Source organism: Betta splendens, chromosome 9, assembly GCF_900634795.4.
Source record: "Betta splendens chromosome 9, fBetSpl5.4, whole genome shotgun sequence".
NCBI classification, from domain to species: Eukaryota; Metazoa; Chordata; class Actinopteri; order Anabantiformes; family Osphronemidae; genus Betta; species Betta splendens.
Genome location: NC_040889.2, coordinates 16,821,222 through 16,965,400, shown reverse-complemented (window position 1 = coordinate 16,965,400; position 144,179 = coordinate 16,821,222). Strand labels below are relative to the sequence as shown.

The 144,179-nt window shown below is 45.6% G+C and overlaps 2 protein-coding genes and 1 long non-coding RNA gene across 21 annotated transcripts; 2 read left to right on the top strand and 1 right to left on the bottom strand.

Moving 5' to 3' along the window:
• The first annotated feature begins 40,923 nt into the window (after positions 1 to 40,923).
• On the top strand, positions 40,924 to 70,010 carry mvb12bb (multivesicular body subunit 12Bb). Of its 18 annotated transcripts, none has more exons than XM_029161605.1 (11): positions 40,924 to 40,989; positions 41,265 to 41,314; positions 42,663 to 42,762; positions 47,111 to 47,206; positions 49,003 to 49,093; positions 50,108 to 50,237; positions 50,393 to 50,500; positions 56,261 to 56,316; positions 65,908 to 65,963; positions 66,272 to 66,331; positions 69,723 to 70,010. In XM_029161605.1, exons 3-11 carry the CDS (start codon positions 42,670 to 42,672, stop codon positions 69,762 to 69,764), a joined length of 732 nt encoding a protein of 243 aa, XP_029017438.1. In that variant the 5' UTR covers positions 40,924 to 40,989; positions 41,265 to 41,314; positions 42,663 to 42,669; the 3' UTR covers positions 69,765 to 70,010. The 18 variants fall into 18 exon arrangements, with proteins under 18 accessions (XP_029017438.1, XP_029017447.1, XP_055367608.1 ...); XM_029161611.3 differs by having other exon boundaries at positions 40,934 to 41,161; positions 56,264 to 56,316; XM_055511630.1 differs by having other exon boundaries at positions 40,935 to 41,102; positions 41,265 to 41,371.
• Positions 70,011 to 72,989: 2,979 nt separating this feature from the next.
• On the top strand, positions 72,990 to 121,148 carry lmx1bb (LIM homeobox transcription factor 1, beta b). 2 transcript variants are annotated; one of them, XM_029161603.3, is made up of 11 exons: positions 72,990 to 73,117; positions 79,165 to 79,298; positions 80,711 to 80,776; positions 81,067 to 81,190; positions 81,681 to 81,867; positions 114,758 to 114,990; positions 116,703 to 116,878; positions 117,201 to 117,278; positions 117,644 to 117,710; positions 118,645 to 118,806; positions 119,951 to 121,148. In XM_029161603.3, the coding sequence occupies exons 4-11, from the start codon at positions 81,121 to 81,123 to the stop codon at positions 120,106 to 120,108; spliced, it is 1,131 nt and encodes a 376-aa protein (XP_029017436.1). In that variant the 5' UTR covers positions 72,990 to 73,117; positions 79,165 to 79,298; positions 80,711 to 80,776; positions 81,067 to 81,120; the 3' UTR covers positions 120,109 to 121,148. The 2 variants fall into 2 exon arrangements, with proteins under 2 accessions (XP_029017436.1, XP_029017435.1); XM_029161602.3 differs by lacking the exons at positions 72,990 to 73,117; positions 79,165 to 79,298 and having other exon boundaries at positions 80,033 to 80,776.
• LOC114861908 (uncharacterized) lies at positions 74,657 to 78,645 on the bottom strand. The gene is made up of 2 exons (XR_003786892.3): positions 78,539 to 78,645; positions 74,657 to 75,208 (listed from the first exon to the last, which is right to left on the bottom strand). It is a non-coding gene; the product is annotated as an uncharacterized LOC114861908 (long non-coding RNA).
• Positions 121,149 to 144,179: the final 23,031 nt, after the last annotated feature.

Sequence of the window (144,179 nt, the reverse complement as noted above, 5' to 3'; positions counted from 1 at the left end):
TTAGCAAGCAGCCGATCGGGATCATCTCCATATCTGCAACGTCTTTGCAATTTAAATGCATGTCAACAAAAATATAAACCAGTTGCAATTACGTTTATTGAATCTTCAGTTTAGAACACTGATTACTGTATTAGTATTAGTTAGTTCCCGCTTTGAAATTCAGATTTAAAATATTATTTAAATATTATTGTTTGTTGTTTTTTTGTGTACAAAATGCTGACACACAGTCAAATGTTCCGCATGCATCTTCCAGCATCTTGTTTTCTTGTTTTCCAGTCCATAGAGAAACTGGTTTTATTATAGCGTGAAAATTTATATAGGCTAAAAATGCGAGAAAATCTGATGCATAAAACAATTTGCGTATCATGTCAAAATGCTGTAGATCTTCACAACGGCTGCACATTTGTGTCATGGCAGCTCACACTACAACTGATACACGGTACTTGAATTGTAGGAAGCGTAACTTTTTCTGCCTGAGTCTCACAAGGCGCCTTGGATTCATGACACGGGGACGTGGACATTCCACTGTGGCTGATTTATTTGGAGGCATTAGGATTACGCAGACGGATCTGCGATCCTCCCAATTTCAGATGCCGTGCCCTCTTTTTTCACCCCCCGACAAGCCACACATCAAAACTACCATTACGTTCTTGTTAGTTCACACTGTCGATTAGAGAAGGGCAACATAGATTCATGCCACGGGCTAAATGTGTTTATTCTAATTCCTCCCCCGTCTCTGCTTTGTCAGAGACAGACACCCACAAACATACAACATCTGAGCGGCTCGCATCAGAAGGACTCAATCCTTCAGGAAGTGGAAGTAACCGATTAGATTATGTCATTGCCACAATCTGTTACGAAAAATAAACACTGGGCCTTTTCATTAACCTAATGAAGACGAAGCGCGTTGATGAGCTCTTAAGTCAATTAACGATATTTAAAAACAGGCGGTGCAGCCCCAAGGTAAATTAGCATGCAGAGAGTGAGGGGGACCCAGGTTCAAACAAATTGTGCGTGGAACCCTCTGGTTCAAGCCGCTTGACTCTCTCTCCCCTAATGTACACCCCTCCTCCTCTGCTCAAACAAGCTTTCATTAGCCATAATTAACTGCATGCCTTCCTCCCCGCGATACCAGGAGAGATCCGGTTTAAAGCGGGGGTAAGGATGCGAAGGAGGAACGCCAAAGAGAGCGGCGCAGTCCAAGAACAATCCATACGATTTCAAAGGCATCTGAAATAATCTCCATCTTTACTCAGAAGTCTGCTGGGTTTGTTTTTATGTCTTCTCTCTTGTTTTCTGTGAACTTGTTTGAATTTCTCCTGGGTTTCCTTCTCTCTCTCTCTCTCTCTCTCTCTCTCTCTCTCTCTCTCTCTCTCTCTCTCTCTCTCTCTCTCTCTCTCTCTCTCTATCTCTCTCTCTCACACACACACACACACACACACACACACACACACACACACACACACACACACACACACACTCATTTGGTCTCCTGGCTGCAACAGGGTCTGACGAGATTGCAGTTCATTTCGACCCACACTGGATGGAGGCCTCATTTAGTGGGTGCTGGCAACTCAATCAGCCTGCCTCACACTGATGAGTGAATGACTACTTTCAGAGCGCCGGTCAATATGTGTCTGCTGTGATAGAATGTCAGCAGCCGTTCCCTGTGTTCTCCTGACCCAATGTTATGGCTTTTTTATTTTGTCTAATCAATGATATATGAAACAACACAGACACATTTCGACAATGGATCGCTCCGGTTCGCCGCACGGACCCAGCGGTTTCCGTTCATGCAACTGCTGTGACGTTTGGGGATATTCGAGCAGGTAATTGTTTTCTAGCTACAATCAGTGCTGTGTGGCCAGACTGATCTAAACAGAGCTGGACCCTGTAAACTCGCTTATTTCTCCGGGAGCGTCTTTAATTGCAAACACCTTTTACTGAAGAGCCATTGTTTCAGAGCCTCAGCTAAGAACTGTGTCGATGTTGTGTTGAAACCCACTCCTCCCAGGTTTGCTTTGGCTGTTTACTGTGCTGTGAGGAAAGAACAGCCTGTGTTTTGAAGCTGGTCAGATGAGCCGAGCTCACTGTCCCCTGTGTCCTTTATTTCACACAGCCCGCTGCACATGCTCTGCAGTCTGCCGACCCCTTGACCCGCCTGTCACTGTGATGGCCTCTGTTATCTGGAAGTAGTTATTTCATATAGATGGTCTCCCTCACTGCTGCACTTTTATTGAAAATAATCATTAAAATGATTACCCCGGGAGGGCTTTGTCCTTTAAAGCAATATTTTACCTTTTATTATCTACAATGTACATCTTAATAAATCCATTAACAATCAGCTACATAATAACAGACCGAACATATATTGTATTCAACTGAGCAGAAATTCCAACCCTGTCATCTAGAACATATGTTTCTATACAAACTAAAAACATGTTTGTGTTGTAACTGGTGATGTTTATAACATTTCCGTAGGCAATCTTGTTTTCTACAGACATTATAGACTAAAACAAAAGGAGTTTTACGTCTTAAAAAATAATTTAACTAGTCCAATTACAGTTGTTTCTCACAAACAGTTACAATATGACCAACGTGTGACGGCATAAAAGCTATGTTAAAGCTATGTAATTGCAGGGATCTGCAGCTTGTCTATAATTACTGTTTTTCTCTCTGGTTTGTTTCAGTGATTTGAACAGCTTATGGACATATTTGTCATTTTATTGTCTAATTACAGCTTTAGGAGCTGAACAATCCAGGCAGGACTGGTTGGTCGTGAGGGGACAGCTGCAGGCAAACCCTTCAATAGCCATCAAAGATTAGCCCCTGCATTTCAATTTGCAGCACAAGCAACCTCACAGAACAACAGCTGATAATGAGCCATAATCACATTATGTCAAGTGACACTAAGGACAAATAGTGAGTACACCAGGTTCAGGAAAGACACATACAAACACACACAAAGAGCAGAGACACTGTCAAAATAGTAAAAACACAAAATATCACTATATATATTTGAGAGAAATGATTTGAGAAAAAATGAATACTCACCACAAACTAAACTAAAACTAAACCTTACAGTATGCTCCACACAAATATCCGCAAAAGTACAAAGAAATTACACTAAACCAAGCAGCAAATGCATGATTGTGTCCTTTGGCATTAACAGAACACAATTTAACATACTTTGTTGGATTTTATATTGCCCATTAAACATAAGTCTTCAAAATTCATGTGAGGGAGACGCAGAAATGACATAACCGGAGTTGGGATATTTTCCCCCCAGTCTGATTCATCTTGTAGACCTTTAAGTTTAATTGGGTATTAGCAGTGTCCAGGAAGCAATGATGACTGCAGACACGCAGGATAAATCAGAATGAAAAGTCAGAGGTCAGAGACCTGCACAAGGCAGAGACGTGTACAAGACGCCAGCGGAGGACCAGCGTCAGGCCACATCATGAGGTAACAGCGCTGGACTTCAGGCACCGAGACCCCGGACGCTGGCGACTCGACGGACAGAACACCCACGCGTCATGTTTAAAATTAATAGGCGAGCAGGAAGCGAGCCGTCGCTTGAATTCATTGTATGTCGCACACGTCAAACGTTCGGCGACTGTGATGCACATGTGTGAAAGCGGGTTATTAAGGTATTAAGAAAAAAAACACTAATAGATAGTAAATCAGTCAACTTCTCCAAGTCGTTTTAATGGATGTCCTGCCTTCCCTGCCTGTCTCCTTTAGTGCGTCTATCAGTTGATGCATTCAGCAGAGATTTTCAATTTATTTCTAATCAAGCTTTATCTAATATTCTCCCGACAGGCAATTAAAAATTCAAAGTAGCCTGAAAAGCCATTGCTCACTTTTCACTCTCTCAGTGTTAATTTAAGGATGTTATTTCATTAAAAGCCCTTGTTGATGAGTTTGGGGTAATTTGCCAGCACATTAAATTACCATGTTTTGTATTTGCCATAACCATTTTCACTTTTGTGTTTTGTGTGAGAAAGTGAAGTATGGTTAAAAGAATGAAAGCACTTGTGATGCACAATGAAGGAGTTTGCTTTGCCATCACGTCAAGCGCTGCATAGCCTGATCTGGTGCATGGCTGCTCTAAGTCTATGTCCAACCATGCACAAACTGAACCCTCCGCCGCACAAGATAGAGCTCTGAAATGGCAGCAAATAATTGCAAAGGCTGAATTTGTCATTACCGGTAATAATGAGATTCTCCCGGTGAGAGGCTTTGTGTGCTGGTGTGAGAAGCTGCTCCGTTTTAAAGCCTCATAAACAAAATGCCACAATGGGCCCGTCTCTTCCTAGAGAAGCAGCTGCACACGCCTTTATTCTGTACATCACTCCACTCACAATGTGTTTGTTCACAGGACAACCGTGTCCTGGGTCATCCTCTCTGCAGTAAAGCAGCGCAGCTACGATTAAATGAACAATATGTCTGGAGATGGGTTGGATTCATCTGGAGTAGTCAATGAACTTTAGACCTTGTTAGACTCCTGCTTTTACTCAGGATCACGGTTTTATTGTGTGCTTTGTTTGTCATCGTAGTCGCGTTGTGCGTCGTAAGCGTGTGAGACCCCAACAATCAAGCAACATTGCAACAAACCACTGTGGGTTCTGTAGAGCATGTGTAGCATCACTGCTACACAGGGCTGGTATGAGGCAGAGAACCACGGACCCCCCTTTCCTTGGATGCTGCCTCCAGCTCCTCTGAGGGAATCCTGCACCAGCTGAGAGACACAGCCCCTCCTGCGCGTCCTGGGTCCCCCCCTGGGCCTCTTCTCAGTGGGACAAGCCCAGAACATCTCCCCGGGGAGGCCTCCAAAAGAGATTCCTGAGCCAGGGCCATTCCTTCACCACGGACAGACACGCAGACAGGCACACAGACAGGTCTTTGTTGTTTTTTTTTTGCATTTTCATACTCCGGCCCATTCAACTGTGACGTTAATGGACACCAGGGGCATGTAGGGTCTGCAGCTAATGTGAAATAAATGCCTGGAAGGGCCTTGATCAGTATGTCCTGGAGGTGCTTGAAACAAGCAGCGGGGGGGGGGAGCACACGGAAAACAAACCACCCTTGAGTGCTGCACGCTCCTCGCCTATTTAGGGCAGCCATGTCCAGCAGTGGATTTGAATATGCATGACTATCCCAGCTACCCTCGCAGCACAACTCCGCGTCCAGACACCAACCCCTTTTCACAGAAAGACTGCACATGCATCTCATTTGAATATGTTACAGGCCCTGTCATACACAATAAATACATGTTCATGAGAAATCATGGTGGAATAAGCCAAAAGTCCTGCCAATGAGTGATTCTTACTATAATTAGACTTTTTACAAACGCTGCTTTACGTTTGCCTCCTGCACCAGTAATGGAGGGACGGTCCTATTGCTGCATGAAATCCCCTTCAAACACTGGCTGCAGATGCAGCTGAACGTCGCCGCGGCACTGGGCCGATTCAATAGAAGTCAAGTGTGCACGTCGCACCTCAGGTCCTCCGGGTTCCGAGCAACAAGTACTGGTATAATGCTCTCCTTGTAAGCCGGGGAGCAGGAGACCTCCACTTTACAGCTCGGAGACTTGGACGGTGGCAACATAGTGAATGCGAACCTATCTTCCGTGGTCCCTTTGCTAGATTGGCTAATTAAATACTAAGGAAGGAATAAAATCTTAATGAGAAACACAAGCTTGTTGTGGTGTTTGGCACTGACCAGCTCCCTCTTATTAGCTGTGCTTGCCCATATGTGCTTGGGTGAAGTGCCCATTAGAGCCTTCCCTAATGGATCTTCATCCGTGGCACTGAGATGCTAGCGGAATGTACATTTTGGCAATTTCCTAAACTTGGCAGATGAGCCGACCCCGCGATGAAATTTCTTATCCAACAATAAATATTTTATGCAAATTAAAATTAAATTCTTTGCTTAGTTCAAGCAATTTTTCCTGTAAGTAGTGTTTCCGCGAAGGAGATTACAACATTTGCCGGTTTGTTTATAATTTAATTTTTTATGTTGTGGCTGGCGGTGGGGAAAGACAGAACACCTGTGAGTGTTTATAATGTCCCATCTCCCTCACAGCTGCTCCTTTTCAAAACACCTCACTGGTGCAATAATTTCATAAAATTTCATGATTTACCATCTGGTAGACTGAGCTATAAGCACATGCAATAAGCATTTGTATGGCGCTGGTCCCAGAAAGGTACAATAACTGTATATTTTAACTTAATGGCTTTTCGGGGCATGCAAATTTCCACAGAGCAGATTGCGGAGATGCTACAATGTAAGACTGGTCCCGTCTGTCTGCCTCTCTCTCTCTCTCTCTCTCTCTCTCTCTCTCTCCCCTGCTACACAGCACACGGACTCTCCATCGTGTGCTTCCAGACCTCCGCACACATCAGCTCTCTGTTGCCTCTGTCTTTGGCGGTGAAGCCGCCCATGTCAGAATCCAGATATCAAACTCAGGAGAATGAGGGACACAGCAGGAGGTACAAGCAGATTATTTTCCTTTTAGCATCTAATGTCGCTGCATTTGGGTAATTAAAATGATTACTACAACAATTACACCAAGTAATTAGAAACTAATTACACTGGCATTTTTTGTGATTACAGGAGCAGATGAAAATAGTGTTCAAAATTAAATTCATTGCATATTCATGGAAATGAAATTAAATAGCACTGGGTGGATGAGATAATAGAAGCTTGGAGAATGGTGTTCTGAGGGGTTTGGGGAGCCGTCTGTGGATAATGCTCTGAACAGGCATTTTGTTAAATCAGTGATAATCTTTTAATGGCACTAAAAGAAGTTCATATTTAGAGTCGTGTCAAATGCTCTATAGGGTTTGGTGTTTTTTCTTTTTTCTTCTTCTTTTGATGCCTCCACGACTCTGGGAATGATTAAAGCGTTCAGCTGTACAACACAATAGAAAACATTTAATCATTATCTTCTCAAATGAAGGAAGAAGCTAGAGTCTTTATGCCGCCTTTATGTTGCTTCATGCACAATGATTAAATTAAATATCCATTCCATTCATTTTTTTTCTGTGCATCGTCTCCTCTCTCTGCACCACCCCCCCTCTCTCTCCCCTCCTACCTCCCATCTATCGACAATAGTCAGGGCTTTAGCTGCTGCCATGATCGTGTAATGAGATTCTTCAGATTAAATAGATTTCCTGTTAAACTTGGGGCTTGGTAGATAGGGTGTCAGGAATGAATGGTTATTAACATTTAAATATATCACGGAATAAGAGAGAGCAGGGTGTGAGTGAGTGAGTGAGAGCAGGGGAGAGAGGGGAAGAGAGACAGAGAGGGATGGGGAAAAAAGAACAACAATATGAATTTTTCATTGTTATCGAGTATGGATTTTCCTCTTCACCACATTTCTGTAGGACCTGATGAAACCAAAGTAATTAGAGAGACACAAGTGGGGCGCCTAAGAGCCATTACTGCAACGAGAGCTTATTGTTTATGGAGGAAAGCCAATACAGCTCCAGTTGGAAAAGTAAAAAGTCCATTCTTGCTTTACCTGCCCTCCCACGCCCGCGCTGCAGATTATTAAGCAACATTAACTATTTAAATCTCTCGCTTTTAGAAGGACCCGGCGTGAAACTGATGGTCTTGCGATCTATCACCTCAGCTTTTCTTTTCCTTTTTTTCCATATTTCACTCTTCCTCAAATTCCCGATGAACCTGGAGCAGGAAGTGATTGTATTTCAGTATCAAAACGATGAGTATGATGGGGAGCGACAACATTCGTCTTTGTCAGTGCCGTGGCGGGATGCTAATCGACATTATTACAGCTACTGTACGCGGCGCGGGGACGAAAACGAGCCGCGCCGCTACAGGTTGGAGGGCATTAAGCGCGGTGTCAGTCACAGGCGCCATCATGGGTAGTGGAGGAGCTGATGAACTGATGGAAAGTTATGCTCTGACCCGCTGCGAGTCGCTGTCAGATGTCCCACTGCAACCAGCCCACAGTTTTTAGGCCGGTTCCATATTCAGGGATTGTTGGTTTGTTATTTGAACTATTAGGAGGGAAAGCGGGAGGGATAGAGTTAATGGTGAAACTGTTTAAATGCCTATTTCTTTGTTTGCCTTGAGTTGTATCTTCTCTTTTATTTTGTAATTTATTCATCTCATTTGCATATATGTATATACTGTACATACATACCTGTACAGTACAGGCCTCACCGAAGGGGAGGTTCACCAAAGGCTGTGTTTATACAACACTCCAACCTGAAAAAGCAGATTTCAGATTTAAAGCCAGGCACATGATTGAGCAGCTCTGCTATTTACATAACGCCATCGCTCGCCGGCCGGCGCTCTGTAAGTAAATGCCACGTATCGGCTCTGACCTGAAGTCTCGCAGTCACAACTGACATCATCCAGCCTGTGACGCGCCTGTGTCTGCTGCCATTGTAATCCTGCCGGGTGATCGGGTTTGGGATTCGGCCCCGGAACGGTCAGCGGTGAAGGTCGACTTTCATCTTCCCGCTGTCGTTCTGAAGAAACGCTGAACCTTAGGTTCATTTCATGCGTCACCGTTTAGAAAACTACAATGCCGAGCGAGTGCGTGCTGTTTAAATGGCCTGGTGGCTCAGTGGGGAGAGCGGGAGGTTGCCTGTTTGAACCCAGCTGATCCCACCGTGTGTGTCCTTGAGCAAGGCACATTACACTAGCTCCCTGAGCTTCTCCATAGAGTGTTCTCCATACTGGTCTTATTTTACAAGTGCGTGTCTATTTTGCATGTGCGCCACTGAAACATTTGAACATTTCTAGCATTTTTTGTATATTCCCTGACAAACACATAAATATACTGCATGTGTTTTCTGAACTTTAGTGTGAAGTGGTAGTTATTAAAGTTCCATGTTTGCCTTCGTGACAGGCCTGATGATGACAGAGGCGCGCAATTCAGCTGTTTTGCGGTTCCGAGCTCCAGACTATTGTCAGAACCTCCTGAATTATCCAGCAAACAGGACGGGCGCCGGCTCGCTCTCCTTCCCTGGAGTTCAGCGCGCTGCGAGTCATCCTTCATGCCGGGGCCGGCCTGGCTCCGCCAGCGTGGAAGCAGGTGTGGTGGCAGGACAGTGGAAGGCCCCTCTCCGGCTTCGCCTCCACTGCTGCCCACTGGTTAATGACCGGGCTGCGGGAAGCGGGTCCTTGGTGTACGCTGTTATAAAGCACTCAAAGCCTCCAGGATGGCAGCAAGCTCACTCTGTGGCCCCAGGGCGCTCTATGGAGGATAAGACACACCTCATGCTTTGTTTTCCTGCTCCACCAGCTCCCACACCGGAGCAGAGACGGCGCGCGGAAGCTGCAGCGCCGCGCTTCTTTCTATTTAAAGTGCACCTCTGCCAGCGCAGGTGAGGATTCCTTTGTTTCCGCACACTGGCCGCGTCTGCCGAGCGGGAGGATATGCAGAAAGTTGCTCCACCAGGAATGTTAAGCGGATTAAAACATTAAAGATAATTCCTGGTGACTGCTCTGTGTGTGTGTAGATTGGTTCTGACAGGCTACAATTTGTCTAATAAATGTGTGCATAATTTAAGCTCATCCCAGAGACTCAAGTCAAGTAGGTTCTGCAGATTGTAGCACACAGTTGCAACTTAAAATGAAATGAATGTTTGCAATATTCAAACCAATCCAGTAAATGTGGCCAAACCGAGGTCTAACTGTTGAATAGTGATATTAAGATGTGAAGGCAGCATCAATTGTCTCTTTTTGGTGGAGGCCAAAACCAGAGTATATGGAACTTATGACGATATATTCAGACAATAATGCACCTGTGCCCTTTGATGTCTGCTTCTTATCGGCTCCAGCTCCTCGTCCGGGTTCGGGCCCGTTTGCTTTTCAGGGCCGTCCGTGCGCGTCCTCCTTAAACGCGGTTCATTTTCTGCAGATCTGCGTGAGTTTCTGCTCAAGTTCATCAAGTTCAGCGCCGGCTTGCTTTGCTAACCCCCTGTTTTTCCATCACGGATCCATCTTTCCACAGTTTATTCAATTCATATTAAGGCTCTCAGAATTACACCCATACATTCATTTGACGTCGTTATCAATATTTATCGCATTCATCGCACAAACATACAGGATTTTGCCGGTCACTTACAGAGACGATAAGACTGGGGAATAAGAACTCATAATATTTTGGTCCCAATTACTATTGATTTTACAATTGGTTTGCAGCAGGATGTTGTTTTATTACTAATATATTTAATGTGCAAATCAATATGAACACTTGCTTGGCTCATTCGTAGGAAGACCGTAAAATCAAAGACTTGGACTTCAAAGAGTTCCCGAGTCTTTGTGTAAATGGCTTTTAAGCAGCTGTTGAGGGTCTTGACCGTCGGCTCGCGAGGAAAACGCCCCCGTTACACACACACACACAACAGGTAATAGGTCACTTTAGGTTTGGTAAACTGCCACGCGTTTGGCTCCTTGCCCCGGTCGGCCTGCGGGCGGGAGCGAACCGAGAGCCAGCTGTGGGCTTTATCTGCACAAAAGACCATCAAATGTAAGTGCAATTACTGCCACAAGCAATAAAACAGCCGCTGCATTGCACTGCAACGGTGAGAGGGCGCCGAGGAACCTGAGAGCTCCGCCGGCCTTCCCGTGTGGGCCTCCGTTTGAGTGATGACGGCACAACATGATGGAGTAAGGCTTGGAGGACCAGAGCGCGTGGAGTACATTTATAATCTGTAATTGATAATGCAATAAAGGCTGTGAATAGGATCAAAGTGACTTCTCTCCGTTTGCAGTCACTGTCATGGCAGCCGTGCGTTTCTCATGCCTGGGTGGAGGTTGTTTGCCAGCGTGGGTTCATTCTACCAAAATTACCAGCATCTCTCTCTCTCTCTCTCTCTCTCGCTTGCTCGCTCTGCCTTCTGTCAGCTCCGTCTTTATCGCACACCCACCGCCGCTACCTCTTTTTTCGCTCCGCGGACTGTGTGACGCGGAATTGACATGTAGGTTTGGAGGCAACATGGCGCTATTGAGCTGTGATGTAAAGGCAGCTACCAGGCTTCCTAAATACATCCATGCTAGAGCGGGCATGGATCGCAGGAGAAGGGCCCCACCGCCGGGTTCAGCTCAGCTGTGGGCCTGTTAGATCAAATGAGCGGCTCCGTGCTTCTACACCAGCAAGGTCAGGCCGGGGAGCCGCGGTGGAGCAGGTCACGTGACCACGCGGGATTTGAGGCCGCTGAGATGGAAGTCAGACTTTATGAAAGCTGACAATGATTAACCACGTAGGCGTGTTTTCACATAGGACTGAAAATATGGACTTTCAAAGGGTCCGGTGAAGTGACACAATACATGGCGCTGTTATGTAATTGAAAACATTTGGATAAGATGCCAGGGACGTGTAAATGGTCATTAAAAGGGAATGGTGCACAGCTGTGTGTGAGCGAGCGAGTGAGTGAGTGAGCGAGTGAGTGAGTGAGTGAGCGAGTGAGCGAGTGAGCGAGTGAGCGAGTGAGCGAGCGAGTGAGCGAGTGGCCCACGCTGCCGGTGGACTCTTCAGAGGCTGCTCGCTGCTTGACGGCGTGTCTCGGTAAAGTGTCGATGTGGAGGGGGGGGGGGGGGGGGGGGGGGGGGGCTGTAGGTTGGTGGGACTCGGAAGCGAGATGGAGGTGCACGCTGCTCAAACCGAAGGGTAAAGTGGTAGCTTTGGCTGCACTCCTTCCTAATGCCCCACGGCACCTCCACCATTAGCATTCCCCACTGTGACTTGAGTTCATAAGACTAATGGAGTTGCTACCTGGGGACATTAATTGTGCGTGACACCACTCGGGGGCTTTTGTGCACTCACACTAATATCACTGTGCCTGCCTGACAAAGCGCCCAAAAAGATTACAAACAAACCCCAAATAACTGCCAGTGTTGTGTTGCAGCTTGACAGCAAGGTGTGTGTGAGTTTGGCGCCAGTGTGTGTGTGTGGGTGTTTTAGGGTTGTGTGGCTCAGGTTCACTTACAGGATGTTGTACCACCCCAGCAGCCGAGCGTTATGTTAAAGTGTCTCAGCCGCGCGTTTGGATGACTTCATCGTCGCGGGGCGACGGCCTGACAGCGTTACGGCTCGCATCAAACTTCTCCTCCGCTGTGACACGTGCATGACATCATGCGCTGGAAATGCGAGCCGTACGCGGGGCTGCCCCCCCCCCCCCCCCCCCCCCGAGTGTCTTCAATCCACAGGGCACAGCAGGCAGTGGGATAATGGATGAGATGTTAAGCGCTGGGATCCTGATGTCTGTGAAAGTTTAAGCACATTAATGCACATGAGCTACGAGTTCAGTCTGAGGCAATGCAACTTTATGGAGCTTATCATGTGCAATCTATGCTTGTTATTATTTATTGCAAAGATAAATATCACGCTGGACAGCAGAGTGGACAGGTTAACCTGACAAAATGAAAACTTTTATTTATTGAAGCCTTTACTTTATTAAATGAATAAATAGCAACATTTATTGTTTTCTTGATACGTTATTTATACATGTGAACGTACAAAGCTCCTTGTTACATAAATTAAATAATTTTGTTAGTATCACATACTGCACAGTACAGTGTGTGTGATTAGTATTAATAAATACTTCCTGGGTAATAAATTACATGGATATCTAGATTGCATTATAATTTACAGTCAAATGCTAAACCTTTAGAATTAGCATTTTCTGTTAATGCCCAATAATATCATCATCATCATCATCATCATCATCATCATCATCATCATCATGTAAATCAATTTACAGTCAAACTGTACTATTTAAAGTGGATGAACAGCTGGTTGACCTGCTGCTTGTTTAAAAGCTTAGTCCAGTTAGCACGTTGGTTATAAATGATAGAAATCATTCCTTGTACTAACGCTGCATCAACAACAACATAAAAGAACTAAATGACATACCTCAGTGCCTGTCATGCAAAATAAAGCTCGCTGATTATTATATGATCTGTGAATTTATTGTGAAGACAAAGGGCTAAAGTGTGGCGGCCTCTCTCTGGAGAGTCAAACCAATTTACACTTCCATAATTACATTTGTATTTACATTAGGACACTGAAAGTTTGATTTGTCATCGCTGATCTATTTCTTTCACGTCTCTTCTCTTCATTGCCGCCTGGAAAATCATTATCCCCTTTGTCATAGCATGTACTAGCAAGCCACAATAAAGCAAAAGTCATGTAATGAATGTCAAAACTACTTCCATCAGATATTGTGAAATATGGGTTCAGAAGACCTATTCAGAGATAATATGATAATTTGATTTCTCAGATAGGCTGAACGGAAATGCCTTGTCTGGACATTTTGAAACGCAGAATCCATTACTTATTCTTAATTCGCCCTGGCATAAATTAAAGGATTTCTGCAGGCCATTAACTCATCCATTAATACCCAGGGTCAAGATTATTGAAGCCCGGGGTAAGGCGATGTGAAGGGCTATTCCTTCTAGATGTGTCATCTCGCGACTACAATGGTGTTCTGAACACGCTGCCATTAATTGTGAAATTATCTCCCGCGTTCGCTCCAGATAAACAGCGGGGAAAGATAATAGTCACACGGGTATATAATCCTGTTGCAAAAAATTAATTTCCATTTCATTTGTTTTGTTATGTTTCAGGCAATTTCAGGGCTGCGCGTGATTGTTTCAGAGGATATGAGGTGTAAGGACAGGGGAAACTACTGAAAGGAGGTGTAAAATTAGGTTTGTGTCAGCACAAAATTGAAACCCGCTGAGCTATTTTTAATTTAGAGAGTCGGAGCTTATGATGAAGGTGGCCCCAAATGCAGAGGAGTATGAAGAGATAAAAAAACGGTGCAGAGGCTCCGCGTGTGCACAAATTGCTGTCCCGCTTGCCACCATAGACATAATATATACTCATCCTAATTAGTTTCTCGTGTCCCTGCAGTGAAACACAACGGTGACACAATGTGCTTCTCACTCCACTTTACTCGGCGCCGCCTCCTGGCCCCAGTTTCTGTTTTCTCCCCTTTGCTCGGGCTCGACCCGTGTCAGGAAGGTGAAAAATGCCCGGCGCTCAGGTGTTTCAGCAGCTCTCCACCAATTTGAGGCCTGTGTAAAAGAAGATGAAATTAAGGCGAATAAAACTCATATTAAAGAATATTACAGTCTAACAGCCATTAGTCTCCGGCTCCGTGACAGCTTTTGATGGATTCCTCACTTAGTTCAATGAACGGTCTAATGACGTTGATAAAATCACTGGCAACCAAATAGAAAGCCAGCGCGTTCCACTGATGCACCTACGATGCAGAGAGCAAATCCACTTAAGATGTTTACACTTGTTTATGCTTTTCAGTATTTGTATACATCTTGAGGCAGAATAGAAAGTGAGGAACCCCCCCCCCCCCCACAGGAAGAAAAACATAAATAAACACTGTGCATTAAAGCGGCTTATATTTCCCCACCAACTCCCGGGATCTTCAGCCACAGTCTGACACACTGAGGGGAATTAATTTTACAAGCAGGGGAGCTCCTCCTTATTGCTTCCTGCTAGCGCCGAGGCGTCTGGCTTCAAAAATGATCCTGACATACACATGCACAATAGATGAGCTGTACGGATGCTCACAGCCCATGAATACAAAGCCGGACCTGCAGCCAGCCGAGTGCACTGGAAAATCCTTCAGTATTCACTGACCTCTTTGCTATTTCATCCTCTCCCAACTATTTTTCTAGTTTGGGGAAAACACTTTCTATCACTGTCAGGTTGGGCAAGGATAAAAACTCTCTACTAGCGGATTAGCTGTCGGCACGCTCCCGCCGCTGTACTGCAGCAATAAAACACAGGCGTCCGCACGCCTTACACAGCTCCTTTACCTTTGCTTTGAGAGCCGCATTGGGAGCTGGATTTATTTAGTTTCATAATTCCAGCAGACGAGGACGACTCCCGCTGTGACGGAGGAGCGGGCTCTCGCCGAGGCCGACGCACACAGAGAACTTACGCTGGTGGTTTAAAGACATCGGGCCAAAACGATGCGTCTCGTTTTTCTGAGGCTCCACGCGTTTTTATGACGCTCCCCCGGCCTCGTTTGCCCCGAAAGGCTTCAAATGTGACGGCAGGCTCCTCTGCAGCCCGCGTCGTGACGCTGCAAAAAGATATGAAACCATTCAATCTATTTAATTAAGACAGCTTAGTAGTGGCACCCGGTTGCAGGGTGTTTAAGCTAATTACGGTATTAATTACAACATTAATTAAATGACATAATTGCCTTTCAAAACAATGACTCCTGTATCCCTGGTAAGGTAAAGGGTTAATTTACTGTGGAAGCAGGCATGCATTATTTACATGCCTGGATGAATAATACATTTAAGATGTGGGCTTATAAATTTACTGACACAAAGAAAAGCAAAGCTTAGTCGCTAAGCAAGGCTGATTTAAATATCTGTCTTAAATGAATATTTCTTTGAGTTATGGCCAAACCACAGAGGGGTGAATCTGTTTGGTGGCTCTGCAGGGAATTAACTTCACTGTATAAAGAAATCAGATGTAATTTTATTATTCTCAAGCCTTTGCAAATATTTCTGTACCGTGTTTTATTGTGTGGATAATTAATCATATCATCATACATAACTTCTGTACTAAATCCATGCACAGTGTTTGTCTTCATGGAAGCATCCACATCCTGATTATATTCACTTACTGTAAATACAGAATTCGTGTCAGAATCCGTCCAAGTAGCTGCGGTTGTTTGTCTTTCGTCAACTTTTGTTTTGCATCTTGTGCATTTAGGACGTGTGGTGCAGCAGAGAGAGAGAGAGAGAGAGAGAGAGAGAGAGAGAGCACAGAGTCGTCTCCTATGTGGAAAGCCGAGTGTGATTTTCAAAGAGAGAGGAGGTAAACAAAAAACAGACTAAGAGAAGGTAGAGCTGAGAAGGTGCCACGCTGAGCCAGAAACACTTTCAATTTCCACAGACCAGACATATGAGGGAAAAAAATTACATCTCAGTCTGACGAGTGACTAATCAAGGCGAGCGAAATGGTGCTGCAATAAATTACTCCACTGTGAAATAAACCACACAAACAGACTGATGATAATAAATGTAAATTATTTCTGGGGAGAAATTTCCCTGGTACATGAGTAATATGAACCATCAGGAAGGAGTCTTCCTTAACATTAATTACAGAAAATGACAAGTGAGCTGACAAGTAGGAAGGCTCATTATCTGAAAACATATTCACAACTTCGCAATTTGCGCAAGATGGACTCCAGCTAAATTAATCTCCTTTCTTTGCATGAGCCCCTTCTAATTTTCATGTTATTAACAGGTTTGCAGTATCACTCAGTGCTTGTCACCCTAATCAGGTTTTTTCGGCGTGTTCGGGAAACCGTGGTGTCATTTGAAAAGGATCAGGCCTCATAATGTGCTCTCCATCACGCGTCTGAATCTACAAGGTTGCTTTTAATAAGGTTGCTTAATCATTTCTCCTATTTTGCTCAACTTCGGGGCCCGGTCGGCTTCCGTTATAACTCTTCCCGTGGAGAGGCGCCGTTAAAAGAAGAGCTGGCTTGTCTAAAAGCAGAAATGCAAGGAAATCCATTGGGTCATTATGAGACGTCAGCTACGTGTAAATGTGATCACGCATTGTTTTCTTATTCACTTGTTTAACAAATGGGGGCGAGTGACTCCTCTAACAAATCTAAATCCTCAGTAAGAGACAGCTATCATTATGGAGCCTATTACTGGACCTTGATATAAGAGTGCTCTCAACCACAATCACAATCAACCCGTTATGTTGATCGTTAAGGCTGCCTTTGAATGTAGTGAAAGATTATCTCACCTGAGTGTGTAATCACAGGCTCCTCTAGACCCCAGTGTTTATTAAAGGCTGCAAAAGAACACACCGCGTTCCCTTGATTACGTTCACCCACCACCTCAGCGTGGTCCGTGTGCTGTCAGCCGTCAACTGAGGGAGCGTCACCCACAGTATGTGGCAGGGCAAATTAGGTTCAGGTGCCCGGTGTCCACAGCTAAACTCAATAACGGGGATCATGTTATCGTCATGATCACAGATGTGGGTTTGATGTGAGTAGGTCATCGCTACATGCTAGAGCTTTGTTGTCACGGTTACTAATGAAGAATGGGCGGCGGAAGAGTCGATAAAATAAACTTGTGTTGTAGTTTTAAAACCAACTGACTAAACTCTGTCGCGGGTTGAAGGATTAATAGTTAGTTTGCTCTTGTATAATCCTCAAACCCAGTCCAGATCCGAAGCCATAACAGTCAGGCTCGTGATGGAGCCGCTGTAGACTAGCTCTATAAAACATGCTGTAGCTCTGTATGTTACATTGTAACCGCCTGCTGCTTTCGTTTGCAGTCACACTTTTGCAAATGAAGTCAAAATTATTTCTGACTGTGTGAATTTCATCGTTTCCCAATGTGTGTGTGTGTGTGTGTGTGTGTGTGTGTGTGTGTGTGTGTGTGTGTGTGTGTGTGTGTGTGTGTGTGTGTGTGTGTGTGTGTGTGTGTGTGTGTGTGTGTGTGTGTGTGTGTGTGTGTTTGGTGTTGTTGATCTTATGATGCGTCCTCTGGATCAATCATCCTCACCCTTGGTTCCGTTCTCTTTCCACCTCATATCTCGCACATCAACATGCGCGGCAATAACAACTGTAAGTAACGTTGTGAGTTTTGTCTGGCTTAAGTGAATAAATCATGGCGAATATGAGATATCTGCATGTCCAAAATGTAATCTGGAAATTTGCTGTATTGCAAACCCGGTTTAATTCACAGGTAGCCTCGTGATAGCTGAAGCAGAAATGCAATATGTCATGCAAAATTAGTTCAGAGAGAATAAGTTTCAGGGGGAAGCAAAATGTTATGAGGGAGTCCATAATGGCAGAGGCAGCTTTATCTGTGCGGTTCTCTCACACACGCTCTAATTACATTTCACAGATTGTACTACAATAGCTGCTGGTAACCTTTGGTGGATGGGCTTTTCAATAATGCAAAGTACACATTTTCATATCTATTTTTCCCTCTGTGCTTCCCATTTATTAATTTGCTGAACACAATAAAACAAAGACTCAACGTAATGTGCTCCTTTGCTCGAAAGGCACCCAACAAGATAAAAACACAAAGGCGTCTCTCTGTAATGAAGAATGGGCTCGCATGCCAACCAGCAGCCTAAAGTCTGCCGCTTCTAATTCGAGAGGCCACTTGGTCTCGAGTCGTGAGTCTAAAAGAGCGCCGTCGCTTCAGCGTTCGTCTCGACGTTCGCAGCGGTTCGCAGCGCTTTGCGCTGCAACGCCCCGCCCTCAGAAATAGCCTCGCACGCCCACGGATCATACTGGAGCGCACATCAGGAGGTCGGAAGCGTCTTCCACTGACAGCTCAACTTCATTGTTCCTGTTCGCTTGTTGACAAATGCTATTTAGCCACTGGAAAAGAGACGACTGGAAGCATTTGATGCTCTCTTTATGGATCATAATCACTGTCTACAGTATTTCTGCCTCCGCCACATACTGTATGAGCAGTTTTACAGTTTTTGTCCAACAGCTATATATGTTCAAATTATGGTGGTCCGTGCATTATCTTTACCTTTACCATTCACTGTGTTAGGATCAAAAGGCCGTGCAGCTGACCCCAGCTGTGGCCCATCCCTCCCGTCCATCACGTAGACAGGTGCTGTCTGACATTAACGCTTTTTATCGCTGTATGTTATTTAAAACACTGACAAGCGGAGTCACTTCCTGCTTCTAAAAAGCTCTGGGCCCGAGATCTTTCAAAGCCCTTTTGTTAACAAGTCCTTGCACACATCAAGCGGGACAGCGTTGAAGTCGTCAGCGAGTGATTGGGCTGCCGTAGAGGCAAAGAAACATTCATTATGACTATTAATAGAATCAAAGCAAATAAATCATATGTGCTTATTTTAATGATGCAGGCTGCAGGTACAATTATGCTGCACTCTGTGCAGAGAGGCCAGATTGTGGCCTTTGGTTAAACAGTTTGCTTCATACCACAAATAACATGCTCCTTTGATCCAAATCAACCATGGCAGCTGCTACAAGGGCTTTTTAATTGAATGATTATTGTATTAAATAGTTGCTTTTAATGGAGCGTGCACCTCTGGAATTATTTCCGCTTTAAGAGCCCAAACCCGGCGCAGGTCTCCACAGCCACGGGCGCTTGGTCCGCTTCCAAATGAGTGGTCACCGTTGGTGTGAAGCCAGGCTTTCACCTGAAACGGGAACACGGAGGCGAAGCCACGAGCAAACGCGCGTTCTGTATGCAATGATACATACAGCGTGTAAACATACTGCATGTAGCGATTCAGAAGCACAGTTTGTACACAAAAGCTTGGCTGCGACGTGGAGCTGGCAGCAGACCGGCACAAATTCACAGCACAGACGGCCCCCTTCAAGTATTATGACTGTTTTGCAAGTATAAAAAAAGGAGTCTAATAACTACTAATAGCACAGATCTCAGGAGCGCTCCTAATCCTTTGATATTTTTCCCTGATAGGATCAATATTTGCCAGAACTGATCTGGCAAACATAGCTCCGCGCAGTGTGATGGAATATTGAATGTGTGAAAGGGGCGATAATGTTTGATAACGTTAGCCACAGTCGTCTTCTGAAGCCAAGCACGATCCTAGATTATGGGATCATTTATGAAAGATTCCGCTGCTGTCTCAGATGATATTTCCATAACATCAGGATGGAAAGCAGGCGTGATCAAACATTAGAGGCGGCGGCTCGGAAAAAAGAACGGAACAAAGCTTCTGCTTCCGTTGACTGCTGGACTCACAGATTCACACACACAGTAGGTGCAATCAGGTTTCAGTATCTGTACAGTTGTTTGGGAGAGTCTCATTTGCTGGACCAATACTGAGTATGTAATACGGATCCTGTTCAATGTTCATGTTGTGAAGCCAGACTTCTTTAAATGAGTATAGTTTATTATTAGCAATAAGACACCAAACTGTTGCATCATATCCAACACACAAGAACACAAGGCAGACTTTTTTGTAGAATGAGAGTCTGGTGTCTGATTAACTAATTATACCAAGCAGGTGCTAATGATCATCCATTCCATATGTATGTTTAAACGCGGTCATTAACTGAAACAGCAGCAGCTGTGTAGGAGGCCTCAAAGAGCCGATCTCAGCTGCTGCAGCGGAGACGGGCGGATGTCACAGGCCGGAGGTGGAGCATCGCTGCCGTGACAAAGCGTGCCGCGTCACACGTGGTGGAGTTAGAAGGAACGCCGGCTGGAGGGCGCGGCGGTCAGGAGCTCAGGGGCGGCAGTTTAGCTGGAGAGAGAGAGTCACGTGGCCTCAAACGGCAGATTAGAAGCCCTTGGAGGGAATTAGAGTGAGGAGAGGAAAAGCCGGGGTAAAGCGGTAGTAGAGTGTCACACTCCAGGATGTTACTGTAGGTTGTTAGCCGCACACTCGAATCAAAAGCTTTCAATGAGGGCGAGTGTAAAGGGTTTCAGTCAGGAATCAAGAGCGTTGACCTAGTGGCTACTCTACTTATGGTAACAATTAGCGGAGCTGGGACAGTTCTACTTCCTTCCTACATATCTCTGGGTCGGACAGGCCAATTCCTCATTTAACCGCCTTTGATTTATAATGCACCCATGCAGTGGAAAACGAGGACCTGGCGTGATGACTTTTTTTTTTTTTACATTTCTCTAAAGAAGTCGGCCTCTCACCGCCGCCTCAAGTACGCCCTCCTTCCCGAGCCTCTCTGAAACCCATCACGGCACGTCTCTGTCAGAGCCGGGTGCACCGGGCTCTCCGCGCTCTCCCGGGCTCCGGCGGACCTCCGACGGGGAAATGCTCGGCTGCAGAGGAACCTGCACGAAATTAAATTCTCCACTTGGCTGACTAGGGCGACGCGTCCTGCTCCGCCGACCTGTTCCTTCATTATTCCACGGGCCGATAACTGACTGAGCGGGATGTCTTGTCTGTTTAATGCCAGCTCAGCTGCTTCATGGGAGGAACGGGCCTTGTCACTCTCCGCTTATAACACACTGTATTACCATCTCCACTTCAGCTATTTGTCTCGGATTTCATACACCCTTCAAGCCACCTGACCCCCCCACCGTTCCCCTCCACCCCTCAAGACACTTGCAATTCACCACTGCTCAACCTTCTGCATCTTTCAGGAAACCATTCCGAATAACCTGTCTAAAATTTTCATTAAAATGTCATTTAGATGTCACGGCGATAGCTTAGATTGAAAGCAATAAAGGTGACCTTAATTGTAGTCCTTTATGCTGCGTCTCTGCAGGTGGCACCGGCCGGCGGCTTCTCCACCGCGAGCGCCTTTTATCGGCCGACGAAAAAGCACTTCTTCCTGCATTAACCACTAAAAAAAAAAAAAAAAAAAAAAACACCACTGACCACAACAAATACGAGCGTAAAGGTTGCCGGTGCTGAAGCGACAGTAAGCTCTGCTCCCCTGCATTTATGAGCATTGAGTTAAAGGTTTCTGCATGAGGGCACCGCATGATTGAACGTTAGCTATGGAAACACGGGCAGTCAGGCAGCCACTCTCAGAGACGCGGCTTGGCGTTGACCCTGCAAGCACTCAGCCGCCGGCCCCCCACCTCCCCCCCCAGGAGGGTCTCTGCCTCCTCCGCCGTTTGCCGAATTAGAATTAATATATCCTTTGCTAATGCACGGCTACGCGGCGCGCTAATCGTAATTCATAGCCTTAATGCAGGCTTTTAAGTGCACATAGTGGTGTTGGGCATTGGGTGCTCATAAAGGCTAATCAATGGCAAATGCTATTGTCTTAGTGGCGCGGCTCAGCACGGAGCATCAGACATAATTGAAGGCTTGCTTTGGAGCATCTCCCAGTGAATAATAATAAGCGTTTGGGCAAAAAAGAGAGAAATCAGTATTTGGAAGTCATTAAACATCCAACGCCCACTCCTTGTGCGTAACCACAAAGCCAATAGCATTGTGGGACAAAATGCTTTCCAATGTGACAATTGATTGCTTTTTGAGGTAGTTGTTGGTTGATTTCATAATTGGTATAATTTTTCACAAGTGCGTGAGTGTCATGACTTGATGGGCTTTGGAATCCTGGTAATGCAGTGGCCCGTGGTTCAACCTTTAGGATCAATAATGTATTAAAACCAAGAGCTTATTGAAATAATAGAAGGGTTTTTTTTGCCAGGGAAGAAAGGCAAGGAAAGAAAAATGCACCAAAGAGGAGCGTTTGATCCGACGCCAGGCCTTCACTGTGAAGTGCATTGTTTTCGTGCCAGTGCTTCTGCTCCAAGAAATAAAAGGACAGACAAAGTCTTGGCGATGGGAAAACTTTGGACTCGGCGCTACTGACATGCAGCACAATGTGCGAGCATCAGCGAGCAGCACAACCAAAACTGTGAACACAAGCTTCACTTGTTTTTGTTTTTTTGTGTGTTTCTGGGGATAGCAGCTAGCGGCTAGCAGATGAAGTAAACCAACCCAGACCGTTTTGCCTACACAGGTCATTATTCGCGGCGACGGATCAGTGGATAACATTGGGCAATCTGCGGCATCCTGCTGCTATCGCTTCCTGTTGGATCTCCCCTGTTTTGACAGTGTTTGAGAGAGAAACACTCTGCGAGGTGTCAGGTGAAGACTACATGTGACAGATTTGGAGGGGGGAAATCAAGAGAAGACAAACACGCAGCTAAATGCCTGGGAAATGTCTCGGCGCTCAGACGCGAGGCGATAAGTGCTGTTGACGTGGACATGACAGGCCGGCAACGGCGAACCTCAGGACACGCAGTCCCACCGGGACCGGGGGAGTGGACCCGGTTCCACACGAGGGGAGGGGGTGAGGCTCCCACGAAGACAATGAGCAAGAAGCAGGCACACACGCGCTCACATATACAGTATAGGCTTGCAGTATGCACAAAACACACATACACACACACACACACACACACACACACACACACACACACACACACACACACACACACACATACACACACACACACACACAAACTTCAACCACCTCTGCCTTTCTACTGTAAGCGCTTTGATGTTTCCTTGCTTCTTGTCGACAGTCAGCCTCGGTTTTGATCAAGGTTTGATGTCTTGTGACATATCTGATACATATTATGAAAGCAACACAAGCTCTCATAGAAAAGCAGGGTGCCTCTAAACCGGATTCCATGACAGAAGTACATCTCCGTTCACGGGTTGGGAATAAATGGCAAATCTGCTTGTAAGAAGTTCTACAAGTAAAATGAATGTAGAAAGTTTCCTCGCACTTTGGTAGATTTTTTTTTAAAGTGCTCAAGACTGTAGACTGTCAAGGAGGTCTGACAGAGGAAAGGGAATATGGTGCTTTCATTTCCGGAGCGGTGGAGCTTTCTTGTGTACACAGCAAACAGCATGACACCAGTCCCCGCTGTGCATTACAGTATTTACAAAGCACTCAACAGGTGAGTTCTGGACTGGATCTGGACTGAGACTGTTTAATGTGGACAGATGCAGTCTGACCCACGCCACAGTTAGATCCCAGGCTCATAAAATATGTTTATACCACACGCTCAAGATGTTAAGAATGGAAATATTAGGTCATACACTCACAATGTTAGTTAATGCAAAGATAAAATATGATCTAATGGTGGATAGTGAAATAAGAGGTTCAGTTTTATTATATTAGGATTTGACAGGGGTATGTTCTATCTGTTTAGCCTACTACGCGTTAGCAGACTAGCTAGTGCAGATAGTTTCACATTTCTGTTTTAAAAATAGGCGTCTAGACATAAAGCAGAGTAATTGGTTTATATATTTATATATTTTTTGTTTAATATTATATATTACAGTAGGTACAGCATGGCAAAAATATATTTGATAAATCTGATTAGCAGCTTGAGCCATGTTTTATTTTTTAATAAACACTGTTAATATGTTAAAAATGAATGGCAAACAGTGTTTGTGTACTATCATGTTACTTAATCCAAATAATGATGATCAAATATTTTTAATTTACAGCACAACACTGACAGGAACCATTCTGCCACATAAGGGATGCTTCCATGTCTAATTCATTCATTTGTCTCTTATCGAATGGTAGATTTCTACCCTGTTATTGCAGATATTGAACATGCAGTAGCAGAACCTTTTAGGCAGGTAGCAAACATTCACAGTATTAGATGAAAAGGCTGCTGGACTGAAAGCTCCAAGACAGCAAGCTGTAGCACAACACGGCTTTAAATAGACAAAGGGAACTTCAGGTCATTGTGGAATCTATGAATGAGACCAGCAACAGAATATGTCTATGGCAGTTTTTTTGAGAACCTTGTCTGTGTGATGGTAGAGCATCATCGCGTCACGCGGCATCGTCCTCAGCGTCCTCCGGCCCATTCGGATGTATAATGCTTAAGAACCGCTGCTTACCTGCTTCGACTCGTCCTCCTAGGATTGTACGCTGAATCAGAATTGGGATGAAACATTTGAATTACAGAACACAACTGTGATGCCTGCCCTCCTGGACCGCTACATCATGAATATATATTGCATTATGAAGACGTGATGACATTTAGAGCAATCACATTTAACCCTCTCTTCTTGTGCCTCTGTTTCTCCTCTCCCCACTAATGCATTTTGTAGCAAGGGATGCATCTTAAAAGATTCAGGGAGAAATGTCAGCCAAGGCAGACACTGCTTGAGAGCTGGGGTCATTTCAGACTGGTTTCTGAATTCTAGAGAGCACACACACACACACACACACACACACACACACACACACACACACACACACACACACACACACACACACACACACACACACACAAAGGGGGCTCTATCCTTCACTATCCCCCTCCCCCTCTCTTTTTCCTATTTCATTCCGTCCCAGCCCCCTTTTCCTCTCTAAATATTTCTCTTGGTTTACCCTTGTCCATGTGACTGTGTTGGAGGCAGCACAGATGCACTAGCGGGGGAGAGAGAGAGAGAGAGAGAGAGAGAGAGAGAGAGAGAGAGAGAGAGAGAGAGAGAGAGAGGGAGGGAGGCTTGACCAGTTGGGCGCTGTCTCCCACCTCATTACCAGATGCAAATGAAACGGGTACACATGTTTAATATTTAGTGGCAGCAGAAATGTCAGGCTGGCACAAGATGGAATTAAACAGCACTGTCAGCGCAAGTGAACTCAAGGCTTTCTCAGCTATTTCACTTCATATTGAGTTACTGTCACAATTTATTTCACAGCGGTGGGACGACTAGTGTGAAAATGTTCTGTGATGCCTTTAAGGATGGAAGGGGAATCAAGGAAGAAGTGTGAAGGGTATTGTTCTGATGAGGCTTTGTATTTATTTCTGAGCTCTGTGACAGAGCTTTATTGTCTTAACAAAGGCCGACTATTCATAAGGTTTTTCTTTTTCCTTTTTCTTTGAGATTATTATGACGGCGTTGCTGCTTCATTCGATGGTATACTGATTAAGCACAGCAGTGAGAGCTGGCACGCTCACGGCGTCGTTAAATACAGTAATATTATGCACACTGGACCGCTGAGCCACAGACCTCCCAAGAGGACGGCTTAACTAATCCTGATCATCCATACCCATATCAAACGTGTCATCCAGGCCACACCAGCAAGGCATGAAGGATTTAGAGCAATGTGGCTTCGCCTTCTGCTCCTGTATTATGAAAGCAATATGCACTATAGTAATAGCTCTGAAAATATCAGTCCTGGGCTTTACTCTGCACGCACCACACATCGATGCATATTATCAGACTCAAGGCTGAGGCGAGTAAATGGTCATTCTAATCAGCATGGCTGATAACACCAGGACCCACAGGGAACTAATTAAAGATACTGTACATGAGAGGTTTATCTTCGTTGCCCTGGCAATATTCACCACATTAGTTTAATGTGGGGCAGGATTTTAGTATATGCTAAAGTAAAGGAGCCGCTTTTTGGCTGATGCATTTGTATTATTTTAAATTCTTTCTATCACCTTTAAAGTGAAGGTTGGATGACGTTAGGAACGGCTCAAAGAGAAATACTGCAGGACCCTGCAAGGAGAAAAGTTATTTTTTAATTACTTGAAAGCATTATTGCGTTATATTGTGTGAGTGAATGGAAAATGAGAAAGTTTTGCTGTGGACAGGCAGTCAATGAACTCCCGCTGCCTGCGAAAGAAGAAAAAAAACACAGAAGTATTTCATTATTCCAAGGTGAGAGCTTTAAAACAGTATTTTAAATGTTACCCCGCTGCTCGAGATCATGAAAACCTTTAATTTCATGCAAATGAACAGCAAGGAGCATGGAGCTTAATGTAAACGAATGCTTCTTTTGTGCTGCTGTAGAAGTGAGCTTGTGTGAGAGAGAGAGAGAGAGAGCGAGAGAGGCCGGGAAGAAAATTCCCAAGGATTCTTTAATTGCTATCTGAAATTATGTAAATCCCTCTGCTAGGCTGAGTGCAATTATCCAGCGCCTTTCGCTGCCAGCTTTACTAATGTCTAACAAAATATCGGTCGCTGACATTTAGACGTGGTAATGCAAATGAGAATTAATTTTTCTTCCAAGACAAAGGGCAGTGGAAAGATCACACCATTTTATACAATAAAGTCGGCGGAAAAAAGTGTGGGCTTGCAAGATGACAAAAAATGTTGATCAGGAAACGAGACAAGCATTGAAGCCGTGCAGCATGGCACCAAATAAGATTATTCTCTCCATTCTGCTCTATTAATCTATTTCTATTGCCACAGAGAGGTACTGTATGCTGCAAGCGGCAGACATTCATTTATGGCGGGAATTAATTGCGGCGCATGTCTCATTTTTAGTAATGATACGGGGAGCCCTCCCCGCTGCCCATTGTTAGAGCGCGTTCCCGCCGCGGCGGAGACGACGGACGCTTTGGGTCACGCGTTTCCATTTGTCTCCCCGGGTACATAGATGGATGTGGGCCAGGTAAGCGCAGCCCGGTGAGACTCCCCCGCGTGCAGCTCCGAACACCTGTCCCGCCGTGCGTCGCCACCTCCAATCTTTACCAGGCCAAGGAGGAGCAGCGGCTCTCTCCATAACAGCCCGCCGTCTCCCGGGAGACGGGCGCCCGGCGTCCGCCGCCGCCCAAACGCGCCTCCCTCCAACCAGAAATAAAATTACAAGGTGCTGATGTGGAGGAAAACTGGCTATTAATATTTAGCTGTGTGCAGGACAGCCCCACCTGTGGGCCTCGCTCGGATGGAGGAAGGAAATGCTGTGATGCGCCTACGAGCGCCAGCCATCAGCAGCCCCGGTGCATGCTGGGAAGCTGCTGTGGGATGAAAAGCCGCGACTGTTGTTGTGCCTAATAGCGCCGTCCACTTATCTCCACTAAGTGTTTTTGCTATGAGTGGAGAAGATTTTCCCTCCACTGGAACCTCAAGCAACAAGTTTATATCGTGTAACCTGAAGGTGAACGGTTTAAACTTGACTTTTTGAGATGTTGATTCTGTGTGGTTTTGTTCATACAGTAGGTTTCATACTGTAACAGCAGCTGTTGCATTGACGTGCGTTATTTAAACGCCTGTCAAACGCGGCGTTATTATCCGTTTGATTCATATACGCAACAAATCATCGCAGGCCGGCGGTTGAGCATTCCGCACACAGGGCCCTGATTTTGTTTTGGTGATGGCCTGTCCAACGCGGGGCCTCATCGCGCATGCTAATGCTAGCTCGCGCCGCGCACCTACTGCTAATGCGCCGCCCGCGCGTGCAGGTGTGCGGCGAGCGTCCGTATCCCCCCCGCTCCGCGCGCTGCCCCGTTCCCCTCCCCACCTCCGTCCCAACCTCCTCCGCCAGCCGCGCATCCATCAGAGCGGCTGTCACGGCAGAGGGGCTTTTTCGATGCCTCTTCCTGATGCGGCCATCAAGGCCCTCCATCTAACACAAGCCGACACATCATAATAACAGTAAGAGGCCTTTCCTGTCCAGTGTCATGCTTGGAGAGATTAGTTCCCCTCCACAAAACCCAGATAATTTGCTTTTGCTGAAACACATTTGCAGATTGTGTTCTTTCAGGTTAACTAGTTCACGAGAGGAGATGAGACACTTGCTGCACAGCGTTTGCTTCGTTCCTCCCGTGCATTCAACACCTTTTTTCGTATATGTATAGTGGTGTCACTTTGTGTGTGTGTGTGTGCGTGTTTGTGTAGGCTGAGTTGTCCTTTGGCAGTTGAAAGTGTAAGAATCGTATAAGAGTTCTTTTACACGTTATCATAGGCAGGCATTGTGCTGCACAGGCCGTGGGTGCTTTGGTGCAAAGCTGATCATCCTTTCAAAACAGAATCTGGAATTTAAAGCTGCTGCAAGTGGAAAAATACACTATATACTGTACTATCATATGTCTTATTTGTCACTAAAGTGAAAAGTGACCACTGAAGTACAAGTCAAGCACAGTTGTTTTATTCATGCCATTATTTTGAAGCGAAATATTAAGAGGGTGGGTCATGGATGGGTAAGTGTTTGAATGTCACTGACTTAATGGGATATGAATCCATCTATTGGCAAAGACTGCCAAATATTCATTTTAGTCTTTACTTGGGTTTTAAAAAAAGCAAGGAAAACAAAAAGTCTTGGGGCAGGAGTTAATTTGTGAAGGTGTAATGTCTATTTCATTCTTTATTAATCACAGAGGGCTGCTCTGGATCCCCTCCGCGTATGAATGGGCTGTGCTCTGTGTCTTCACACATTTGCTGCATGATCATATTTCATAAACACTGCATTTGAATTTTTATGTACAGAGTATGCAATATTCATGATAAACCGAATATGTAAATAGGTAACCTTTATTTATGAGTCCCTGCCAGACTTGTGCTCTTAAGTATTACTTGGGATGATAAGATGGATAGACAAAAACGTTAGTTAAGGGAACGCTCGTGTGGCTGTGGCATGATTGATAATTAACAGCTTAATCCACACAGCCCGGAGGTCATAATTCACTTTCCAGGTTGGAATAAATAAATGATCGTATTTGTAATTGAAAACAAAGACTAAATGCATTCAACTTTTAATCCTTCCTGTGAAGGAGACGCTTGCTGACTTCTATTAGGATGTATACTGCTGCGACGCAGAGTTGAGAAGCTCAGCAAATTATTTGAATGAATCACCCAGAGAAGAACCCAAAACTGGTCCAGTCTGTATCTTTTAGCCGCACATTTAATCCTAATGCTACATTCCATTACATTTCCGGGCTGTAAGTGCCTCAGAATTACCCGTCCCGCGCTGAAGGAGTCCTTTTTCTCGTTGTTTAGACAGCGGTTAGCATGCCGGGGATGCTCCAAATACGATTTTACATCCACTTATGGAAATCCATTGTTCTTTGAGCATTTCCACATACAAACCAATATATGCTTTTCTAAGAGGTCTAAGACCTCAATTACATCAAAGGCAGTTTGTCCTGCTACTGGGCCGCCTTGCTAAAGGGCTTAAACAACTGTGTCAATGCTACCCCCTTGTGACCGCACTGCAGCAGGAGCAGCTCCTCGGCCGCTGTTCACCTCAAGAAACACTAAACAAAATGCTCCGAGGCTGTTTTATAAAAGATAATTTACACGTGGCATTTTAGCTTCTATAGAACAGATTATTATTATTATTCTGTCTTGGCTCTGTGTACCACACCTCTAAGACAATATCAGGCTCTGTGTGGGATGCTGTGTTTTGAAGAGCAGTCGTCTGGTGCCTTCAGTGCAGTTTGAACTATGAAGAGGTGAATAATAAAGATTAAAAGAACGTCTGAGAGATTGTACTCGCACAATAGAAATTGAAATGTGTCATCACAGCACCTATTGCATTTGTAGCTCACAGATCTCTTTCATTAAAACCAAAGACGTCTAGAAAGTTGCTATGCTGACGTGCAGACAGATGTGCATGTCACAGGCATGAGAGGGAATATTTTGGAGGGCACTCCTCCTGCTGTCCTTGCTACAGCGCCGGAAAGGCATGCAGGCTTTTTTCATTGTATGGACTTGAAAAGAAATAATTAGACACACAGATATATTATTCTGCAAAGCTGCATGACTCACTTGTCACATGTGGGAGAGAGAAAAAAGGAGCCGAATTCTCTGAAGTGCAGTTTGCCACAGGCCGCCACTTTTATTTCCCAAGTTTGCTCTACCTTCAAAGACACAGCGCAGCGCTGGGACATTAGCGCACGTGGGCTTTTTCTCCTCTTTGTTACTGTGCAGGAATCTTGAGAGGGAGGAAAAGAGAAGGCTTTTATAAATATTAGCACTAAAGTTAAAATGCAAAATTCCAGCCGAGGGAATTGCGGTTTAGTGCGCACAAGCTGCACATTATGAAGGATCCTTACGAGGGATCTGCGGCAGGCTTCAAGTGCCCGTTGTAGTTACATCACATTCCCGTTCTTATCAAAAAGCAGATCCGAGATGAACACTTTGTTAAAGCCCTATCAGTGTATGGCAATCACCACGTCATTGTATTTGTACAGAAAAAATGGGCTGGATGCTTAATCTAATCAAAGCAGTAATAATAGGAGCCAGCCCTGATGCTGGTCTGCTGGGAGCTCAGTGTCCCAATGGGACATCAGAAAGACTTTGAAAACCAAGATATTTAAATTAAATCCACACAAATGAAACCAAGGCCACTAATTGACCAGTGCTATTTACAAAAGTAAAAGCGATGCTGCTCATAGATGAATCCATGGTTTCATTGGCTGCGCTGCGCTGGCGTCCCACACATCCCTCCGGGTGAGGCCCTGTCAATCACAGCACATGTGATCGCAGGAGTCCCCGCCTGCCCCTCTCATTGACACCTCCCATCGACTTTCCTTCACGCAGATCAGTGAGCCTAAACCTTTTGATTCGAGTGACCCACCGCCACCCCAACCCCCCTGGACGGGTTGATTTGTGCCTCGCTGGCAGGCTTAGACGCAGCTCTATGACTTTTATCCACTTTAGCATTTTTACCCGACTGTATGGTTCCATCTCTCATTAACAGTCTGCGCACACTGGAAATCGTCACGTGTGCGTGGCACCAAAACAAAGAGAAATGCTGTTTGAATTGTTCCCTTCCCTGACCTTAGGTGCATGTATGTAAACATGTGACCTAATATCATGCCACGACACTGTTATTTATGTCATATAATCATTTCAGCTCCCCCAGGACACAGTGGGCACACAAACATGACCAAAATACATATTTAGATTTATTTGTCTGCAACTGTCCAATAAAACATATCCTTTGCATTTCCATCTCTGGGCTTTAGTCCCAGTGGGAGTTGCTGGCTGAGAAATGTTGTGCTTTCAAGCTTCAGGGAACGGCGTTGTGAGCAATGTTCAGGGTGGGAAAAAAAAAAGTGGTACGCTGCCTAAGTGTTGTACTATAAAGAGAGAAGAAGTAGGTTTTCACATTCCAAAAGCCTCCAAGGGTTTTAGCTCTGCGGTGGAATGTGGGTGCAATCATCACACTCATCTCAGGAGAGACCATTGTGGGCTCTCGGCCACTCTCTCAATCTCTTTGTCTCATTTTCCTCTTATTTCTCTATCTGAAGCATCGCTCTGGTGCCTGTTTTTCGTCCGTCCATCTCTTAATGTCCCCCCCTCACTGGAACGCGGCGTCCACCCGGCGTGTCTCCCATCAAGAGGAGGCGTTATGAAATGCCCAAATGAGCCTCGGTTACGTCGCTGTCGTGGAATTGAAATGTACAACTTTGTAATGAAACAAGTAGATTGTAAAAGCAGAGCGAAATCTTTTATGGCGTGCTTAGGAAGAAGAAAGGGAAGGCCTTGATGAAAGCTTTGCCCTTCAGTGCTTTGTGGACTTCATCCTCATGCCATCCACACATGTTTTAGGGTGTTTGTGGCAGCGGAGGCATCCTTTCTGCGACCGGAGTCGTAAATGAATTACTATAAAAAGGGTTACTCAAGGGCTAGATGGCTTTTACGTAATTGTGCAGCAGTGAAAGGGGGTAAGGGTCCTTCCATAAAATTTCAATAAACTGTGCATTTTCTCGATGACTTGTTGGCCCAGCGAGCGCTGCAGTAAAAAAAAGATAGACTGGAAGAAATGGGGTGTAAACGCAGGGAGAGGTGACGTAATTTGAAACGTGAACTGCTAAAAATGGAACGGGAGCGCCGTTAAAGGATTTGCATATTTGGCTTTATTTAAGACGTACTTCCATACAAGACATCTGTGTGTGGTGTGTCTGCAGCCGTAAGTGCTCTTCATATTCACACGGTGTTCCGGGGCTAAATGAAATTCATGACCAGACGGCCATTCTCCCCTTGAGTAATACACAAGCATTTCTTATTCAACACGCTTTTAAGCAAGTTAAATATCTTAAAATGTAATAAATTAGTACTCTAAATTCTCTCATTTACCACGGAAAACTGAACTAATACAAATCCAATCAAGTATTGTACGATACTGTACAGTATGTTCCGGTTCAAAGAACACGAGCAAACATGTTTTTGTTCCATTATATGAAGAAGGTGATTGAAGAAATGAGTTTTAAAGGCCTTTTAACTTTCATATCGGTGCAGCTTATATTACAAAACGTGTCATTCCTCAGACGAGCTGATATTAAAACATCCGGTCCCACCTCTGGAACGGTTGGCAGCTGCTCTCCTGGTCTCTGGAATATTGGTTTCTCCCACTTTCTGTAATTAGCAATGATCAAGAGGAATTATAAGCGGCGGTTAACAACATTGGACTCCTCAATGACCCTGATAGATGGTCAATTATAGTGATCAGGTCGTGGCGTTTATTGGATTCAAAGTGGCAGTGATGGGCCCTTTTGGCCTTGTGTGGGTAATTATCACATTTATGCATGATTTAAGGCGACAGTGTATAACGAGAAAGACTTGACTTAAATTTAATCATTTTCTTATCTATGTATTTATGCAAGAGTTAACAATGGATGGCCATGAGTGGAATAATGCAATGAGACTGGGATTAGTGTGAGACCCACGTGCCGCGTGGTGGCTGTGGCTGTGCAGGGCATGTCCTGCCTGAGCCTGCAGGAGATGGGCTGCTTCAGACATCTGGTGCCAGCCACGTGCTCGTGCATGGAGTGCACGGCGGTGAGCGCGTTTAATGCGATGGCGTGCGTAGCGCATCGAAGACGCCTCTTATTGCACCTTGCAGCTCTGCTTCACTGTATATCACTGTGACGCGAATCAGCATCCACGCTTTACCAGGAAGCCGGGGCTAAAGCATCTCACGGTCAACGGCGTTAGTTTCTGCTAGCAGGGGAAATGTGCCGGCGGAGAGCAGATGCCGTACACGGATCACGGTTGTCGATACGTTTTTTCCTCTCCCCCCCGTCATCCATTATTCTCCGGCTGTTCCACCGAAGAGCAGCGCTCGGCCACTCCCGCTTAGGCATCCGCAGACAGCCTTCCGCATCCAGACGCCTGAATATGATCAACGGGAAAGCTGCTGCTCAGCTCCTCTGGTAACGCGGGGAATACATCAGTGCCTTGTTTATTTACTTTTTCCACATGCCAGGAAAGGTCAGAGTCAGAGGATTATACTGCGCGGCCCAAGTAGAACTCAATAAAAGCCCGGCAATGAAAACAATATCATCCATATTTTAAACAGCTGGCACCAAACAGAGGGAGTCTTACACCAGGGTGCCAATTATTCTACTTCTCAGGGTTTTGCGGCAAACCACAGTAGCTCAGGTTTACTGCCCGGTACAATTGTTATTTTATACAGTTTGAGACGACTAACCAGTTATGAAAGCGATCGTTTACATTTAGGCATATTTTACCTAACTAATACCTAACACTGAGAGGGAAATGCAGATTTATTGGTGTTTAAATGCAGATGTTTTTCAGGCAGAGTGTGGTTGTTTTTATCGTCTGGGTTTGTTTTCCCTCTATGGACTTATTAAAGTCAGTGCAGCACAGTCTGTGCTCTATAATCCTGATGTATTATTAATCATGTCTTCCTGTGCAACTCCAAAAAACTTCCCTTTTTGATTTCTCAACGTGAAAGTGCACTGAATTTGAAACAGAGCCAGGTCCGTGGTGACAGGATGCTTTATTTTCTCCCTGTTACAGAATCCAGTGTTGAGTAAATACAATAGCTGCATTGTTTGCTTTGGGAAGCAGTCCCCGGATCAGGTCTGTGGTCCGTGCTGTCCGCATATAAGAGAACATGTGCACGGAGCATGGTGTTTGTAGCAGCTACTATTGTTCACAAGCTGTGCCATTCCGTGGAAATAGCGGCTCGCGTGTCAGAAGATATTTCATAGCAGATCTGCCAGGTGTGTCAAGACGTTCCCGCATGTGCAGTATTTGTAATTCAGGCAAAAGTTTGCTCCTAATAAAGGCATTGTCTTTAATTTAAAGGGCTAGTGACGTGTTTCATTGCTAACGCGTCGAATTATTTTTAAATGCCATCATCTATGCTTTTAAAAGTCACTTCCTCGCTCTGAAACACCCTGGGTCCCGAATAAATGGTGTTTGTGTGGCTCACAAAGCTTTGTCAAAGCGAAGCAACAGAGCGATGCCATTTGAGTTTAATCACTCCGAAATTGATTCTAACTTTGTGAGATTTAATGAAGGAGATGTTGTTTTCCTCTGCTTGATTACATCACAGGAGAAAGTGGACGAGACCTTCTTTGATGTCTGTGCATGATTTCGTGTGATGTTACAGGGTGTAAGGTGATCAACAGTCCAAATGTACAACTCTGCATCAGGGAGTGGTGCTTCCACGCACCCCCTGCCATCATGGCAGGTGCTTGTGGCATTTTTATTCCCTTTTTTTCCCCTCGTTTGGGTTGGATGATAATCCAAGCCTAGTCCACTGACAGACTGCAACATGATTCACTTGGACAGTGACTGACTGCACATCCAATTTGTTTCAACTCCAGAGCAGCAGCTTATTATCTGAAATGCATGAGATGTCTGTGCATGAGAGGCGTGATCAGCTGGGGCATGCGCCGGGGCTGCTGGGAAAGTAATCAATAAGGGATTGTCTCTTGTAGTTTAGGCCGACACATTATGACAGAGCTGAAAATTAAACAGGCAGATATTAATAATAATGGAAATCAGAGGCTCATGGGTGAGATCGGGGGGAGGTGTGCACTGAAAATATGTATCACGGTCGGTTGTGGGCGTGCGCGTGCGCGTGCTTGCAGCATGGGAGCGGGTGTTTTGTCTTTTCTTATTCTAGTTTCCTGTAATGTTTGAAATGAGACACTGATGTAGGCGCGATGGCTCGGCGCAGTGTGTCTTTCAAATCTGCAAATATTACAATGCTCCATCTTTAAAACCGATTGGAAACATGTGCTAACCGCAGCCATTTAAGAGGTCCACACTGTGCTGGGTTCAGAGCGTTTCAAGTCACAGAACCGCACTTTTGGCAACAGCTTCCAGCCACTTGTGGCTTTGTGCATGTAATTAAAATTAAATTAACCTAGATTTTCAAAATAAACACCCGCTGAAAGGCGCGAGGAACATGGCGGGATGCGTGTGACTGTGGCGGTGGGGATGGGGATGGGGATGGTCTCGCTCTCCCTCCGTCGCAGGCAGCCGAGACAAACACAGACAGCTAAAGAGAGATTCCACCGCCTTGTCAATTAGCCGTAGCGATCCGTTTCTGTCGTCTGAGCAACAAACGCGCCTCCCTGGGTGGGGGTGGGGGCGGGGGTGCGCGGGAGGGGGGGGGGGGGGGGGGGGGGGGGGGGGGGGGGGTTAACAAACTGCATTACAGGCCATTACAGATGCAGTGTCATTGATTATTTATACCCTTATAAAATGCGTAGCTCCCTGGTGGACCGGGCTTGCTTGGCTAGCTCTGATAAAATGTTCCCGGTAAATCACGGCACCGGGGCAAACAACACATTCAAATACATAAGAGAGTTGAGTGACAAAGTCCTGTGTGTGTAATAGATGTGAATATAATCCAATCGAAAGGCAGATATAAAAATGAACCATTGCAATAGCTGAAGCCCATCACTACGTCTTATTAAACTAATAACTTGTGTTCCCTCTTTTTTTGTGTGTGTGCGTGTATTCGATGTGTGCGATTTGGAAGAAGCTCCATCCTGAGAGCGGGTCAGGTTTGCTTCGCGTTCGTTAGCCGGGGAGCAGATGGCCCGCGACGAGCCCAGCCCGCGAGGAAGTCAGCACTTTCCTGAACTTCCATGTTGTCGGTGTCGGCGCCGGAGCAGGACCTTCTCCAACCAGTCGCCCCGCCATGGGAATATTCACCCTCAGATATTAATGGCCGCCCTTGCCGAGCCGACCACCTCAGCATAAAACCCGCGGGGACGCAGAATAGCAAATCACACACCTTTCAGAGCCGTGCTTCTTAATGACACTCCGCTGACATTGTGGTGGCTTCAAAATCTCCCCTAATATACATCAACCGCTTAGTCGACTAAAAGACTGTGAAGTAATTTGACACAGTGCCCTCTAAATATTTGTTATTACTAGGATATATTGCTGCTCATTAAATGCATCCTTTATCACACAGGTTAAAGGTCCAAATGCCAGATGTCCCGTTGCACAGCGTGTCGAAAGTCATGACGTGGGTACACAATGCATCTCGGTGGTGACAAACGCATGCCAGCTGAATCGCAAAGAGCTACAGTCGTGTAAAGTGAGTCCATATTGGACACACTTCCCAGAACACGGAAAGTATGAAAGGGGAGACAACATCTTGTATCATTTATCTTCCTTAAATGCTGTAGCCATGACAAAGTGGATGGAGAAATTATGATAAACGATAAGACGTATTTAGTCAATATCTGTAATTCTCTGTCTTCACTCTGCTGTGTTTCATCCTCACGTTGTTTAGTTGAATAGACACTTGTGCATTTAAGCTGCACTTTGAAGGCCAGATTGTGATCAAATTGAAGCGGGCATTCTACATGTTAATATCAATATCTCCGTCTGGGAGATGGATTGTCAGGGGGCCTTTTTGTGAATTTATGTCTTATTTACACAGTGAGGGAAGCATATCAAGGAGCCACAGACTGTAGTGTGGTAGTGTAGGTGTTTACTTAAGGTGCTTCCTCAGAAAATACACATCTGGACTGTTGTTAATAACTTTAAAATTAAACAGTAGAAATAAGATCAAATTAATACTAAGATTTAATTTGATAAACCTGCATTTCAGTCAGTGTTTTTATTTTGACTATATAGTGACAAGCCCTATTACAAACTGCTAATGAATAATTGCATAACCCATAATACTGATATTGACTAGATTCTGAAAAGATGCATCCTAGCATTTTCTTCATTTCAGTGAATTGCTGGAAGGTTTTGATCAGTTCAATCCGTCAGGGACAAGCAGGTGGAGCACATCTAAGACTTGTTCATTAAATAACCAAATGATGAGGGACAACCCTGAAAAAACAGAGTCCTTCACACAGAAAAGGGTCACTTTGGTGTTAGTGTAATGCTCCTAATGTAATAACATTAATGACAGCTCCACTCTGTTCCAGTCGCTCCAGTATGCACAGCAGCATCAAACCTACAAATAAAATGAACCTACTGTAAATATTTGAGATTACACTTGTGCTTTAAGATGCATAAAGAACCACTGTCTGTGCACAGTTTAGCCCAGTTTTGGCGCCTCCTACGCATGGTGTCTTAGGCATTCCTGTTCTAAACAGATGCCCACTGCTGTAATGACTCTGGACGGTAGCCTCGTCGAGCTGGTGGGCAGGAGGAAGCGCTCTAAGCCGCAGTGTACTGAGTGAGACGCGTGTCAGCGTGAGCAGCCCTGGGAGCCGGGAACATGACAGGAAGATGAGTGAAAAGCACCATGCAACACAACGCAACATCCCCTCTTAGGAGAACGACGTGACGGTGGCTCATAATGTGCAGCGTACTTACACCTCTCTCCCGCTCACATGCCAAATCCCACTCCTCCGACTCCGGGAAGACTTTCAATTTCCTGCACATGACACCTCAGAAATGTCTAATTACGCAACGGGCGAGTGATTGAAGGGTGTAGTAATGGACCGAATGGTGACGCTGTGAACACCTTGTTACAAACTGTTTCTTGGATGCCATCCGTCACACTGTAGCGGGGCAAACGCCACAGCAACAGGTACTGTATGCGGACGAGCTGCACACACCGGAGTGTGCTTTCACACCCGGAGCAGAAGAAGAAGAAGGAAAAAGGGCGAGTGCAGGGGATGAGAGCAAAGGACGGGGAGACCATACCGCCCAAAAACTGTTTGCAGAGTTAATGCCGAACACCGCTGTTGAGGTTACTATTTATCTCATGCCAGCCAAGTTGGCACGCACATCTGGCGCTGGGTACTTAGTGCAATTATTTATGATTTCCTCCAAGATTTAAAAGCTCTTCGCCCGGCCTTGTAATGCAGTAACTGATTGCACTGCTAATGTAATTAAGGGGAGATTATGATGTCCACGTGGCACACCAGATGGTGGCATTCACAGCGATGGGGGAAGGCACAACTGGCACACCACTGCACAAGGGCAGTGAGGCGCAGTCAGTCGGAGCAGGCCAGACTCCCCACCAGACGGGGAAAAGTATATGCGCGCACGCATGTCCGCGTGTGCGGCGGGGGCTCGCGCAAGGAGGTGCTGCACGTGTGCGTATTCGATGACAGGCTGAGCGATAGCTGGTCAAAATGAGCGGATGTAAAACACGACCGGGCGATATATCTAAAGCCATGGTGACCGCCTCTAAGCTTATGAGACAAGCGGACACAAGAATAGGTGTCTTTCAAGGTACAGTACAGAATATATATCATCTGTGTTTTATCTGAGTAGAATTTATGACATGGCATCAAGATATTTGACTTGTGCCATTCAGCACGTCATCCCAGGAAACAGATGGCATAAATGGGAAATTAAATCACATTTGTCTAAGCCATCGTGCTTCAGAAGACGTTTTTCAGCCAAGGCAACAATGAGACTAGACCAAACTGACCTTTAATTAGAAAAAAGCTTGACATTATGGAGCTTTGCAAGGCTTAGTCCTATGGGGGCACTAAGGGTAGGCTTCTCAAAGCTTGTTATTGTAAGCTATTCAGGAGACACGAGGATTTGTTATGTGGAGACAGAAAAAGACAGGGTGGGGGGGAGCTGGGGGTCATTTATGAAATGGGACCTACACATTTCTACACAGCACATAATAGGTTCATGCGGGTGACGGGGACATTGGGGCGCAGTAGATTTCCCAAGTTGAGATAGGGATATTATTACTCTCAGGGTGGCAACACAGAAATCTCCATCTTCCGTCCCCAGACTAGTGTCAGCAAATTACAAAACACACCGAATGACCTTTACTCATGGAAAGGAAACCTTTGCTGTTTTTTGTATCATTTGGGTGCAAAGTCATTCACAGCGGTATAATTTTGGTCCAGGGGCTCCTCTGTCATACGCTGATTACCACTGGCAACTACAACGTTGTTAAGACTTCCCAGGATGTGTGTATGATATTTTCCGGGCCACGGGATGATCCAGGGTTTATGAGGCCGATTTTAACTGAGAGGTGTCATAAAGTGCACATGAAACAAAGCATGAACAAAGAAAACACCGTTTTAATGAACCTTTTCAAAATGCCAGCTGTAATGCTATGCATCCTACACTGGCTGCTCCCCCACAGAAATGTGCCAGAGCCATCATTCATCTTGCACCACAGCCCTCAGCATGTGATGTGCTGCACATTAAAACACTGTAATAGCTGATGGCTTTCACAGTTAGCATGTGTTGCTGATATCTCCAGACTCTGAACGAGTGTTTCATCACCTATCCATAATTAGACCATTACTTTAGCAGGTGTAGCTCTTTTCATCCAGATCGTGTGTGTGTGTGTGTGTGTGTGTGTGTGTGTGTGTGTGTGTGTGTGTGTGTGTGTGTGTGTGTGTGTGTGTTGAGATTTTTTTTCATCAGCCTCAGCAATGCCACATATTCCACATGAAAATGTGAGCCTGTTTCAGGAGGTTGTCAACACCTTCACGTGATAGCATGTGTTGCTAGGTTCATACAGTATGTGTGTGCCCATGTGCGAGGTGGGTGCTGCTGATGATGTTAACGTCAACAGTACATGTGGAGGTGGTGAAAGTCATGCATACAGTATGAGGTGGCAGTTTTCCTCTAAGCGTCTCCTCTCTAATTACGGAAGTGCTTTTCATTTTGAAAGAAGGCAAAGTGATCATATCCTGTGCAGCCAATAAACACGTCACTGTTCGTGACCCAAATGAAGACACCCCACCAGCATATGGCACCGTGTCACCAAACGCTGCAACAAGTCTGATTTGAATAAATTAGAATAACAGTGACACAAAGAAATAATTTATTTAATTGCGGTGATGGGGGTAGAAATAATAAACTTTGTGCCGGAAAGCAGCTGTTGCCTCGTCGGCCGTCTGCAACCAGTTTTGTACTCCAGGAGATGAGCATGCTAATGTTACCGCTAAGCTAATGCATTGCTCTTTAGCTTTGTTTTATCTGATTACAGTAATGACATGTGATGATTAGAGAGACAGCCAGCTGTCAGAAGGCGTGACCTGTAGATACATCCATGTAATGATAGTCATTTAGTGAAGCACAGTCCTAATTTAGTTACCATCTCCAAATTGGATCTCAAAAGTTATTGCAAAGAAATACACCCACGAGTCAGAGCCGTATTGTTGGTCCAGGCTTTTCTTGTCTTTGTACACTGGCTCTGTTTAGCGTTACACATTTTGCGGTAGAGCTTTCATAGGATAATTTAATTCACTGAATTAAAGTCCTGACGATCACTATAGTGAAGCTATTTAAACTAAAGCAGCTACAATGGGGATGTTCCACAGCAGTCTGAACAAGAAGCTGCTAAAAGGATCGGACGCACAATAATACAAACCGTAAAAACAATAATAAATAAAAGATCACACGTTATGGCTAAAGCATCTTTCCAAGGAAAGTATAGAATAATAAAAGCATATAATCGAATAAAATGTGATACACTGTAATACAATACGATTATTAATAGGAGGCTCCATCGATCTGTTCGGGTTAATCATTTATTACCCATAATTCCCAGCAGCAGGTTGAAGTCCGACAGGTGACACGAGCAGCAGAGATCAACGGTGCAGCAGGTACAGTAAACTCAACGCGTCCAAAACTCGGCGTTCAGCTCGACTTGACGCTGAAGCTCCGCTAATCACGGTCGGACAGTTCGTGGACGAGTTCTGTCATCAACGCGGTGCAGGTTAGCTACTGGTTAGCTACTAGCCTGGTTGGAATCACCTGCACAAACAGCAACAAACAGTGCGTTCCATGGAAATAAATACTAGCCTTCCGGTGTTTAGCTGTCTGTGCCTCCTGTAGTAAGAACTTAGTGACAGATAAGTTAAAATTGTTTTCATTGCAGATTGACAACGTTGACCCGATCCTGCTCTCAAGCTGATGCTGCAGTAACTGGGGAGTATTTCCACTGCACCTAAATCTGTAGTGGAAGATATTTTTCCAACAGCTTCAGTTAGTTTATGCTTTTGTAGAATTTGTATTTAGTTGTTACGAGTATACATATGTTTCTGTGGGCTAACCACTGTTCAGACTTCACAAATGTATTTATTCTTATTCATTACATTTGGTTAATTGCTTTACAGTAATTGTATGTGTTTTTGCCATGATTTCACCTTTGATACTTAAACAAGCAGATAACTAGGTAAATAGGTGACTTATTCATAAAGTTTACGTTGATGAGTAGGAGGATTTCCATCCCAACCTGAAATACAGACACAGGATGTTTTGATGCTCACCACTGTAATTTAGGTTTACCCAGGTTTACCCACATTCATAAATAACTGTCAAAAATCCAAAGTTTAAAAACAAATCAAATTTAAGATGCAAGAATTAATGAATGCATCATTTTTTTTTCACAGACACACCATTTTGCATTGTATACTATACAGAAGACGTCAGTGATGTTCTTTTTGGGAGACAGAAATAAGTTAGTTGGCCTGGCCGAATGATCATCCGAGTCTCAATGCTGTGCTGCAAAACAAAGCTCATTTTGAACAAATTAATGCTACACAGAGATCCTTCATCCAATTAGCTAATTTGCTATCCTGTTTCATTTGAATAAGTACGGCTATCTAACATTTGTTAAAGAGACAGCTGTTTCTGGAGTAAATCCTCTAATTTGATCAGCTTGATTGCAATAGATTCCGTAAACATCAAGATTGAATGCAGCAACTTTGTCAGTTATTACAAGAATGCTTTAAACCTAATCTAATAAATTTGCGTAAGGAAACCTTTACCAAGCCACTTACCCTGTAAAAGGCTTGCCTACCCATTAGTCCAAAATTCCCCTAGACAGGAATAGATAGCAATTGATTGGGACTTCCTTGAAAATATGTGATCACTCCACCTAATTTGTGATTTGGCCAAGTCATTGGGTGGTCTACAAATGCTGTTTTGTCATTGGTCTCACTTGTCATTTGGTCTTGGATTAGGCAGCCTCTTTTTCTTTTGGATCCTAACACGCCTCATCAAGAAGTCAATAATGTGTTTTTAGCCAAGGAAGACACGGTCCATTCTCTATGTAGTGACACTGAGGGATGCAGTCCTCCTTTAGTTCCACTGTTTGTGGATTTATGTAGTTTAAAGGTCTAAAATCATGCTATTTTTCCATTATGTCACAAATCATGCATTGATTCTCCTGATGTATTTATAATCAGGGATGAAACACTTTGTATCAATATGGCAGTTTATCTCTTTTGCAATGCCAAAGTCTTGATGGGGCTGTTCTGGTTTTCTAATGCAGCTTTGACATGTCTGAATTGAGTGACGAGCTGCCTGCAGACCCCATCTCTGCAGTTGGAGTAGTCACTTCACACAACAAAGCCCCCAGCGACTATCTTGTTGTAAGTAATGATTTAAATGGTTTGTGTCCTCAAAATATTAGTTGTTTTAATGGGTTTAAATCAAGATTAGAAGGTGTTTTAAAAGTCACATACATTTTTAAAAAATGGCTTTTTTTCCTGCTGCACAGTTTTATTATCAGTTTAAACAAATTCAATTGCCAGCATTGTTACAAAGTCTGAATGGAACGTTTAAAAATCTTATGGTCAGTTTTATTTGGTATGATTTTGCTTCTCCTCTGTGCTGTTGACTATGTTATACACACAACAAAGACTTTGGCTGTTTTCCAAAGTGTTTGAGTCTGTTGTTAGATGACTTATTCATAAAGTTTACTTTGATGATATGGAGGACTCCCTTCCTGACATTGTTATTAGTTGCCACCAATATTACAGACACCCCAGAGGCAAAGGTTTAATGATGTATGGATGAAGCTCACCAAAGTAATTTCAGGTTATCCCCCATTTTCCCTGTATTCACGCACCCTTACGAGTTCCCTTTTAATAGAAGCGTGTCAAGATTTAAAGGGGTGCAGGATGGGTTAGTTTATGTGAACATAGCTGGGTTTGAAAGAGCTGCAGAGAATTAAAAAAAGGAGTTGAGTGCATCGAGTTTAACAGGGCGCAGAACAAGCTCAGGGGCAGATTTCTTTTGCTCTCTGTCTTCCTCTTATATTCCAACTCCTTGTTTTTACCCTACACCCCCAAACCTTCCCTCTTCCCCGAGTTTTTATCTCTTCCTGCTCCACCCTACAGAACCGGCTTGTTCTAATCTCTGGCAGATGATGGTGGGTTGGCACCAGAACGGAGCCACTGGCAGGGAAACTGTGTACACACCACGCGGTAGTGACAAACGGAGAGAAACCCCCTCAGACTTCCTCCTCTGTTGCTGCAGTGTGCCAGTAGCTCATGTGCAAATACTGTTCATGTCCCGGAAAGTTAAAAGCAAGCACTGTACATAGCATTGTTTTACTTACATTCTCACCAAATTGTAAATATCTTTGTTAAACAATTGATAGCAAACTGCCAAGTGGAAAACTTTGGATCTACTTCCAAAGTTTTCGGAATTGTTCGGAATTGTTCCAGCATTAAAGTTCTAAGAATCACCAGCTTAAATGTCTGACGAACTGTTCGAAACAAATGCAACCACAGCAAATACAATTTTTATTGTATTACTTTTATTGAAGTTAAAAAACAAAAAAAAAAAAAAAACAAATGATGCTACTGGTTGTGATCATCGTCTTGTGGCATAGTCAATCCAGTTACACCAGCTTCAACTCATTGAACTAATGTTATAGATGCCTAGTGTTCCATACTTCACGTCCTGACTTGCTAATGACTGCTGTGGCCTTTTCAGGGCTGGTGGCTGTACTGTAAATGAATATCAGTCTTGTGCTCAAACATTCTTAACATAGCAGGCTCATCCATGATAGTTTACTGTATGTGAGAGCTATTTTTAAAATATAATATTTTAGTGAAATATTATTATATACATTAGTCTGTGGATTTTCCTAGATAAATAAAAAAAGGGGAAAACACAGCCTTCAAGGAAATAAACAGTAGTGTTAAATCTATGAATGAAGACCAACACAATTCCCACTTTAAGGGGAAATTCAAGGTCTTTCAGACACAAACATTAGTTCAGATGTTTTGTTCCATTGACAGTGTCTTTTGAACATCTTTCATCTGCAGACCTGCCATAGGAGCTAAAGCAGCAACCCTCTGCATCGGTGTCCCAGTGCTAGGCTGACGGGTCTCAGGATTGAACATTGGCTTGATGTTTTTCTTCCCCTTTCCTTCTAGTCTTCTTTTTAAATTCCTCCTAAATACTGACTGCTTACCATACTTACCGTACCTTTTATGCAGCAGATCAAAGGGCTGATTAACTCTTTTGCTCTCTGGCATGGTGCGCTCACATCTCTGAACTTGAGCAGGTTGTTCCAACACAAGAGAGCACAGGCCCAGATCAAACGCTGCTCCACTGGGATCAGGAGCTTTGCAGAAACACCAGCAGCCACCCAACATCAAACACCACGAGTAGCTTCACGCACACTGACACTATGTGCACAGGATGGAGATAGGAAGGAGATATGTGTATTTCTTTTTCACCTGCACATAAGACATGTCTTGCTCATCTTCAGTATATGTCTTGAAGCCTAGTTTCAGCTTATGATTACCTGGGATCATTTAGTGTATTTAGTTAAAGTAGAGTTTGGTAGTTTGGTAAAGTTTTTCACTGTGTTGCCACAAGTCAGATGAGAATATATATATCTGCACTACTCTCATGGTCTTGTACCAAGTTTGAGGCTAATGCCAAAAGGCTTTTCAGGTTGGCATGGAGTGTAAGACAGAGGAAATACTGTAGTTACTCTACCTGCTGTACTGGACTTGAGCAAAGCCAAAATAGTCACCGCCCACCTCCAGTAAATAATCTGGATTAAAATTACTTGAATTCAACATTTCCTGAAATGTCACACTAAAACATCTATTCAAAGTAAATGCAGTTGTTTCATTCTTCAATTTTTATTTATCTCACATTGTTCTTGTTTCAGATTTTCTCATATTCTTTGTTGGGGCTGCTTTGTTTCTCCTGTACCACTCTTACATTTTCTCTGCCTGGTTTGACTCTCGAGAGACTTTTGATTGTATGTCTTTATACTGTATCTTTGTATTCACAGCTGTGCCTCTCATGGCTTCATAGTAAAATTGCTGGTGATGTCTGTCTCCAGAGATTTTTCACAAGAATATTCATCACTCCCTAAAGAGTTGTTTCATGGGCGGGCTTTTAGATCACTGTAAGCACAAGATTTCAAGAAGTGGCAGTTGAATCTGTCATTGCATCTTAAATGAAAGCATACAGCCAAATTTCAATATCAGAATCCTGACGTCTCCCGTTGCACATGCCTGTGTTGCGACGGAGCCTCACAGTTGCTGGATTCAAAGAATCAGAAAAGAGCCGCTCCAACTTTACGCTTGCCTTTTTCTGCTGTGGCTCAGCAATTGGCGTTTCACATTCAAGCTGCGTCGCATCCTTGCTGCCGGCAGCTGTGGCAGAATGATGCCTGAGGTGCCTCTTAGGAGGACTGTGCCCTCGTTACTCCTCAACTTGACTTTGGGTTTCACAAAGCGAGCCCTTTGTTTACGCTGACAGGATGCGCTGGCTACTGACCTGGAAAAAGTGGCCAAGACGGGTTGTCTTGTAAGGAAGAGAGAGGCTGGTGATGTATAGGCTCCTTCTGGGACCTTTCATAGAACTGCTGTTGGAGACGCCCTGCAATCCCTCTCCCTGTTCATCTCCTGCTCCTTCTCGCTCTCTCATCCTGCTATCTATCTCTGTTACCAACTCTAGTCTCCACTCTCATCCCATCTAGTCAGTGGTGGTTTTGCATGAATCTCCCCATGCCATGTTTCCCCCACCCAGTCACTGGGGTCATTCATCATTATTGTCAAGGGGAGTAATGTGTGTGGGTGGGTGCAGAGATCTATGACTTCTTCATTTGAATGAACCTCATTAGATTGACTCTTCTTTGTAAAGGATCCCTTTAGAAAATAACCCTGGCAGTTATTTAGGTGATTCTCACATGATAGCCAATGGAACATGACGTTTCAACCAAGCATATTTGCTGGGACGATGGAAAAGGGTCCGTGATGCAGCTTGCAGGATATGTTTTGCTTTATCATTCTGCCTTGCACATCTACATCATTTACATAGCAATGCAGTGTAGGACCTTGAGCTTGACTTGTGGCGTCCACATGCTGTCAATATACCGCAATCTATTTCTTTTCAGTGACTCCACTGATCTTTTACACATATGAATGAGGCTGTTGTGGAAGGACAAGCTTTTTAGGTTCTCATTCAGACCTACATGTGAAATATTCCTAAAGGGTACGTCTCATAAAATAATAGAATGACGCCACACAGGGGATATAACCGTAAAACTATCTGGCACATGCAGCGTTCTCCGTTTACCTGTGCCTTGCTCAGGGGATGCTACGGAAGGTTTTTAAAAAGACACATTCTGCATTTACCCCAAATATAATCCCCGCTTTCCCACAGAAGCACTGTGAAGTTTGGTTGCCTTATTAGAGCAGATCCTTGTCAGGGCATCTTTAATCAGCCCTGGTCCCGAGGGGTGATATTTTTAGCCACCTTTTTGGAGGCTAAGACTCCTTTACCCACGCAGTGCACTAATGAGATGGAGTGCCAGTGTAGGCAAGCGTTAATTAAGGCTAGTATGCAAGAGCAGAAGCAAAAGCAACACGCTCATGGCATACATACATTAACTTTATCCCACCTCCTGCATGTTTTTTTTTCTCTCCTTGTTTTTTTTTTCACTGTCTTTTCTTCACGTAGGTTGCACAAACAACAGATGGCTCCGACGCCGACCTGTGGAAGGACGGCTTATTCAAATCCAAGGTCACTCGCTACCTCTGTTTCACCAGAAAAGCTGTAAGTGTAAACGTAAACTTCTCCTTTTCCCTGTGCATCTCGCAGCTGTGTCTCTCATCTGAAGCACCTTTTGTTTGCCAACGGTTATCGGCTCAATATTCTGTTGCCAGAATATGTAGTTTGCCCTTTGATTAGCAAAAGTTCAGTTTACTAAGAACTGCATTAAAATTAGCATATATAAGATTTTCATATCTGTTCTTAATGAATAATACCTTGCAATGTTGTGGACCCTTAATAAACATATATATGAAAGATATATGTTTATTCATGAAATAGCAATGACCTCTATTTTACCTATTCCAATTTATTAAATTAAAAACAACCCATCAAGGAGATGATTGTTTAATGGGAATGCACATTCCTGTACAGTATATATAAGAATGTGTTTTTCTGTCAGCTATAACTCCATAAGAAGTCATTTCAGTTTGGTGCCTCTATATTTAGACCTCCCAATTTGAACAGCATTGACTCCTCTGCGGCAGAGATGACCTTTGAGTGTTTCTCATAATGCTGTTGGGTCATTTTGGAATCTCTTGCCTGCAGACTACATCTGATGTGTGGTAGCATAGCTGTCAGCTGCCCTGTGGCCATAAATACACCTGTTTGCATTTCCAGGATCATCAACCTGTCTACCTTGTGCTCATGCAACTTACTTTTGCCCCTTTATTAACTCGGTTCCTTGAGCCAAAGGTGGTTAATACAAGCAATACTTTACATAATGCATTTATTTTTGTTATTATTTAGCCTCTGTAAAGTTCAGCAGGACTTAATCAAGTTTTTGTTGTTTTTTTTGTTGTTTTTTTTATGTTGTGTCCTCCAAAAGCTGGGCAACTTGGCAGCGGCTGCCTCATGCCTGAGCTCAATCTGCTCCTGGGTTTAGTACATAGCATACAAATAGCCTTCCCCTAGTTCCTGTATATTATCTTAAAATGTGTGTCCACATTGTTTTAAAGACTTTGACAGAAATAAAACATGACAGAGCCATCAACAAAGGCTATTTTGTCTGCCAGTCAATGGAGCCCCCACTGTAATTGTCTATGACAAAAACAGATTCTGTAAAATTAGCCCCTGAATTATGTGGGGGGAAGTAAATAGTTTGTGATTTATCATACTCTGGGTTTGAGGTAGGTAGACCCTTTTGTCAGGCCCTGATGGAAAAAGTCTCCCCAGGAAGAGGGTAAAATTCTAAAAACGGTTCCATGCATAGTAATAACATTCATCCATATTCCTCCTTAAGTCAGTAAAAAAACTATGAATAAAAAATATCTCTAATGGTAATGACTGTCGGGCAACAGTAGCAGTGGAATTCAGGCTTTTCGGACGCATCAAGTCACGCCTGGCTCGCCCCAGTCTCTACTGCCACTGTATATTATTGCAATTTATTATGGCAAAAAATGAAAATGTAATGGGAGGCGAGGAAAAGTCATGCTTGAAAATGTCAAGTACACAGTCCCTGATTGTTTTTAACCAGGCCCATTCTGTTGATCAGGCTTCCTACTACTGTATGCCTCCTATCGTCCCACTGCTTCTCACCAAAAGGTTGAGAATGATTACAAGTTCATAGATGCATTCTCTCATTGCAGGAAAAAAACTATTAGAGAGCAATTACTTCAGCTATTTTGTCAAGCCTGGTCTTTAGAGACTTCCTACGGTTTTAGTAAATCATTGACTCTGTAATCTTTATGTTCGCTTTTTTTAAAAATGACTAACCTTTCTCCTTCTCTCACTCCCTGTCCTTTTAAAAGTTGAATTTGCATAAATGACTTTAAGTCTTCTGCCTTTGGCTCAACTTTGAGGGTCCCTACGTTGTTGCGGACGTGAAGCTGATTGACATTAAGGACGCTTTGCCACAGGGCTTCACACCTGTGCTAGAAACAATGGACACAAGTAAGTAAACAGTCAGTACGGTCCACGGGATCGCTTCCCTTCCTCTTCTTGTTTTTCCACTCTTCGACCAGCTTATGCGGAGGTCCTCAGGGGCAGCTTTGCTTGAGATAGTGAATGTTTTATGGGTGCAGGTTAGCTTAATTTATGGCAGACTGTGGGAATAAAATAAACATTTTGCCCTGGAGGTACAAGAGAAGAGAATCATGAGTCATTGTTTATCTCAGCTGGAGCTGTGCTTTTCTTTATGAGGGGCTTATTTATTTATGTATTTATTTGGGGAGAGGATGAGTGGATGGGGGTTATCTAATATTAATGAAATGCATTCCCCAATGCTTTAGTGCTTTTTGAGTGCTATGTATTTCCCCCTCACTATCCATGCCTTGAAAATGTAATAATATTTTGGTGTGGGGAGTGAGGACAGCTTGTTTATTATTTTTATTATCATTGCATTTACACTGCACTTTCAAGTGTTGCTGGGGAAATAAATGAGCAAGGCACAGATGCAATATAGGGAAGCATGGCAATGTTTTTTTGTTTGTTTTTTTGCCAGAATGAAGAAAAGAGATTATGTTTTGTTTGGCTGTGGTGTAATTTAATGCTTTATTACTTTATGTGAACCCATGTTTAATGTATACATGTGACATTATGTATGAGTTTCTATCTAGAATATCCAGTTTAAATCCCTGTTGTGCAGTAAAGCTGATGGAGGATTCACTTGCTCCTGTCATTTTACCTACTAAAATGATAAAAATGATAATAATGCATGCGGATTTTGCGTCTTTCTGCTGTCCAGCCGTTTCCCTTTGAGCACAACAAGTCACCCTGAAACAGATATTAGCTCATTTGATATTCTGAGACTTGTAATGACTAAACAGCAAAGTGGGATTTGTGAATATATATTTCTCCTAGAGGTCTATAGATAGATATTTCTTTAGGCTGAAACTCTGAAAAGACAGAACTAACACAACGCCACCAATTCTTCTCTGACACACTCACGCGTGCCTGCCTCATCAGAGGAAACTGCCACAAGGAAGAAGAGGCTCTGTGTGAAAGTCAGCCCTCGTGTGGCTGCGGAGGTGGCGATATATGACATCCGGATCGCTGCGAAGTCCAAGTACCAACTTGTTAACTACACCTGTGCGGGGTGAGATGACACTGGAAACCAGTGAAATCGTTCTTCAGAATTCAATGTATTCTGTCACACTAATTCGTTTTTTAAAAATATTTCTTGTATAAATGATTTGCTTTAAATATCAGTAAATGTTTTGAACCGTGTGTCTCTTGTTTGCCTTCACTCAGAGAGATAAACGGTATGGCACTCTGGTATCGATTAGGGGATTTTCCTCAGCATCAGCCATCTCCAGCAACTTGCAGCACAGCTATCACTGACGCTCCAACCACCCCGAGGTGAGATCCTGGCAGAATATTCCGCCGTGTCTCCTTTCACTCCTTTATTCATTATTTCACATTCACTTTCCTCTCAAGCTGTTGTTACGCTTCCACACCATGTGTACCACAATGAAGACACAAGCAATTGATCATTCCCGGGCAATCTGCCGTAAAGGTTGTGGCTGGGCAACAAGGTAGCGAGGGTGAACCGGAGAGACAGGCTAACTAGACAGGATCTCCTGAACGAGAACACGAGTTCAGTGAGGGCTAAACCCATGCTGTTTGTGGTGTGTCCCTGGTGGTGGCGGCAGGTTGGTCCTGTGACTGGTGACAGGAGTGTTGTACTCTGCAGACAAAGAGGAGGGGATGTAGCCTGGAGAGAGAGCGACAGCTGCAGAGGAAGGGAGGCGTGCTCCAAGATCTCCGCCACGCTGGAGTGTGTGTGTGTGTGTGTGTGTGTGTGTGTGTGTGTGTGTGTGTGTGTGTGTGTGTGTGTGTGTGTGTGTGTGTGTGTGTGTGTGTGTGTGTGTGTGTGTGTGTGTGTGTGTGTGTGTGTGTGTGTGTGTGTGTGTGTGTGTGTCCCCTCCTCTGCTCATGCTGCTTAAGCTTCCTCCACCTCAGGCCTTACAGTGAACGGAGCAACTCTTTGTACTGTGTCCAGATCAAACAGCTCAATTATTCATCACAATGAAGAACTTGGGGATTTCCACAGTAAATTGTAAATAAACAATTGAGACTGCTTTGGTGTGTCGGCGCTGTGGAGAGCGAGGCTTGGCACTGGGGCCCAATGCCTTTGCCAGCTTGAAGTGTTGTGCTTTGCCATCCTGTGCTGGGCTGAGTCAAAGCCATTTAAAAAGCACAACAGGCCAGAGCACTGTATGCCAGCAGTCATTTAAAAAAAAAAAAAAAAACAGGCTTGTGTTCACATGGCCAGTCAGTGGAATGAGAACAATAAAATGGACAGCGGGAATTCGGAGTCCAAGTTCAAACTGAGCGGAATTTTGTGAATCCATATTTTGGAAGTCGATGGTCAGTGATCTTTGATGTTCTGAAGAGATGCCGAGAGCTCGGGCCCATGTGTGCGCCTTCGCAACTCTTACTGGTAATCCTCAGTTCTTTTGAAGCGCACTTTCAAGTTGGTGAGGCTCAGAGGTTGGAATAAATTGCACCTCGAAGCGACTTACACCCCCTCCCGATGCCTGCTGAGATCACAGGCTGCTGTTTTTGTATTAACATTAAAATTCATTCCACAGTCAGAGAGTCGTCTTTTCAGAGTATTTCCATCCATAATACTCTGACACATAAGGACGGGACTGTGGGCAATTTAGACAGTGGCAGTTCTTTGACTATTTATCTGCCATCCTTTCTGTGTAGTTACATGTTCTGTAGACAGAACTTCTGTAGTTTCTTTAAAATCACAGATTAGATGGTTTGACACAGTGATTTATAGACATCCCCTCGAGACACGGTGATTACTTAATAAATACAGCGGCACAGTGTAAGTGGCTGTGTAGTATCACTCCTCTATACTGTACTCATATTCCGCAGTAGAAAATTCTCTTTTCCATGCCTCCTTGGGCTATCTATAACACTTTTATGGCCTTTGGAGAATAGCACCTCTTAAATTTTAGTGCTCTTTACAGTCACTGCAAAAGATGTTTTAAATACAGTCAATAATGTGTAAATTTTTAATGACCCTTATAATTTTGAAAGCTGCAGTGATCCCTCTAAAATGTTACGTTGCCTCAGGCAGCGAGAGCTTGTTAGAGTTGTGTACAAATGTAAACTGCAAATCAGGCTCCTCAGCGGTGCCGAGCTGCAGCACGCGGCAGCGGTGGGACGTTGCATCACTGTGGAATGCACACAGTTGTTGCGTCAAGGCTAGGTGTTGTATTTGAATAGTTCTGGTATTGTTTTGTCAGCTGAAGCGGGGTATCTACAGGTCTCACTAAGTTTTTGAAAGCATTAAATGCAATCGCTTGAAATGTTTTTTGTCTGCTATGACTGCGCATGTGGGGAGTTGTTCAAGATTTTTAGTAGCAGTCAGCACTCTTGGGCCTTTATGAACTTTATTACTTGTGGATTCATAGCACAAGCCTATAGTTTGATTATTGCACAGTAGCTGATTGAATAAGTGCCAACGTTTGTCCGTTCACAGTCTGAACTGTCGAATAAGTAGCAAAGATGCCCCTGAAAATGTCAGATTCAGTGTTATTCTGAAGCCTTATAACAATCACATGATAAATCACCTAATCACATTTTCACATTTGACAAGCTATATTGAACAAGTGTTTTTACTCCCTTAGGTCGACAAATTGATTATCACCTCTAAAAGTAAATAGATTTTAATTGCTTAATCAATCCCTCAGTTTAGCTGCTTTCCTGGTTCCAGGTTGCTCTAATCAAATTAATTACATAACGGAGGACTGGTTGTTTTTAACTGAAACAATGTGCTGCAGTATAAATAAGAGTGTGCCAGAGCACACTCTTAGAGCAAGCAGGCTTTTGAAGTAAGATCAAGGATAAACACTAAATGTTGAATAGTTACTTCTTATTGGCCCAGGCTGTTGCACCATATTGCACCACTAAAACGGTTAATGTACAGGCCTGCTGAGCAGCCCGACGTCTGTTTAATGTCGCTTTATCAAGTTTGTGTAAAGCATCTCAACCGGTGACAGTGCTCCGCTTTGATTCATGACTGCAACTTGATGTCAACCACATTGGCTTGTTCTCTGTCAAGACTGACGGTATCAGCTGCTCCTGACTTCATAATGTGAAAAACCCGCGCCATCCGGTCAGCTTTTTAATGTGTCCACTAAAGTATCCCCCTCCTTCCTTCTCCCAGCCAACGCTGCCATTTGTTCTACTGATAAAACTGTCATTGCTGAGGCGTATATCTGACCTCTATAGTGACTGCTAGCATAAATTAGCCTTGTCCTAATATTGCAATTTCTTTTGCTTCACTCAGAATCAAGGTTTTTGACATTTCTCTTAGAATAATAGGCCATTGTACACACCGACACTTTTTAAATCAAACTGTATAGTGATAAAAATGTCAAGGCTGAGTGTGTTATTTTTTCATTGCATTGCTTCCTTATTCTTTTACATGAGAAATGTAGAGCGTCATCAGTGTCAGAATTGGCATGCATATCAATACGTTTTGGATTGCACTGTCTTCTACCTGTGACACGTCGCTGCAGCTCTGCAGGAGTATTGTATCGGCTTTCATTGTACGCTGGTTAACCAAGACTTCCCACTGCACACGACTCTTGAGAGAAAGAGACACCGTGACTGTCAGTGTGTCGCCTGACAGATCTCCCATCTGAAGTGTCAAAGAACAATCACTCCCGGCTCGATCTCACTCATTACTTTGTGGCGCTCGCCAAAGTTGCAAAAAGTAGCGGTGATCAAGCGACAGGATGCAGAGCGCTGCCAGGAATGATCGAATGATCAGCTAAGATCTAATGGGCTCAGACTGTTTGGTGATTTGCCTCCAAATTCAGAGAGCTCCTCTTTTCAACACCTGACACCGAGCTTAAAGGAGGATAATGATGGGTGAGAAAGCAGCTCCCACAAAGCAGCACTGTCGGCACATAGAGGAAGGTGTGGAGATGTTGTCACGGGAAAGACTGGATGTGTGTCAAAACAAGAGCTTCCAGCTTTCGGTATCGCAGCTCTGGCTCTTCAGCGATATTACTCTCATCCTCATCCTACCTCTCCACTGACTACCGCTTGTCTGTCCCCACTATCTCTTCCTCTTATTTATTTATTTCTTTACACAGACAACTCTTTTCCTTATTCCACATGGAACAACATAAAGAACACTACAAAAAGAACTGTTGAGCTGTAATTCATGTTGTCAAGTGATCTTTGGTGCCGTGCTCTGCTTTACTGCACTAATATGATTTTAACTCAGGCAGATTTCATGGGGATATAAGACTCTTGATCTGTGCTGTAATTGCGTAAATCTTTCAGGCCATGTTCCCAGTTTTACTATAATTTGATGAGGAACTACAGTGTAATTGAATATTCAAATTAGGAATATGTGTCAATATGGCTCCCGTTGCCTGAAATGAGGATTAATTGTTGTCAAAACTCCAGTGGCCGAGATAATATGAGCCCCAACACTGCTGTTGATTAGCAAATGCACTTGCCATGTTTTTGTTTTAAGAATTAGTTGTCTAATTGATTTGCCATATGTTACCCTCTCCAATGTACCTAAAATTGTATTTAGAAATCGCCAATTTGGATTGAGACAGTTTTGTGTTTCAAACAGATGGGAAAAGCAGCCCTGGAGATTTCCTTCGAGCACAGCTCCTGGTTTTATGCTGAATCTTGCGCATTTCCAGCCTTTGCTCTTACCGATACTTAGTGTGTTAATTGTCTTTCCTCTCAGTTCTAATTTTGTAACGCAAGCACGGGCGTCCTAGCAGATATTTCAGGCGTTCTTCTTCACTTTATCAGTCCGTAGGACGTCTCTGTGCTTTGAAAGATGTGTACCTTCCTTTCCATGCAGTGGAATCAACCTTTGCAAGGCAAAAGAAGTCTGTGTTGAATATGGCAATCGTTCCCACAAGATTGATGCCAACCTTTTAAAAATTCACCATTGGCCTGGATTTAACATGGCCAAATGCTGATGTAAATGAGGAGGGGAAAAGTCGACCCTTTCGTTGCAAATAAATCTGAGTTGCAGGCTTCAGCTCATAAATACCACAGCCTGTCAGAAGTCTTGTTTTATTGCTCTTGATGGAAATTATTGCATTTATTTATCTCATCCGAACAGATAAGACTTTGAAAGTCACAACTCAATGTGTAGCATCCTCAGAAATATACAGATCTACCTTAAATTATAGGAATTTGGATTTTATACCTCTTAAAAATAGTTTTACCAATAAACAGCCCAAAACCTGAACCTGGTCCACTGACAGTATCATTATATGAAACTTCACACCTTGAGCAGCTGTGAAGCCTCAGAAATCTTCTTGTCTTTGTTGTAAATCAATGATGACTTGCTGCCTTTTCCTTCTACTTTTCTAACTTACTGGATGCTTCTTTGTCCTGTAATCATAGACAATGACTCTTTAATGATATCACCGACCGTTTTGCATTATCATTGTATTATCATTTGTTTTTAATGCCAAGCTAGAGTTCACTTTACCCTCGGAGCATGTCATGGTGTGCAGTTTTCTTGAAGCTGTGAAGCTATTTTTTTTCCTGCTTGCTGTGGATTTATCGATCCGTAGGGGTGAGTCACAGGGTGTAATTCATGATAGTTTGATTGATGAGAATTTCAATCTTATATGGTTTGTTAACTTCAACTGCCCACAAACTGCTTTCTCTGCTTTTTTCTGTAAGACAAGGCCATGAAACACTAAAAAAACAGGCTTTCCTTGAATAATGGAATCTCTCAGTTCCTCTAGAATTAACAAGATCCTACTTCAAATCTCGATAAAGGTCTGTTCAAGCCCCTGGGCAGCTGAGGCGCGGTTTAACTTTTGCCATATTTCTCCTTTTGAGATGCAGCCTGTTGTTCCAGCACTCTGTTTTGCCTGTAGACAGCTCAGAGAGCCTTTGTGTGTGAGGGTGGTGGTGCTGGGGTTTCATGCCCTGACGCTAAGTAAATTCTCTTGTGTCTAAGGACCGTAAATCTCTTGGAACATAAGCGTTCTTGTCAAACACAGAGTTTACGTACATACATTTTGGATGTTTTTATCATGATTGTCAATAACTGTATTGATCACTTGACTGGACTTGACTTCTCTTTTTTCTGTCTCTCAGCAGGAAAACCATTCCGAACTATGAGCACCAAGGCAGTGGGAGCTACACCATGACAGGTGAAGGGTCTCACACATTCCCTGTATGCAGATCAGCACCGTTCAGGTCACTACAGTTACACTTAGGCTGCACTGCATGTCTGAACTAACCTTAAGGTAGCTCCTCTGATACTTGATCCACAAGTGCTTTACGTCTTCGCTTATCTGAGCGCACGTGACTTCTCACAAGGACCTCAGCATTACATTAAAAAGAACATTTTACAGCTGTCAAAGATGATCCATCAGTTGCCATACTTACATATGTATCGTGCATGCGCTGGATGAATTACCTTCTCTTTGTCAAGGAGAAAATCACCTACAGTACAATGCCCCGTGACTAAAACAGAATAAAGGAGAATTAGTTAGAAAGCAGAGCTTAGCTATGACAGCCTCAGAGCCACAGAGTCAGTGCCCGATGAAAAGCTAAGACTGTAAAGAGCGTGTGATCCACATGAGGTGAAGGAGGAAGGCTGGTTTTTATCCAGCTGGAGAGAGACACCATGTGGTGAGGATTCCTCCTGCTGCTCCACCAGAGCCGCATACAAGTCATGGCCATCTAGACCCAATTCAAGTCTAGTCAATAAAAGCAGTGTATCATATAAAGTTCTTAACTTTAAATTAATTAAGCCTAATTCTAAATTGATTGCTGGGTTTAAAAAAGAAATTAAAAATATGTCTAGATACAGTATAAGTTAGTCAAGACAGTTGTGCAGTGTGTGAGTCCTCCACTGGGACAGGGTTTGAGTGACAGTGCGAAGCATGCACATACTGTACAGCATGTTGCCAGCTGTCAACCTTTAGCTCCAGAAATCCTGTACGTGTCCCTTTGTGAGTGGCTGAAATTTTAAAGGGAAAAAGGCGACGGCGTTCGCTTGAGATGGCTCCTGCTTTACTGCTGAAGGCTGTGCGGTCGTCAGCCTCGCAGCATCACACTGTGAATGTGAGAGAACGCGTCTTCCCTTCATTAACAATGTGATAGCCTGCAGACCAAGTGTGAGGTCATAGCCGCCAGCCTATTTGTGTTAATTGTTAGTGTGGTGGTAGCTCTGGTGTGCGTGCATGCGTGTGTGTGTGTGTGAGTGCGTGAGTGTGTGTGTAGGGGGGGGCTGACAGCTGGCCAGGTTCGACTTGCTCTAAAACCATGTGCGCTCTGTCAGGGCTGTACAGGCACCTTCTTTAGGATTGATGAATTGCCTGCTTTCTTGATTAAACCCTCCGTCACTTGCTAACAAAACAAAAACCCCAACACAAAAAAAAATGAGTCGAGGGGAGGAGAGGTAACATGTCTGGGAAATCTGTCATCTGCAGTCACATCATGTACAGATGTGATGTGCAGGCGCTTTGACATTTATTACCAGAATATTAAAAACTAATTCACATTTATTTCACAGCACTCTTTCACCTGACAGTTCAAGCTCATTTGAAAAGTTATCAAGTTTTCATAGCAGCCCCAACCTTTTGCTTTTCTTCACCGGCTTTGCTTTGATCCATGCCAAGTCCCTTTGCCAATTAGGTCTGTTATTCATGCATTGACAGAAAAGCAGGATTCTTTACAGGTAATTAAAGTTGCATAAATGAAAAGTCTCCGAAAGGCATGTTGGGAGAAAAACTAAATGTAAAGTTGTTGACAACCGTCTAAAATTAAGACAAAATAAAACTATATAACATTCAGTGATTTGCACTGTAGTCTCTCTTCATTACCTACAGAACAGCATATAGTTGTTACAGCAGACATCAACCTGATAAAAAAGGTAAATGTAATAAAAAGTAATGCATTTACATATCTATCGCATTAATCAAAAATAAATCATGACATTGGCCCTGATCTAACGTAATATGGAGAGCAATTATTTCCCTATCCATTAGAGGAACTTCAATTAACAGACACCAGACAGTTCATCCTTCAGAGGAGGAAGAGGGGGAAAAAATAGGAGGCTCAAAATTAACTTGGGTTTGCAAAATATCTTGGCAGCATGACAGTGATTTTTGATTTTCAGGAAACAATATTAGAATTCTTATTAAACTATGTGCATCTGCTTTTAATTTGCTGCAAATAATTGGAAATGCAATGGAGCTTTCCAATTAAAGCTCCACTTTATGCTGTTTAATAATACCCTCATAATATTATAGCTTATGAAATGACAGGTGAGTTGGTATATGAATAAAACATAAAGCCCTGTAATAACAGACAGGAAAAAAAAACGAGACAGTTGTTGGGGGGCTTTTAAATGCTCGACATAATTTGCATATATTAATCTCCTCTTTTCAGCCTTATCAAGTATTCCACTGTATTTGAAGTTAAAATAGTCGTGACAGGCAGGGGTACGCTTCGTTTTTCCAAGGATTTATTACTTGTATAATTCTGGATCTTTAATAAGCCAATATGACTGATCCTCTGAGTTCTGTGGAATTTGGTTAATTGTTCCAGATGGTGCTCACTGATTATGCAAAATTACTTTCTTTCTCCTCTTTTTTCCCCCCAACTACACAATTTCTTGATTGACTAACATGGAGAAAAAAGATTATTTTTGGCGCAGCACTTTCATTAAGAGGGTTCTCATCAGGTTTCAAACAAAAGTTCCATCTTATCTCCCTGTGTAGTTCTGGGCGAGCCTATGCAGAGGGAGGAGATCAGCCGGCGCTTATCTCAAGCTATGATGAATCTCAACTGCTTCTGCACCGCTGGGGTTATATTTTAGAATAACACGATTCTTTAGGCTGAAGGATTAAAAAACACAACCTCTGGATAGTGACAAAAAAGTTATTATGAGCGTACGCTGTTCTCTTTCCTCTCCCCTCCTTCTCCGCCGGAGACTGATGAAATTACTAAGCAGCGGGGTTGGTCCTTCACTCGAGCTCGAGCTCTATCCACAGCTCACTAACATTCTGTTTTGCATCAGCTAAACCGAGCTGAATGAATCATTTATGGAAGTGTTATGGGGGAAGTATGGGCAGATTTACTGCCGAGCTTTTACTTTCAATGGAATAGGATTTCTATGAAACCGATCTTGATGTCTGAAGTAATGCCAAAGCTTACATCAAGACATGAAAGGAATGCTCTTAAAACCCACGTTTTTGCTTCTTAATTCCCCTGGTCAGCAAAAGGCAAATTGGAGCGAGAGGGAGGTTCAGGAGGAGAGCAGTATTTATACTGTACCTAATGCACATACACAACACGCAGTCTAAAGCTGGTTTCTAATCAGAGCAAATAAGGATATAAAGCAGCATGATGCATTGAATTCTGTCTTGACAGCGCGCTAATTACACAGCATTTAAGTTTGCTGTAATTATTTCTTTTTCTATTTTACTTATGAATTTGCAATATTGACATAGAGACATAGTTTAAGGGTAAATACAACGCACTCATTAAAACAGTAAACACATCTGCATTCCAGTAATTATATTCTTTTCTAAAACATAACTGTGGGAAACTACTGAAGAGACGCATGTTGTGAGTTGGTGTAGGAAGCACAAAAGCTTTACGTACAGTAGTTCTCTGCTGTTTAGTTAATAAGTCATGTTTCTAGGACAAAAAATCTGGTTTTAAAATTACAGAAATTAATTCACAAAATATAATATACTATTTGTTGAATTGTTTCTTTAACATCTACAGTCTCTTTAGATTCAATATTGACCAAATGTAGCTGTATACTGTAGGTATTTATACAATACAGGAGGTTTAGACACTGCCTGTACAGTGTTTAACTCTTCTGTTGCCCCCTCTGTGTATTTCCGCTGAGCCTAAAAGCACCTTGTTATTCTTACAGGTAGTTCTAACTGCCAGACAACCTCCTGCTGGCATTTATTCTCGCCACGTGTCTGAAAATGGTATTGGACTATTTAGGTTTTGTAGCAGAACATGATCGATCCCAGCGTGATGGTGCCATTAAGTATTTGAGGAATTTCTGACTGGAGATTTGAGGCCCTCGGGTAATTTTGGCCCTTTATTACATTCAAATAGGAGACTTTGGATGGCTTTGCATTTACGGGCCAGACTGGACTCTGGAGTCTCATCCCTCATTGCTTTCTAGCCATCCCTGAGATAGAAGTGTGCTCCATTAGTTTCGGTGTCCAGACGTGGACAGCCTCAATGGATGGGCCTGTCACGGCTCCCTCATTTGCCCCGTGTACAGCAGCGTTTGTTATCACACATCTAATTAGAACTTGATAAAAAATATTTCACAAAAATCCAGTCATTAAATATAGTTTAAGGAGATTTATGGTCAAATATGCCTTAAAGATCTTTTAATGGCTCTGCTGACTTGTTAAGTTTGTAATTAATGATGGTCTAATACATACTGTGGTGTGATTTAGAAAGCACAATGAGTTTCTGGGAATGGAGTCTTTTTGGAAAAGGGCATCTGGGGCTTCCAGAAGCTGTATTAAGTAGTTCTCCTCTGACTGGTTTGCTTAGAACCATGAGGTCTGCTGCGAAAAAGTTCACATAGACGGGGACATTCCTAGTGTTAGAGCGCAAGCAATAGTGCATGATTTTAAAATGGTTGCTTTGTCATATCATACTGGTCAATTAGTGTGTACAGAAAAGTTGTGGAGTCTTTTAATGGCACATAAGTTCACTGTATATAAGTTTTTTCTTTTGTTGCTTACAGGGAAAATGTTCCTTTTCAAAGTCCACTGCTACACATGGACTAAAACTAATAAGCAAATGCATATGTATAAAGCTGTATGTGCACTATACTAATAAGAGTCGCCTGTTTCATCGGGAGAGTAATGGGGTCCTTATTAGCATAATTAATGACAAATGGCAGAGCAGCATTGGTGGATTGGTTCTAGGGGATGATAAATTGGTGGATGCCCAGGTTAGTGGCTGCCAAGGAGGCCTCTTTGGCTGTCATCCCTCCTGCTTCCGCTCTGGCACAGTTCATTACTCACCGTGTGAGATGCCACTTTACATTGCCTGGTACTGTGAGCATGGAGAACTTAATAATGCCACCCACATCCACACTGGGGCCTGCTGCTTTACCCACAGTCCAGAGGGCAAGTAGCTCAGCGAGGGTTAGGGGTTGTGGGGAGCGGGGCAACATGGGAATCATGTCCTGCAGCTGCACTGATCAAAACAGATCATGCGTCAGTCACTACTTCAGGGGACCTGGGGCCATATGACCGAGTCTCCTGCGCTGGTGGGTGTTTCTTGTTAGGATTTCTGGGGCTCACCACATCCCTCGCATCATTACAGGTTAGTTTGCCCACAGAACCGCTAATTAAGAGGGGATTTGTGTAATTGTGCCTTCTGCTGTGTCCCATCCGGCACATGCAATTTACTGTCAGCCCTCTGCCAGCTTTTACACTTGTCCAGAGAGGCGTACCTCATTTATACACAAATTCTGCTGCACATTTACCAGCAGCCACAGCTGGGGATCGATGCCAGCGCCATGGCAGTGTCTTAAAAGACAGTGTGCCGCTGATTAAAGTCTGATTGTCCATTTAATTTGGTGAGAGCTCTTAATAGCCAGCCAGTGAGAGGGGTGCTCCCAGTTTTTCTTGAACACTAAACCTGGCTTCATAATGATAAGAATTTTATACATTACATAAAATTGCCTGTTAGACACACACAGGCTTTTTGGAGAGGTTGCCATACGTTTGCACACCTTCTCGTATTTAGTGTTATGCACGTGTGTTTGTGTCCAAGTCACTGTAGGTGTTGCTGGCTCTGCCCACTTTCTGGAAGACTGATGGACTAGCGCCCGACGGGCTCCTGGCCCCATACCCACAACCAGATTTCAAGGACTGCTTGTCACAGATGGAAAATAAGTGGGTCATCCTGCATAAACTGGGTATTTCACATCCCTTGGGCAACAAAAAATATAATAAAGATTTTGTTTAGTGAATTTGTAAATTTATATTGTTTGTTAAATTGAATTGTTTTACCACTAATAAATAGTAGCATTGATCTTACTTGATATTTTTTGTTATATTGGGTCTTCCCTTTTTGTTTTTGACACTGTTCTTACAAAACAATTCACAGTAAAATAAAACAAACATTTCAATAGAATCAAATTGGTAGAAAAATAATATTATATTCAAGCATAAATTAACAGAACAGCTGAACTGCAACAGAAACCTGCATTCACAGCATTGGAGACTGGAAAAATACAGACACTCGGATAAAACAAGAAAAACATTTACAGATGCCTCAACATCTTTTTTTTTCCTTGACTATGTACTTTGAAAAATTTTAATTGCTCCTCAGTAAACGTTTAAATATTTCAAAAGTCACACTTTCATTTTGGCAAGTGAGATTTTTAATGTATCGATTTTTTTTACATGTCTGTCTGGAGGGTTTGAAAAAGTGGGAAATAGATACAAGAGAAAGAATGGGATTCATAGAGCCATAGTCATTAAAAGAATCTGAAAATAGCAACTCGCTATCATCTGTTCTCATCGCACGGGTCAGGAGCTCTGACACCTCCAAAATTCCTCCTGTCAGGGTAGGGGGCCATTTGTATTCTCTCTCATTAGGCAATTTGACTAATGACCTGCCGCGGCTGCAGAGCTATTGAGGGACCCAGAGCCTTGCGCCCTCTCTTGCAGCAGCAGCCTGAGCGCACACCCTCTATTGGAATGGCACAGATGGCGTGCCCGGGCGACAAAATAAACTACAATATGTCTCCGAGATGCTGTCAGGCCTGGGCACTATTCCTCATGTCAGAGCGGGGCTAAGGGCTGTGAGTGGGCATACGGGGTCCTCCTCCAGCTCTCTGTTCATCTACTCACCATTATCTGCAGAGGTGACAGAGAGTGGGGTCTGCAACTAGAATAGCATTTCCATGGTCCGCATAAAGAATCCAGCTCAAATTGAGAGTCACATAGACAGGAGAGGTATTGCAATGTCTAGTCTGGCTACACATAGAGAAAAGTAACATTCAGTTGTTTGGAATGTGAAATGTAGCAGGTTCCAGGGAAGCCTCCAGCCCGTTTTTTAAGCAGCCTCACTTGGCATTTTATTATTATTTCATTGTACCGCACAATAGAAATCAGCTCAGTCCTGAGCAAGAACGTGTAATAGATTCTCATTCGCACCTTCCGATTATCACCCTGGCTGTGACTTTCTCACTTAATTCAGGTGAGAGACAGATGCACCCAAGTAATCATACTAGACAGAGATCAATGCAATTCTGTTGAATTAGTGAAGTGTAAAATAAAAGTTCATCAACATTCCTAAAGTGTTACTCTTGAGTTGTGGTTCAGGTAATACGGGGTATGCTTGATCGCCTGCGCATATTTTTCCATCAGTCATTGTCAGAGCAGGTGTGTGTGTGTGTGTGTGTGTGTGTGTGTGTGTGTGTGTGTGTGTGTGTGTGTGTGTGTGTGTGTGTGTGTGTGTGTGTGTGTGTGTGTGTGTGTGTGTGTGTGTGTGTGTGTGTGTGTGTGTGTGTGTTTATGCACGTATGGATGGCCGTGTGCATGGCCGTGCCTGTTAGAGCTCTGAGGACGCAATGTATAGCGCCGTTGAAATCCTGGGTGACAGTGCATCCAACAATGGAAGAGTGAGGGATTAGTGCTCAGCCCAGCGTACGAGGGAGCCCTTCCCGCCCTGAAACAGCCATTCATCTGTGCCCAGGGGCTGGAGATGACAATGCAGCCATTGCTCATTGCACCTGACGGAGCCATTAATAAGGCAATGATCCACACGGGGCCTGTGCTGACTCCGTTCTTTACACTACAATCGCTCAAGCCACGGGGTCCTCCTTACTTAAGCCACCTCGGCGCTCACCACCGCTATCATCATCATCATCATCATCATTACGATCATCGTTATTGTCGTAAGAAAACTCCTGCCAGATGTTTTCATATTGACTGCACTTGCGTGCGCCAATTGCCGAACAACTGCCCGCTTCCCCACACTGCGACACACTCACAGGTTAATGGACTGTAGCTTGGCCATTTGAGCACCTGGGACATGCTTGGGAGTGGGATTCCAGGTCAGAAGATTGGATTTACATTATTTTTGCCCTTTGCACCTTCGAGTGCCGGCGCCACGCGGCATCCATTCCTTACCACCAAGTCATCTCCTGCGCCCCTCCATTTGTCTGGGTGTGAGATAGCTTCTCTGCTATAGATGGTGAAGGAATACAAAGTGAGATCTGGTTTTAAATGTAATCCATGTGCAATGAAATCAAAAAAAAGAGGTCTGGCCTTTAGCTCTGTGCATTCATCTGTCCCTGCCACGCAGATCCATCAACGGCTACAATCTCATCTTCCAATTGCTGACGGTTGATTCAAATGTATTCTCCCTGCCACCTCTGTCTGCTGCTGGTGCTCCCAGCGATACAGTATTGCATGTTTATTCGCTTGTTTTCATGAGCTTTAGGAAGACCTCATGCCAAGCCAGTCGTCAGATCGCAGGAATTCTGGAGCTGCTACTGTACAGCGTGGTGGGGTGAAAGACTGGGGCATGATCGATAGTCAAGGAACTAGAAGCCTTCCTGTATTCATGGGAGTCACGCTTTGATTACAAAGATCCCATTGTGCTCCGCTGGTGTGGAAAGTGCCAAACCGTGGGTCTTTGCGTCAACGTACAAGACGAAAGCAAGCGGTAGAAGTGTCTCAGTGAGGGATACTTTGGAATGTCATACTTTTAATTATTGCCCTGAACAGGAAAGACCGAGAGCAGCGTGAGCTCCAAAACGTTGACTCATGCACAGCTTCAGCTTATATTTATGAGTTCCTTTTCCTGTGCCAGTGGCCTGATGGACTGTGGGTAAAAGTACACCAGTTGGAAGCTGGGCCCCTTGATATTTGGAGCTCCCGTCAAAGGCGGCGGCGGCGGCAGAAGTTTTGTTCTTCCAGATTTGGGAGTTTTATAATGAAGCAGAGCAGCTGCAGTTTTCTCTTCAGCCTGGAAACGAGAGGCTTTGTGTCCCCTGTCACCCTCTGTTAATTTGGGCCCTAATGTATTTTATAAACAAAGGGCTGCTCTCTAGCCTGACAGTCGTGACACCTTGATTCCAGTGCAGGATGCATGCAGTACGGGGTTAGACCATTAATAATCAACTGGCAGCCATCACACCATTTTAACCACGATCATTATGATAAAGGGCATACACTTAATTACAGGCCTGCTTAATTATAGCTCTGTTGAAGCTCGTTTGTTTGGTCAAATGCTAATTATACCACCACGCTCTTGGCAAGTCCTCATTTCAATCCACTTTTTGCCGGCTGAACAGTGTGCCTTATTTTCATGCAAATTTGATATCTGGTGAATGTTTTGTCTCTCTTCTTTCCGCTTTTCTGTGCCTAGTGTGAGTGTGTCTTTGTTTCAGAGGTGAACATCCCTCAGACAAGACGGAATCAGGAATAATCAAGGGTAATTAAACTGGAAGAGGGTTGGGAAAGGGCTGGGTTGAGGGAGACAGTGGCGGCGCCCGAATACGGCGGAGAATAAAAAAGCCTTTCATCTTCTCTCCATAGACCGGAGGAGGGGAGGTGTCGAGGTGGTTAGTGATGTTGATAGCGTTGCCGTTTTATAATCCCACGTTTAGTCCCGTGAATGTAGCCGAGAACAGGCAGCAGCGCCGTTGAAAAAGAGTCAACTCTAAAACTCTTTGTGTTTTTTTTTTTGTTGTTTTTTTTTTTTTTTTTTTTTTGCAGCTCTGGATGACGTGCCCTTCGTGATCTCGGACAAGTTTAGCGGCAAACCCAAAGAGGTAAAAGCATCTAGGAAACGTTTCTGTAACGAGCAGTAATGGGAGATGCTGGCGCCGCGTTCTGCTCCGCTCCTCTCCTCCGGAGTGGGTGATGAATGCGTGCAGTCAGGCAGAGCTGGCTCAATGCAGGCCGTTTGGCCGGCTGGTGGCGGTTGTCACTATAGCCCGTTCATATTGACAGAGAGAGAGAGAGAGAGGATTAAAGATTTTAAGCATGCTTAAAGCCTAACCGCCATGTTTCTTGTGTGTGACCCCCCCCCCCTCCCTTTTCCCCACCACACCCCACCCCTCCCTGCTTTTGATTTCAGATGCAGCAAGTCAATTTAATGGGCATTACGATCAAATCCCTGGCAGAGATCGAGGAGGAAGTGAGTAGAGGCTGCAACGCTCGGCTGACGCTGACGCCGCTGGCCCAGAATGCAAAGCAAACGGTCTTGGGGTTGTAATTAAGTGTCTGAGACAGCGAGGCCCTGTTGGCTCCACTAAGCCCCAATTGAATAAAAGCATGGCCAGTCCAGGCAGACGTTGTGTCTTAAAGACTTCGTCTCCTGTTCCAAAACACTTGACTTTTATTCCCCAATTCTAATGTCAAACAGCTCAATTTAGGGCCGCGCGCGGCTCCTCTCTGATCGGCTCCTGCGCGTTTAACTTCTGAAGCCTCCCCGCCATCAGCGCCGCGCTCCAGCGGTGGAAAAAGTTCGCGGCGGCGCCGAGCAGCGGACGCGGCGGCGCATTTCTGATGAAACACTGTAGCCTGCAGGCACCGCTAGGAAGAAAATCAACTGTGTGCAGGTCCGTCTTTGGAGCCGGCGTGTTTGCGAGAGCGGGAGAAGGAAAGTCAGCGTGTGTGAGCGCTCGCTCTGTATGTGGGTGTGTGTGAGTGTGTGTGTGTGTGCGCTTTAAAGAGAGTGACAACCCCCCTTCTCTCTCATTAGCACGGTATCTAGGTATCAGAACTGCCAGGAAGTGACAGACCACTGTAAAAGAACAGGTGCTGTTGGGTTTGAGATGTGTTACAGAGCAAACACTCCCTCATCAAACCGGGTGTCTGTTCTGCACTCTGCCTCTGTCTTCTGTCACATACGATCCAAATCACACAGAGTCGCCATCTTGTCATATGGTCATCTGAATGAAGCTCATTGTCAGCGCAGGTATTAATGCCGTGTATGTGTCTGTGTATGCGCGTCCAAGGTGGAGACAGGCTGGCTGCTCATTCTATATGCTCTCATCCCCCCTCCTCCTCCTCCTCCTCCCCCTTCCTCTCCTCATTCCTTTCCCTCTCCCTCTCCTCCTCTCCTTTCTTCTCGCAGAGTGTGATTAGCAGGAGGACACATGGTGAGCTGAGCTGGGGAAGGGAAGGGAAGGGCATGAGAAATCATTAATTACAGCCGCGCTGGAGCTGATGAAGTAAATGTGAGATAGTGTAACACACAGGATTTAGTGAAGTGGACGACAGCACAAGATTAATGGTGGGGCCAGGCTGATGAGGATGAAGTCACAGCTTAGCTTGATAATTAGTTTCCAAGTGGAAACATCCCTCACCATTGTGTTATTTTTACTTCTCTCCTCTTATTATTATCCCACAATGATATCTGGGCAACAAAGGGGGGGGGGGGGGGGTACAGTTGGTTATACTCTCCCAAAAGTCTGTGTCGTCATATTGCTTTTCTTTTTTTGTCTAGGTTGGCTTGGTTTGCTCCATCACTGTTACACTATAAACGTAATATAAATGGTGTTTGCTGTCGTGGAGCATCTGACGAGGCCGTGTCACATTTCTTTGCTAATATGATCTTCACAATACTGCAGTGGATGGAAGTCACTGCTCTAAACGCTGCCGAGCGTTTCCTCATTCTGTTGTCCAGAAGAGGTCACTGTCCGCACTCTGCCGTGAGCCCCTACGCCCCCCCACCCCCCCACACACCCTCACCCACGCCCACTTACAGACCAGAGGCTCCTTCTGCACAGAACCTAATTGCCTCATTTCTAAACCCATTAAAAATATAGATTCGCGACAGAGATGCGCTTTCTGGAATTGTACATATGCACGTGTAATTGAGGAAAACTGTTGTAATCACAGCCAGAGTTGTAGATAAGACCGTTTCCTAACAGGCATCACTTAAGCCATGTCTCGGATGATGTTGGTTCCAGCAATTAGGCATTCTTTTCATTTCCCAAATGACTCGCAAAACTTGTGGATATTATAATTGCTTTTAGCCACGCTTATCTAATTTGTGTCTTTTTAAGTGTTAATTAGTAAGCTATTTAAAGTGACATCTTTATGTAGTTTGCTCTGCTGAAAAATGTTGTTGGCGGCTGGCTAATGATTTTCAGAGGGAGTGTGCCACGGTGGAGAGGAGTGTGTGTGTGTGTGTGTGTGTGTGTGTGTGTGTGTGTGTGTGTGTGTGTGTGTGTGTGTGTGTGTGTGTGTGTGTGTGTGTGTGTGTGTGTGTGTGTGTGTGTGTGTGTGTGTGTGTGTGCACACATGACAGGGTTTTCATTATCACCTACGTACAGCGCGATGGCGTTTTTCTGTTTAGGAGTTGTGCTCGTGTGTGTTTTCTGAGCGAATGTATGGAGGGACAGTGGCGTACTGGGGTGTGTGAGAGGGAGAGCTCCAAATAGAGGTGGAATTAATGAAGACAACATGTCACATATTTTTGGCAGGAGAGCAGGGACAGGAAATGAAGCTCGGCTCGTCTGGGTGACTGCCGCCCATGTTCTGGTGTGTCACTGTCCTGTCAGCCTGTGTGTAAAACTGGCAGACATTGATACATGCTCTCCCTGATAACACCCCATTCCCCCATCCATCATCCCCCCCACCACACACACACACACACACACACACACGTACGTGCAGGATTATTTATTTACTGTGCCAGATGTTGAGACTGGATTTTTGTTTGGTAGGGGGGCTGAGTTTCTTCACAACTAACAGGCTTGTGATATGTGACAGGTTCTGGGTAACTTGCAGCTTCCCCTAAACTAGATGAAAATCAGGGAAGGTGGGATTTTGATCGAGAGAAGCTGCTTTCAACCATTGTGTCTCTGTGGCGCTGGTTGGAAACTTATTTCAGTGATCATGCAGCATCACCTAGTGCTGTGTTGCAGTAATACAACTTGCTGCAATGAGCTGTACTTTGCATCACAAAACTGTTAATGTGTACACTACCAGTGTTTTTCATAAACCCGAAATATGTATACTGAACTCTGTGGAGAAATCAGGTGATATCACATGAAGCATGTTACTGAAAATTCAAAAAGTAATGCACAAATATGTTTTTAATTAACGGCCCAACACATAAAATATATAATTAGTAAACTTCCAGTGGTTTACCCTTTCTGTTTAAAATATACATAACTATTCAGAAAATCTTTAAAATGACACTAAAATGATTCTCCCTGGCTTTTTGATGCCACAGAAGCCAAATACAGTAAATCAGAAGCTCTTGTATTTATCATGTCTATGTGCTGCCAGTAGATGTCAGTGTTTCTTTGTGATTCACGCTGGAGGCCGCCTCATCGCTACTTTGGGCTAATTGTGTACTTGAAGCTTTCAGTGCGGTGAATAATATTAAGTTTCAGTAATGTGTGCTCTCCCTCTTTTACGGTGTGTACATGTTACATTTTGTGTCAGCTTGTGTGATTATGTTTTATATGAATGCATTTTTTATTAGCCTTTTTCTAAATGCTGTCATATTGTTGCTACGTTTACTTTTAAATCAGCTCTGTGTTTCTCTCTTTCTACTTTTTTTTCCACAGTTCTACTACAACTTCAGCGCAGAGCGAAGTGTTGACCTCTAACTTTGAAGCCGTCCCGGGCTCTGACGGGCACAGTGTGATGACTGCAACGCCTCGGAAGGACAAAACGAATTATTTGTAAAACGAATAATCTGTCAATTTAAATTTAAATTTGCAAAACGTCATTTAAAAAAAATTCATACAACAAAGTACTAACTTTGGTGAAATCTATCTAAGATAAATCTGAAATTTTTAATTATGTAAACATTCATACAGCTGCTTATTAAATTTCATCAGATGTCCTGCTTATGTATCTTGGCTTCTCTAAATATTTGTTTTGTCTTATTTTACTCAAATAGTCTGCAAGTGTAGTTCCTAAGCGTGTTAGACTGTGATGTACAGCATATTAATTGACTCACTTTGCTCACCAGTGTAACAGAGCCGCGCTGACACTGAGTAGTGGGAGGACTGCGCAGAGGAGCGGCCTCGTCACACACACAAACAGGCTCGTTCTCCATCACAAAGTTCATCATGCGCACCACGCAGCCGGAGCGGGCGGCGGCACAGGAGCCCACTGCCCCAGGTGCCCACCCACGTCTGCGGACGCCCGCGCTGAGCCAGGTCCTCCACAATAAAACAACACAAGCTTTCAGCTGAAGTGTGTTACTGCCGTTTTCACATTTTCAGAGGGTGACGTGAAAGAGTGTAGAAAGCACCACTTTTTCCTCTTCTATTTCCTTTTCCTTTTTTTGTTTAACATTCATAAAGGCTCAACACAAAATAAAACTATGACTATATATACATATATATATGTGTATGTGTATATACATATATGTTATATATACACATTTATGTGTATGTGTGTGTGTGTTTGTGTATAGTGTTTGGGGTTTTTTTCAGATTTTGCACTATTCTCACATTTTTGCTAATTAGTCTTAGAAACTTATTTTTACGAGTCTCTTTGTTGGGAATTAGACTCTCCTGCTGTCGAGAAGTCCCGAATTCAGTGCAGTTCCTGCCCGAAATTCCTAATGGCTTTTGCTGTTCACAGGGGTTTTATGAAATGAAGCGCAGAGCAGACGACAGCCCTGTTTGCGTGAACCCTCTTGTTCTGCTGCTGAAATCAGAGCGACGGTCTGAGGAATCCTCTGCACGGGGAAGCGCTTTTCTTAAGGTGACACTCATGTCAGTGATGCCCTGCAGCACAGTGACAGGCTCTGACAGCTCCCTCGCTCGCTGTGCACAGAGTGCACATATACAGTATGATTCACACACACCCAGCAAAGAGGTGGAGCTGTGGCCCAGCAGTTGGTTAAGGTGCTCATGAAAACGTTTAATGTCTTTAAAGTTTTTTTAAATTTATGTTAAGTGACGTTTTTAAAATTACAAACAACAACTCTTGTCTTGAGTAGCGGGTGTTTAAGAATATAAAAATATTTAGATTTTTTAAATATTGCACATATTCATTGGTCCTAAATTTTTCTACACTGTGGTTTTGGGATTTTCATGAGATTTAGTATCAAATATTGTAACAGTGTTCTTCTACCTTTTAGGCAGTTCCACTTGTCTTTTACTCATTCAACATTTAAACAGCCTCATTTGACCATAACGTCAGCCCTGCAGCTCAGATGCGAGAGGCAAACTGCTTTGTGTTAATGGCGAGTGAAGCGGTGCAGCCGAACGGTCGGCATTACACTAAGCGTCCCTTCTCTCGGGACTCAAACTCTACTAAAGCTTCGCACTTTAAAAATGGCGCCTCACGTGCCTTCACATTTCCATTCATTACACTTTGAGTGGAAAATACTGGTGGCATGGAGAACCTAAGCCTCTCACATATGGCAAATGTGTTTCAGAGAATCTGTTTAAACTCCCTTGCTATCTCTAACAGGCGCGATCTGGGCTCCTCAGTCACCGCTGCTGTGTCTGGAGGAGGATTTTACTTCCCTGACGCTGAGCTGAACTGCAGAGCAGCACATCAAAGCCCCACCCTCAGTGACTCCGCCAGATGTCCCGTGGTCATTTTTAAACTCACACCCTGGCGCATGACACGGAGCAGTGTGTAAGCATGTAGTCAGAGGTGGATGGGCAGCATGGAAATTGGAAAAGGAAGCCTGTATTTATGAGGTGGTTTGAGGTGCTGTGTTAAGACGGGCTTAGCCTGCCACTCTCCCTCTGACAGCCCTGTTTCCCCCTGAGCTGGGGTGACCAGAGCTGGAGAGAGGTGAAGGAGTGAAGGCAGGAGGCCTGTCAAAGCAGGTCCAGACCAGCGCTGGACCCACGCTCAACAGACTCCCACTCAGGTGATGCAGCAGTTCACGCAGGCAAAACACGCACGGCCACTTCACAGTATGTGTTCAGTGCAATAGTACTGTAATAATAAGGGGAAACATAAAGTATTACTTCCTAATGTGATTCCCTCACACAAGTGCGACTATTTTAGGAAATGGAGAGGTTTTAGGTAGAGAAACACTTAACATCTACTGCTCACCTCCCTCCAGCAGCCTCCTGCCTCTTCGCTCCAGGGTGACGTCATCGCATGCTGGAAGGCCCCGCTGAGACTTGGAGCGAGAGGTTAGAAGCGTGGTCTGCTCCACACCGCCACCTCAGCAAGCCCCCGGGATGCACTCTGAGGGGAACCGCACATCAAATCTGTCTCGCTCTACCCCCGCCAGAGGTACCGTAGGATGAGTGATCTCCCAGAGCAGGGATCCCCTTTCCCTCCCCCAGCCCGCGGCGCCCCCTCCCCTCCCTCCGCCACACCGCAGCCAGCCCATGTGAGTCAAATTATCGTAATTGAGTAGGGATGGAGTCGGGTGTGAGGTGATCTCTCTCTTCATCCCCTCCCTCCCTCCCTCGCTCTCAGATTTTTCTGCACATGTGAAATGACCGGCAAGCATCTTTTTTTTTTTCTTCTCTCCAACGTTGCCTGAACATGGAAATCAATTAACTCCTTTCATGTCAGATCAAAGGCACAATACACCATCCAGGTCCTTCCACAACCTGTGGGACAATTAACCCTCCCTTTGGACAGCGACCAGGCTGGACAGAGGAAGGCGGGCAGCTGCCACTGTTCAGTGTGTGTGTGTGTGTGTGTGTGTGTGTAGTGCTCGTAAACAAACGGAAGGTGATTGGACAGACTTCTGACAAGCCTTCCCCTAATTGACCTGTTAGTTGTGCGTTAGTAGAGCAGAATAAAGGATTTTAGTGAAGTGTGTAGATGCTTGTGCCGTAAACTGCTGGTTGTTGTTTTGTAGTTTGTTTTGTCAGTAGCTTTGTGTCTTTGAGGTCTAACAGCTTTTCTTTCAGGTTTGCGGCATCTTTGGTAATTACGCCTCCAGCCCAGGTTCTGCCTGGATGACGGGATCGTGCCTTACGGGCTTGTTGGTGGCATGGACGGAACGATCGGACACGGAGGAGTGAGTGGAGCTTTTTGTCCACAGACAGGTGCACTGACCCCGTCCACCCCTGGAGGTGCAACTTGCATTTTATTGGACATTTATGGCTGGTCAGAATTTTTTAACGGCCACCTGGATGCAATAAAGGGTCAGCTCCTGAGCTCTGGCTGCCCAGAGGATTTCCTAGCAGCTCCTGGGGGACCTTTGGCTAGTTAAGATGTTTATTAAGCTGAAAGTGGTCCAGTGGGAAAACACAGCACTTCTGAGAGATTTGGGCCAGCAGTTTTCTTGTTAGTCGGAACACTCCCCCGAGGATTACGTTTCTTTTCTTTTCAAACCTCGGAGGGAGGAGAGGGTCAGTTCACGGGGCATGAGGTTAACCAGCTAGTAACTAGGCACATGAACCCAGGAAGGGAAGTATCTTGAGACCGTCCAGATTGTAGCTTGGAGCGATTCCCATAGTTACATAAAACATTCCCAGGCAAACAGAGCTCAACGCGTCCTACAGTTAGTTGCTGAATGAGGAGGTCCTGCTGAAAATACATTATCTACATTTGCTGGAAATAGAAGCAACATAAACATTAAGAAAATAAAAAGACTAGCAGTAGATGGAATCTGTTGCTTAGAGAATTATTCAGAATTAAAGACGCAGGTACAGTAACATATTTAAAACTACCTATAATTTCTATAAGTTTCCTCAATAGATTGACTTGCACAACTGAAGCCCTTTAAAGAGTGTTGTGATGTTATTTGTGCTTGCTGTTCGACTGATATTGACCTGACTAAGCTCTGCTGAACTTCTAGTTCAAAGCCCCGGACCTCCGCCCCGGGCAGTCTGTCCTAATAGCTCCAGTTAGCCTGTTAGCGCCTGGTTTGCCTTCTAAAAGGTTTCATCTAGACTATGCTTGAAAGGAAAGTGTACAAGAGTGTACAGTGGGTACAGTAGGTAAGTAGCATCTTCACTGCGTAACCTGGTGAATATAACAGTTCTATTGAGGATTTTCTCTGGGAGCCTGTGGTGAGCATGTTGTGAACCGAGCTGCACGTGCGGCCAGCGATGCTTTTTAGCCCTCTCTGCCTAATGTTCGGGACAGATTAGAAACGTTCGCCTGTGACAGATGCTGTCTAGATCTTCACTACCAGATCCATCCAGCTGCAAAACATCTGGCGGATTTCTACCTTTTCCTCTGAAGTGCTGCCTATTAATGACACGCTCACGACGTTACATGTGCATGGACACTCGCAATCAGCGCCGACAAAACAAGCCCAGCATGTTTGACTGAAGGGGGGAAGAAGAATTACACACACACACACACACACACACACACACACACACACACACAGGTATGTTCCCAACAGATCAACTGGATGCATTGTTCTCACTGGAATAATCGATTTTACAATTAGATTTTTTTTTATCTTAGTCGCTGTTACAGGTCACATACAGTACTTCATGGTTTGATGTCGGTACCTGGTTCCCGTGAGCCATTTAGTTGCAGCTCAGTATCACAGCTGGACCTTGTGTTTAGAGCATCTTTCACTACGTTTGCCACAGAGTCGGCAGGCACATGCAGTTTATTCAGCAGAAACAGAATTTATGCATTCCACATGAGGAGCGGGCAACAAAGGCCCGGGCTTGTTGTTAATGGCACACATCCTAAAATCACACTCCCGGCCTCCGTCACTTGTAACGTTTGTCTTCAGAGGAAACATTATTTTTGCAGAGACAAATCCACTGAATAACATGATCACCGGATGAAAGGTGCTGCAGATCTTTCCGCTGCGTCGCGTTTGCTGATGATGAAAATGTTAACACAACAACAAACAAGGAGTGTCTCGTTACGGTTGGACAGTGACTTTTAGAGCTTTTCCAGTCGACATCAGTATCAGGCAAAGTTTCTGAAGGTTGTGTTTGAAGGACAAGCCATTGTTTTGCACCTCTGCACGGGGCATTTAATGGTGGATGAGGGAGAGAGAGTCCACGTGGCCGTGTATCTCACGAAGACATTGGGAAAACCATGGGTTGATTGGGTTTAAAATGTCCATGCCGTTAAGTTGTTCCTCGTGTGTCTCAACAGCTTAGGCTCAGATCAAGACACGTTCGGCCTCGGCCTGTGGGTGAAGCAAAACAGAAGGGAAGGGGAGGTCGCCACATCACAGAACAGAAAGCATTCGTTATTACTGGGTTTTAGAACGGATCGTGTCTTAGCATCTGCGGTTCATCTTTGAGCAGCTTTTTGAAATGGTTTGAAAATAATCCTTTGAAAGACAGAATCATCAGGTTTTTATGACACACTTGGTATTTGTTTTTATTATTGACATAGCTATATGATACCAATTGCCTCATCCCATAAATATAGCTTTTGTCACTTAACAAAAAAAAATTAATTTACTTAATGTACAAATGAAATCCATTTATGGGATTACTCAATTTTCTTCTTACTCTTCTTTTCTTTTGAGCAGTGGAATTCTAATAATGCCAATAATAATATAAAGATATGTGTATATACTGCGAGGGAGGGTTCCCCTCTATACAATAATTATTGTACAGGTACTGTATATACATGCTGTATATATTCTTTACTGTCTTGATATCTCAGTGTCAATATAGTACAATTTCCATATCTTCCAGGAGTCACGGGGATGGAGGATCATATAATTAAGTCAACAACACATAATATCAATATGTTATCTGACCATCAGTAATCATGAATGCTACTGTACATGTTTTCCTTATATTTCTATTATTATCTTCTTTTTAAGACAAAGATATAGAGACCAAAGAGGGAGATTTTGATGCGATACAATCAATAGACTGCTTATAAAAGTCCTATAACAATACTAGTAATGTCGCCTGTGTTTGAACTAAACTGGCTATTAAGTATAAGATGCAGATGATTTATTACTAAACTAATATTAAAATATTGACAAACTACCTATGTTAAAGTAGTAAAATTTTTAATATCTTGAATTTAAAGCACTTTGTGGAGCTTCTCAACTGTATTTTAGTTCTTCAGCTGGACCGGTGTACTGCGCACGTTTGTCCAGCAGGGGGTGATGTTGTAATTCGCATGGCGGCTTTCGGGGTTTCTTCTTGCATCAGCCTACAAGTGTAAAGTAATATGTGTTTGTGTCGGGGGACCAGGTGGGTCTCTGACTGCATCATGGATCACATCATTGTCCATGTTCTTCACAAAAAGGAAACCTTTGCCAAGAAAAAGCCATTTTCGATTTTCGGGGTGGTTTCAAACAAAAAGAGGCAAATTATATATACATACTAAGCATAACGAAATTCTTTGCGTTTTTACAATATTTAAGTAAATTATTCTAATTGTAGTTATTTCTCAAGAAAGTGTATTTCTTAAATTTTATACACATTTGTCCTGAAAAACAAATGCACTAGATGACAGGAGATTAAGCAGCAATGCTTAAATCTGACGAGTGGTATTTAATGGTGTTGTTTAGCTATTTCCTCTACTCCTTTGCTCAGTTTGCACTCGCAACTCAAATGCATTGACATTTCGATTCATTATCAACTCAATAGATAAAACAAAAAGTGTCGCTCTTGTAAATGTAACCTAAACCTAGGATTTCATTAGTGTCCTGGGTTTTAGGGAGTTAACCCTTCATGTTCAAATTTGTAATTAGGCAAACGAATAATATATATATATATATATATATATATATATATATATATATATATATATATATATATATATATTGTATTACGTGTCTGATAGGAATGAGCCCTTACATCATTAGATCTTATGTTAATTAAATCACAGCTCAGATTCTGCCCACGTGTTAATAAAGTGCATCCAAAAGAAGCAGGTAAGCAGCAGTTTTCAAGCGTGTAGTCAGCTCACTGTCACACTGAGCCCTGTCAGGCCATCTATCAGGATCTCAATAAATTTGCTGAAGGGGGGGAGGGGGGCAGAATCCAATAAATCATAACATAAACAAATTTTAGCCATGGGTTGACAGTGCTGTATTATATTTTGGCTTAATCCTGCGGGAGTTGGGATTATCCTGCAGTATCATATTTTTTGGCTGTCTCAGTGAGATAAGAGGGGCCATATGGCTCAGGCAGAATAAAAATAGAAAATGTGACTGAGTCGAGAGAAAAGGATGTGACGTAAATGGATTCAGTTTGTCTGAATCTGGCTCAAAAGCCGTTTTAGTGTAGCTAATGTTTATACGAGTTCTTCTAATTACAGCGCCAGACGCAGCTCAAATTTTGCAATTAAAACAAGTGGTTATATTTTGTATTGAGGGGCCCGTCGGCCTGTGGGGCCCTGGATGCAAACGTGCAGGTTCTAAGGCTAAAAAGACAACGTTAAATCCAGACAGGGATATAAAACCGATGATGCTCAAGATAATTCGTCGCCATTTGTGGAGGGACAAACCTTCAGTGAACTTCGCTGCGGACGGTCGGCGGCGTGAGAACGAATAATCCGTGTCAGCTTTAACGAATAATATCAAACTACAGTTTCCTCGACTTTTAAAAACGTCCGTAGGTTCAGAGGCTCTCCGCTGCTGCACGGTCCAAGTCGGTTTTAACAGGTTCAAGTGCAGCAAACAAATTAAAGGTGCCTTTTATTTTAAAAAGAGGCATCATGGAGAGTTTAGAAACACTCATTAAAAGATCAAAGTGAGCGAACCATCAGCGTCCTGTAACCCTGCAATTTACAGAGCCATTATGTCTTTGCTTTACTGAGCTTCTCCTTTGAGGATGTGAAGTGTTCTTCCCATTTTCACCAAGGTGTTTTATTTTAAAATGCGCCTTATTATAGGGGTGATTGAATTATTTCTATTGCTGCCAAAGCGAGGTCGTGTTGTTGTTGTCAAAAGACAGTGACCTCGCGTTAATTACAGTCCACGTACACGTTGGCTTCATGGTATTTCTGACTGTGCATCGATCACAGCCTCTGGCTTAGAGCAGAGCAGGCCTGACATAGCTGCTTGAGTGAGTTCTCCTCCGCACTGGACAAATAATGAGCCGCGCTGTGGCTTCTAAACAGCACGATGCAACTGTAATTAAAGAATAAATGCTTCGATAGGTTTTATTTACGTTCAAGTTTGATTGAAGTGTCTGTCCGCTTTTTTTTTTTTAATTTGAGTTTAACCTTATGCCCTTAACACGTGTGTTTATTTTCCATCTGTCACATTTAATTTTGTGAGTAAATACGTTACATTTATTATCACAAAAATAAACGGAATAATTAATGCGAAACAATAATTATTTTAAACGAGACGTACATTTATTCGTTTACTGAACGGAACTTGTCTCCCTAACTTTGCCCCCCCCCCCCCCCCTACATTTCTACATGCACAAATCATACATGAGCTTTATGATCACAATTCGAAATGTCCTGAAATCAGTCGTCCTCCTTCCGCAGCTCGCGTCGTGTCATCGTTAATATCCGGCGTCATTGCACTTACTGTGAACGCGGCAGACGCTGAGCTCCAGCCTGCAGCGGCGCGCGCTGCCGCTGCGGTACGCGCTCTCTCGCTGTTCCGGCGGACGCAACAGTTTGGGCGATTTTAACTCAACTGCTGAACTTCAGCTGAGGCAGGGTCGCTTTTTTTTCGCAGCGCACACCTGCTGCAGCAGTTTTCCACGGGGAAGGAGGGTTTTTCATGTAGAGGCTCATTAAAACACCGCGGGCTGAAAGTTGGCCGATTGATTTATTGAATGAATGTGTGATGTCCTCATTGACCGATAACTGCTGACTGAGGAGGGGGGGGTCAGATAATGTATTGATGATATTGTATTGATAGTGCTCAGCTCATAATCCTGTTTAGTGGTAAGATAATCCAATATGAGCGTGAGGCGGAGGTAATTGACCTCATGCTGATAGAAGTAGGAGGAAAAAAAAAAAGCTGAGCCGGGGGAGGATGACTTCATGACTGCTGGGCATGGAGTCATTTCAACGGAGCAGCCGTCCTTTAACGAAGAAACATTCAATATTTATAATATGTCTTTTTAATGTTTGATCATTGGACTGGGTGGTTCCGGTCTTGTGCAGATGACTGTGAGTGAAACCCCGTGTCTCGCCTCGTTTCAGCCATTCTCTCGGTGAACGGCAGAGGGCAACGCCAGCAGCCTGAGCTCCATGTCCCAAACTGGGCTACAGGTCATCGCTTTGATGCCTCACAAAGGACATCAAGAGCAGCAGGCAGCCGGGCCTTTGGACTGAAGGTAGACGCTGCGTTCCGACAATCCGATTAAATGATCAATTCCGTTCATTTTTTTTCCGTTTCCTCCTTTAAATAGACTATTTTGCAATAAATCGGGTTTGTTTATCACTCGACTTATTACGATTGTTATTGTTTAAATCTCGTATTGGTTGCAGACACGTTGTCAATATACATTTATTCGGCACTTTATTTTTATCATTATCAGAATTTAAATAAAGCTGCAGTTAAATGCCAACCTGATATCATTTTTTAATATGGTGTAATCTTTTTTCTTTCGTTCGCTGTAGGTTTCCTCAGCCCTGATCCGTGCGTCCGTATTTCTCCCCCTGTCTCTTCCGGGCCTTTTTTAAAATAAGAAATTAATAACATCAGTCTCTCACGGAAGCAGCGCGGAGCCTCATTAGCAGCCGTGTAATTTCAGACAGAGCACGAATCCTCTCCTCCAAACGTCTTTATCACAGTTTGACAAATGTATTCAGCACTACAACTCCCATGCTGCATTTGATTTTATCGTGTGTTTCTGAATGTTGCGCGTGCTTTTTAAGTGGTTCTACCTCTTTCATCGGATCAAACAGAAGCCCAATGTCATTGTTCTTTATGTTATTATTATTATTATTATTATTATTATTATTATTATTATTATTATTATTATTATTATTATTATTATTATTATTATTATTATTATTATTATTATTATTATCATCAATATTCCTATGACTATAACCTGCATTTTTGGCTGAGCGAACGCTGCAGAGACGTGGCTCGTGCAGAGGCTGGACAGACCTCTGTTATCACCTCCACTGATCGCCAGGTGCATCAGCTGAAAGGGAACAGCGGCTTCCACTGCAAACAATGCACAAAGAGCAGAGAGGAAAGCGTGTGATGCTCCAGGAGACACGCACAGATCTGCATGCGCTCACAAACAAGTCACGAATGTACACATGTTGTTTTAACGCCAGGCTATAGTGATTTGTTAAAGGGTGTTGGGCTGCACTGTTATACGCGGTGACATCCCGTGATCATTTAGCTAATTTTATTATAGGATATTGTCATTGTTGTGATTATTTCAGTGACAGCCAGGCCTTTATATAATACCCATTTCTGACTCCGTGTGTGTGTTGCTATTGGATTGTGTGAAGCGCACTGTACTCTGCTCCAATAGCATCCCAATGGCGGTGAATGGGGGAATGAAAAAAGTGTAGCCATGCATGCAGGAGTGGGAGGATCCACTCGCTTCAATCTCGATCTCAGACTTTTTGCAGCGACAGGAGCACAACCAGCCAACCGTCTGCGTGACTTCCAAAGAGTTACTGCCGGGACATCTACACACTTCCTCGTGTCTTTGGATTTGTTGTCAACTCTTTTCGTCTACTTTTTTTGCCTTCGTTCCTCCTCTCTGGTTCCTCCGCGAAGACGCTGTCCAGCTCTCTGCCGGCGGCTCGAGGGGCGAGAAGATAAAGCGTCCTCCGATCCTAACAGGTGACTCTTCAAGACAGTTCTCCGCCTTGTGTTGTGTGCTCGCGGTCGGCGCGCGCTTCGCACCGGGGAGCTCGACCTCGACCCCCCCTTTAGCTTTTATTCACACAACGCACCCACGCCGACCGTGCATTTCGCCCGGTTCGGTTCGTCTCGTCTCCGCGCCGCGCGCGCGCTGCGTGTCGCGCAGCCCGAGCTCGAGCTCGGGCGCCTTCAACAGGTCGCCCTCGCGCTTCTCCCACTCGGCTTCTGTCTTGTCACGTCTGACCGTGTTCTTGTGGACATTGCAACAGGTCTGGTGTCACTGGAGCGCCTCTTCCGCGGGAGAACAGCCCGAGACGTGCACCATGCTGGACGGCATAAAAATTGAAGATCACCCCCTGCGATCGGGACAAGCCACGCTCGGAGTCATGCTCGGTGAGTCGCCTCTTTTTATTCAGCCTTTTCTAAATCCTTCCGACGCGTCTGATCCAGCACGTGGATATTATTTCCGCGCGGTTGCCATTATTCCTGCGTGGATACGCACGGCTGTTTTGTTTCCTGGTGCTTCCCTTTGCCACCTCCGAACATGCAAATCAAAGGTCGTAGGTATTTATACCTGCAGGTGGACGAAACAGCGGAGAAAACAAATATGCATCTAATTTAATTTCCGTGTTATTATAATGGAGACGCGCGCTGGACGGTGCAGTGGAGGAACGGACGGCGGAGTGAGTGATGTAATGTGTGCAGGCCTCACTGGAGAGAACGTATCGGAGTGACCTATTAAAACAGTTTTATCACGGATTATATTCACATTTCCCGTAAGTAGGTTTCTGTGTTTTATTATCATCTTGTGTGACTGACTCGGGCCTCCTCGCTCTCTCTCTCTCCTCCTCACGGGCCCCGTCGCTCCTCCGCCGCTTCCCAGGCACCGAGTGTCATCACCCGTCCGTGTGCGAAGGATGCCAGCGCCCCATCTCCGACCGCTTCTTGATGCGAGTCAACGATTCCTCGTGGCACGAGGAGTGTTTGCAGTGCACCGTGTGTCAACAGCCTCTCACCACCAGCTGTTACTTCAGAGAAAGGAAACTTTACTGCAAACACGACTACCAACAGTAAGCGCGCTTGGCTTTTGGGGGGGGGTCTCTGCTCTCCGTCCTCTCTCCCGTTGCTTTTCTTCACGTCGTGTGGTTGGTGTGCGACGATTGGGTAAAATGTGACAGCGGTGCCTCAGGTTGAGCTGGAGGCCTGGTGCAGGTCTTGTGCGTAAAAGTGCCGCCTTTCACGAAGCCTTATTATGATTTTATAGGATTTAATTTAGTTAATAAAAATAGACTATACGCGTCATTGCTTGTTGACATTGCAGAATTATAAGATCAGTCAGTGCACAACAGGAACCAGCGGAATTAAATTGCATTTTATTTTTTATCAGTGGAAATATATCTGAATACCTGACAGATGTTTGAGACGGGAATTTAGAGCACACCGGGTCACGGACGCTCGCTTTACCGGTCGTATATTATATTATTGTCACGGGCCCGTGCGTTTCTTTATTTTTGCCACCGTGGCCCACGTTATTTCCACACGCGTCGGAGTGGAAGGGTGTTTTTTTTGTTTTTTTTTTACTAAATAAGGGCCGAGAATGTGCAGGCGTGCGCGCTTTTGGTTTTCATTGCGCTCTGTTATTTATTTCCTCGCTACATCATGCGTCCCTTCACGTAGAGCGTCACCAACCGAATAAAAAAAAATTGAAAGCTTCATATGTTTTTTTCTGTACGACTCTGAGCTCACAACGTAGTTTAGGTTTTGTCCAAACAGTGCGTTCAGTTATCTATCTAAAGTCACTCTGCTCGATTTGCGTTAAATAAAATTTTTATTCTCTTTCTTTATATTTTTTTATTCGTATTGTAATTTATTTTTGTAGGCTGTCTTTATTTTATTTTCTACAGATTTTTCACTGTTCAAATGTTTTAGAAGACCGTCTATGAGTGGTCGCAACAATTTACCAAAGCCGTAAATTGTAGCATTCTGGCTTTTTCTCCTAAGAACTAAATCTACTTGCGCAATTAAACACCTTTATGTGAATTTAGTGACAAATGTGAACCATGCGCAGTTTCAGCTCCCACATAAATCCTAGATAGTCATTTAGGGTTAAATTGTAAATCGCATATGTTTATAAACGTCTAATCATTCCACATCGATTCAGAGAGAAAATGCAGGAGTGTGGTTACAAATATAGACCGTTGCAGATTATTTGTTTTGCTAAATTCACAGCAGCAAATAAAAAAATATTAACATTATTCCATTTAAAATAATACATTTGAAAATAATTGCAAAAATGTAGAAATTCATGTTTCTTGTAAATTCGTGTTTAATGTTTTATTTTGAAACACATAAGGCTTTACGCTCTAAATTAGGCCTATGAAAGGATTCACTCACAAAATAATCTAAATTAAATTGCATTAGTTATATTTTCCCTTGAAAACATTTGTAGCATGACAGCCATTAGCCGTGGAGTGAGACAAATTAGCAAACTGAATTAGTAAATTATCACATAAAAGCATCAGAGATGGCAGATATAATGAACAAATGTTGAGGCTGAGCATGGCGGTGCTGGTGTTTGGCCTCTGAGGACCCTAGGGTGCCCTGCGCTCCTCATCGCATGAGCGCTTTTCATGCTTGTCACTGAATTTTCAGCTTTTTTGTGCTGGGCCCTTTTAACAATTCTGCCTCGATTACCAGGACATTATGGCTCTCTGCTAGATGCCTTGCAAGCAACAAAGAGTTACATCTATTGCCATGTGTGCCATTCATCCAGCTTTGTGACAGGAGTGTAGTCGGCTGATAACAATGGAAAATTCATAGCAGTAACCAGGGGATACCAGAGCCCCGGCGTCACGGCTCAGAGGTGTCTGGAAGCTGAGGCCGTTCGGCCGAGAGAGGGATCTGGTTCTCAGGCCCGCTGTAGCGCCACTGTTTGTTGTTTGTAGTGTTTTATATTGGCAGAGAAGATGGAGATAAGCACGCAGAGACTGCCAGGATCTATTCCGCCTCCCCATAATAATCGAACGGGTTATTTTGTGTCTGATGTGCTTTTGAAGTACCATATTCGGTGTGTGACTAACCCGCTGGGGTCGACGTCCTGCTCTCACACACTTATTCATCACGTCTCCTAATTCTCCAGCCCTTCTCCCACCCAGCTCAGCGCTAGCCTGAATGACCCTCCTTCACGTGGACAACAATCCCCCCTTTTTTTGTTTATTTCAATCACATTGATGGGATACTTAAAGATGTAATTGGCACCTTTTTGACTTTTATGACACCCATTTAAGATGCATTTGTCAGCCCACAAACTGCTTTGGGCCGTGAAGAGTGCTCCTAGCCTTACAGAGGTCTACGTGCCTAATTACATTCCTACAGCAACTGATTCATGCCCCGTAATCAGCTCTCACTAGCTATAATAAATCAAGGAATTGGCAAGCAGTCTTTTCTCGCACCTTTGGAACAGGTTTAAGTGCAGACGGGGGAAAACAATTGTGTACTGTGTTATTAAAACTCCCACCAACACAGCTCTACCCATCTCGCTCCATACAGTGCAATTATATAGTAACAAGATTGGATTTTATTAGCTATTATACCATATATTTGCCTCTTTTTACATCAGACCCTAATTTTATAGTTTTGTGATCGAAGGCTATTCTTATTTTTTTAATTTATATTTAGAAGCCTCAAAGATTCTGATGTTACACATGCAATATAGAAAAGGGCAACTTATTTTACAGTGGGGGGAAAAAAAATGTGTCAAAATTATCGTTCACCGCGTGAGATAAAATTTCAGAGCAGGTTTGATAAAATCGAAGGCGAACGGGGAGAGCTGTCACTTGGACGGGAGCCGTAGCCGTAGAGGGAGGACAAGCTGGAACGAGACGGGCGGTATGTAAAAGGCAGAGTGGAATTACACCACCCTGAGAGAGTGCGCCGTGCCCTGGTGTTGGGAGGTCAATTATACATCATTAGAGGAGGGAGAACCGTTCCCCAGAGGGACCCTTCCCCTAACCAAGCAGATGCTTTGAAAGGAGCCATGTAATGAGGCCCATCACTTGGCCGAAGTGTTGGACAACACCCCTGTAATGGACTGCCTTGTTAGAAACCGCCATGGGCTCCATCTACAAAACATAACATTAACTAACTATATTGTGCACCACGCTGCTACTTTTGGGTCCTGCTGATGCATTAAAACCTTGAAGTCCAGAGAGGATTTTTTTTGCCACGCTCTATAAAGTTTTACTGTCCAGCAAAATGTTATTTTAAAATGTTTCATTTGTAACTCATCCAAATATATCAGGCTACACACACACCTACCACACACACACACACACACACACACACACACACGCACACACACACACACACACACACACATTAGGAAAAAAAAAATTCAAATTCACGTGCCGTAAGCAAAATAAAATTCAGGTCACGGTGGTGTGAGTAGTAGAAAAACACAACAGTGATGAAGCCATAAAAGCCGAGCTCCCAGGACCTGTCTCACCTCCCGTGCATGCTGGACGATCCCCCGGTGTGCTGAGAGCTGCTTTTTTAGAACTGTTTGGAGTGCCCTCCTGTGAAATTGTTGTTTTTTAATTAGCTATGCCTGGGACGCCGCGGCCGTGTGCGGCGGATAGATGCTGACGGCTGGCTTTCTGTGTGTGTGTGTGTGTGTGTGTGTGTGTGTGTGTGTGTGTGTGTGTGTGTGTGTGTGTGTGTGTGTGTGTGTGTGTGTGTGTGTGTGTGTGTGTGTGTGTGTGTGTGTGTGTGTTGCTCGCTCTAGGACACTCCCGCGCGGCGTGGCACCTTGTGAACACTCAAAAAAAAAAAAAAACACCTAGGATGTGCTGTGTGTTGTCAATCCAGCAGGGTAGTTTTGCAGTTAATTAAAGACTGTCCTCAACTGCTGCTAAAAGTGTTTCAGAAGCAGCCCTGCAGGCCGACTTTCTGAGTTTCAGCTCTTTGTGTTTTTTAATTCTTCCTTAAAAGGATAAAAATGTGTCTTTAGCCACTGCTCCTGGGTAAATAAAAGAGGACCTCTACAGAGAGACAAATCTAATGTTAGAAGCACTAAGCCACATAATATTGCTTCAGCTTGCTGGGATTTTTGGTGCTCGGCGAGGAGCTAGCTGAAGCTGGCCTCGTTCCTCTGTAAGGAAGTATTGGGTTTTATGTCAACATGGCTCGGCCTGTCCCAGCAGCGTACTAGGATGCATCATCTGTCATCTCATGGTTTTCTAGACCCCCCCCCCAACACACACGTATAGTGTAGGGCTATCATTAGACCCATTGGAGTGGTTTGTTTTGCACCACTACCTACGACAACAACTTTTTAGTAAAATAACGCATTGGGTCGTTTTATAGCAATATTGTCCGTTTTCCACGTCCGCGTCCATGAATTGATCGATAATCTGCTGCTCATATTAACCGAACGCTTTCACGGTGCTGCCAGGGACAGCAAATTCTTATAGAATCAGCTGACTGGCTCATTTTTGGGAACGTGCTCCCGCCGTGTGTTTTAGCAGAAGCGAGTGGGTGTGAGGCGGGGTCACGAGGACGCGTGAGGCAGTGGAGGGGCTCAGCCACGCGTTGGAGGCCGGACGGGCGGCGAGGGACGTGGGAAGAGGTCTCTGCGGCTCGGAGGGAGGAGCACCCGCAGAGGGATCGGCCCGGCGCGCTCGCATTACAGTGAATGATAGCAGAGGGGTGCCGAGGAACCCGAGCGTGCAATTTGTTGGTAGCCACAATTCAACCTCATCTCCCGATGCCGGCTGCTCGGCAGCCCGCGGGACGTGTCAGTCAATGGGGGGACGCCAATCAGTGACGGTGGAGAGGGAGCGACGGCAACGCAGCCGCTCTCGTTGCCGGCTCCAAGTCCTCAAGCCTTCAGGTTTATTTTCACAGCATGACAACTCTTCATAACAAAAAGGAAGGCAACCGCAAACCATTAAATGCAATTTACAAATTAGATTATGGCTTAATCTGTGAAATACTGCGAGAGGTGTCTTAGTAGCCAGCTGAGAAATACACACTCAGCAAATGTTTTTCAGTTTCAATCGGCAGAATGGACAGTGTTTGTGGCTGAATGTTGCTATGCTGATATTATTTAGTTCAGTGAAAATTCAGGGAAATTCTTAAATAATTTTTTACACAATTGTGTAAAATTGATAAGATTTTTTACACAAAATCTCTTTGTGTTCCTTTGGAAGTAGCCCACGCTTGTTTCTTGAGGCGGCCCGGTCGAACGTGCATGAGAAATTGAGACATGGCCTGAGCTGCTGGCTCGCAGCGCCGATGCCGGCCCCAACTGTGCGTATGTGATCCCGCTCTGGAATGTTTTTCCAACACGTAGGCTTTTCACAGATACACTGGAGAGGACTGGCATCATAGTGGCAAGTGCTGCATTGAGACTGTTGTGTGCCCAGGGCTTACTCTCACACTCCCATCACACATTCTGGATCTACATGGGAATGGGCAGAGCCGTGTGTTTGTCTACATACGCAACCCCCCCCCCAGTGTGTGTGTGTGTGTGTGTGTGTGTGTGTGTGTGTGTGTGTGCGCTTCCTCTGTCTGCTCTTTCTTTTTCTTTGTCTCTGATCTAAGCTCTTTCCACTGCTGCGCATTCAGTCCAGACACGTTGTTTCACATTGTATATTTGTTGCTATGCGTTAGATTTTTATCAGAATTTCAACATTATAGATTTTTTTATGTGTACAGTAAGAATAGTTTTGTCTTTTTTCACTTCCTTTAATCTTCATCAAACGGGATTATCCCCCAAATACCGGTATTCCTGCCCAAAGTGACTGACAGAGATTTGCACTTTTATCATTAAGTGTGACACTAAGCTGGTCAGAGCTTTGTCTTCAATAGAGGGTCTGACGGAAACAGGGGCTCCTAATCCTTTTATTTGTGTCAGGCCCAGAAAGAGGGAAGAATGGAGCCGGGGTGGGATGGGGCTGCCGAATGCCACGGCCCTTAGTCCCCTCCAGACCTGGCCTCCACAGCCAAGTGAGCATGAGATTCATCTTATGTGGTCTATGCACTCAAGCGAATGCTCACACTCTTTCACAGACACACACACACACATACACTCACACACACACACACACACACACACACGCAGACATTTGTCCACACACCCAACAGCGCGTTAGGATGTTTGCACATGCGTCTGGTGGTTAAATCCATATGATCTCCTCGCATCGCATGCTAACGGAGACGCACACGTGCACCTGTGGTTGTGTTCCCGGTGTGTGTACCTGTCTATTAGGTCGCATGTGACCGTCCATTAGGGCATGGGCTCGCAAATGCAGGAGGTTGAGGCTAGGATGAGATTAATAAAGTTTGCCGGTCCTCTGGTCGAGGTCCAACGCTAGGCCTTTGTTTGCGGCTCCCATCGGGTTGTGGGGTTTCAGCTCCTTTTGTGTGTGCACCCTTGTGGTAATCCATCTCCAGCGGGAGTCCCTTGGGGCACTTTATTTACTCATTCAACTGTTTGGAAGTCTGTTAGACTGCAGATCAGATGCAGTGAGACCAATGTGATTACTTTAACCAGCACTTGCGGATTCCTGCCCAGCGTCTGGTCTCACCCTGAGCTGGAGAGCTCTGCGGGTGGGAGGAAAGGTCCTCGCTGGCTCGTCTCTCTTTGTCTGTCCTGTTTACCGGCCCTGTTTGAGGGTCTGTCCAATATTCTCTAATATGAAAGTCCCGCGTTCGGTTCTGAAACCTCCTGTGCCCACACATTGTAGAGCTGACTTGATTCTTTTATTATCTTTGTGTGTTTGAGTTTATTTCCTCCCTTGCATCTCCAAAACGCAGGTTGCGGAGCTTTGGCACTGCTCAAGTCTCTTCGTCAGTAGATCATAATTCAGCGCCACAGCAAGTGTGGTGTCATGGTGTAAAAACTAACATCTATGTTTTATTGCAAACAGTGTGATGAGTTTGGTTATCCATCCATCAACACGAGCCCAGAGCTATGTATTTGGGGCTAACCCCCATGTTAAACCACTGCAGGCTGTCAGGCTCTCTGAATTTGCTCGCCGCCTCTCCTCCATTGTGCGTCTGGGGAATATGGTCACGATCCGCTGCCAGGACCAGCAACGAAAGCGAAAGCTCCTAAACTGGCTGTTTAGAACCAGCCGCTGATTGGCGACGGCGGCCTTGGCAAGAGACTTATCCCATATGAAAACAGTGCAGATTGTGTTTCTCTGCATCTGACTCACTCCTGTCCTGTCTGAACCCCCGACCCCCCTCGCACACACACACAGCATGATTTGTGCATGAGGTCCCGTGACCCATGGAAGCTTCAAAAGCAGCGAGGGGAAATATTTGGATGATCCTGATGGGGGAGTGAAGACATGGGAGGGAGGCCGAGATGATGGGGGGGCTCGGTGAGAGCAGGGCTAAGTGGAGTAAGGCACGGCAGATGTGGACAGGCTGCGGGGACGCGACTGTCAGTGGAGGCATCTTACCGCCATGTCATGATTCTGATTGTTGCACACCTCCAGTCCCGTCGCGAGGCTGCTATAACACATGATGTGGGGAAATTCCATCATTCCTGAACGCTGCAAAATGATCCGGAGTCTGTGAAAGGGCTGAATAACGGGATGAAACAAACGGCCTTCTTTGTGCATGTGTGATTTCATGGCGGCGTCTGGATGGAAATTTGTATCAAGTTGCACTGATAAGAAAAATGTGTTGCTGCAGGTAAAGGCTGAGCTGGCGGCCCTGCTCATGTAATTTCCTCCATTAGGCCAACGGAATAGTTCTATTCAGCCTCCTGGACCTTTAGTTATGCTGCGAAATCAATGGAAGCCCCATAGAACAGAAGGAGCCGCAGCACAACTGAGCCCCGAACGCAGCAGAGCTGAGGAAGCCCCAATCAGTCTTCGCTCTCTATGCTTGTCACTGCCTCCTCCTGAGCGTGGGTGGGTTGCCTGCGCCCCCCCCCCCCAACACACAGATGCTTGTCTGCCTTTACGCAGGTCCCGCAGCCTCGCAGGGGAGCGCCGTCCGGCCCCAGGCCAGAGTTCTGCTCTGAAACCGGAGCTCAAACATTGTGTTGTGATCGCAGCTGGAGGGACGGCTCTGGCTCTGAGCGGAGCCCTCTCGCAGCATGCGGGCCCTGGTCACCAGTGGCCTCTGAACCCTCGGCGCTCCGCTGGGCTTCCGCGCAGAGAGGACCCGCGCCGCGTTATTTATTGACTCCCATTCGGTTCTTCTGAGGCTTTGTCTCCCAGCAAATATCGCAGAAGTGAAGTTTTGATGAGGCCATGAATTACACCGAGCTTGAGAGGTTCCGCGACATGAAACGCTTTTTTTTTTTTTTTTTTTTTTCCTGCCGGTAGCTTTCTAGACGAATGTTTGGCTCGACTCGGCCTGTCAGTAATATCAGCGCAAATACAGTGAGGTTGTTAGCGGTAATGTCTGTGTTGGATGGTTTCACTTTCAAGCTCAAATGCGTAAAGTAGCCACAAAATGTGGTGGTAGACAAAACGCCACATGGAGCGTTTGTGGCATGAGAGACTCCATGCGCCGCTTCTTAATGCTCCGTGTTTTGTCTCTGGGTACTTCATCGGCTCCAGCCTTGTTCTAAGCGATGCTTTTGCGTTCCTGCGTGGCTCTGTTTGCGCGCGTGCAGCCGCGCTTGTGTGTCGCTTGCCCACTTGGACATGTAGCGGCTCTGACACCCGGCCAAACGCTGGACACTCTGCTGGCAGGCGACGCAGTCTGTGGATTCTCCTCTCGGTCGTGCAGTTGTGCAGGCAGAAAGCGGTGCGTGCCACCCAACCCCCCCCCCCTCCATCATCAGCCAAGCGGCTCGCTCCCCGCTCTCCCCGCTCTCCTTTTCCAGGGCCCCAGAGCCTGGGTTGTGGCCTGTGGATGAGTGCTACATCCTGGCTGTCAGCAGAGGGGTTAGCTGGGGATTGGCCTGTGGTGGAAGTGCAGTATCAGGCCCTGTCTGTCAACTCCTCGTTCCACTTCCTCCCACCCATCAGCGCGGCCCGCGGCCAGTGGCACAAACACACGCCGTGCCGAGCCGCGACTGACTCACATCTCTGGCTCGAAAATGAAAGGATCGCCCTCAGAATAGGCATATTCATAACCGTGCCAGTGAAAAGGGGCTGTTAAAAACCTTTAAGTGCTCGGGTGTTGTGTTTTTAAACAGACCGAGAAAGCTTTGACAGATGGTTTACTGTTTCGCCCTGTATTTCATTTCAGGTACTTTTTAGCTGTTGCTTTCTGACTTCCGACTGACGACCGTGCAACCTTTCGGTTGCAGGAAAGAAACATTTCCATCTGTCAGATTGATAAATGTTCGCAAGGTGCCAATCAAGATACTTTGTAAATCTTGCGGCCTGTGTTTTCTGCCCAGGCTCTGATGTTGTGCATATACACGGAGCCGCGTCCTCAGCCTGTGGATCACATTATCTGATACACACAGGTACAAACGCTGCGTGCTTACACACACACACACACACACACACACACACACACACACACACACACACACACACACACACACACACACACACACACACACACACACACACACACACACACATCTGTAGTGCACATGGTCACAGACGGGCCTACACATGTTGGAGGATTTGCGGCTATAATCAGATTAATTGGTCCATCTCTCCTTGGAAACATCACATGTACACGTGAAGGCCTCTGGTAGCTTTCAGCTGGATGCTGCTTACACTAACCAGGAGCCAGGCAGCAGGCGCAAGGTCGGCGGGGTCACAGCACGCTCTCTGGCATCAGCATCTCTTTATGGCTTACATGTTAGAAAAATTATTACAGCACTTACAGCCTCACTCTGTCTGACAGAGAAGGAATTTCTATCTGTTCCTCTTGAGAATTCCAACTTATTTAGGCTGCACTTTCCTTTGGTTAAATCTGACACGGAGAAGCTTTTTTTTTTTTTTCGCCCAACACAAACATGAAAGTTAGTGTTGCTTGGCAGGAAGCGCGGCCTCTTCAAAGACGGCAGCAAAACACGCTTGGCTTTTGCAGCGAATATTATTAAGTGCATTAACCATAATCCTTATTAACATTCTCGGGGCTGCATGCGGGGTTAAGGCCTCGGTACGGTGCATATGTTTTTCTTATGGCCCACAAATATGTCTATGCGAGGGACTATCCACACACGCTGCCATTCATGGTTTTATTATAGGTTTTCACCTCACCACAATTTATACAAAGGAATGAGTAATGCTGGCCATCTCTTTCTCATTTTAAATTATGTAATGTCCTATTAACTGCATATTTCACTTAATGTATAATTTTGTAATTATTGTGCCTTGTGGGTAGCTCAGGATCATTATGAGTGACAGTTATCTGTGTTGGGAGTCATGTCGCGGTGCTTTAGGGCAGCCGCTGGTCGTCCAAGTGGAAATATTGAGGTGTAGCCCCGGTAATTTGAATAAAGTAAACACATTTGAGAAAAGTTATTTTATGACCGCAAGCAAGTGAAACTAATGCCAGGTTAAAATAGATAATGGCTAAAAATAACCGATGCGGTGGAAACACAGCAGCGTGTTTGAAATGGAGGAATTAATAAGCACAAGGTTCAAATATTTGACAGAAATATAGGTGGTGGTTGAAATGTGTAACTGTAATTTTACAACTATGGTATAAATAGTGGAGGTAAAATAAATAAGAAAGAATAAATTTTCATCCTACGGTTGAAGTACTAGTATCCGTCAGTGAAGGCGTACACGTTCATCACTGAGAGACAGTGGAAATATTAGATGAATGAGAACGAGCACAATTTGGTGAATGGTTGTCTCCATTTCGCAGATGACTGTGATTTCCCAAAGAGGAAAAGGAGCGAATTAACTTCACATACTGTTTTCTAGTGACTGTCCAGATTTCGTCTGCGCTGGCTTCACATCATGCGGTAAACCCGCATAGCTGCTACGCAGGACAAGCAAAACGAGCCGCAAAGACCGATTTTTCAAATGCTGTTTCACCTAGCTCTGTTTTTTTCACACATTCTGCCACTAATGGGCTCTGACACACCCTAAACAACCACCCTCTGTACGAGTACATAGTGTGGAGCGGCGGTTCGGTGTCCAGAGGAAGCCTGCGGTTCTGGAGCCAGAGAAGGAGTCGTGCCCTGCCGTCCCACAGAGAAGACAGGAAGATAAGAAAGAGGGGTGGCCTCCCGCACAAAAACATCCCACCAGGAACCCACCTGACCTGGGGGAAAGACTGAAGGCTCCAGGGCGCGATGTCAAAGTCTATTCCTGCCTGAAGAAAATACACAAAATTAAAAAAAAGGGAACCTATTTCCTATTTTGTGCGGAATGGAAACGCAAGTCCCCAGAATCCAGCCTAGCGTCTGTGTCCATGTGGCATCACACATCTCCGTATCAAGTTAATGCTACAACAGCGCGCCTCTGTGTGTCACAACTTTGGCTCCGTGACACGGCTTCTCTTAAGCAGCAGCCGCAGAAATTATGGGGTAGGTGGTGGTGGTGGTGGGGGGGGGGCTGAGTACAAGCGACAGACTCTTGGCAGACACAACCCCTGCAGCCATAACTTTGAAAACCGCTTATAGTTTGCAATATTTGAGAAGGCAGAGTGAAAAGGTAGCCGCGAAACCGTGGGGAAGGAGAGGCAGCGAGCGAGGATGACCACCCCCGGCTCTTGAACAGCTTTCTCTTGCGCCATGGATCCTCGTTTGCACATATATAAAGGAAGTAATAAACGGCACTGACAGGGGTTTGAGCGTCGCTGAAACATCCCTCATGGGCGACGGAGCTCCATCGCTTGGCGGAGTCCTCTCTGTTTGCAGCTCTTGACCTCGTCTGGGTATTATGATCAGCGTGTTGTTGTTTATATCAAAGAAGTGTTGCGTAACTTACTGAAATACATCAAGCGCCGACCCCCCCCCCCCCTCCCTCAGGGTAAGCCAGTTCAACATTTATCTCGTTGTGAGCGGTGCTAGAGCCATGTGGTTTAGGCCTACGGACTGTTTTTCCTGACAGTTAAGTTCTTTTGAAGCTGTCTGCATGGTCTAGAATGAGGCCCTGCTCAGTGTAAGATGTCATACTCCCACTGTGCTGACCACCATGCTCTGTGGGCCTTGATGTGCCCATAACATTTAATGGCACTTTGGCAAATGCTAATGGAAACTCTTACTTAGCCTTTGCGATCACATTTAGCCTCATTCCTTCTGGTTGCCTTTCATTCGTCTGCGCCTTTGATAAGCTTGGAGAACATGAACTCCTGGCTGAGAGAGAGCGGTGGAAAGAACAAGCATTATCTGATAATTATTATTATGTGAAGAGTGGCCTAAAACAACCTGAACAAATGGGAGCGGTTGTGTTGAGGGCCTTCTACTGCCCTGCAGCGTGGACGTCCACAGTGGGACAGCAGAACATCACAGCGTCCCTTTGGGCCGGGACCGGGCCTGGTGCGGTACTCGGGGGTGGGGGGCGGGGGGGCGACAGGGCTGGGTCATGCTGTGGCACGTCTGCGTCTCAGTGTGGGATGAAGAAACATCTCGACCTTGCACAGGTTCAAGAAGAAACAGCCTGCTTCTTATTAGTCACTCTGATCTGCAGTGATAAACAATTCCTGTGGTCTCCTGCTCACAGAGGCATCGCTGGCAACGATTGCGTGTTCACGGGTGGTTTGTGTGTTCGCATGTATGCTCAGACATGCAGGGCTCCAGTGTGAGCTTTGCTGTGTTTAGATGTAATTGACCCAAAAATAGCGTGAATTTATATGTTGGGCTTCGTGCCTCAGTTATATTTGTACAAGCTTTGAATATAATGTTCCTATGAACTTCCTGTGACATCATAGTTGTAAATTGCAATTCAAACCATGAGGGTTTGTGGTGGATGTGTTAACTACACAGAGATCGTCACACGTTATATACAGTAGATAGACACATACACACAGGCTCCGTCTTCGCCAAATCTACTGAGACTGATATATTTGACACAGAACCGTGTTTGGTAACTTTCAGGTTTATCTATTGCTTCTGAGCCCTTGATAAGTGGCCTCAGAAGGTAAGTGTTTAGAGCAAGGCCCTCAGCAGGATTAAAGCTCTGTTGAAAGGACATTAAGGAAAGAAATAGAAATAATAAGCATAAGTGCCAGTTAGTCATGCAATCAGATTTATGACATATAGAAAGCGTGTCAGGGAGAGGCAGATTTCTGTCAGGCTGTTCTTTATTAGTGTGAAAAACAGCCTCCAAGTCTGAAAAATAGGCCAGTTAAATAATAATAAAAAAAAGAAAAACAATAGCACAGAGCAAGGGAGGGAGGCATCTGAGATTTCACACCACAAAACAATACAGTAGGGTTTTTTTTATGCTAGTGTTATTTTCTCTTCCTTATTCAGGACTGAAATAGGCTCATGCGATGGAGATTGTGTTTGACTTTTTCATTCTCAGTGAGTTTCTGAATTTGGAAAAACTGGGAATGCTCAGCAGCCGTCTGTCCATCTCACAGGGAGAGGTTTTTCGAGTTGCAGGCGAAAGCCTTGTGTGTATATCTTTGTGTCACCATTCGAGTAAAATTTGCAGAGGTTGTCCGGTTAATGAGAATTTCAGCCATGTGTTTTAGTTTTGCGCAGTAGCATCGACGTCAGCGTGGCCCGTGGGAGTGGGAGTGGTGTACCACCCGGGCCTGTCAGTCCCATCCTGCCCAGTCATTTGCTTAAGGCTACAGCTTTAAGTAGGAATTATTGCTTGGGAGATAAGTATGGAGATAAGCTAGTCCTTGCCTGCAAGATGTATGAGGTGCAAGAGGTGCACCTGACCTGGAAATGAATGGTGCGGAGGTACAAGTGCAGCGCATGGAGCTATTTTTTCATCCAGCGTGTGGTTTGCACAGTGTCCCCGATTATTACACATGTAGTCGTGTTAGTCCTATTTAGTGCATTTTTTGTGCTATCAAGGTTTTATTAATGATTACATTTATACTGTCCAACTGACACGTAATGAGAATAGTAATGATTCAATCATAATAATAAAAATTTGAGGTAATAGTTATATTTTTAACAATTGGTAGCAACCCACATTTAATCAGTGTCAGCCTTATAAGTAAACTTGAAACCTTGATTCTTAATAAGATTAAGTCTTTGAACTCAAGCACTGTCACTCAGTTCGACACTTGCGGTTGTTGTTGTTTGGCCTGTTGTGTTTTTGAGAGGTGAGAAGGTCGCCGCGTCTCTGACATGTGTGGGAGAAGCATTCCTCCCGCTCGGTATGTTAATTCCCAGCCCGAGGGTCCGTACCAGCCGTCCCCCTTTGAAGTTTCTCTTTCTCGCTTTCTCCCCATCAGGTGAACCCGTGGCCTCCTAGCACTTTTATTTATTAGACAATTCTTCACGTGTAAAAGATGATAAAGTTGACACGTTACAGACAGTCGCCGCGTTCACACATCCAGGGAGGCGCTCCGGTGAACACCCCCCAACAAATTTGAGCTCTAAATTCGATGACACTTTACATGCCAAAGGAGTTTGCTCACTGGACGCGTGCCAAGACCCGAAAAAAGAAGCGCGACCAGATCATTAGGAGCCGGCAGATTAGCGGGTGAAAGACGTCTGCTTTATGTGTAGCCGTCTCTGTCAGCTGGTTAATTTATTAATCCCTCCAACACGTTTAGCTCATTGTGAAGACTTTTTGTGCTTTGTTGGGTGAAAGCGCTTTTCTGCTGGTTCCAGTCTCCACCTGGATCATTTATATGACTCGCCGCTCCCTTTTCCCCAAAACTGTCTACTAAGAATCATTGTCAGGCGCCATCTCACGTCCAAAAAGGTCACCCGCTGTTATGATTGAAGCGAGCGCCGGTGGTTCGAGCCATCGCACATTATTTATAGGTTATAGGTGGTCGGTTAGCTTGTCAGTCAGGTTGGGTGGTTTTTTAATCATTTCATCTTCGCTGGGGGGCTCTCCTGAGACCCGTACAGCGTTTAGCAGGCTCCGGCTCAGGACCCCGGGGCTCGTCTAAGCCCTGCCTGGATGTGAGCTGCCATTATTAGCTCTGCTCTCCAGAGCACGTCGCTCATCTCTCCCCTGAGAGGGCGGCTGAGAAATGAAGCGCGCCGGCTGGGCACGGCGGCGGAGGGCCAATAGCCCGACATGGAACAGTAATTACTCCATTGATATTCCTCACACAATAACACTGTCATCTCTCATTTGCATAACCTCAGCTGGCTCGCCGCGGCAGACGGATGCATATGATCTCGTCAGGAGGCGGCAGGAGTTTGGATCGGGCGCAAGTGTGGAGGGGAAGTGGGAGGTGGGGGGGGTTGTCGTCTTTAAGGTGCCACGTTTGTTTTTAACACGCAGGATAAACTGTTACGATGCGTTTCGGAGAGGGAAGGGGAAAATCTCCGCTCGGCTGTTCTGTGCATGTGGAGCTTTCTGGTTCCGCTGCCTTTGCGGTATTGAAACATAAACAACAAAATGGAAGGAAGAGGCTGCGGCGCATCGGGTCTGTAGCCGTGTGTGCGACTCTGCCGGAGAGAATGAAAGTGTGTTGAGGGGGTGGGGTGTCAGCGGATGTCATAGGCCCCTGTCTCAGTCCTCGGTTAATGGCCATTGGTCATAGGCTGTCTACCCTTTATTTCTTTTGCTCTCCTGCTCTATCCTCCCAGGTCTCCCACTGGAGCAGCGCCCTCAGGCACCGCATCATTTATTGCTGTCAGGAGTCACAGGGGAGAGAGGGGGGAAGAGAAGAGGGGGGGAGAAGATGTGCTGCAGAGAGAAGCCAAAGGAGGCGATGCGAGGAGGCAGGCACGCTAGACTGTCAAATCTCACCCGTTGAATATTTAATGGAGCCTGGAGTGTTTATTTAGTTAGCCTGTCGATTTTTACCGCTCTGTCAATAGCGTCTCCCGTGTAGCCTGCTGATGATCTTTAGTGTCTCTTCCCCCAGGAGAGGCCAGGCACTAAATGCAATTATGGATTTTCCTGCACCGCAATGTGTTTGATATTTTTACTGATCTAATTTGCAATCTGGTAGTTTATTGTTTGGCATTTTAGTGGCGCTCAAGTGGCGAGGCAAATTTGATTTCCCCTCATAATTCTTTATAACTTCATTAATGCTGTTAGCACATTGGCACAGATCTTAAATAAAGCTAGAGAATCATCCCATGGATGAATGCATTCCTCATTTTATTGTCTCCATGCCCCATTCTTTTTACTGATTCTGGTTCTAATTAAAAATCATCCTAGTGGTGTACTGTCTTTGTGAAATATGAAATCATAATCAAATTTGAATGGCTCCCTTCACAGAGGCATGCGCACTCAACCATACGCCCAGATATGTTGTGGGCAGAATGAAACAGAATCAAAACAACTTTCCTTCCGTGGCATCAGCATCTGCGGAGACAAATGAGCGTATTAGCAGCAGAGCAACAAAAGCAACAGAGGCTAAATAATGTGGGCGATTGTCTCGGAGAGAGACATTGTGGTCCCGCGTATTTCTGTAGAGCCGTAGGATTTCTAACCCTTTGACGGATGTGTTAGTTAGGGGGGCAGCATTAGCTGTAATGCTGTTAGCATGTAGCCGCGTGAGTGATGCGCTAGTTAGATGCCCAGCAGTAGAGCTAATGGTGTTAGCGTGTTGAGACTTCAGAGGGATGCAATCGGTTAGGCCGTGATGGATGAGTGTCGTGCCGCGGAGGCCTGCGAGCCTCCTCATTCGCCAGGCTGTCAGCTTCTTAAGTGGACGTGGACAATTAGTGCTGAAAACAGACACTTCTTAATCTGATGGTAGGCTTAGCATTCAGTAGGAAAAATGGCTCATATAGCCGGTGGTGAGTGAGTGATCGTCGCTATTAGAAGAAGAGCCAGAGCAGTGTAGCAGAGCAGGGGGTTTGTTCGCCTTTACCCCTTGCGAACGGGACCCCAAGAAGCATGTGAAAGCGGAGAACGGGCTCGGATGGTGCATCAGTGGCAGTGAACTACCCTACCAGATCTCCTTTCTCTGTTTCAAATAAAAATAAACAACGCGTTTTGGATAATGAGTTGCCATTACTGCAGTTGTTCACACTTGACTGACTGGAGAATGACAGACTGTCGTGTGTCATACTGGGCAACACAAGAATTCGCCTTCGGGGCAATAACCAGGTCACGGCGCACACTTAAAGTAGCACGGGATGTATTCACACCTTGCTGAGTTTCCAAGACAAACAGAGGGAGTATCAAAGGCAGGGTGAGTTCTGCAGCCGTGCCTCTGATCTGCACCAAACCTGTTCTCGCTGTTGTTACCGGACTAGTTATCAGGCTGCACATTAGCAGTGACATATTTTGACACTGACAAATCGGCATCTCAAAAGAACTTCCAAACAATGCTGTATATTTCGCGGGCCCAACACCTCTCGATAACACTTTAGCAACTTATTATTTTGTGTAGAAACGAGTGGAAGGAATTTTAATGACAGGAAGCGTTAGATTTATTTGTTGACATGAAATTTGAAGGTTAAACTGGTATTTGAAAGTCGCAGCATGGGTTGTGCTTGACGTCTGCATGACAGAAATGCAGTGCAATTATCCTGTTAAGCAAAGTTAATTTATTTACTGTCACAAAGTCCTTAAAGCCCTCTGATGAAGCTGCACATGGAGCGCTTAATGTTTGTCATGATTCAGCGCCCTGTAGTGTTCACAGATGTACAAAATCATCTTGCTTTTATTTGCAGTTCTCCTCACAATCGCTACTGTGGAGGCTTAGGTTTGTGTTTTTCCGAAGATGTCCCTGACAGCAAAAATCTCTCCTCTAATTGAGAACTGTCATCAATTCAGCTGCGAGTTTCGCCCCCGTCCCCTCTTGCATCACTTGTGGTTGCAGAAGAAGACAGTCCCTCTCGGGCCAGCGCTTAATGATATAAGCAGAGACGAGAGATGTTTGTGCTCCGGCCGCGTTTGAAATTCATTGTGCTTATCAGCGGAGATGAGAGGGGGGAGTGAGACTGAGGAGGATTTCTCTCCGAGCAGGAAACGTCATTTCTCTGTAATAGTTTATGATTCATCCTTCCACCTTTGACTAAGAAATGAGGGATGACAATTAGAGCGGGCCATGGGAGTGGGAATCAAAGGGCTGAGATTCCCCTTGGCAGAGCCGGGCCTGTCTGAGTGTGCTCTCGGCAAACTGGATCCAGATGTCGAGGCCGTGCGCCGCCATGGGCCGCACTGCAGGCTGCATCTGCCAGGCCGCCACAGATAGCCAGCCGATCTCTCAACCTCCGTGCCTGCGAACATGACAGGAGCCTCTCCCGGTGAGAGGCCCCCCTCTGTAAATAAAAGAGGACCAGTCTGCCGTCCTCAGCCAGCCAAGGGCTGCAGAGTATCATTTCTTTGCACGCTGTGATTTATCTAACCCCGGCTTTGTGTCTCTATCCCCTCTTTGTCTTCCTTCCTCCCTTACTTTGTCTCACCCTGCACAAATGTGCTTGTGCGCAGGCAAAAAATGGTGCATGTGCAAATAGACTTTTAGTAGGTGCAATAAATTTACGGATTGACGTTAAATTGTTATCCGAGTGCCAACAAGCATAAAATGAATAGTTTTATTTACCTAAACGCTTTAGTCCAACTTTTATCTTTCTTGCTGCAACCAGTCTGTGGAGTAAGTGATTTGATGTGTGTGTCTGTGGAGAGGGTTTGAAGTCGAGGGGGTCGGCTGCTGTCACTCAGCAGGGCGGCTGGATCAATGGTCCGGTGTACTGGGGAAAGGCCAGCAGAGCACTATTGATATGTTTAACAAATTATCCCTGATGACGGCAGGTGTGATTGTGAGCGCCGCTCTGGGGTCAGCTCGTCATATGGCGGCTAACAGACACGATATTGCTGCGTGTCCTGATCTCTCCATTCCCTCACAATGGCATTAGGGGCACCCCAGGGAAATAAAGAGTCCCACTCCCCTATCCCCAGTGCTCTTCAAATTAACTCCACAGAAGGTTAAGCTCCCTGATTCATAATTATTCAAGGCCACCAGCAGCAGCGGTGGCGGCAGCAGCCCTCTCCACAGCCACTTCCCAACCCCTCACGCTCCCTCTCGCCCTCCCTGCCACTTCTCCTGAGTGGCACTTGGCTTTTTGTGGGAAAGCCCAGGAATTAGATTAGCTAAGCCTGACCTGTGAAACGTACGGCCAGATGACGGGAGCAGGATTGGACTTGATCTCTGCCTGTCTAGCTGTCTCTCTATTCAATCTAGCTGTCTGTCTCTCATATGGTGTGTTATTGCTTGTGAGCGTCCCTATGGATGAGACATTTTCAGCTGCGGCAATTGCATATATGGCTCTCGGAGGAGCGGACAGTGTCAAGAACACGGCTTACTTGCATGGACGCAATTTGAATGATGCGAGGCGTGATTGGCCTTCAGTCGTCCCTTTGTGGGCTTGTGACTGTCTCGCCGCTGGTCTTCTCATTAAATAACTGCCAGCAACAAATAAAACCTAGTGGCTCCAAAACAAAGGGAACCAGGTTCTTGACCCAAACCCAGAGCATTGAAATAAAGTCTGCTGAACTCTGAGTGCAGCTTGAGGTTCTTTTTCCTTAATATCTATGATCTTAAAGGGAATTTTGGTGGTCTAATGGAACGCACTCCAGCACTTTTAGAAGCAGTTTGATTTTAAATAATAGGCGCTGCGATTATCCATGGCTTTCCAGGATTCTTTCCCGACCACACTTCGGGTTCCTCTGAAAAGCATCATCTGGGAAGTCGATAGAGAACCTTAAACCGAGTTTATTTAGGATGCGAGTGTGAAGTAAATCCAAACTTCACACGAGAATTCGTCAACCCGTCACTTAAGTTGGCGTTTGGCCTCAGCATTCACTGCAAAAACACATTTTAACTATGACCTGCTGAAATTACGCTGGTGCAGCAACGCCCGCTGAGCCCATGCAAACTCAACTGTTAATAGTCGTCTCTCCTCAATCACGGCTGATGTTCTGTGGAGGAGTCGGGTGCTTCTGGAGTCAATTGGGCTCCTCTGGAGGCCGAGGGTAATGTAATGAGGGACCGCTCTGACTGAAGTCAGGGCTTCTTCCACTACAATCACATAATTAATCTCCTGATTCTACCACTCACGGTGTTGTGACAGATACGTTTGTGTTTGGTGCATAATGGTGAAGCCTCTGTTATGGAAAACGATTATAAAGCCCATTCCTTTACAGCCTATAGAGGGATATGTACGAAACAACGCTCCCTTTGGGCCCTATTAGAAGACAGAGAAACACGCGCAATTCTCACGCAGGTTTCCTAATAATATGTCGGCAATTTAGATAATGACTGGGTGTGAGATAAACTGAGATAAGTGTGTGTTGCAGGTAATTGGATCTGCAGTGTGTTGGCTACCTAAGCATCTGTGGGGCTGTGTGTTGAGCAGGTTCTTCAGCTTACAACCAGCTCGGAGAGGTGCTCTGTCGATGATAACATTATAAGGATTCACGGCGTATGCGGCCATAACGCCTGATTTGAGAAGCCGCACCTGCCCATGGCCACAGCCGCCGTCAGAGCTCCGGGCCAATCCGGGCCGGCGCCGGACGAGTCGGCCGTAACCCAATTTCTCCTCAGACGCGGGACCCTTGCGAGGACGTCCAGTTAGTCGGAGGATGACAAATACAACACCCGGGGCTGTCAGAATGATGAAGTTCAAAGAGTTCTTGTTTTTTTCCCCCCCTCCAAGGTGAAGCTTAGAAAAGTTGGAGCCATAATGAGAGTTGTCAAGCCTGTGAGGCGAAGCACACGGTGTAGCGGGCAGCCAGAGCACAGCAAAGGAACCTCCGGGGCCTGGTGGGCTGGATCTGCTTGGCCTTTAAAGAGATTACCTTGGCAGTGTAAGGAGCAGGTCTATCCACAGGGTTTAGGGGGAGATAGGCCAAGCAGCCCATTACCAATACTGCAGAGGACCCTCACAAGCTTCATTAATAATCCGATGATGAATCACTACTTTAATTGGACCTTTATAGCTGTTGCATAATCCCTAGTCCAATCTTTTCAACTCCTTTCTTAATGGTGCCGGTTGTTTTTTTTATTTCACACAATTCACATAATCGTGTTTTTAATTGATTCATTCATGTCATGATGGACTGGACGTAAAGAGGAATTGCAGCTGATGTGATGATTCTTCAGCGCTTTTATTTCCATCCGAGCGGCTTCAGCGTGGACGTGGTCATAAGGTTCAAACGGTGCGTTTTAAGACGACACACACAGGGTCAGATTTCTCCCACTCTTAATTAGATGAGGGACGGTCTAATTAAATCAAATTCATTATCCACAGCTCCAGAAATCAAGAGGCTCTATTGGAAATAAGGTTAGGCGCTCTCTCATCCATCATGCCCTAACTAACCAATTTACAGGCCAGCCGTTTGCATGAGGCATTATTACCTTGTCATAAACACTTACCTTTAAAATCCTCGAATCAAGCTGTGATATGCAAAGCTTTTATCGCATTAGTTTGTGCTACTGTGTCAGGCTCTTTCAGCCTAAGATGAAGTATGCTCCCGAATAATTGCATTAGCCACATAAGGTGGAGACAGTGCAAACGACTGCTATTTAAAGCTGGCTGATAATTCCGTCTAATTAAGACGCAGTACAGTTCCTCCCACCGAAGGAGGGCTGAGGATTGTTCAGTGATGAAAAAGCAGAAAATAAAAGACATAGACGCTGAAGCAAAGGAGACTCTAAAGGCTCGAAGTGCAGAGAGCATCATCCCAGTCACGTCTTCTGCTTCTGCTGCCTGCTAAATCTTTAATGTGGTTAACTATACACTTTGCCACATTGTCTCATTCCTGCAGCTGTGCGTCACTCTGGGTCTATTGTCTAGGAAACACAAAAAGCCACTATCGCGATTATTCCGGGGCTCATCTGATCTATCCGAGGCGACAAGCCATTCATCATGCGGCTTATCTTTGATATTACTGGTGTCAGAAATTATTAAAATTCTCTGTTTTAATAAACTGTTGCATATCTGTTTCCCCGATATTTGCATATTTATGTGCGATTATTGCAGCTTTAGCGTGTGAACAGTGTGGTAAGGATGTGAGAATGCTGTTGCTGTCGATTTATAGCCATCCACCATAGGGCCACAAGCCCTTTAAATGCCACTCGGTGGCGGAGCCATATTCTGGAACACATGAGGCCTGTCCTCCGATCTGTGTTGGAAAGTGAATTAGTAAGCTCCATTCTAAAGCCAGTGATAGCAATGGGCTGAGAGCTGTGATTTGTTGGCAGTATATATTACAGCCCACGGTCAGGGAGGGAGGGATCAGGGAAGTGTGTGTGTGAGACGGGTAGAACAGGGGGCCTTATCACTCAGTGTTTACTCACAGTAAATTGAGTTGAAATAATAGTCTTTCTCTGAGGCCAAACAATAGAGCAGGCTGCAGGCCGAGGGCCCAGGCTGGTGCGGAGCTGGCCTGCGCCACTTCAAAATGAAAGGCTGAGCCCGGGGCTATGGAGAGGAGGCACGGCGGGGGGGGGGGGCGCCTTTATGTGGACCGCTACACCAGCCGCAGAGCAGACACCCCTCTGACAGGCACCTGGGTAGGACAACGGGAAGAGAGGTGCACGGAGCTGGGAGGGAAGGGGGGGGGGGGGGTGCGATGAGGCCTCGGGGCTTTGTCATTAGGTCGGCGGCGGAGAGGAAGATGACTGCCCCGAGGACAGGGGATCGACGGTTCCCCGGTGGGACAGAGACCGCAACCTCTCATTCCCCTGGGTCTGCACAGAGACTGGTGGGACGTGTCGGTCTGTTAACCCCCACCACCCCTGCTGCAACACGCTCACATAACCCCTGGCAATGCGCGAGCTCCGGGAGTCTAACCTGCAAAGAGCGTGTGTGTGTGTGTGTGTGTGTGTGTGTGTGTGTGTGTGTGTGTGTGTGTGTGTGTGTGTGTGTGTGTGTGTGTGTGTGTGTGTGTGTGTGTGTGTGTGTGTGTGTGTGTGTGTGTGTGTGTGAGGGGCGTAGAGAACACGGCCGTGTCGAGCGCAGACCCTCCTCCGCCATTGTTTCTGCGTGTGTGCACTTCAGCTGCACCTCAGCTCTACCTCTTCCCCTTCATTTATCATTGGGCAACATAAAGTGCTGCCACAGCATCAGAGAAACAGCTGCTTTTTTCAGACGAGCAGAGAGAATGGGCTGCTCCCCCAGCACACAAAGACACTCCTGGACTTAAAGAGAGTGTAAAATCGGTGGGTGAATGCAGAGCTTTTTCCTCGCTGAGAGGGCCGAGCGTGGGCGTCGCTGCGGCCGCAGACATTGTCGTTGCGTCTGAAGACAAATAAGGATCCGTATCGGCCCAGTGGCGTGTACAATGCGTGGCGGGGGGCACCGGTGGGGTCGGCCTTGTTCACAGCCAAATATGCAGAACCTCAGCTGCTGCCCATCGCGCTCTCTAGAGGATTCATATGTGTGCGTGAATCAGGCACCTGTATCTGTGTGCGCTTCAGCGACATTACAGCGTCAATGTACTGAGTCCTGAAGTGAAGCAATGGGGAAAACACAGCGTCAGAGCTCTGTTAAGGTCATAATGCAGTCACTAAAGGGCTGCGGCAGGACCACTGAGTTGACTGGAGGTAGGCGCCGCAGGGCCATGCAGATCCGCTGTCGGTTGGCTCTCGGAGGGACCAGACGTGCTGCACCATGCTTCGCCATTCCTTTCTGTGCCTCAAAGGCTCCACGTGGAGAAAAGGGAATTTTGTCGAACCTGTTCCTTTCCAGCTGGAGAGATGAGATGAGATTTTACACCCTGCCAACTGCAAGACAGAGAAATGCTTAGAGTGTGTGTGTGTGTGTGTGTGTGTGTGTGTGTGTGTGTGTGTGTGTGTGTGTGTGTGTGTGTGTGTGTGTGTGTGTGTGTGTGTGTGTGTGTGTGTGTGTGTGTGTGTGTGTGTGTGTGTGTGTGGGAAAGACTGAAAGTAGAGAGAATGAGCAGTGAGCATCAGACAACTCCTGGGGCAGAATATATGCTTGAAAACACTAAGACATGAACGGAATAGTTTCACAGTAACATTAGCTGCTAGGATGGAGGAAGAATTTCCCTTTCAGTATTCAACACACCAACAGGCATATACACAACACAGGTTGCAACAAATCCAGACAATTCATTTATTGTTGCCTGAGATTTAGATTTGTGTCTGGTATGTATGGCAGATACAATAATGAGGCTTTTTTTTCCTAATGCTGACAACCAGCTCTGTTCTCAAATGTAACAACGATAGTATTTGAATCTGTGTGTTGCCAAATGCATATAAACTATCTGAAGCTTTCATGGAGACAGATGATACAAAATCACTGCTCAACATGTTTTTTAGTAATTTCACCTAAAGCAGTAAAACTCTAGAATGACTAAAACAGGTGATATTGACATATAATATATATGTTTAATGCCTCAGAAAAACAGCTTTATTAATAATGAATGTCATATAATATTAAATACACTAATAAGTATTTGGCTTGTTTTTGCATTTTAAAACTAACTAAACTAAATGTGCATTTTAAATCTGCATTCATATGTAGGTGAAGGTCTTAAGTTTAGACTTTAATTATAACTAGTAAATACGTTTAAACCATAGACATATTACGACAACATAAATCTACATAATTCAGATATAACAACTATTTGGTCTTCATCTGTATCGGGGTCAGATGAAACAAATTGAACATAAAATCCAAGTAGCAGACATAAATATTCTTGCACCGTTAAAAGTGAACTTAAAAGATAATAAATCGTAATGCATTTCGCCAGGTCACGTTTAACAACATGTCTGCTGAGTCCTGGCAGATCTCGCTGTTCTTTGGAACCTCCCTACCTCCGTTTGATTGGGCCCGCTGTAACAGATCGACCCCCGGTAGATAAAATAATATTCCTCTAATATAAATTCATCACTTTTATGTTTGACTCCCTCAGCCAGCGTCTCTTAAATCAAACCAATTGGGAAAGAATGTATTAAAAAAATCATAATGATGATCCAAAATGACCTTTCCCTCCCTCCCGACCCAGAGATCCCGGGAAATTTGTAGGTGGTCTCAATAATGTAGCTGATGGTCTTTAGTGAAACAGCAGGTTTTTGGTTTGCTCGGCGGCGTATGTGCGCCCCTCTGTCTGTTTGACACATTCCAACACTGCTCCCTGCTCCAAGGCTCCTAACTACCAGTCAGTTGCCATGGTTACAGCCATACATCCATGCCAGCCCTTCACACTCAAAGACATATTTGTTTGGCTAGTGTAGCTACGTTCCCGACAAAAAAACAGCGCTCTTTAGCATAACACCTGCTAATCTTGGGATTTAGCTCTTTGAACAGGGCTGCTGATCAGAAATTCAAATATATTATTTGAATGCTAATCTGAATGGTAATCCCTGGCCCTGGGTCTTAAAGCATCCTGTGTTTCAATAACAATGTTTATTTTTCATTTGCTTGTCCTTTTTAATTTTAGCTCACCACCACCACCGCCGCACCCCTCCGACGCTTATTTAGCTCTTTAGCGTATTCCCCCAAGAATAGAATCAGAGGACTGAGATTTTAAAGTATGTGGCGCGGTGAGAGCGGGGTGATTCGATGGGTTATTGAGAATTTGAGCATCAAGCCTCAGTATTGATCCCATTTAATTGATATATTCTACCAACACCTCGCGTTTCTGGCGACTTGTGACTTTTGTCGATGATGGCTATTATTGAAATGTCAAATTTTTGCATATTGCCTTGGTTCTTTCATTCCCGCTTGTTCTCATCTTCAGTCTCCTCTCTGTGTTTCCAGCATAGCTTTGTATCCGCACGTCTGAATTTCAGCAGCTAAAACAGAAGGGGAGTGGGCGACTGATCTGCTGGTTTCTTTAACTTACTTTTCAGTTTGGATAAATAAATGCTGAGAAAAAGAGGCAAAGATAATGAAAGACAGACCAGACCAAAACATATACATCCTTATAAAAGCTGCTTCTGCTTATTGACTTTATCGGAGCGGTTTACGTGCTTTATCACTGTATATCCTTGTCTGTCCTGTGGGTGCTGCTCTTTTGATGTCTGCTTCTATAGCCCTGACGTTTGTCTTGCCTAAGACACAGAGACGTCGAATCAAGGCCAGCGGGATCACAAACACGTGAATCCGGATCTTGTGAACAACGTCTAATTCCTGGTTGCCTCACATTCTCTCCCTCCAAACTAATTTTGGGCTTAGACTGGATCTCCGTTAAGTAAACAGAGCCCCCTTCATGCAAGCAGCCTTCATCACAAAGATCTCCAGATCATCGCTGCCCATTAAAACCTGGGCAAACACTTTACTTCACACCAATATACTAAAGATTGAAGGAAGACAAGACGGGGGGAAACACACAAGTGCTTTCTTTTCACTCTTTCCCAGATTGTCTCTCTTTCTCCTTTATACCTATTAATCCAGTATCTTTCAGCCCTGGTAAACTCCTCAAGATGGACATTGCTTGGTTCAGGGTAGAAAGGGGTCAAGCTCCATTGGCCTCTGCACAGAACTGTGGAATTTTTCATTAGTGCACAGCTGGGTCACAAGTGGCTCCAAAGCCGTCTTAATATTGTGTAGGCCCACAGATTAGGAGCGGAGAAAGGAAGCCAAAGCGCAGTGCTCTCCTCCAGACCCTGTATTTGCATATTTGCAGACTTGTGCTTTAGAACACCTCATATTACTGTTTGTTTTATTTCTTAGACCCAGAACCTCTGGGTCAATAGTAATTATAAAGATCTCCAGTCCAAATGTTTTTTAACCGTTCCACTGCTGGATGTGTAAGATGAGTCCATTTATTTTTGCACAATTAAAAAAAAAAGTGAACTATCTGATCGCGGGTCGACGGTTTCCCTTCATGAACCGTAACATGTGATAGCCATTACACTTATTGTAGCCATCGCTCTCTCTCTCCCTCTCTCTCCGCTCTCCCAACCTCCTTCAGAAGCAGCAATCACTTGTGGTGGCCTGTCAAGCAGGCCGGGACCCTAATGGCGGGCTCTGCTCCACCTCACGCAGATGGGCCTGGAACCAGAGCCCCAGACAGCTGTAGCATTATTAAAAATATGTAATGCAGACGCTCCTGAGTGCAGTGAGAGCCCGCGCGGTCTGCTGACGTGACGAGAGGAGGGGCGAAGCACGTCGCAGCGGCCTTGTACAGTAATTCACAGACTTCCCATTTATTTGTCTGAGGATCAACTAGGCTTCAACAACAGGTAAAAATATGCAAGAGAGAAGCCAAAATGGAAACAACGCGCGCGTCTTTACAGTCATAATTTCCGCCCTGATGTCGTTGCGCGGGGTTTTGCGGCCGCGTTGTTTGTTCGAGGCTCTGAAGACGCGGCGTTGCGCTCATTTTACATACTGAGGGCCGCCAGCTGTCCAAACAGCATCGTGTGTGCCTGCCTGCTTACTCTTGTATTTAGATGTGTACTTAGCCTCCTCGGCTGCCCAGCGCACCGTCCCTTTCACTGCCTGAGCTTTGTTCTACCTGTGTGGCTGCGGAGGATTATTCCCGCGCTGTTTTCCCAGTCATTCATTAGCACATACATGTGAAAGCGAGACACTCAAGCTCCTCGGCGTACCTGTGTTGCATTTAGAATGAACACACGCGTGACACATTCTCTCATACGGCGTCTTTATGCAGTTTGATGTCAGTGATGATCTACACTCATCTTATCGTCTCAATAACACGGACGGATTTGGGGAGACTAAATATACATGCGGGCTATTTGCATTGTTTCCAGGCTCTTGCAGTGAGTTGGGATGCACAAGAAACACTTCCACTCGGTGAGCTGTGTTCTAAGTGTTGGGTAATCTGTTAAGCACACAGTCCCTGGGAAGAGATCATTTGAATAACGACTGGGAGGTTAGGATTTCTTTGTGCAGCTGTGCAGTGCGAGGCGGTGGCGCACAGATATGCTCGGGTCGTCTGTGTGGCCAGGGAGCTGAGAACTCCAGCGTGTAGCACTTCATGCCGTCGTGAAAATAAAGTATTTATTTTCCCAGCAGCGAATGTGCGGGCTTGACTCCAGACCAACTGGAAGCAGCGACTCTTACTCTTACTGTCGGGCAGATCTTTGGGGTGCAGGTGCGTGTGCGCCGTGCGCCCAACGCCGAGCGCGTCCCCGCTGCTTGAGGCGATGCCAAGTGCAATCAGCTCGTCGCATCCCTCCCCTGCAAGCCGGCGGGCGCTCCGGCGCAGGGAAACGAGCCGGGCCCCGTGGCCGGGGCTGCGTGATGAAGAAGCCACCTTTGGGCCATTAGTGGTGTACACATCTCCCGTTAATGTGTTTTACTTTTACCTGCTGGGAGTTTAATTAAAAAACAAAGAGCCTCAATTTAAAGGCCATTATTATGCTAATGCGGTAAGCACGGGATGGTGATTAAGCAGCTTTTAGAGCTGACTGGAGCTGGCCCTTGGGAGGAGAAGGATGGCACTTTTTATTTGGCTTCATTACTGTCCATGAATCTATGCTCCGAAGAGAAATGCTGATACTGTGAAACAAGGTCAGCTACTCAGATCATTTATGGATTTTTTTTTACTCTCTCTCACTAAGTTTATTTTAACCTCCTCCTTGGGGAGAAATGATCAATCAGGGCACATGTTGCTGGTTGAGTTGCACGTTTAGAATCCACCTCCATCATCACGGGCCGCGTCGGCCGCCTCCAGGTTGCCATTTCCAGGACCGTACATAACAAAGTCATTTTCGTGATGCCGAGAGTTGAGGAGGTTTCGCCTTCGCTCATCCGCGTGTAGCCGAACATCTGGGCGTCAAATGTTCTCCTCCTCAGCTGAAGCTTTTGATACTCCTGCTTAGGGCCCATTTTCACAAAGCGAGGCGTGTCACAGGGATCGGGCTGCTCAGCGGTTTGGAGACCTGCGCTGCCTCTTTGAGACAGATCTGTTTGGTGTCCTTCCAGGCGGCGAACAGATTTAAAGTCCACCCCCAAAAATCTGGGCGAGAGCTTTCCTACTGACTGTTCACTAAATACAAACATTTGGTTAAACATTTCTTTGCTATGGTTGCGATGCTCTGACGCAGGGAATGTGCTTTCATAACATTGGTGGCTTTAGCCTAGCTTAGCAACGCTCACTGTTTACAATGACAAAACGTCAAACAAGCCACACTACCTGTTTCCACATTAAATAGTCTGCATGGTAAGCTAGCCTAATTGACGGAACATTAACTTTAAGCACTGCACTGTTCTTCATTTTAAACTGTGCCGTTTAGAGTTACACACCTTAGTCAAGCTAACCAACAGACATGAGGATACCTACTTATAGCAACAGAAATGGAAATGTGACCTCCCCGGCACTGGGAACAGTGGGCGTGCGTGGACCGTGGCCCGGCCGTCCCGGCTGACCTGCCTCCGGGCCTCGCCGCTCACCTTGTTTGTGAGTCCCTGCCCAAACGCCGCAGCGCATCTTCAAAGTAATGGCTTACAGCTGCCGCCTGGTTAATCCTCATCCCTCGTGACTTTGAAGAGACCCGGTGACATAATGGCCCGGCCCATTCTTCCCCAAATTGTTACGGCATTTCTCCGAGCGCTTGCTCAATAGCAAGAGGGGAGTAGGTGAGACCGCTGCACATGTTGCTAAATGTAGCATGATTATCGAGCCCTGGGCCCCCCCCCCCCCCCCCCCCTCTTTCTCTCTTATTCTTCTGGCCTTCTTTTATCCCGCCCGGTTCTCCTCGCACTCATCGCGTTGCGTGTAACGCCTGTAGCCGGGAAATCGCCGGCAACATGTGGCGAGAGCTTATGATGTTGTCACACTTTAAGTTGCCCATAATCTGTTCAAAGGGATGGTGCTTGGTTCTGTAAACTGTCTGGGGAAGAGGAGGAAGAGGAGCAGCAGCGAGGCCTGAGTCTCTGGGCTGCACTTAGCTCGGCTGAAGTGTTCATCAGACAAAGTAACGGTCGCTCCCTGTTGGCTCTCGTCTTCTTCCTAATGCTCTTTTTCTTTATTTTTATTTTTTTTTCTTGTTGGGCAGCATTACAGGTCCCGATAGGGTGATCATTTGTAACAGGGAGAGAGAATATGCTACGAAAAGAGGAACAGACAAGGGATTGCAGGTGTGTGGACAAAAGGGTTGAACGATTCCTCTAGGAGGACGGGTATGTGCTGAGCTGGGCGTCTTCTTCTCTTCGTTTATGAGTCCAGTTCTGGGGAGGCCTGGATAAATATTGACCGTTTTCTGCACTGGCGACGCGGTCATCGATCCGCTCGGCGCGGGGCGTCGTCGCTGGAGCTGCGCGCTCAGGTGTGGGAGGAGGGAGCGCGGGAGCCGGGACGCGGGTCGCTGTGCCGCTGCTTGTCCTTTTATAAACTCGCTCGCTCAGAGGTGCCGATCGGGCCGCCTCTGCGGCTGTGGGAGTCGCGTTACCAAGCGGCCGTAGGTCCATAGAGTGGACTGTAGGATACAAACAGTGTGAGGGGTCACCGGGATCTAGTCGAAGCAGAAAAAATAATGGCCTAAATCAGGTTAAGTCTGATTCCTCTCACACCTACAGCTCTCTGGCGTCTTTAATTTCCCAGCAGATCGTGCAAAGTGTCTCTGTGAGCTAATGACATCAGCAGCTTCTCTGCGCTATATATAAAATCATCATTTACATCTGGTCGCCTGCGTCCTCCTGACTCGCTGGCCCACTGGCCTGGTCCTCAAACCACTAATCAGGTAATGTCGGGGAGGTTGAATGCTGTGCCTCCCCCTGGTCAACCTTCACTGCTCACACAGTGGTGTTGTTTTAAAGAGCATTCTTTAGCAGCTGAACTTGGAAAGGTATTAAAGTGGGATTAGACTCCTCCACAATCCACTGCTTGTGTCATTCAGGGAGTTTGTGTTCTCCTCTCCCCGCTGCCACCTCCCCACTCCTCCTCTGTTTGATTGTGGCTAGCCGCAGGAGTGGGACTGACTGTGCCTTTCAAAGGAGAGGGGTAGGGTTAAATCCCTAGTCCACTGCTCCCTGCTAATTCTCCTTGTTCCTTAGAGAAGGATTTACTTCTGCTGCCAGCTTCTCAAAGGCCCTCTCTGCCCATCCGAAAAGTCGCTGTTGCCTTCCTGTGGAGGTGTGGTTGCCATAGAAGGGGCGTCATGCATGGCTATTCCATCTGAGCCCCGCTGAGAATGGGGACCGGGGACTGAAAACAGGCAGAAAGTCCGGATTAGACTCCGGGACAAAGCAGGACAGGAAGATTCCAGAAGGGACGAATGGGAATTACAGCAGCAAAAATAATGCAAAGTGACAGAGAGGGGAAATAGAAAAATAATGGCTTACAAGATTAGACTCGGCGAGGAGAAAGAAGAAAGGGGCGAGGGCTGAATGAGAATGTTTTCATCGAGATGAGAAGATTTGAGAGAGCGGTCGTAGGTGAATGCCGAGTCCTGGACGTATCAAAACTGCGCTAACAAGTCATTTCCTCGACTTTTTGCTCTCTTTCTGGGCTTAAGCCGGCAATCATTAGCTAAACATTAGATTTAGAGCTGGGAACTTGTCTTGACAGATTCATCACCTCCTTTCTCTGATCCCAGCATGTAATACACTAAAGCCCCTAACTACTTGAAGCGACTCCCTTAATATCCAGACATGAGTTAACGTGAGATTTATTATTATTTATTTTATTCCATTTTATTTTAAAGTGACCAGACGTCGGCGGGATTTGTTTAGAAGATGGATCCAGGTTTGGCGGGTCGCTTAAGTGAAAATCGTTCTTGTTTGAGACACATGCCAACATTTCTTTTTCAAGGGATTATCCTTGAGGTTTTTCCATAGTTGAATAATAATCTTCTTAACTTATTGTAATAAATGAAAGATTAAAGGATTTTATGAACCCTGAGAGAGCCGGGTCTGATATCTCTGTTGTTTTGCTGCTCCATGTTAAGAAAATAAGATGCTTTAGTTGCCAGACACTGGTTGTCATATGAATTTTAATGGGTCCAAGTAGTGAAATAACCAATCAATTAATTTGATGTAATTAAAATATTATTGTTGATTTTAGTCCTATGATCACTTGAACTGTAATTACTTTATGAGGCTGCACCAACATGAACAAAAACCACAGCATCTCGTTTCCGTCATGCATACAGCTGCTCATACACATGTGTTTATGCGTGTGAACACACACACACACACACACACACACACACACACACACACACACACACACACACACACACACACACACACACACACACACACACACACACGCAGCATATCAGTCCTCAATCAGCACCTACTACTGCATTACCATAACAAAACCATCCTTTGGTTCCCTCCTCTCATATTTACACATTATATTCATCGCTCCCGTTCATCCCTGTCCCGAACCAGCGGATGATGTCAATTGCTCCTCTCCCTGCCTTGCACAATGAATTAGATGTTCACCACAAATAGATAGGCGGTTGCCAGCTGTCTTCCAGGCCGGGGCAAACAAAGAGGCCGCTAATAAATCCAGCTTTACGGCTGGACATGATCAACCACACTCCCTGCCCGTTTGCTCCGTTTAATGTGGCGTCCTCTCAACAACAGAGAATGAATTAAATGTCTCTCAGTGACCAATAAAACAATGCAAACATCTTCCTGAAAGGACATAAAAGAAGATTGAGGTGTTGTCTAGGAAATATTGATAGAGGCGGTCTTGTGCCGCAGAGGCTCGATAGTAGACACTAAGATGAGATATGAACCGACCCAGTAGTCAGCAATCAATCATAAGCTATCTGATGCATATAAAATACTGTGGATATTAAAGAAATGTCTACATTTCCAGCAAAGCCCTGATTGTGATCATCATGGTTTGGTGCTCGCGCTAAAGGATGTTCCAGCCCCTTTTTCAAATATGGTGGGCTTCCGGCCTTCAACTTGACTCTTCATCGGAAAAAAGTGAAGCTAGGGCTTGAAATATAGTCAGGCACCTTGTTAAAGTGAGACAGTGAAGTTCTAACTAGAACCGCTGATTACAGTAACCCAGTACATGCGTGAGTGAGTCACCCTCATCCCTCGCTCTCATTCTGTAGGTTGTTTGCCACCAAGTGCAGCGGCTGCATGGAGAAGATCGCCCCCACGGAGTTCGTGATGCGCGCCCTGGAGTGCGTCTACCACCTCAACTGCTTCTGCTGCTGCGTGTGCGACCGGCAGCTGAGGAAGGGTGACGAGTTCGTCCTGAAGGAGGGCCAGCTGCTGTGCAAGATCGACTACGAGCGGGAGAAGGACCTGCTCAGCTCGGTCAGCCCGGATGACTCAGACTCAGGTGAGCCCCTCTGCACCCTCTCTCGCGCCCGGGTGCGAACGGCACCGCGGTGCTACCGTCACATGGCACCGAGGTGCTGTATTCTCCCCGCTGCGTTCCATGGCGCTGGTGGCCGGCGTGCACGGCCTCCGCGAGGGAGCCGGCCAGAGCGCTTGTGTATTACTGAAGGAAACAAACAGTTTGTTTGCAGGGAGGTGTGAGATTTTTTTTTTTTTTTTTTAGAGATCCAACCTTGCAGCTGAGGCCGTAAAAACGTCTAAGTGGCTCCATCTGCGGCCTCTGAATAACTGATTCTGTAATGTTCTAATTCAAGCAGGGAGCACAGGTTTATGATACAGTAGGAAGTGGAAACAGGACCAGGCCAAGCCGCCTCATATTAATGGCTTTCCATGCGTGGGCAGGACCCGGTGCTGGAAAGAATTAAATAAGCGTATGATGGCGAGCGACGCAGGGATTTGGGACCTTTCTGCAGGAAGCCTGCTCCTTCCATCTTATCAGCCTTCGTGCTCCTCTATAGGCTCCGCACACAAGCCGGCATCTCGCCAGGCCTCGCTGTTCGCCGCCATCTGGCTCACATTTAAACACGCACAAAAGCAGAGAATCTGTCAGCGGCGTCTGCGCCCGCGTCGACTTCCGTCAACCTGTGGGAACGCTTGCTCGGCCGCCTGTGTCCCGGCGCGTCTCGCATCCACGCGGAGGGAATGTCGGCGTGACCTCGGCACGTGGCAGAGGAAAAGTAGGGACGCGTCCGAAGCAGATGGAGGGGACGCTCAGCCATCGTGTTTGTGTCCTCTCCACCAGACTCACAATCATCGTGTTCCTCCTCATTGTTATCATTGTGTGGCTTTTACATGCATTCATTCACTAAACTACATGATCTGATTGAAATACTTGTTATCTGATCTGATCTGATTTGAATACTACACATCATTGAAGTCAACACGTTCCCAACATGTCCACCTGTTTAATTATTGAAATGAAAGGAAAGATGCAAGCATTTGCATATTTTCTTCTTTTTAGAGGATACAAAAGCAAAACATAGGGTGACTTGTTAATGGATCAGTAATTTTGCTGAATATGTAGTTATAGTTGGCTGATTTTAATCAAAACAATAAACCTAGAAACATATCTCAGACATGCAGTAAAAGCCTTAAAATGGTGCACATCTAGGATCGGGGGAATAAAGGTTTCACCCGTTTTTACTACACTTACAGTAACTGTGATGTCCTGCTGCCGCCAGTAAAAACCTGGCGAGTCGCGAGCATTTTGCCATTATTTTAAGAAGAGGATAAAACCGGCCTTCCCTCGTGTCATGGGGGAGACGTTTCCATTATGTACTGATGTTGCCTTTGTCATGTCTCGCTCGGTGCAGGATTCTTATCAGAGATTGATTTAGTGTAAATCAGACAAAGCTGAGTGCAATGAATTACCAGAGACACGGTGTCCAGCTCGGTGACAAATGTGCATATTTCGATTCTTTGTCCAAGCAATAGCCACAGAACCTTGTGTATGCAGCCTTTCCCTTTAGGAACGAATTGATAACAAAGTATCAAAAACACATGTGTCTCCTCTGATTATGCACTTGTGGCGTGTGTGAATCTCCGGCAGTGGGAACGAACAAATGTGTGTATGTACCAGCAGCCTCACTGACTAAGAGGGGGCCGACAGGTCGACTTTGTGCTGACGATGCCGAGAAATGTGTGTCTCTGCAGAAAAAAGTGACGACGAGGAGCTGGACGTGAAGCCGGAGAAAGGCATCGGGGGCCAAGGGAAGGGGGACGATGGGAAGGACCCCAGGAGGCCCAAAAGGCCGCGGACCATTCTGACCACTCAGCAGAGACGAGCCTTCAAGGCCTCCTTCGAGGTGTCCTCGAAACCCTGCAGGAAGGTACGAGACCGCCCCACAGCGCGGCGCGTGACCACCAGCTCCACAGTAGCTTCACCAATAAAGTTCTCAAAATTCAAAAAGCGTTTTTCCACCTCGTGGCCGAGCTTTGAAGTGGCGAGGGGCGCTCTGTTCTGCGTTAGCCGGGTCCGCATGCACATGTCACACTGAGATAGGAGCGCTGCCGCCGGGGCTCGGGCCCTGAAACAGACCCAGCAATGACCAGGAGGTCCAGGAAGAGCGCAGCCTTCGCCGCAATCAAAGCAAATCAGGGGGGAAGCGTTTGATGGCGTCGTGGCTGAAGCTGTGCTCCGGTTGTTTGCAGGTGAGGGAGACGCTGGCCGCGGAGACGGGACTCAGCGTTCGGGTGGTCCAGGTGTGGTTCCAGAACCAGCGAGCCAAGGTGAGAGCAGCCGGGTTTGGAGCCTGCGCCGGACGCGTGTGGACCGGCCTTGTTCCATCTCAGAGTCCAGCTAATAAATCACCACAACTATGCGCGTTAAACTTATCGCCGCATTCCTTTCACAAATGTAAAATAAAGCACGAGGAGTTGCGAGTCTCGCCCACTCTTGCATTAAACGTCTACGCCCTCCTCCTCTCCTCCGATGATTATCTCGCCAGAACCTTTGATACTCGACAATGGAGTGCACTCAGATACAGATTTTAACGCAGTTCACTGAAGGGTGAAGAGCGAGGAGCATCCTTTTTAAATTAAAGAGCGCATGTTGGTTTTGGGAGTTCCTCACAACTTTGACTCCTTCGTTTCAGATGAAGAAGTTGGCAAGAAGACAGCAGCAACAACAAGAACAACAGAATTCTCAGAGACTCGGCCAAGGTACGATGGTGTAAATACCCCGCAGACACAAAGGAGGCTCATTGTGTCCGGGGATTTTTGCTTTTGCTGATATATTTACTCTTCTTCACATTCCACTTACTCTGTCTAGTAAAGCCCCTCTACATGAGTGCTGTTTACTTTTCCATCACCTGGATGACTGAGCTTCAGTGAGCACAGTGATGTATGTGACACTGAAAGACTGTATCACATTAATGTTCTGACAGGGAAAATGATCTGAGCTCATTTTGATTTATAAAGAAGAGAAGTAAGATGCAGCGTCATCACATCCAAAAGTCAGCTTCACCCCCCTTTAGTGGGATTCTTTTTTACTTTTGTGATTCTCGAAGCAGAATCGGACACCAGTTATTATTCAAAGTAAGACACACAGGTTTTGTGTGTTCAGTATACGAAGAGTTTACATACATGCCTCAGTGTAAAGAAGAACACTTCAGAGTCGCTAACTGTTTGGAAGACAAACACAATGAAATGTCAGAAGTCAGTTTGCGGAGCTGCCGGGGGATGGGCTCCGGTGACGAGGCCGTGGCAGCTTTGTGTCCCTCAGAACTCACTCAGCCCAGAGCCGTGTTTGTGAAGCAAACCGTGGGACAAGCCACAGGAAAGTCCACTTTTGGTTTCCCTGGAAGCACCAAACAGGTCGTTGGACGTTCTAGTCGCCCCCAAACGAGCACCTTTAGCAGGATTAGTATGATTATCATTGTGTCGTCGTGCACAGCTGTTTTAGATTCAGGTTAAATTCTTAGCTATTGTTAAAGAGACGCTACAAGGAAGGAGCGTTGAATGCTCTGCCTGGTTTTTCCCCGCTCGGCCACACCTTTCTCCCGTTCCTGTCGCTCGAAACGACGTGTACGGCTGCACATACGTTCTGTCGCTCCCGTTGCCCTAATGCTCCTCTCCCCCCCGTGTGCTCCTGCAGAGGTGATGTCCAACCGCATGGAGGGCATGATGAACTCCTTCACGCCGCTGGCTCCGCCGCAGCAGCAGCTGGTCAGCATGGATCAGAACGGCTACAGCACGGACCCGTTCCAGCAGGGGCTCACCCCCCCACAGATGCCAGGGGACCACATGAACCCGTATGGTGAGCGTCCCACCCAGTGCCCCCAGAACCCCACTCACACACACACACACACACACACACACACACACACACACACACACACACACACACACACACACACACGCGCGCTTGTCCCTTGATCAGCGTCAGCCCCCCGGTGTGAGGCATGTGTTCAGGCCTCAGCCCCCCATGTGAGCGGATTCTCTCCTCCCACATGAGATATCACAAGCATTCTCATAAATTACTGGGTTTTGATGTTCATTCTCAGATCTGTTTAATACGGCCTCAGCTCTCCGCCTCCAGTTCGCGAGACATGCCCCGTTACTGATGATGTTTTCCATCGGCGGTACGAACATGTGGCGGACGCGGATAGCTCGAGATAAAGTGCAGTGACGGAGGAGCGTGCGAGCTAATGAATCAGAGAGAGGGGGAACAACAAGTCTCTGATTTCTGTGTGATACGGGAAAGAATGAAGACGCACACACTGAGGGGGGAAAAGCAATCAAGTCAATCAAGTATTAGTCCACAGGATGTAACGGGAACAACACATTTCTGAGTGATGTCCTCAACAAGCCCCAGAGGGACCATTTCCTGAAGTTCATAACTTCCTTATGATTTGCCTCCATTTAGTTCTTCTCGGTTGTAAGAACCCAAATCCCCAGTCTCATCACTCTCCTTTGGTTTGGGGAAAAGAACAATATTGGCAAGGCATTAAAAGATATGTCTCTAAACACTGTCCCCATTTTGTGCAACACTATCATTAAGATCCAGAGTGTAATAAAGTTAACTATTCCCTCCAGAGAAATAACATGTTGAGGTTTTATGAAAGGCGTAAACAGTTGCTATTAACCAGATCTTTTAGGAGGATGCCCCTTGTTTACATGCTCCCTCACAGACCACAATTGTCCCAGCGAGGGCAGCAAAAAGTGAGCTTTGATGATATCTAACACAACAGTTCTCACAATTGTGATGACACACAACAGCAATTTCTCAAAGTGACTATTAGTAATTATAATTTCCCAACGCTGCTATAAATATCAGATACGAGATTGCGCTGATTTCCGAGCCGGAGCGGGACGTTGTTGGGCGCGTTTCCGTCTCCTTCTTCTAATGATTCCTCTGCCACTGAAACCTGACAACTGGCTCTGTGTCGTCCGCCCTGCAGGTAACGACTCCGCGTTCCACGACATCGACAGCGACACGTCTCTCACCAGCCTCAGCGACTGCTTCATGGCGTCGTCGGACGTCAGCTCCATGCAGGCGCGCGTGGGAAACCCCATCGACCGCCTCTACTCCATGCAGAACTCTTACTTTGCGTCGTGAAAGAAGAGGACGTGGCGGAGACAGCAGCAGCAACAACAAAAAGAAACACAACACATCAGCACAGAATAAACTGCCCATCTCAACCTGAAGCGCGAAGGCCGGGAGTTTCTGCACCGACACGGCACACGACAGAAGAGGCGCCTCCTGGCAGTAGCTCTTGGCGGAAGCTCACCACAAGACAGTAAAACCACTTGTTGTAGGACAGGGAGGATTCCTGGGGAAAAAGAACTTAAACATTGTTAGAGATCATTCGATAGGATTGCTCATCTGCCACGGGAGCTGACACTCGATTAAAAAAAAAAGAAAAAAGAAACAAACAAGTAGACACCGAAGCCACTGATTCCACGCATCAAACCAAACGACACAGTGAGTTCATACAGTGCATGATCAGTTGTAAACTAAGACGTTTTGTAAGCCCCTCCCCGGTCGAGATGTGGTGTTTGGACCGTTTCCCCGTTACACTACATTCACTGTTAGCATTTTCATCACTTTCGATAGGTTTAGATATTGTGTTAATAGTGACTAGGTGCAGCATGTCTGCAAGAGTGACTGTACATTTGTGTATGTGTGCGAGTCTGTGGCGAGAGAGGAGCGTTTAGAGGAGACGTAGGACCAGTGAAGTGTAAATACTTTCCCCAGGCCAATTGGATGTGCATGTTAGAAATGGAAAGCATTCTATTTATTTAACTATAACAGGCTCTTGAAGGTACATATTAAAACTGAAAAGCTTTATTTAAACGGAGAGCATTTTTTTTCCTTTTTGTTCAGCAATTAGTGAGTTCATGAGTATCACAACTCATCTGTACACCTTTTTAATATGAAGATTAACCCTTTCGTTGTCGTCGTTTCGTTTCCTTCAGCCAAGCTGTAAATGAGCTGCGTTGCTATTTATTTCGTACAGACCATAAACCTTTCTTTGTCATTGTCATATGTGCATTCTCGAAATGTTAAATTTGCTAATTGACCAAAGTGGACTGGTTTGATGAATAAACAATGTCTTTTTTTCCTGATAACATTAAATAAATGCCATTCAGTGATCATCCACGAGTCATTCGCGTTTCTCCTTCAGGTCTGAGCCCTTCAGGACAAACAATAACCGTCAGTTACTGTTAAAGGGATTGGTAGGCGGCAAACACTTGGGTCTAACTGAGGTAGACTCCAATGGAGTATACATACTATACACATTGATGCACTTTGTTGTGAATATTTATGTCTAGTACAGCGTTGAAGGCTTTGTCCTGCTACAGGTCACTCATTTCCTCCAATGGGTTTATGACAACAAATACTACAAAATCAGCGTCATCCTTCAGTGACGACGCTTCCATTTGGGGAGTAAGGTGCGCTGATTGGTGAACGACTGCTTAATCCAATGAATGTTAATTGCAAACGATCCCACAGCTCTCTCTCTCTGTGGGCTTAATGTGGTTTTACATTAAATATCACACGTCCAGTTGCCTTTTCACACCTGGTTTTATCTGTATCCTCCTCAACATGTCATCATTGTGCAGCCTCCACTTTCCACAGTAGGACACCGCGTTGACTGGGCAAGCCTTTAAAGTGGCAGCAGTTTACCGTCAACCCGTGTCGAAATCACCTCGCTGAGCTGCTGATGTGTGATAGTGACAGTCACACGGGTCACATCCAAACTGGGCCACCTCACTTTCTTCTACTTATGCAATTAACCCACCTTTAAGCAAATTGTGCACAGCTGAGGAACCAGGTTGCTGCTACTGTAAATAACTCAGACATATCACATCCTGACCACACATAGTTCCACAGAACAGGAAGTGCTTCTTTAATGAGCCTTTGATTGCTACTGGGCAACGTGGAAAGAATTTATATAACTAATTGCATCTTGAGTCATTGAGTCATAATGAGGCAATTACATACAAATGAAACAAAAAGTAAACAAAGGTCATAAGAGATCAGAGAAGAGTCTGTCCAGTAAGAGAGAGACTGATACACTTTATATGGCCTTATTTATGTGTAGGACTACTAAATACATCATTGTGCCACCTACTTGATGATTTAAATAAAATATATTTTTTTACATTTTTATTCTATTGACTCATGCATGAAGCACGGCCCATCTCTGTCTCCTGGCCTCAGCGTCTACAGGTTTCTAGACTGCGAGCACATCTTGTTTATTGGCCTAAGCTGCTATTTGAGTTGACTTCTGGTATTTGACCTAACTGCTCCGACGTGTGACTAGTCGGCAGGAAAATGAGGATACCGAGGCGCAAACGTGTCCATGTTAGTGTGGGTGTGGCTGCAAAAAGGTGAGGGAAGTTTAGGCGACATACCAGTAGAGCTGCTCGACCAGAGCGCAAACCCCACCTATAACCTCAGGGCTCGTCGGGCGGTTACTTGGAAGTACCATCTGGGTGCTTCTTCATCTCCCTGACAGCTCCTCAATGCGGCTTGGCGAGCTTCCACCCTCTGTCTGCGCAGTCATGTGATCAAACAGACAAACATTTATGGCATTCTCTATCTGCATGACTCAATATATCCCCAATGTCACACTTATGACAGAGTTTAATAACGCTGGCTGCCGTTTCTGAAATGAGGCCGATATGAAATTGTCAAATCTGTGCGGGTTTAGAGGCTGAGTGCGGCGTGTTGTGTATCTTGAACTCCACCATCGGGTCTTCAATCTGACAGCCAGGTGTTGGACTTGTTGGTAAGCTTACACGGCCATTCATCTTCACTTGTCACACCAGTAGGCGAGTATCCCTGGAAGCACCGCGCGGTGATATCATCTCAGTCTGGAACCTGATTTGACAAGATCGGATCTGAGCGTGCAACTGACTAAGAGCTGGAACCCACCCAAGCGACACAAGGACTCGGTTGTTTTCATTTCCTCGTTGTCTGGGGTTTTTCTTTGTGACACACTAAACAAAAATAGGTTGAGTTGACGAAGACGTAGGGACTAATGTGTCAGGATGAGCAGGGCCAGTGAGCGCAGGTTCACGGCACATGTGCATAAATGGACGACGTGAGAGGCAGAGTAAACAGGCAGAACAAAGGTTCCCATTTACAGTAAACATGGACGGGGGAGCGACGCACGCGTTGTGTTTGCACGGGACAGCCGGGACCTCTCCCCTTTCATCTGAGGCCAGGTGAGCTCACACACAGGTGTCTGAGTGGAGATGGGCAGCGAAGGCCCCGCCGCTCGCGCCAAACGTGGACGGAGGCCGTGAAATGCATGAATTCTGTTGCACGTCAGCAGACGAACGTCAATTACGTGATTGTTATGCAACAAATATGACCTGTGACACATTGCTGATATGAGGAAGATAAGAAATAGGTCACCCAAGCACTGTAACACTCCACAACCCAATGTAACATAACAAAGCAAATGATTTAGGATCCACTAGATCTTCAACAGATCTAACCCTCTACATTGAGATGTTTCCCATTCTTTATTAAAACTGAATATTTACAAAATAAAGAGCTGAACTAAAATTTTAAAATGATGAATAAAATATATTAGATAACACGTGTCTGCCAGTCATGACTCATTTGGCCTCTGCTCCTTTTGACTGTGTCACGGCTGATAACGCTGCAGTTGAGCATAACTGCAGCAGCCGCGCGGTCCAAGAATGAAGAAATTAGAGGGATGCTATTGGTTCGGGTGTTTATACAAAGTCAGAGTAGAAAGAGCTTTGTCTTCCTTTACATGTCAATACTGTTTGTTTTACAGTTCTATCAGCCGGGTTGATCTAATGTTTGTCACTCATTAAGTCGTCAGCTCAACGGTAGCGGTAGCAGTGGATGAACCGTGGCGAAAGTCCCGCCGCGGTTTAAGATGTGGAGGACACACCTGTGGAAGTTCAGTCCAGTTTCATTTGACGACGTGATCCGTATACGACTATAACCTGTCACTTTGCTCCTGGAGCGTTCAAAGCTGCAGAATATGCAGTGAGCAGCTTTAGCCGCGATGCTACGCTAGCGGCTAACGACACCTTAGCGCCACAGGCAGCGACGTTAGGTCTCTCGTGCACAAAATTTCGAATTTGAACAAAATCCTTTTAACCTTTTCATCCACGATTCTCCGTTTGTGTGGAGCCTCCCTGTTTCTACCTCGTCTACCTCACGGTGCTGGTTGAAGTAGACAGGAACAGGATGCGCGTGACTCACCGCGGCCTTGCGGCCTTCCGGCTTTACGATGGACTCCCGTCCCCGCGCCCCCAGCTCGAGCCCCCACTCTGCAGCCGGTGAATGTAACCTGTGTCGCCCCTCGTCCGCTGGCACTTGGCTGTGAATGGGCCACAGCGGCCCCTCAGAGGCTGAGGTTAGTGCGGCCTCGATATGAAAACAGCCGCGGTGAAACCTGACTCGCACAAACACACACGCACACACACACACACACACACACACACACACACACACACACAGAGTGTAAACGCCTCACACGTTTGCCCTTCTGCCGTTCTGGCACCGCATAGGAAATGATCCCAGCGACAATATTTTCATTAGATAACCAAAATCCTGATTTTTCTTTTTTTGACCCACTTTAGACACAACTGGAGGTTTGTCGTTCATTTTTACTGCTAGACTCTTCAGAAGCTTCAACACTTAAAAAAGCACGGGCCTCGATTTGTTATTCGGGCTCATTTAAAGCAAGAATCAAGCCAGTCGCTCCCATAAAAGCACAGCGTGACCTTAGACAGTAGCTGAGCTTCGACACCCAGGTCCCTCCGTCACTTCATCAGAATAAATCAGCCAGGGAGTGACTCATTCAAGCCAGGCAACAGTTTTATTTTGAAATGGCCAGTGCTGGATTTACAATGCTTATAATTGGCATTTCTCAACATCACATTTACAACAGAGCAATATTGCATATTTTTTTTAAACAAACCCAGCCCAATTAATGGTCGCTCCACTGGGCGAAAGACACACACAGACACTCTGTGGGCTCGGTACAGTCTCGGTTCCTTCTCATGATTTCACAGAGTTCACAGAAGTTCACAGCGAGTCCCCGGTGGGAGTGGGAGGGGGGGCGCGCCGGGTGTTTTTGTTGGGCATTTTCCATGGCGTGTGGTTAATTGTTAAGGGAGACTCTAAACCAGCGTCTGACACATATTCTTTGAGCCTGGAGGGCTCGTGCATAATCAAATGCTGCGGTTTGGACCATAAAGAGGGGTCAGAGCCAAACATCTTAGCATGTCCTCACAGCAGTCGGTGGCTTTATTGTGTCAGTCAGCGGCACAAAAAAGCGCGGGGAGACATTGTTTGCATGCAACAGGTCCAAAGATGTAGTAACAGTAACAGCCGCTTTATTGATCCCGCTATTCAGAACTATTCTGTTTGACCTGCATACGTTCAGTCCTCAGTCCTGTCAGAGAACAAATGAGCATTTGATCCTGGTCACAGGCGTTTCTCAGAACATGCACCAAGCGTTATTGTTTTTCCTTCTTACCTTCGCTCCTGCGCTGAGAAAAAGCCAGTGTGGGATTCACCTCTGGGCGCCCAGGGGTCCACGCGGAGCCCTGGATCGGGCTCGGTAATCCTCACCACTATTGAAGCCCATCTGTTTTGGTTTTCATTTTCTGCATTATTGGTGCTTATTGGTACATGGTCTAGGAATGCAGCCAGGGTGTTTGAAGTCAAGGAGGAAGGTGATGCCAGGGGCATTAGTGGAGGGAATGATGACCTTAAGGTCTGACATAAGCCGGCACTTCTAACCTCTAGGAGCCGCTCCCTTGATGTTGGAATCTAAAGTCCTGCACTCTCTCCCACCTCACACACCCTGGACTTTGCCATTTCACCATAATCTGCCATTTCGTCGGGCTATTTGAGTTGGATGTTGTAGCTTTAAGCTCGCTGGTATGCTAGCAGTGCATATATCACATATCCGGAGGTGGATACTGTACAAAGATTAGCTTGCACTAAATATGTGGAGCTTTAAGCTGAGGATTGTAGGAGGACGGGCAATAATATGCACACAAACAAATGTGACAATGAGTGGAAAGACATTTAATCCAAAGCACTAGATGGAAATTTAAAGGATCAAGTCATTAGGATCCATCCACTGAAAATCCATCAAATACTGTGGTAGTGAAATTAATATTTCATTCAGAGGTAAACATCCCTCGTGTCGCAGTGTTAAAAATCAGCAGGCGAGCTGATTTTTTATTCTAAACAATTCAAGTAATATTAGTTCAAGCAAACATTCTAATTGTCCACAAAGTGAATTTAGCTTTTTTTCTGCTCCAGGCTGTGTAATACTGCAGGTTCTCCAGCTCTAGCAGAGGATAGTTTACGCTCACGTGCACAAGGAAGTGTGGCATTCTCCTCCCTTTAATACGGACCCAGCTCCAGTGTGGAGCAATCAAATGGAAGCCATGTGGGGAGCGACTGGGAATTAGCAGTGTTGTGTTTTCCAGATCATGACACACACCGATAGCCGATACCTGTGTGTTTATAATTATTGCCTAACTTGAGTTACCGTCTGGCAAAAGGACAACAGCGGCATTGACTAAGCAAACTTTTGTTTGTCGGCGCGCTGCATCGACGTGCGCTTTATCGAGGCAGAGCAGAGAATTAAATCTGTCACTGAGGCAGATAAAGGCAGCAATTATATTAACCGCGAGAGCTGGAAAAGAGTGTGCAGTGCAGTTCAGGTTACCCAGGCAATCTACAAACGGTGTCAATAAAGATCCTCTTCTCCACAACATGTTTGTGTCGAAAAGAGATAAGGAGACGATAAAGAAGAAAATGATCAACTTAACCTAAAACTCTGATGAAGCTCAAAATGCAAATTTCATACATTGTTTTTTTTTTGATAAAATAAAACAGGAGGCGATTTCTTCCACATGAGTGAGCTCTTCCTCTGGACGTGGGGTGGGAACCCGGGGCGAGGAGGAACCTCAGCTGTGCGTTTGACCCGGGACCCGGTTTCAACAGAACTCACCTGTGAGGCCGATAAATCACTGGCAGTGTGCGCTCGGAGCTGAGCGTGGCCCGTAAATCTGAAAGTCAACAGCGAGTGTGGGCTAAAGCAAACGGTTAGGAGTCCTGCGTCGCCGTGCCCTATTTGTTATATAAGAGGCCTTCTGGAAGCCATCAACGGCTTTCAGACGCGAGTTTGCTCTGGATATAAAGGGAAGTAGCCTCCGTTCTTCAGGTTGAAACGTCTAGAGGGTCCACATATGCTGCATTGATTGTATTTGTTTATAGTTTAAGTAATATCCAAAGCTCTTTATAAACCTGTAAATCAGTATCTGGCGAGTGCCACACTGACGATTGCGCTGGGATCGTCTAATGACCACTGGGCCGCACCCTGACCCCACGGATGACCCCACAATTAGTGTTCGCCGCGGACAGGGGTCAGCGCCGACGTGACCGCTCTTATTGTAGCGCGGACCGACGTGATTATCCGTTCATCATAACAATTATAATCTATAATGTAACATATGAATATAATCTGTCAGGCGGGTCGTCCTGTCGGCCCCGCCCCAGGGACGGAGCTCCACTAATAGAGCGTTGATGGGGAGCGCATTGATTAGCCTCCGCCGGCTAACGGCCCAGCAGACAATCAGCCGCTCAGCGCCTCGGACAGTTTTATTATAAGAACTACAACGGCCCAAATAAAGTGCAGATGAACAGCCTCCCCTCGCCGGCTTTTCAAAAGGTTAGTAAATTTCACCATATGGATTTTTTGGTGTCTCCCCCAAATGCCATGGCTTAATTATTAACTGTGGGGCCATTTTGGAGAGAGATTTGCACTTTTACAATATTGTTGTGCCATTGTCCCTCCTCCGTGTTTAATGAAGATGGATTTAGAGATGAAAAGTTGGGTGTAATAAAGACAGCGTGACCTTTAAGGTCTTACAATAGGAGGAAAAGCACGCTGATTGTTTGAGCAAGTAAATAATAGGTTGTAATGTTTTAAGGATTCAGACATTTAGGTTTTCACCTGCCTTTGAATTTAAATGAGTGACAACACGTTTTATCGGGGGCAGATTTTCACTATATTCATCTTGTGTAGCATCATATAATTGTTCAGAGACTTTTGTCTTTTCAATAAAAAGCATCTATTGAGCTCTAACTCAAGATTATAACCAGTCACGAACACCAAAGGTCGCGACCTCCCAGCGTGGCTGTTATGAGTCAGTATTGATTACACTACAGTCAGTCAGCTAAGTGGAGCCACCGGAGCAGAGCACAGACGTGTACTGTGGTGTTTTCTGAAAGGAGTAATATCTGAACTAATCCCAGCTCCAGCCGTGGCCTCACCCGGGCCAGCGCACCTCTCTCCGCTGTGCGTTTCAGCATGTGCGGCTCAGCGCCGGGCTCGGGTTTCCCGGAGCTCCCGCCTGGTGCAGTCAGATCTTCGCGGCGGCGCGTCTGAACGGGCTCCCGAGTGCCGAGGTTTCCGCGGGGGCCCTCGCGCGTGTCATCGCGCTCGCTGTGCCCGACCTCGGCGAGAGCTCGCCGTCAACTTCCTCTGCTGACGAGCGAGACGCAAAACGGGGAAGGGGTGAAGTCTGCTGTGAAGCGCTTCGCCTCACGATACCGGGGCCTTACATTTACAGTAAAAAGAAAAGGTTTGTGATGTGCGATATTATACAAGTATGCGTTAAAGAAGTGGATGTTTCAAATGGGAGGAACCAGTAGAGCTTGCTTCATCCGAGGATCACAAAAACATCAAGCATTCACATAAAAATGTCAATTTTCAGGTTTGTTTAATCTGTGTAAAAACCGAAGCGTAAAAATGACAAGTTGAGGTTTTACAACTTATGAATTATGTGTGAAACTACTCTTCGGAAGCTCTGACATTGTCTAATACTTGTGGTAGTAATTCCAGCTGTTTCTCCCTTTTTTCTAAGCCATCCAGCTGTTGGTTCTGCCGCTTCCATTTCCCAAACGCAGGGGCACATCTCCCAAAACGCCAAACTATAGCTGGCAGTGGTTTGCTGGTGTGTCCACTGACGCGCGCGGTGATGAAGAGGTTTCATTTATTCCCGGTCCCGACGCATCGGGAGCCTCGCGGCGGCGGCGGCCTCCGGGCTGACAGAGCGGCCTGACGATCTTCTCTGGCTGTTTTGAAGCGGAGGCTCGGGAGGAGGCAGCAAGCCCTGACAGAGAGCTGCCACACACAGCAGAAACCTACCCACAAACCCTTGCCTGTGGCCTGCCCTTTGAAGGCGCACGTCTCTTCTTGACATTTCTTGTCAGCTTGCCTTGGGAACATAGGATTTCATCCTCCTGGTCTAAAGGTTTTTCTTCAACCCGTGTGGGATCAGGCAGAATCCACCAGACCACATCAGTGTAACTCAGGAGAGGTACAAAGTAATTAATCCTCCAAGCCAGTATTAAACGCGCCGGCCTCGTCCACGCGCCGGGTTTTGGTCATGTTGGCGTCATGAAGTGCAGAACACTTCAGCCGTGCTTCTGTCTTGTGGGCCGCATGGATGAGCAAACAGACGCGCACCTCGGCTGACGGGGGAACGCCGCGCATTTGTGTCACTCCGGCAATTGAAACAGAGCAACATTAATAGACCGTGCAGGTTGTAACACAATTAAAACATGAATATGCAAAGTGCAGGGGGGGTGGGGGGGGGGGCGCTGTATGTGCCGAGACAGGTGCCAGCCATCTTTAGTGTTTACAGCAAAGATCCTCCAGCAAATGGCATCATGGTGATCAGACTGGATTAGTGTGTGGTGTCTGGCAGCTTGAATTTCAGTGCAACTGCAGCCTAAGACCATGTAAAGCAGTGAACGATGCCAGCGGGAGAAGCCCTGGTCGAATACAGCATTTCTTATCTGCACTGCATATAAACTACGATCCATTTCTGCCGCCTTACAAATGAAATTAGCTAATGACTATTGTCTGCGCTCTGTTATGGTTGTTTCAGATTAAAGTGGGTGTGACGGACGCTCCGCGTGTCTGAACAGAGACGCTTCGTTCGCCCCGGGGCCACTCTGCAGCACAAGCGAGCGTGTTCCACATAACGCGAGCCGACAGAGTCCCGTCCTCTCGCGAGGCGTCCACTTTCTCCCTCACCCGCGTGCACGCGCGCACTCGCGGGCGCCGATGGCGCGAATAGCGCGGCGCCGGTTGCCGCCCGGCAATTTCTACAGATGCACACAAATTGTCAGTCAAGAGGACGACGGTTCGATAATACAGCCTTTAAAGTCCGCGCACGAGGACCTGGAGGCCATTACGGGGCCATTACCAGTGAAATCCTTGTCTGGACAAGTGGAGGGAAACTAATGTGTTGCTGTGACGGAGGGCTCTCGTTGATAGGGGCTGCAGCGGGCGCGGGAGAGATAGGATCAATTGCAAATTAGGCCGCTTGCTGAGACTGTGGCGAGTGTGTTGCAACCGCATGTGGCTCTCGTCATTAAACAAAAAATGGAAAGTTGTTTTCCCGCCGCCCGCGTTTCCCCGTGTTGCGTTGACAGCTGTATTTGTTTGCATTTGTTCGAAAAGATCGGAATCTGTGAAAACATTTGCATTGCTAATGGAAATCCCACGAGCCGCAGATTCGCTTTCGATTTTTTAGCCTTTATGATTAATGCCTATGATAATTTGATTTACTCGCGTTTGAGAGGAAGGATTTACACAGTAGCTCATGCATATTCAAGCTCGGTGAGGAAACGCTAGCTTATGTTGACAGCTGCTGACAGCTAACAGTACAATTATGAATTAGATCATTATAAATGATTTAGGAAAGTTGAGATGTCAACAAATCTTGTACACAGGTTGTGAAAACAGGCTCTCTTGTTGCAGGGCAGGATTTGAGGTGGACGCAGTTTGGTTGCAATCGCATTTCTGTACGGCAGAAAGGTTTTCATTAAAAAAAAATTAGCCATCTAGACAACTTCATTGCAGCCAGCGTTTCGGACAAGCTTCCACATCTGTCTTTATTTTTCTACGGGGTTTTAACTGTCTATCACGATGCGGTTTGCAAAACTTTCTGGTTGTTTCTCAATGCACCCGCACAAATCTTTCCAGCTCCAATAATAAATTAGCCCCATATCTTTTGTGTGGCTAACCATGTGTCCAGCAGTGTTTTCCTCCAGATACATTTCAGTAAATAAAACGCCTCAAATATGCATCAGCCCTTGTTGCGCTGCGCTTTTTATACTGACAAGCGGATACAGCCTGTGATGAACCAATGGTTAGGAGTTCTACACAGCCTGTTCCCAGTCTGACGTGATCAAACTCTAATCAAAGGGAACAGCGCGGCTGAAAAGCTGTCCACAGGCCTTCACTCCGCTGCAAACAAGCGTGCAAACATTTCCATTTGGGACGGGAGGATCCGGTGCCTTGGATTAATTAGGCGGGGGAACTCGCAGTCGGTTTTTTGGAGAGCTTAGCCCGCGCGGGCCCATGTTTTCCTCCGAGTGTTTTCCACAGGGATAGGTTTGCACTCATCTTTGATAGTTAACCCATCTGACCCTTCCCTAGAGCGAGTCCCACACCCACCTCGCTGCTCCTGCTTCTCATTAGGGGCTGTCCGCTGGCCTGCCGGGGTCTAAGTAGGCCACCGCCCCGGCCACTCGCCCACCGGACCCTGCAAACGACTCAGACTCCTGGGCAAACTGTGTGTATTGTTAGACTGAGCCCCCAAGCAGATGTCTATATGTCACAGCAACAACACAAACACTTATTTTGAATGAATTTGCGTTGCTGTACCTAGTATTTAGAATTGTCCCGCTTTAATATAACGTGTCAGCTCAACAGAAAACAATTCAAGTGAGTCAGATTTTCATCCATGGCATGAAAACTGTTGGCCCGTTACAAATTAGAAAACATGGACAGAGGGTCATTTTAAACGTCTGTCACCTTTACAATATCTACTAGGATATGAGCCGAAGGAGCTACATGAGATAAGGTGTTTTGACGAACATTTTCTACAGCGGGGGCAACACAGTCGAAATCGCAGCTGAGTCATTACCCTGTATCACCGCTATCTGGGTGTATGATGAGACGTGAATTTGTCTGACCTCCCCGGGGGCAGCACAAAGGGCTGGATTCAAAGCGGGGCAGCCGGGGGCCAAGCTGGCGGCCGGCCCAGCTGAGGACACCAGCCAGCCACCACCTGCATACTGCTGCTTGCCCAGTCTCCCTGGATATGAACCCCTGCACCCAGCCTCCCCTCCCCACGCCTCCCCCTCTAACCCCATCACCCCCCCCCCCCCCCTTCACCCCACCAGCCGCCTACCCACCCCTGCTCTGACAAGTCTCATCTGCATCCCAGTCATATCCTACTCCCACTCCTAATATCTGCCCAGTCCATCTCATCTGTCCATCACCCAGCCTCAACACTGTGGCCTCAGCTGTGCACTCTCCTTTTATTCTGTCACCAGGCTGTTGCTGAGCTCATCTTCAAATGTGCCAGTGACACTGATTTTATTTCTGTATCTTGTTTTGCTCCTGGCAAACTTTGATGTCAGTAGATACTATGAGTGTCATCACTTTTATGCTGTTTCACTTCCACACAAAGTAACCACCCAAGGAGCGGAAATGCACAAAAGTCATTTTATTCGTTATGTTTTCCTAAATTTAAGGTACAGGGTTCCTGTTTCACCAAAGTTGTTTCGGTCACAGAGTTGAGGCTCTGGTAACAAAGTGAACTTTGACACTTACTGAATCAGCACAATATTTAAAAATATCAATGCCTGAGAATGTGAGTTATCAATAAGGCTTTTGATTATTTGTCTTTAAAGTCTTTCATCGTGTGTCCCCACAAAGCTTCAGTGCTTCTGTCCAGCTGGTTGTGCTGGCTTTCTCTCTTGGTTCAATAGTGCCCCCTGGAAAAACATTCATGCACTGCAGTCAACAAAGGCCGAGTAGAGAAAAGATGGCAGCGCCGTGGACTGATCCTGAAGTCCTCCATCTGGTTCACTGTGCTTCTGGACACGCACCACTGTCATTTTCTTTTTTGGACTATTTGGGACAGAAGGACCCTTAAGAAGGCCGTCAGACCAACATTTATACTCAGAGCGCCTCTCTCATGCACTGTACGGCTGTTTTTCAATAACCCTCAGGATGACATCATCGCCATTAGCATACTCGTCAATAACAAAGGCTCTTTTCATCCGTTCTGTTTTCTCCTGTCAGAGTCAATCCTAGTTTAAGTTTTCACGTTCATCACGATCACTGTTTGCAATTCATTTCCTGTCAAACTCAGATGTCACAGCCCGCGTGACCCTTAACCTTGTGCAAAAGCAATATCAAAACACTGAGCTGAGAGGACAACCAAACCAGACAGGGAACACTCGGATGCCAGGGCCAGACAATGAGAGGGCAAAACGGAGAATGGTAGAAATTCTCCTCCCAGCTGTGGACCTCGTCGGACCCATGGCCCAAATTCCTGAGCTGTCTGGAGGAGCCCTGGGGGCGCGCGGCGTTGGGAGAGTCTGTCCACTTTCTGTAAGTCCTCGTAGGGGGTCCGAAGAGGAAGGGGGGGGTTTGATAACTGCATTTTTGACCCCCTCATGCTGCCGCTGTCTCGACTCCGGCAACGTTTAATTCACGGCAGAGACGTCGGCAGCCCGGGTCTCTGAGATTCACGCCGGCACTGACTCACAAGCTTGTCGTGGGCGACGCTTGACACCGTGCGACTAATGGGAGCAGTCACGCAAGGTTAAAGGGTTAGTCGTCAGCAACCTTGATCAACAAAGTCAGCGTGAGGGAGGGAGGCCGCCTGAACACGCCTGCGGTTGTGTGCGTAACGAAGCGCACGGTGTGTGTGAGCAAATATTGACGAGGGGGTGGGGGGTGGGGGGTACATACACCACGTGGCTTGCTGCGTTGCCCATTAAAGATACATTTAAAGTCGTGAGCAGTCACAAATGTGAGTGAGACGGAAAAGGGTGTTGCATTGCTGCTTCGGCAAAAATTCCTTAAACAACTGGAAGGGACTCAACAAAACTTGGCAATGGTGCTTTTTCTATAAACCTCTACCCGCCCACAGGTTAAAAGTCATTCTAAACATCTAGTAAAAGCAGAGGAGCGGCTAAATATAGAATAACCCGCCAAGGTTTGCTGTGAAGTTGGACCACGCCGAGGTTTAGGGGTCACATTCTTGACTGGAGAGACTCGAAAGCAGAACTGGACTTGGCTCCCAATCGCTTCGAGGCCGCCACAGCGGATGAAAGTTGACATGTCCCATCGCGTGTGTTCATCAACGGGCCGCGACTCTGCGTGCTGGACCGGTTCGGCTTCTTCGGGTGGGGGAGGGGGTTGGGCGGTTCTGGAGGCGATCCATTATCAGTAATGGGTCAGGGTCACACAATGGGGGCACTTTGTCAGATCTGTTGGGGATGCACTGCGGTAGGCAGAGGGGCTGCTTTGATCTCGGTGCGTATGTTCACTGGAGTGTGCCATGTCTGAAAACTGATCCGCTCTCTGACATTTCCCTCCCATAACCATCCAGAGGTCTGGGTTTGTTCTCTGCAAGAGAAAACGCTGAAATGAAAAGATACATGCGACTCAGAACCCACTTTGACTTATCGGAGCATAATTACTACTAACAACTGGCCCACGTCATATCTTTGTCTTGGGTATTGTCTCTCCATTGTACCAGAGACAAATGGGCTGTTAATAGTCGGTGTGTGTGTGTGTGTGTGTGTGTGTGTGTGTGTGTGTGTGTGTGTGTGTGTGTGTGTGTGTGTGTGTGTGTGTGTGTGTGTGTGTGTGTGTGTCTCAGCCAGAAGGCCGGACAGCCCTGTGTTTGTAGTTCTTGTGGTCCTGAGGGCCCCTGGTGGGTGTGCTCACTTTAAAGGGCCCAGTGAACTGTGAGGACTTGAGACATGAGACCGTGCCGCCCAACTGGCCCCAAGACACGGGTTCACCCGGAGAATGTGAGCCGAGCGGGGGAACCGGGCCGAGACGAGCTCCCACAAACCCACGCTCCGTTCCCCACGACGGCAGCGCCGAGCGAGAGCCCGGGGGAAACTCGACCGCGCCGCCGTGACTTGTTGGTATCCGGTTAACATCTAAATCTGCCATCTTTTTCACAATTGCAGGGTCGTTTTTACATTTCAGGCGCACAACCCCACCGAATGCTGACTCATTGGTGACAGCGTCAGTTTTAATGCTGAAACACAGCCTGACACATTTGATTACAGCGATGCACCGCTGCACAAAGCCGCAGTGTTGCACTGGCTGATGTGTTTTCACTGTAACAACACATAGGTGTCCTTGTGTTTGAGGAGCGTTTGGCGAAACAGCTGTTCTAGGAAATTCCTGTTGTAAAGATCGTACTAGTGGCCCAGGTTGGCAGTTTTAATGGGAATCAATTCAAGCAGGAGTCTAGGTCACGTAATTATGAAGACACTGAGAGCAATAGTCAAAAGAGACTAAATGGAGCTTTTTAGATTGGACTCAATCAATAAAGTGTGTCATGATACAATGAAAAACCTGCTTGATTTCTCCATGTATTCTTACCTATGTATCATTCACTGGTATAATAGTTTCAAAGTAGTCCTCTTCACAGCATAAACCACAGCAACCTGAATCATACGTATCTCAGCCAGCTACTGATTTATCTCCTCTGTATCAGAACGATGTCTATATTTCCACCAGATCACTTTTTAAGCTCCCAACTCCAGCGTACTGTATATGTGATTTATTTGCACCCGTGGAGGTAGTTTGAGGAAAGCCTCGTTCGCTGCTCCCTCCCAGGGGAGAAAAACAGAGCGCAGGAGCAAAGCGAACCCCAGCTGAGTGTCGATATCAGGTTATGATGTTTGCTGTTTTAACATGAGCCTCTTTTCTCTTTTCCCCTGTTGTTCCTTCTCCTCTTCAAGGGTAGACAGGCAGACAGCGCCCGGGGGCTGTGCCTCCCCAGCTGGGATCTTAGGTTAAGCTCTGCACAAAAAAAAAACAACACCACTGTTTGTTGACTTCTTTTCATGCGTTTCCTTCATTACAACTTTGCTCGATGGCGCTGCTGCTGCTGCTGCTGCTGCTGCTGCTGCTGCTGCTGCTGCTGATGTCGACGGATGTTGACCGGTTCATTGTGAGGTCACAGGTCACGAAGCGCCTGCGCCTTCTGTGCCCGGTCAGTGTCGCGCACTGTATAACGCTTTGATTCTACCACTGAAGTGAAACCTTCTGTGGTGGAAAGAAACGCTGCAACGAAGTCAACGCGACCAATTTGCGGTGATGAATTGCAGCTTTGGATATTCAATCTATGCGAGCGGGAAAAAAAAAAAAGATCTCCGTCGCGCTAGAAGACAAAAACAAGCGCAGCAGCACTTTTTTTTATGTCCACAGAGCAGCATTCAGGTCGGGCTCCGGCTGAGGTCTGACTGATGTCAATTAAAGGGCTATTTAAATATTTAAGCAACAAACTTTGCAAGTTGTCCCTTGGGTGCAGTTATGGAAGAGGGGGGGGGGGGTAGTGCAGCCTCAGCTCTCCAAGGAGCAGCTGAATGCCAGGCAGGCAGCGTGGATGGTTGGGAGGCATCGGGGCTAGTGTTACAGTGTGATTTAAAGCTGACACTAAGAAGCGCTCCTCACAATGACCTGCAGAAAACAGCGCACAAAAGGGCCTATTTTGAAGCGGGACAAAGGGGAGGTTAGTGGAGATACCTGAGCCTCGGCCGGCCCAGTCGGCGTGTCTGTGGAGGGACGAGCGGCTGGTGCCACGGGACCCCCGCAGCCTGGCCCCCACACCGGAGCGCACACGCAGCAGAGGCGCTCATTTGTGGGACGCTGGTGTCGGTGCTGGTATCGCTGGTGTCGCTACTGGTATCGCTGGTGTCGCTACTGGTATCGCTGGTGTCGGTGGAGCCATGGGCGTTGAACTCAGGCACAAACCAACACGTCCGAGGTTTGGTAAAAGCCCCAAACAGAGCGAGATGGTCAAAATCTGCTCCCTGGAGGCCCCCACTCATCTGAAAACCCAGTTGACCCCTTTGGATGCTTCTGGTTGCCCCCCCCACGGTGAGACCCGCTGGATCCTGACTATGACATTTACATGGCCGCAAATGCCTGCGCCGGCGGTGCCGCGCGCTCGTGGCAACTGCAGAATTCCACAGGAGTTTGCGCTCTCGCCCTTCATCTGCTGTCACCACGGGCCTCAGCGCGCCTTCACCTCCATCCTAATCCCCCACTTCATCTGAAAGTCAGGATGACAGCTCCTTTTTCTGCGCGTTGGGCTTCACCCGTGCGCTCTCGGCGGCGTCCACCTGCTGCCGGACACCGTTGGCAGACATACGTGTGATCTGCATTGCTTTGTCGAAGCCCACAGCCAGAATTCCTCCCACGCATCCTAACGGAGGGGTCCGGGCCACGGTTTGCTTGTGGCCACGCTGACAGCATCCTGGTTGAAGTAATTGCTTTCTGCAGACATCTCCCAGGGTGCAACGTGTCCGGGACAACAGCCGCATTCTTACGCGGGCAGTCTCAGGGTCGCGGCTCACTCCGGTAACAAACCGGACTCCTCAGAATGCTTCATGCTATCTTCATGCTGGCTCTCTCTCTGGATGCCTTCACCACGTCTGCTACGAGCCCTTCCCCACTGCCAGAGGAGGGGACGCAGCCAAACTTAGGCTCAAACGAAGTTTAGTTTCACGCTGAGAAAATAACAAGGCCGTGACGCGAGGTACCACAAGCTAATTACGCCAAATTTACAATTAAGTCAATGAAAACCAAAGATTTCCAGATTTAACTGGGGCTTTTACGCCTGAATACAAAAAGGCATTTTAAAAGTAAATGAGTCTTAAGAAACAAAAGAAGTATTAGTGTTATTATTATTAAACTACTTATTCACTGTGTATAAATACATTAACCTTGTTATTTAAGATCCACATCGTGAACATCAATCATCAGTAAGTCAGTAGCGGTGACGACCACCACGCCTTCACCACTTTTTACCACTGTTATCCATAATAACGCCTTTACTTTGTTACTCCGCCATTCTGTGAAGCCTGTATTTCTCTAATGTTATGTAATGGTTTTGTTTAATAGGTTACTGATTACGCAGGTTTCCAGCGGGGAGCGCGGCGAAGGCTTTCCCATCAAATGTGGTCCGTGGTAACAGCGCGCAGTCAGACAGAGCCGCTCCGGCAGGAAACCAGCAGCTTAGATGTCTCCGGTCTCTACTGATTAACATGGATAACTCTGACCCTCCGAACGGGTGAGGATTCCTGTCTAATTGAATTACTGTCAGTCTCCCAGCCTCCAAATATTGTCTTGAACTTATAGCCCCCTCTGTTGCCAGAAACTATTTATATTACATATGCTGCATGGTGAGAGTTTTCTTTCCCATATGGAGCACGTGAGGCCGAATTGTTGCAAGCTTTAACAACTGAGCTGGGCTCCATGTCCTCAGTCTGTGGCCATATGAAGTACAGACAGCGCTTAGATTTGATTTTGAAATGGTTTAATGCTGATTTAGGGAAATACGTTTGTCACATGCTTTGTTTTGTAGTTAATGTTTACGTAGTAACATATTTAAACCTGATATCATAGGAAAGATACTGAAGGAGGGGAACTTCTCATTCTTCTGTTGGGGGTCAAAGTTATTTCACTTCTTGCACGGCTGTGGAATGAAGAGCCGCCAGCGTTTTCCCCCCTCAGACCTTTCAGAACCCAGCGGCAGGATGAGAGCAAGAAGCTGTCAGCGCCATCGTCCCCAGAGGAGAGCGGCCCGGCCCGGTTCCGCCTAGTTAGCGCCCAGCGACAGCGGGCGTCCATAAGGCGACAGTCGCGCCGACGCGAACGCGCCTTTAAATATGCATATTTCACGTGTCCAAGTCAAATTCCAACGTGGACGGCTGTGGATTTATGGCTCCATTGACCCCGGTTGCACTGCTGCTTCCTCGAGAGAACCTGCCACAGGCTGTGTGCCAAGTGCTTTAAAATTTAAAGAGGTGATGAAGAAACTATCCAGAGGAGACAAAAACACATCAGTTTTGCCACAATAAGACTGCTCTTTCCCCTCCTCCCTTCCAGCCTCGTCGTTCCAGATGATCCGTTACACCCGGAGCAGTCATTGGGAACCATTTAAACTTGCTTTGATATTAAACAGGCCGTTGAAATTTATAATTGAGGGATTATTAGTCAGACTTTATCATCTGTACAACGCCCTCTGTCTGCACTTCCAGTGAAATTAAAAATCCTTGACTCAACTTCTAAGGGCTGGTTCCCTGATGGGTGAGCGTGGAGGTTGACGCGCTGATCTCAGGTCTGCCACGCAGACGTGCTATCTGCAGGATGGAGGAGGCTCGTCGGGAGCGAAAGGACATTTGGGCGGTTTCTCCTTCAGGGCTGCTCGCCGTGAGCAGAACACCTGCACTCCCTCTGCGCTCTCTGGAAGACCGTGAATTTGACCTCAGCGCTGAAGTAAAAAAGGCATCCAGCTCCTTCAACGCGCCCGAGCGCCACATAACTCTATTGCTTCGGACACGGAGCCTCAGCGGAGGCTCGGGTAAAGAAACACCTTTCTAAAAGCGGTGATGCTGACATGCGTTTCCAAGAGCAATGGAGGAATCGCGAACTCCCATATTCTCACAGCGGCGCTCTGATTTGTCCGCACTTACTGGTGAACTGATAAAGCGCCGCGACCGAACCTCTGGAGGGTCTCGTAAATGTTTTGTATTGACCTTAAAGCATTTGCTGACCGCAAACACAGCTACAAGCAGGGGGACATTTCTCCTGTGGGTGGAAGATGATTTCCTCCAGCAGACACGCGGGATCCTGGCTTCCACAGGCAGCAGCACATTCGTCTGCTCCAGGCCCAGGCCTAAAAGTCTCTGTGCAGAATGGATTGGGTTCCAGGACTCTCTCCTCTCCTGGGACTAACCCAACCTGGGGAACAGGGGGCTTTCATGGCAGATCACAGGTGCTTACATACAAAATGGCAATCTTCTTCTTCTTCTTCCATAATTCCATGTTACTGCATTACCAGATCTTATCGTGAGGCCAGTATCTCATTCCTGAGGTTTTAGATGTTAATGAAAGATGCTTTGCCTCTGGCTACTGGGGGCTAAGTCAACAAGCCCAGGATTCCTGTTGGCCTTTGTGTGGGGAATGCCGAAGACAGAGAGTGGACTGAGCTGAGGTCAGAGATGAAGCATGAGGCTGAAGATGGAAGTGCATCGTCCGCACCGAGCGTTGACCTGTTGCCTGTTGGAACTGAATGTTTTTTTAGCATTAATTTGCTAAATTAATCTGCTTCACTATTTCATATCTCCATTTAAGTCATTTATTCTGAAAATTATACTTTTATTTTGTCAATACAGTAACATTGGTTCTTATTTGCCTATGGTTCGATGTTTCCCTCTCAGTGTTGCTATGTTGAGATCTTTTGTATCATTTACTTTGAGCTTGAAGCGATTAACCTACGCCTTCACTGGGATTCCATGACAATGCTGCAGAAGAGCAGCCTCTCCTGTCCGTTGCTGCTTTGCAGAAGCTCTGCGTGGACGTGTGTGCAGTGCCGAGCCGCGCGGGGGGCACTGAGAGTTCACCTTTGTAGAGGTCTGACCCGAGCAGCGCCGCTGACCTTTGGAGGAGCAGTCGGCACCCAATCACTGTCGACCACCGCTCCAACTGGCTAATTATCATACTCGTGTTTCTGTATAGTGTTTTCCCAGAGTACGGTAACAGATCAACCCCTTATAAAGACAAGCCAGAGAAGAGGTTGTCTAACTAAATAGTGATTTAAATAATAGGTTTATTCATTACGCTTCTTTTTAAGTGTTAGAGCTACACTCAATACACGTCCATGTACATGTTGCACCACTAGTAGCAAATCACACAGATGTATGTGATGTTTCTTTGTCTTCACACACGTACAATAACTAAACTTCTAGACTTAATAGTAACGCGGTGACCGGATTTATGTGCACAATGGCATCGTATCACACGATGAGTGGCACATTGTTGCTTTCATTGGAGGCTTGGAACATTTTGATGATTATTTGTACGTCCTTGGTGTGCCCTGAAATCAGACAAAACAATCCCAACAATATGTGATGAGGATATGTAATTTCAGCCACTTAGGATCATTAAAAAGAGATCATATTGAATATCACTCCTCGAGAGGGAAAGAGAAAGCGAGAAAGAAATAAAGAAGAGATTTGTTTGTCAGTCAATTCCGACCAACTCAATCTCCTTAGCCTTGTGAAGAGGGGGGAGCGAAAGGGTCGGGGTCAGCTTTCTGTAAATCTGCTGATGAAATGTTGACAAAACAGCCAATTTTCTGTAATTTCGCTGCAGCCGTCTTTCACCAGCTTACTCACTCAGAACCCCCTCATTTCAAATAGCAGCGCACCGCGACCTCTGACATGTATCTCGTCCCTGACTTCTTTGGCCTGGCAGAAAGACGTAACAGTTGTGCCTTTTAGGTCAGGTGGATGGCGTTTAAGAAGCCAGCTTCATAAAGGAGGCCTTTGTCTCCCAAGCAGGCTCTCCTGGGCCTCAGTAAAAGGATAAGAAATGTAGTTAATAGCTCAGGAGTGGCCTAATCATCAGCTGCCATTACTGCTCCAATATCAGCCGAGATGACAGACTTATCAATAACAAAGGGCCCAGCTGAAGCCTCCGCTGCTCCGTCATTTTGATCTTTGCGCCACTAATCAGAGCTTTCATTTGAGCTAAGCACCGGGCAGCACACCTCTCATTCTCTTCATGCTGTGCCAGATATCACTCATCTTTACAAGCCACTCTGTATTCCCTCAACCCCAGGCCACCATTTCCACAAATTGGCTTAATTTCTCAGGCAAATATATGACACATAGGAGAGCTCATTATCCGTGCAATGCAAGTGATTATTGTACTTACTGGTGAAACTCTCCCAGCTTTGGAGATTTTGTCTTGAGCGGCTCCGGTTGGAGCCCAGCTGACTTTTAAAATGAAATGATAATGAGTCTAACTGAGAATCACTGTGGTATGTAAATATTTTATGTGCATTTGCGAAGTAAAGAAAGGGATTTCCAGGCATGAAGTTTGTTCACATGTAGTGAAACAGTGTCCAACGGGCTAGAAAGATGCACGATTATCAACATTTAATGTAAACATTTGTCCTGTTCCTTCTTCCTTCCAGCAAAAGCTGCTACATAAGGAGAAACCTGAGAGGGCCAGAGAGGTGCTCCCGCACCTGGACGGGCCGGTCCTTTCATTTACATTCATGGTGAGGATCAGGCACTGACTGACTCAGACACCTGCTATTGGGAAATATGTTCTCCATCAGTGAGCTATAGACTATTTCTGGACAGGAGCACTGGGAGGCCATTGTTCTCCCCAGCACTGACAGCCAAGGTATTCTAGGACTCCTGGCACACATAGAAGACAATGTGTTATTCATGTTAAGCTTAAATATTGAGCTACTTGTTTAACATTACCCAACACACTGTGGTCAGAGTGGTGTTGGTTGACTAATAGCACATTTGGTTTTTAATTACTGATAATGCAATAAAACTATAAATACTGAATTGAGAACATTTGTGACAAACCTAAATCAGTACATTTATGGGTCAAAATCATTAAAAGCCTCATCAGTTTTAATGACGTTTCACAACATACAATTATAATTTTAGGACTAAAGAATAAATACATATCTCACATTAAACATTATGGTCTCAGGCTTAGCATAAAACAGTGGAGCTCCTTTATCCCTCAGTTTGATACATGATATGTGCTCTTTAAACAAATCATGTGGTCCCTGCTCCTATACAGCCTCACGCAGGGGCAGGGGGTTTGGGGATTTTGCAATATCATCTGGGATTAAAACGGAGCAGCACATCAGAGCCCGGGGCCACACCACCTGGAGCCCCTATACGATCCTGGCGCTGCACCACTCAGAACCTGCCCCATTAGCTTGCTGCCAAATAATTCCTGGTCAACCAAATGACACTGAGCTAACAAAGCCCCATTTCAGAAAAGATTACAACTTCAACAGGAAACCCTTTGATTATGAGTTTGTTTGAAATGTTATCAATACCATGATCGTTCCTGGAGATCAACAAAAGCACCTCTAATCACCATACCTTGGCTGCACCTTCAGTTGTGCATCGGTCTCCAGAAAAGGAAAAAAAAACAGCAGGACCCGGTCGAGAATAGAGGGATGACTTGTTTAACATGAAGCACGTGCAGTGACAAAGCGATTTCTTTCTCTACGATGATCACCCACCTGCACACAGATTAGGTCAGATATTCACCTGAGCTGCCAGCGTGTCACTCACACTCAATAAAAAACTGAAACACACACAGCGCACATTCATTCCTCTGCGCTGCAAAGTATTACAGATAAAGTGTTCCTAACAGAGGCCAGCAGAGAAGAATGCATCTGCCCCTTCGCCAAGAGAGCGGCAGACTCCTGGAAATGATGTAAACATTTTCAGAATAGAAAAATTAAAATTCACTGAAATATGGTGACACAGTTCAGTGTAATTAAAGGTTATTACTAGATAGCGATCCATAATTATACGATCAGTACATTAACAATATATTTTCAGTGCTCAAATATGTAGTAATTTTGCTGTTTACACAAAATGTATTGCTACACGATTCTATACAAACTCTCATTATGTTATTACTATTTATCCAAATTCTTTTTTTAACCCATTTCATTATGAAGCACGTCTTACGATATATTTTCTTGAGATGCTTCATGAGGATCTTTCAGGATTTTCCGTTGTAACTGGAGTAAGACGTATCTTAATGATGTGACACATATTCCCAGAGTAAAAAAAACACCATTAAATCATACAGCCTTTAAATATTTTATTAAAAGCCAATGTTATTTACCGTTTATTTTAAGATTAGTATTTATGACAGTATAAGCTCCTGCTGAGGTTTTAGATTTTTTTGACAGCACTTTATTTAACTTATTTTTGAGTTTGTGTCTAAAGAAGGAGACAAAGAGGGAAGACGGTGAGAGGTTCGCTCCGTTTGGTCTCTGGCGCCACCTGGTGCTCGTCATTTGAAAGCAAATCAATTCGCTCTGAGTTTACAAACTCGGCGTGGAGAATCTCCCGGAAACTTTTATTAAGACACAACAATGGATGAAAATACAGTGAAGTTAAACCGATTTCTTAATCCATAGTTAATTCCGAGGTGACACTGAAATCTGTTTATAGTGACACATAACGCGCAG

Bases quoted from the DNA above. Each gene is read 5' to 3' on its own strand.
- lmx1bb (XM_029161603.3), top strand. From the start codon at position 81,121: ATGCTGGACGGCATAAAAATTGAAGATCACCCCCTGCGATCGGGACAA. The intron at 81,191-81,680 runs GTGAGTCGCCTC...GCCGCTTCCCAG, and splicing joins CACGCTCGGAGTCATGCTCG to GCACCGAGTGTCATCACCCG. The intron at 117,279-117,643 runs GTGAGAGCAGCC...CCTTCGTTTCAG, and splicing joins TCCAGAACCAGCGAGCCAAG to ATGAAGAAGTTGGCAAGAAG.
- mvb12bb (XM_029161605.1), top strand. From the start codon at position 42,670: ATGTCTGAATTGAGTGACGAGCTGCCTGCAGACCCCATCTCTGCAGTT. The intron at 47,207-49,002 runs GTAAGTGTAAAC...CTCAACTTTGAG, and splicing joins TCTGTTTCACCAGAAAAGCT to GGTCCCTACGTTGTTGCGGA. The intron at 65,964-66,271 runs GTAAAAGCATCT...TTTTGATTTCAG, and splicing joins TTAGCGGCAAACCCAAAGAG to ATGCAGCAAGTCAATTTAAT.